General features: G+C 44.5%; 3 protein-coding genes across 3 annotated transcripts in view; 1 reads left to right on the top strand and 2 right to left on the bottom strand.

Annotated features, from left to right (window-relative positions):
• The first annotated feature begins 22289 nt into the window (after positions 1–22289).
• ABHD12B (abhydrolase domain containing 12B) lies at positions 22290–47075 on the top strand. Its single transcript, XM_079769896.1, has 13 exons — positions 22290–22442; positions 26787–26914; positions 28324–28426; positions 30511–30630; positions 32494–32524; positions 35396–35441; positions 35547–35676; positions 36378–36415; positions 38101–38180; positions 44441–44523; positions 45815–45893; positions 46476–46594; positions 46714–47075. Exons 1-13 carry the CDS (start codon positions 22309–22311, stop codon positions 46739–46741), a joined length of 1119 nt encoding a protein of 372 aa, XP_079626022.1. The 5' UTR covers positions 22290–22308; the 3' UTR covers positions 46742–47075.
• A 162-nt stretch (positions 47076–47237) lies between these two features.
• On the bottom strand, positions 47238–85603 carry PYGL (glycogen phosphorylase L). Its single transcript, XM_079769895.1, has 20 exons — positions 85136–85603; positions 78980–79081; positions 76183–76261; positions 73687–73790; positions 66095–66226; positions 62900–63011; positions 62389–62471; positions 57693–57836; positions 57364–57456; positions 56293–56439; positions 55565–55728; positions 54995–55109; positions 54317–54418; positions 54047–54194; positions 53855–53913; positions 53583–53724; positions 51712–51919; positions 50669–50803; positions 50175–50241; positions 47238–47558 (listed from the first exon to the last, which is right to left on the bottom strand). Exons 1-20 carry the CDS (start codon positions 85376–85378, stop codon positions 47382–47384), a joined length of 2556 nt encoding a protein of 851 aa, XP_079626021.1. The 5' UTR covers positions 85379–85603; the 3' UTR covers positions 47238–47381.
• Positions 85604–118701: 33098 nt separating this feature from the next.
• Positions 118702–144179, bottom strand: part of TRIM9 (tripartite motif containing 9) — a 93346-nt gene continuing 67868 nt past the window's right edge. Inside the window, exons 6-10 of the mRNA XM_079768991.1 lie at positions 142616–142773; positions 140964–141102; positions 124608–124911; positions 122128–122290; positions 118702–119867 (exon numbers count right to left, since the gene is read on the bottom strand). Of these exons, the coding sequence (XP_079625117.1) occupies positions 119805–119867; positions 122128–122290; positions 124608–124911; positions 140964–141102; positions 142616–142773 (827 nt within the window). The 3' untranslated portion in view covers positions 118702–119804. The remainder of the gene's footprint in view (positions 119868–122127; positions 122291–124607; positions 124912–140963; positions 141103–142615; positions 142774–144179) is intronic.

The following is a 144179-nucleotide window of genomic DNA, read 5'->3' on the forward strand; positions in this document are numbered from 1 at the left end:
GCTGACACAGTCTGTCTCCTCCCAGATGCTCACGGATGCCCTTTGCCATATCTGTGTGCCCCTCCATCAGCTCTGATATGCTTCTGCTTCCAATGGCCGGCACCTCTGACTCTCCTTGGGCGGCTGCCCTTGGGTACTGTCTACATATGCAGACCGCAGAGATGCTGGGGAGCTTAGTTCCTAGCCAGTGGCTGCTCAGTGTGAGAGGAAGGAGGCCCAGGTCCCTTGCCTGACAGCAGGACATACATAGATGTCCCTATGGAATCAGGCTGAGCTACTCCCTCTTGGATTTTGGCTAAACTCACCCTTGGTCAGCAAATCTCTTTCGCTTCCCTTGCCTACTTCACACATTCAGGTGCTAGCATCTTCTGGAAGCATTTCCTTAATAAAATACTTCTCTACAAATCCTCCTCTCAGAATTGGCTTCTGTGAACCTGACTTTAGACAAGGGGCATAATAAGAATATAAACAAAATTCTATAAAACCACAGAAGGAGTGACTAATTCTGCCTGGAGATTAAGGAAGTTTCCATAAAAGGCATGTTATTTGAACTAGCCCTTGAAGAGTAATTTGGGTTTTGCCAGGCAGAAGGAATTGAGGAATGTCATAATACATCTGGGGAAAATACATACACGTGCAGGAATAATGAAGGTGATGTGGGGAATGATAGGAGATGAAGCTGCAAAGGTAGGCTAAGATTAACCAAAGAAGAGTCTTAAATGTTTTTAAAGAATTTTGGCTTTTAAAAAAAAATTGGCAATACTACGCCATTGTGTGTTTCTGAGTAGGGTAGAAACATGATACATCTCTCTTTTCGAAAATAATTAAATGGGAATATAAAGAATGGGTTGGAGAGATAAGAGATAAACAATGGAAGCCAGTTTGGAGGCCATTACAATATTCTGGGTGAGGATGATGAGGGACTTACCTAGGGTCCTGGGCATGAGAGTGAAAAGGAAAGAATGGATCTGGAGAATGAATGAATGGACTTGTCAATTAACTGGATGTAGGTGAGAAAATGATAGCCATCAAAAGTGGCTGAAGTGCTAGATTGGATCAGAAAGTGAATGATGGAGCCATCTACCAAGAGAGATAACCCGGGAGGCAAAAGCCAGAGAAATAAATGAGTTTAGTTTTGGGATATGTGAAAACTGAAAGAGACACCTAAAAAAATCTCTAATAACACAAAGAAATTTGAACAAAGTCTGAGAATAAAAAGCAAAAAAAAAAATAAAAAAAAATTGGGATATTGAGACACTGAAGATCTAGTTTAAGGTTTAGATCAAAGAGAGACACCTTTTAAAAGTAGCTTTCTGGAATGGAATCAAAATAACAAAACCAACTGCAGAAACTTGGACACCCTTTAGGACTAAGAATACTTGAAATTTACTTATGACAAAGTGCAATGCTTCAGTTTCATTATGGTTTTACTTTACTGATTAAAACTAGAGTGGGGCATCTATATGATCTAAAGATTATATCTGATATATTAAATTTGTCTGGCTATTTGGAGCAATCTGTGAAAGCAGAGTCCTATGACAACAGTGCTGAAAGGAAGAAGAATAATAGTGCTTTTAGTGTTTGCAGCCTATTACCTGTCCCACGTAACACACTGCTGGTGGAGGGACTGCTGGAGAAATAAATCCGTCAACTGACAGCGGCCATTTCCTGGCCCTTAATTATTGCTGCTCACTTGCTTCTGGCCTTGCACTGATTTTTAAGAAATAAATCAATATCTCCATGTGAGAACTGGCACCCCGGCATTGGGTTGACATTTCAAGCAGCACACAATTAGAAAAAAAAGTCCAAATTCTTAAAGAATGTTTCAGTTGAGGAAAAGCCTACTTTACGTAAGACTCATTGTTTCAAAAGCCAAATGAACTAAAGAGCAGCAGAGAGGCCTCACTCCTATCAATGTTACATGTAAACTCTTCTCTTTGAGAGCACTTAATACTTAGAAACTAACACTTCCTCCTATCCGAAGGTAAGATGTAGTTTTCAAATGCCAAGTTACTCATAGAAATAACAGAGAAAGAAAAGATAGAAAACACAGGGGGCAAGAGAAGGAGGATATTAATAGTGCTTATTCATTCCATCTTTCTTCCTCCGTTCTTCACTTCTTTCCTTCATCCTTCACTCAGTCCTTCCCTCCCTCCCTCGCCCACTCCCAGGAATACCTAAGATTAAGAACCTACTGTGTGCTAGGAACTGTACTAGGCGTAAGAGACAATATACTGAGCAAGAGAAACATATATGATCTTTACTCTCAGGGAATTTGTCTATCAAACTTGATTTCAGATCCTATATATAAATAAAAGATAAAATCACTAGTTTTTTTCCCCACTCCTGTTCTTTCTCACCTTCTTGTTGTATAATAAAAGCATATTAGGTCCACCCATTGGTCTGGCAAATGTGGTAGGCATAACCCAGCGAGGCTGCCTGCATTTGAAATCCAACTCTCTCACTTAATAGTTGTCTATAGTTGGTCAAGTGATTAACCTTTTGACCCTCTGTCTCTTCATCTATAAAACATAGAGGATAATAGCATATACATGCTTCACAGGACAGTTTTGAGTATTACAAGAATTAATTCATTTAGGACGTAGAATGGGCTCTGATACACAATGAGTGATCAATCGATGCTACCCACTCTTATTGTTATCATGCACAGGAATAAACAGGTGAAACAGACCATATCTTTTGAGGAGCGTACAGTCTTGCAGGTGGAGACAGACAGGTACACAGATAAAGGCGTAAAGTGTGGTGGGTGGAATGACGAAGGAAGAATGCTTGGGCTATCATGGGGGTTTCACAAGCAAGGGCGTGGTGAATTCTTTGGGTCAACTCTTTTGAGACGGATGTAATATCAATCCAAAGCAGTTTCTTATTTCCCTGACCCTTAGGTAAACGATCCTTCCCTATTAAATGCCTGTTTTGCTTGCTTTATTTGCCCATAGCTATTCCACTGTGAATAATTATGTAAGCACAAATGAAGGCTTTTTTATGAAGGGACATTGTGGTCCCTCTTTATTTACACTCTGAATAAAGGAGCTTACCAAAATAGGTGGAACTAGGTTACATTTTTCTTGATTTCTTATGTTCGGTGGCATATTTCTTATAGAAATCAGAGTTGTTTGTGCAACGGAAAAATAGGCCTTTTCTCATCCCGGAAAATGATCTTGTTCCTTTGCCAGTGACTGCCTGTGTCATGGCCATATGATTTCATTCTGGCCAACGGCAACCAAAGGAAGCTGGCGGTTCTGGAAAGATTTTTCTCAATAATGTGAGATGAACGGGAGGAAAGACCACTGCTCTTCTCTGGCTTATGTTGGTCTGCAAGCGATGGCTGGCACTGCTGCAGCCATCCTGTGACCAGAAAGGAAGATACTCCTGACATCCTAAGGATGGCAAAGGAGAAAGATGGAAACAAAGCGGGTCCCTGAAGACATCCTTGAGGGGCTGGATTTACCTATCTGGGCCTTGCTCCACCTCCAGACAACTTGCTGTGAGAGAAAATAACCCCTTAATCGCTCATGCTGCTTTTAGATGGTCTTCCTTTCAGTTAACTCCTTGTGGTAGCTTGTGCCCAAGGATTTGTACATACTCTTCCTTTTAAGCCCAGGACACATGACTTGCTTTGTCTAAAGAACTGTGAGCAGCATGATGGGGCACTTCTGGGGAGAAGCTTCAAGGGCCAGCATGTGGCTGGCCATGCCCCCTCTCCCTGCCCCTTCGATCGGGGAAGCATGTTGAGACGGAGCCTCTACCCACCTGGTTCTCAATAACTGCAACAAGCAAGGGCCTTCTGGTCCCTTCCATGATGCGCTTGTGGTGTGAGCAAGAAATGAACTCGGTCACTTTAAGCTGCTGGAACTTGTTGTTATTGTTGTTACCAGGGATAAATTTAGTCTGTTTTGACTGGGGAACATCCTAAAAGCTGTAGTGACTAAAAACAGTGAAGTGAAGGCAAGAGCTTGGGGTGCAGAAGCTCAACTCTGAGTAACTGAGCAGCTACTGGAAGAAACAGGCTCACCCTTGCCTACTTCACACACTGCCTGGTTAGTGCGATGAGCGTCCGAATGGTAAGTAATTCAATCCAAAGAATGAATTCAAAATGTCTTCACTTCAATGCATTATTCAGAGTAAATTAATCACAACTTATTAAGTGTCTCTTTAGTATCTCTGACACTGGCCTCATCCCTTTGCCCCACCAAGCTGTTTCTGTAATGACCTCACTTATGCACTCCCCTCAGCACCCATCTACTTAGACACCTACCTAGGGGACTTTCGGTAATGGCTCAATGGCCATATAGCTGAATTTCGGTTGTACAAATGAGAAATGAGGGTGATGCACTGGGGGCTGGGCATGGAGGGCAGGAGAATGATGATGGTGGTAGGTAACTCTTACACAATCTTCGTTCTATACCAAGTGCATTCTAAGCACCTGATATCTGGTAACTCACTTAACCCTCATCTTATGAGGCAGATATTACTATTTTCTCTCCTTTACAGAGGAGAAAACAGGCATCATGGAGAGGTTAAGTTCTTATCCAAGGTCATGCAACTGGAATGTGGCGACGCTTGGATTTGATTCCAGGCAATCTGTTCTAACTATGATGCTTAAGCAAAGAGGAGCAGGGGGTGTTTGTGTGCATCAGTTCTTAAAGAAATGGGTTAAGAGCCCACTTCAGTTTCACTGGACTTAAATCCTAGCTGGGTGTTGTTTACCAATTTGCAAAACATGCTTATGTCCTGGTTCCTCAATGGTAAGATGGCGCTGGTGATGGGCTGTCCTCTGTGAAGTAACAGAGGCACATGAAGACCCTGTTTTCAAGCTGGGTTTTGGTAATGGTATTGGGGCTGCTATAGCATTCTAGGGCGAAACCTCCCTCCCTCTCCCCCGAGGGTGTAGAAGTCTCAGGCATGTGAAGAGTCATGCACAAAAGTGAAATGAGCCTTTGGGGATTTCTCTAGGAATTTGTAGGGGGGTGCCGGCTGTAGGGTGACAATAGGACATGGGAAAGGCTGTCTGGAGAGTCACTTCTGGGATCTGAAGATGCAATAGCAGCCTAGATGCACTTGATATTCTGGAATGGATGGTTGGTGAGCCTTTTGGACCAACTGTGATTTAGAGAGTTGGGGGCAGAATGCTATTGAATGGAAACTATAATTGGAAATTTTAAAAAAGAGAGTTGGGGCATTTTTCTGAGGTCTAAAAGGGGTGCATAGATGTGCATATGAGTAAAGAGATGGGGGCAAGGAACTTGGACCTGAAATTGTTTCAGAAAAGCTTTAGAAATGTAGCTCAAGAGATAGAACTTAATACTTTGGGGGAAATGCAATTAACTTCTAGCAGGTCCTTCAGGTTGTATATCTGAAATGTGTTTTGAAATTAAACACTTCTCACCATCCCCACCGTGGCCTCTTCCAACACTACTTACGGCCATCGTCGTATCTCTCCTAGACTCGGAGTCAGTCTAACTGGTCTCCCTACTTGTCCCTGCCCCATCCATCCATTTGCCTCCTAGGAGACAAAGTGATCTTTTTAAAGTCAATTCCTGTGGCTCCTTCCCGCTCTTAGAATAACCCCCAAATCTTTACCACACAATCTGGCCCTGCCTAACACCTGGATCTCAGCTCTCACTTAGGCCCACCTCCCCCATGTTTCTCCAATCCAGCCCTCAGGCCTTCGCTCTGTGATATGAGCACACCACGCTCCTTCCCGCATCAACTGTCCCCGTGGCCTGCAGTGCTTTCCCCAGGCTCTTTGCAGAGCTGGCTCCTTCTCCTCCTCTGCTCTGGATCCAAATACCACCTTCTCCGACGTCCCAATCCCCTGCCCTCTGCTCCTCACCCTCTCTTGGCCACCCTCTATGCCAGTGGTCGGCAAACTGCGGCTCGCGAGCTACATGCAGCTCTTTGGCCCCTTGAGTGTGGCTCTTCCACAAAATACCATGGCCTGAGCGAGTCTATTTTGAAGAAGTGGCATTAGAAGAAGTTTAAGTTTAAAAAATTTGCTCTCAAAAGAAATTTCAATCGTTGTACTGTTGATATTTGGCTCTGTTGACTAATGAGTTTGCCGACCACTGCTCTATGCCATTAGCAGATTTCCTTTCCTTCACAGCACTCACCGCTATCTGAAATGGTCCTGTTTGTTTATTTGCTCATTTATCTTTTATTTTAAAATTATATTTTTATTGATTTCAGAGAGCAAGGAAGAGGGAGAGAGAGATAGGAACATCAATGATGAGAGAGAAGCATTGATTTTGATCAGCTGCCTCCTGCATGCCCCACACTGGGGATCAGCCCACAACCCAAGCATGTGCCCTGACCGTGACCTCCTGGTTCATAGGTTGACGCTCAACCACTGAGCCATGCCAGCCGGGGCATTTGGCCATTTAAAGGACTGTCACCATCTCCCCTATTAGCCTGACTGGGCCTTGTTCACCTTATTCGTGGCTGTATCCCCAGCACCCAGATCAGTTTCCAGTGCACGGATGCTCCATAAATTAAGAAGTAAGTAATTTACATTTAATTTCCGTCAGTAATACATTTCAAACAGTTTACTTATATGTCTCCCAGTGGAAAAGAGGATAAAAAAATTAATTTTATTCACATTTAATTGAATATTGATGTATTCTTTGAATAATGGCAATGGAATAGTGATTTCTGAACATAGTTTTGTGAGGTTATCTACCTCTAGAAAATCTGAAATTACATTTGGCTCAGAATAAATTATTTTTACATAGAAATATTTAAACCCAGGAGCCTGATTGATAGATTCCTATTTTTAAGTATTATGAAAAGACAAAATTTAAATATTATGAAAATGTAAAATATGAGCTACAATGTTTCTGTAATAAAGAGCTTATAGTTGTAAGGGTAAAGAATACACTATCAAAATCTAGCTAACTATATTTTCTTTACTGATTTCTTTGAATAATTTATTGATACTGAATATTTATTTGAGATCTTTTGAAATAGTAACGTTCTACCTGGGTATCAACTTCATTTCCTTATTTGTCTAATTTCTGGATTTGATTAAACATTTTTATATTTAAAGATGGAGAGGCCTCTGGGATATAATCATCTTCAACCCACATGTGGCTAAATTTGGTCAAATTTGCTGACTGTGTAAAGAGCCCTTTCTGAGAAGTAAATATTAATGCTGACTGGTTTTGAAAAAGGAATCCTTGGGGCACCTCTCCTCCTTCTTTCCATTTTTAGACACCTCTGTTAGCTGCCTTAACACTTGAGTGGAAGTGTTTCTAAAGGAGCCTGTGAAGATTTGGAAAAGATTTCATTTTCAATATCCCAGATTGCAGCCTCTGCATTTGCTTGGTTTTGATACATGTGCTCCATCTGTCTTGGAGATATGGAAGACTCGGTTGGGGAGAAGGGAAAGGGCAAATCTGTTCCCCCAGTTCTCTAACGTGTCCAAAGATTCCTTCACATGTAAGATCTAGCACAGGGCTTCCTTCGCTTCTAACTTCCACAGCGCTCACCGCCCAGGTGCCTGTCAACCTGCCGTCCACAGCAGGGAGAGGAGAGATTGCTTAGTTACTTTCCGGTTAGAAAGTTTGCAAGGTTGAAAGCCTTTTGCACAACCTCTACTTTGGAAGACTCCTGTCAGATTTCTTATCATTTCAGGTGAATTTAATGAAACACACAGATTGGTTCTTTTATTATGAATATACTTTACAAGACTATAATCAATTTACTTGCTGGCTGCAGTGGATCTAGGATTTCTGATACCTTTCTTTCCTGTTTCAGGCTAAGTACTGGCTGAAAAACAAAACATTTCTTTGCCTATCCCCAGCTGCACCTGATGGTGAAAGAAGTTGAAATCTTACTCCTCGCTGGACATTACATCCAATTTCAAGCTTCTATTTATCTTTTTTTTTTTTTAAGCCGCTGAAGAATACCTAGTAAAGTTTTGTGTTTCTCTGAAAATCAGCCAGTTATATTTGTAATTGGAGCACGTCATGAATTGGGTGTCTGGGAGACCTAAGTACTTTTATCTGTCCTATTATTGTTTAACATTATGTTTATGTATCTATTGAGTGTCTTGTAGCCTTAGAAGGTGAACTTCTGGAGACTAAAGATCTTTTATGATGTGGGTAGCACCAAATAAAATAGGGATTCTTCAACATCTTCTCAAAAGGGACTTTAATCTGGAGCTCTAAAGTGACACTTTCATGTGTGTGAACAGAATCAAACCTTCAATAAGCAAAACTCACAGCCCCCAACTTTATGAACCTCTCTCCTGAATTAAGAAGATGTTAGTATCCCGGTTTGCTAATTTGTGGAGAATCATTATTTTAGAATTGTTATAAATAAAGTATTTTAAAGCAGTATGCACTGTTTAAATATCATGTGCTATTTAAAGCCAGTTTACAAATCATGGCTCAAGCTGATAAATGTGTACATTAGTGCCTAACCCACACAATATCAAATTTTCTCACGTCCTATGACTCATCTGAGAGCTCTCTTCACTGGCCATCAATATCACCTATCCTGTTACAAGACCTTGTCATCACCCAGAACTGCTTCACCTCTGAAATCTTGAACTTTGAAATTCCACTCTGACCTCAACCATACACCCTTTTCTCCCCTATACCTTCACCCCACCTATCTTCACCCCTAATAAGGCATTGGCCTTCAATTTCCCCTCCAATAGCCCCAGCCCCCTTGGGTTTAAGGACACTCCCATCGTCTGACACAGCCCCCTTCCTCCTTGACTTTCTGACACAGACAACCAACAAATCCTCAGTCTTGGACCCAGCCACCCATCTGCTTTCTTTGGCTAGTGAGCATTACTAGAAGAAAATCGCATAGCACATAATCATGCAGTCAGGTGCTAATACACATTTTGAATTTCAAACTTCAACTGGACATTCAAGACCGCCTGAACTTCTTTGATTATTCCTCGTTAATTCCCTACCTGATCTGAGGCACGTGGGATTGGATCACAGGAATCATAGACACTCAGAACAAAGCTAAATTATCCTATTCAAATATATAAAGTTCCCTTTTCCCCTTGGATTTCATGTGGGCCAAATTTCCCCCCCCCCCTTTTTTTTTTTTTTTTGGTTAGGTGTTTCCTCTTATTTTCATTTTCTTTTGTAATTTTCCAAGTAGATTACTTCTTGGAGTAATTAAAGAGTTTAGAGGAGTATAACAGAGTTGAAAATAGCCCAGCTGGCGTGGCTCAGTGGTTGACCTATGAACCAGGAGGTCACGGTTCAATTCCTGGTCAGGACACATGCCCAGGTTGTGGGCTCGATCCCCAGTGTGGGCCATGCAGGAGGCAGCTGAGTAATGATTCTCTCCCATCATTGATGTTTCTATCTCTCTCTCCCTTTCCCTTCCTCTCTGAAATCACTTAAAAATATATATATTAAAAAAAAGAGTTGAAGATAATCACAAAATATTGACTATACACCTACTATGTGCCAAACACTGTTTTAGGTGCAGGGATACAGCAGTGAACAAAATAAACAGGTCTACTCTTATGTTTTAGTAGCAATGGACAGAAAATAGGCAAATCAGTAAAATATATGCTAAGTCTCATAGGTGGGACTGCAGAGTCCTGGAGTGGTGGTGGAGGCTGTGAGGTGTGCTGTGGGAAGGCTGCTCCGTGGACTCGGTGCAAGCATGAGACAGACTGCCTGGGTTCAAACCCCAGCTCTGGCACTTGCTACATGTGTGACCCTGAGCAAGTTACTGAACCTTTCTGAGACTTAGTTTCCCTATCTATAGTATAAAATAAAGAATTTCATACTGCCAACAACTGAGGGTCGTTATGAGGATTAAGCAACTTAATACACACATAGCATTTCTCCTTGTAAGCACCATATAATTTTCAACAATTTTGTTTTCAATAGTTGTCTCAAATCACCCTCACATTCATGGCCCATGCCCTAGAGGCAGAGATAGACTGACCACGAAGGGAAAGGACCTAGCAATGTGTTCATGTGGTGCTTTTGTCAAATTTGCCAAAGTGAGATATTTTAATCACAATTGGTTAAGACACCACCTGTTTCCATGTGCTCCCCTTGTGTCCGTTAGCAATGAAGTAGTGTCTGCTGGCATTTAGGGATCAGCGAAGAGGAAGTTAAGTTTGAAACACATTTAGTTTAGTTGGATTCAATGGGGAACATCTGTGTGGTTTGGTCACTTCCATTCGATTTCAATTATTGCTGGTAATCTCAGGACTCCTGATGCCCACTGTACCTAGGTGCAGGCGGAACAAGGTGATGGGAACGTGTCCCACAGATCCTGGCTACAGAGGCATGGGGGTAGAGGGGAAAACAGGGTTTGAAATGCACAGAGCCAGAAGTTAATCTGTGGAAAGTTTTTGTAATCTTCTGGTATATAAAATTGTAAGTAGAGGATTTGGTTCTCAGGACATAGTCAAAACAGAAGTCTTTTAAACAATTATTTACTTATTTAGTAACTAGAGGCCCGGTGCACGAAAATCATGCACGGTGGCGGGTGTGTGTGTGTGTGTGTGTGTGTCCCTCAGCCCAGCCTGCACCCTCTCCAATCTGGGACCCCTCGAGGGATGTCCGACTGCCCATTTAGGCCCGATCCTAGTGGGGCCTAACCAGGACTGCTGGCTCCCAAGCCTGTGCCCTCTAGCAGTCCGGGACCCTTTGGGGGATGTCTGCCTGCCGGCTTAGGCCCTATCCCCCCAGGCAAGGGATCGGGCCTAAGCTGACAGGCAGACATCCCTCACACTGTATATATACATATATTTTAATGTATTTTACTGATATCAGAGAGGAAGGAAGAAGGAGAGCGAGATAGAAACATCAATGATGAGAATCATTGATTGGCTGCCTCCTGCACACCCCCTACTGGGGAGCGAGCCAACAACCTGGGCTTGTGCCCTGACCTGGAATCCCACGGTGTCTCCTGGTTCATAGGTCGGCTTCAACCACTGAGCCACACCAGCCAGGCTAAGTATATTTTTTAAGGACAGAAGAGAAAACCCTGCTTTGTGGAGTCCTGACTGAGGGCATGTCCAACATGGCAAAGGCTCTGACTTTAGTGAGAGCTGTCCTCATTCCTTCCTTTTAAAACATTGCAAAATGATTCATTTTTTGGGGGAAGAGATTAAATAATACAGGAGGGTAGAAAGTCAAAAGCAAAATTGACTCACCCCCCAGTCCTACTCCCATTACCCAATCTTTGCTTCTGGGCAGCTTTTCAAGTCCACACAGGACGGCAGCAGCCGCCTGTCCAGGAGGGCTGCAGCCACGCTCAAAAGACCAGAAACACGAAATGATGCCGAGCTGTGTCCAGACAGACACACAGGATGGAAGAGTACAATAAACACATGATTTGTACAGTGAAAGAAAGAAACTATTTAAACTGTAATACCCACGGGAACCCTTTATTCTCAGTGGAGGCCTGCGGTGTAGGAGCGGAATGGAGAGCAGGCTTGGGTGTTTGACTCTGGCTCCACAGGTGACCTGTCCCACACACACTGGGAGAGAACCGTAAGAAGGGCCTAGCATTCAGGTGCTCATAAAATGAGGCCGCCCCTCCGCAGGAATTGTTTGGTTTAAAACGCCTGGATTGGAGGTCCCTGATGGGATGGGGCGGGCAGCTGCAGGGCTGGGCTGGGGAGAACCGAGGAGGGATCGAAGCACCCCAACCCCAGCCTTCCCACCTCCTCTCTTCAAAGCAATTGTCACGTCTTACAACTTGCTGTCAAACAAAGCAAAGGAACGAGCAGCACCTGAGCTCGGCCTTTGGGAAACAGAAGCAACAGCTGCGCGAGGGGAAGCCCGGAGCAGGAGGGCAGCCCTGGCTGAGTCTGAAAATAAAACCCGGCCTGACAGCCTAACAAAGGCCTCCTGTCAGCGCGGCAAGAGGGGCTGTTCTGGCCGCTCCCTGCCAGGCGGTTGGGGGGCCCACCACGTGGGAGTGACCCCCACCCCCACCCCACCCCCTGCCCCCTCTGGGAGTCACTGCCCTCAGTAAACACCTCTTCAATGGCCAGCCCCTGCCCTTGGCTTCCAGGCCTCTCTCACTGCCACCGTGTTGGGACTTTAAAGATGGATCGACAGTGGTTCCTTTGTTGACAAAATCTCCTGCCCACAGTGAAAGCAAAGCCCGTGCCGCACGCCTCGCCTCTGCCGTTCTTAGGCTTTCAACAGGCAGCCATGAACCGGGCTGGTCTTGGAAGTACCCCCTCCCCCCGCAGAGAAGGAGCCCGGGAGAGCAATCTGCTCTAGCAACGCGGTCAGCTCCGCCCTGGCTGCCTCTGCGCCCCACAAGCTTGTGTTTGTGCCTGCGGTTGGGCATAGCTTGCTCCTCTCCCCGGGGTTCAACTTGGATTGGTCAGGAAGAGGTTTCTCAGCTTGAAAAGGATAAAACTCCTACATGGATTAAAAAAGAAAATTGTCAATAGGAAAAGCAAAAACATCTAGGAAGCAAGGAAGCATATGCTAGAAGAGTGAATACTTCTAATATTGAATTTGACAAGGTTTTAAAGAAATGTTCCTGTTTGGTTTAGGACCAATGTTAGACAGAGCTAGCTGCTGTCTCAGTGACTCTCTAGTCAAACTTTCTGGCTCAAAGGTATCACCATTGTTCAGGCTCCTCGTTGGCTCACTACTGCCCCCAGGTGTCTAATCTAAAAACCACACCATAGACCTTGACTGCTTTTCTGCTTTGCAAATAAATGGTGGAAACTCCCCACCAGTCTACTTTTAGCTCTCCTGAAAATTAACAGTATAGAATGAAAGCAACGTTTTAGCTCGTTAGTGAGAGCTGTGTAACCCAGGCGAGTTTCCACCAAGTCTTCCATTTTAGAACACATTATTATCTCACCTTTTTTTGTTTTTGCAAGTCATTGTGCCTTTGCTGAAGGGATACATCTAATCCTTAGAGGGAGTGGTTATGATTGCATTAGTGATATAAATCCTAATGAGACTCCCTCCCAGAGAAACCATATGACTTATTCATTGATGTTCATTAGATTATATTTTATAGCACTCGATAAAAATCCTATATGCAGAATGAATGAAAGTTTGCACAAAGGGTATCTGATGGGGGATGACTTCTGATACGTGGCTCAAACAAATGCACACCAAAGTGCAATCTCCTTGTGCTCACCTGGCACCTTTGCTTCAGCGAGCAGATTGGATCCCCAAGTTGATGTGAAACTAGGTTGCCTCTGGGTTTGTATTAATTGCCAATTCTTCCTGTTTTTTGCTCATTCATGTAGCTTCTCTGATTCACTTTTTGCTTCATAGAAACTGAGACCACACAGAATACCTTGTCCTAGAGAGAATTTGGAAGGTGGCTTCCATCCTGAATAGACCCAGAGGCTGCTCCCTCATGCAGAAATGTTGCAGCAGGCTCCCCCTCTGCAGATGGCCACCGCTCCTCACACGCATCACAGAACCTTTCTACACGGCAGTGGCAGCCTTGGTGTCGCTTCCCAAAGCATCCTGTGGTTTCTGAGTGCTTACCTTTCGACCTTATCGATCTGTCTCTGTTTAGGCTCTGAGGGAGAGGGCTCAGGCTTTACCTCCCCCAAAACAACCAAACAACTGTGGTCAAATTCAGTGCCTACATAGGACCCACGTAGGCAGATTCCCTTACTCCTACCCCATGTCTGTTCCCAAAGGAAAGATTACTGAAAGCAGAGTGCCTGGTGGAATGGTCTCCATGTTTTGTAATCCCTTCAGTCACCTGTCTGAGGCTCCTGTGAACTAGGTCAACACCAGCTTTACCACCCGGGAGAGTAAGGCAGAGCTTATAAGATACAAAGTGAGATATAAGTCCAGTATTTCTGGACCATTTAAATCGCTCTGAATAAAGTCTTCCCTATATTTCCTGTGACATTCCAGGTTTGACGCATCTGTAGACATTTGCCTCTGAGAGTCCAGGTAGCTGGCAACATCTGCAAAGGCAGCTGGGGACCTAAGCAGCAGGGGCTCCAGAATTTCTGTGCAGAAGGAGCTTTGGGGGAACTACCTGGTTGAGAATCAGTTGGTCAGTCCTTCAGTGTTTCAAATAATGGGCTCCTTCTAAGTATGGAAACCTGGTGTGAAGAGTTTGATCAGTCCAGGTTGATGTCTCTTAGAGCAGGAGATCTGTGATTGTTTAACAATGTGAGAAGTCTCAGAATTGGGGGGGAGGGGAGGGAAGGATGGACAATGCCTCCAAGACTTCAGGCTTGGCAGCCAGCCTGCAGGGGCCCGTTCCAATAGGTGCTCTCCGGAGGGAGGCGGCAGAAGGCCTGGAGCCAAGCCCACCTTTAGCCTGTGCTTCTGCCGCTGCCACTGACCTCTACCATCTTCACCCTCCTTGTCACCGCCCAGTTGGGATCACGCTGCTTCGATTGCTGCGAGTGTGCCCCTAGAGGAATGTGTGTGTGTGTGTGTGTGTGTGTGTGGAGGGGTGGTGGTGCTGGGAATCAGGGCTCAATGGGAGTTATTTGAGGCTACAAGGTAAATATAGCATATCTTCTTGGATTGTTGGTTTTATTGAAAGGTTGGGGAAATGTACAGTTCTATAAGAGAAATAACGACATATCACAGGTGCGAATCCGCTGGGATCAAGTTCAGCTGTAAGTAACAGAAAACCCCAGAATGTCAGTGGCATAATGAAAATGGACATTTCCTTTTTTTCTTACATTCAGGAGATTGAGAGGTAGTCAACTCAGGGCTGGTCAGGGTTTCCACAGAGTCAGGAACACAGGCTCTTCTGTGTATTGCTTGGCCTCGAGTAGCTTCCATTGTCAAGGGCATCTCATGGTACAAGGTAGCTGCTGGGGAAGGAGCCTTTAAACGTGTATTCCAGACGGCAGAAAGGAGGAAAGGATGTCCCTTTAAGGATCCTTCCGGGAAGTCACTTATATCACTTCCTTTATGTCACAGAGCCACAACTCTCTGCAGGGGAGACTTGGAGAAGTGATCTTTATTGGAGGCAGATGTATGCTGCCTGAAATCCGATAGTCTTATGGCTGGAAAAGAAGAGAAATACAGATTGGGGGTTATTTTTAACAAACTCTCAGGTGATGCTGATGCTGCTGGTCCTTGGACACACTTTGAGTATCGAGGGACACGACCTTGCTTGCCCTGGCCCCTGCTTACTTCTCCAACCTGTGTCCTCTCTCTCTCCCCCTCACGCCCTGTGCTTCCTGCTGGGGCTTGACCACTTCAAGCTTGTGTTCCCACCTGGGTGACTTTGAACTTGCTGTCTCTCCAGCTGGACCTCCGCTCTCAAGTCTTGTCATTAAGAGCTCAGATAATAAAATAGTTTCTCTGTGATCTGATTTCGTTTTAAAAGCACTTATTTGGACTTGTAGTATGTCTTTTTTGGACGACTGTTTTTTTTGTCTCCCCCCTCTAGAATGTCAGCACCATGAGAGCAGGGAAATTATGTGTCTTGGCTAACGCTGAATTTCCAGCACTTCGAACAGTTCTGAGCACATATGCTCAATATGTTTGTAGAATAACACAGCTCTCCCTAACTATAGTATTAGTTCTTGAGATCAGGAGCCATATCTTATATTTCCACACTCCTCCACAGTGCCTGGCATGGTGTGACATATACTGCCGTCATTTGATGAATGCTTGCTGCGTGGGATTGCGCAAGAAAAGGAATGCCTATCTAACCTTCAGATGGGCCAAAGGTAGGGTCAGAGCCTACCTTTACACAGGCCACGATGGCTGTGCTAAGCTTGGGGCTTGGCTGTGGGTGGAGAAGGTGAGAACAGGCCAGCGGACCCGGCAACAGGTCTCCACAGTAGCCCGTCCGGCACTTCTGCTCGCCCCGAGTTTTCATTCCCATCGTCGTGCCGCTCATGACGTTAGAGGCGTGCGTCGGAGAATGCCAGAGGGGCCTGTAGAGAATGTATGTGATGGGGAGATTGGAGTTCGGTGTTACCCACCTGGCTGCTGTCCGGATTCAAGTTTTTCCATTATTCATCTCACAAAATACATACTGAGTACCTGCTAGGTGCCAGGTAGGTAGGTGCTGGGCATATACACACAGGCTGCATGTATGACATTTTCTCCCAAACTTGACAAGTAGCACCAAACTTAGCAAGGATTCCTGATTCATATAGCCCTTCAGCTTAAAAATTGTTTAGCAGGCCACCTCGCAATGCTACTCAACATTCACTGGCTTGATGAGCTGGTTGCTAAGTAATTTGGGATCGCTGGGATGGGAGGAGGGCTCCATCGGGAGCTCTAGCCTCTTTGACTCTTAGCAGGCAGAGGGGGGAAGAGCATCCCCACCCCCACCCTCACACATTCCCGTGTCTCTCACACTGTAAAGAAGATATCAGTGTTTAATTCATTTTGGTTGGTGGTGAAGGAGAAGAGAGTGGCTTGCATGGCCTGCCTGGTACATTAGGGTATGTATTAGTATTTACTGGTAATTAAACTTCTATGTTAACCTATAAGCCATAATGCTGATGATTATCTTTTTTTAAGTGAATATGGCTAGGAGCCTGACAAAGACAGTATCAAATATATTCATTAATAAATAATATCAATACTGTGCATTTGTAGGCTGACTTTTTTTTTAACTTCAAAGAGGAGCGTTCATATCTATGATCTCACCTCACACTGCATATTATTATTTTAAAATTCCTCTCTGGGGGCAGGTCCTTCCATGCATGCAAAGCAGGCCGGGTAAGGATAATAAAGACCCGCCTCAGGCGACCCAACCTCATTCAGAAGCAGCCCAGCCCACAGGCCGTGGCCATGGAGGTGGCGGGGGGGGGGGGGGGGGGGGGGGGGGGGGTGTGGGGGGGGGGGTGGGGAGGGGTGGTGGTCTCTCCCTGCTTGTTTCAAAACTAAAGGCAAAGATGAAAAGATACACTAATTGAAGTTGTGCTGGGAGCACACAGACACTCAGATCATGAATAGGGAGCTAAGGAAAGGAGATCTTTAGAGATGCTATAAACAAGGAGAAATCCATTACTCCAGATGCATGTCAGGCCTGGAGGAAGCCCAGGGTTGGGAACCTTGAGTGGCCTGGGACTGAGAGCCAGTCCCTGTTCACTTCGTCCATGGCTGTGACTCTCTTCCTGTCTTCTACCATTTCTCCATATTTCTCCATGTGTATGCCTTCATTGCCAGTAAGCTATTTTTATTTATTCTCACAGAATCTTGAGCTTTTCCTGTTTGACTTCCTCCAGAGTAAGAAAACCCCTTGTCACTGTTTTCCCTAAGGCAGGACCCGTGGGTTATGCAAGTGACTTTCCTCTGACTTTGTTAGAGGGGCATTGGAAAAAAGAACTCAAGTAGAAGCCAAGAAAACAATAATCCTTGTGGTAAAACGTTCCCCACCTCCCTGTCTACGTTGTTCCTAAACCCACTGCCGGGTTTCCACTCCACAAAAATGCAGGCTGGGTCACCTCCCGTGGAGTGGACACTGTGAAGATTGCTTCAGAATCTCCTGCCAGGAGAGCTGATGAGATGACTGGGTGCCGTAGGTGGCGGTAAATTCTTCCACCCCGGTTACTCACAAAGCAGAAATAACTAACTAACCGGTGATTAACTATTTTAATTCTTCTTTTCTGAAGGGGAAGTGGAAGAACTAGTAACCCAGTTTACAACTCCCAGTGGATCTGACCACCTTACCATCAGAGCCCTGCCCCTGGGGAGGTTTGACACGGGTTAGTTTCTTTTTTCTTTTTAAATATATTTTTATTGATTTGAGAGAGGGGGAGAAAGAGATTGACACATCAATGATGAGAGAGAATCATTGATTGGCTGCCTCCTGCACGCCCCACACTGGGGACCGAGCCCGCAACCCAGGCATATGCCCTTGACCAGAATCGAACACGGAATTCTTCAGTCCACAGGCTGATGCTCTATCCATTGAGCCAAACCGGCTAGGGCAACACAGGTTGATTTCTTACTGACTACCTGGTGCCCTTTGAGGATCAGTCTCACCTTGCCTGCTCTTTTGCATAAGTGCAGCCCATGCTGTGCCTTGCATGCAGTGGGCGCTCAATAAATACTGTATGAAAGCAGCTTATCGGCCATCAGCTGGTCTCTCTGGGTCTCAGTGTCCTCTGTGTAGATGGAGAGTTTTGGCAAGTGATTGCTTGCTTCTATATATTCCAGTTTTAACACTCTATGTATTCTTTCAGATCGCCATTTAAAATGATCTCCCATCTCCAACGCTGTTTCTAAGCAACAGAACAGTACTTCCCTGGACTCCTTGCCTGACCTCTTCCGCCCACAGAGATGTTTCTCGCCGAGCTGCAGCATGATATTATCTGCAATGCACATTTACTTATTACCTGATGTCACAGCTCAGGTTGTTGTTTAGCTTTTCATCTGTGTAGGTTGTATCCTTACAATTAGAGTATAAGCTTCCCAAGCCAGATATTATATAAAATGTGCTCAGTAAATATTTGTTAAATAAAGAAATATTGTATCAAGAAATAGCCATAAATAAATCCAAAGGGAGTTCTGAGCTTATGGGAAGTAGAAAAATCAAGGGTGAACCCCAAGTTTGTGATTTGGGACCCTTGATGCCGGATGATGCTGTTCTTCAAACCAGCAGGTGAGAACGTTTTGGAGCAAGGGGGAGAGAAGGTGAATTTAGGGTGAGACATGAAGTCCCAGCCAAAGGGACCTATTTTACTGTGTTTAGCCTAAAGCTCCCCAAATAATTGAACATGGTTTGGGAAACGCTGATATCACAGAGGAAGAGAAGCAGGGCGAGGAAGGAAGCCTGCAGGACAACTAACTTTGAAGAAAGGGCCCAAGGAATTTGAAAAGGAGCGTGCAGAGAGGAAGAGGGGCTTCCGTCCCTGAGCTTGAATCCTGGCTCCGGCGTTCCACCAAAAGGCCCACCTCCTGCCACGGAACAAGGGCGCCTGTGGGCCCTTGTCTTGAATGTGCAGAAGAAAGGTAGTCGCAAGCACTTCCAGATTCTAGTCTCTCATCACCCTCTCTTCTCAAAGAATCCGCCCCTTTTGCCAAAGGAAGCTCATGCTAACTCTTACATTCAAGCACCCGAGAATGCCTGACATCCAATCTTGTAACTGTAATGAGTTGTCTTCAACTAGGTCTGATATAGGCAGAGACAATACAAAACCTTCACAGTGTAGAAAAATAAAAGTTACCTTACTGACTCCCCATCATCTGTAACTCTTCTCAAACTTCCCTTTAATATTTCATTTCAACCTCAACAGCATCTGTTTTAAAAAGTTCCCTATTTGTGTATGGAAAGCTGAGAAAAGGTGAAAACAACGAGCAAGGGAAAATGCAGAGATAATTCCGTAGTGCTCGTGCTGGTGGGAGTGTACAATGGGGCAGCCACTTTGAAAAGAAGTTTAGCGGTCCCTCAAAACATTACACATATAATTCCCCCCAAGACCCAGTAAGGGGTATGGGGCTCCCTTTTGGGGTGATGAAATGTTCTAAAATTAAATAGTGGTGACAGTGCATACTGAATCGTACTATTTATTTATTTATTTATTATTATTTTAATCCTCACCGATAATGTTTTTTATTGATTTTCAGAGAGAGAGGAAGAGAGAAAGAGAGAGGGGGAAGAGAGAGAGAGAGAGAGAGAGAGAGAGAGAGAGAGAGAGAGAGAGAGATGTAAGAGAAACATCGATCGGGACTAAACCCAAAACTTAGTTTTGTGCCCTGGCTGGGAATTGAACCCAAAACCTTTTGGTGTATAGGACGATACTCCAACCAACTGAGCCACCCGGCCAGGGCTGAATCATAAATTCTAAAAGGGTGAATTTTGTGATATGTGAACAATGTCTTAATAAAGCTATTATTTCTTTATTTATTTTTATTATTTTAAATATATATATATATTTTTTTTTTATTTCAGAGAGGAAGGAGAGGGAGAGAGAGATGGAAACATCAATGATGAGAGAGAGTCATGGATCACCTGCCTCCTGCATGCCCCACACTGGGGATTGAGCCTGCAACCCAGGCATGCGCCCTGACTGGGAATCGAACCATGACCTCCTGGTTCATAGGTCGACGCTCAACCACTGAACCACACCGGCCAGAGAGCTATTATTTTTTTAAATGCAAGGAAGGTGAATACTTTCAAGATAAAATTTTCTTCAAGTAGTAAAATGTCGGCAATTTTTTGTTTGTTCCTTCTTCTGTCTTCAATGCTTTATTTACCCATACAGCTGTGTGGCTGCTCTTATCCCCCACTTCTTTTTTCCAGAATAATTTTAGGTGGTAAAATGAATATATCTTTAATCAAGATTTCTTTTTCTACTTGAAGCACAAATAACATTCAACTCTTGGTTTCTGACATATTTGTACACATGGGGAGCTTTATTTTGATGTTTCTACCATGTTTGTGTACATATGTAGTATGTCTGTCCATTTGTTAGATCACTTTTCCAAAAGCCAGGCTTATTGAGGTAGAATTTACACTCAGTCAAATTCACCCTTGGGAGGTTTCCAACTCTATGAATTCTGATGAAAGTTTGCCATCACGTCTCCTCTAGCACACTTGAGATACCGACTCTTCCCATCACCCTAAAATGTTCCCTCTCCCCACATTCAGGTCCTGCACCCTGATCTAATTTCCACCCTTCGGGTACTCTTCAATTTCTATTTTGTGTTTCCATGATTTATCCCGAGAGAAATCTGTCTATCAGGCAGGATCTGGCTTTGTATCCCTATGGTGCCCAATGTGGTGCCGGTCATCCAGAAGTTGCTCCGTAAGTGGATGCTGAATAAATGAATGCATCACCTGGTGTTTAGATCCTGCCAAATCATACCAGGGGCTCTGCTCTCTGATTTCCAGGATGTGCCCCTTGAAAAGGAGCTATTAATGTTGGGAAAGCTTGCTCCCAGAGTTGTAATTTAGACAGTAGTGATTTTCAACTTCAGAGAATTTGCTGAGTATTTCAAACATTTCCTTAGACTCAGGATTTACAAGTTTGTTTGCTCAACCAGCATGGGGGCCTCTACCCTCTCAACCTGAATAAACAGATGGAAATGGAATCTGGGACGAAATACAGCGGCTGCTCTCTCCTCCCCCATCCACTGGCCCAGGTTCTCACCCAGAGCTTCCCTGCGAGATCCCAGACCCGCTTTATAAACAGCTCCAGGGTGGACGCTGCACCTGCTGGAGCTGGAACCTCGCGTCTCTCATCATGGGATGTGGCCCCGTGAAAACCCACCTGCAGCTGGCTCATCAGTCGGGCTTAGATACCCTTGGTCCTTCCTGTTTTGATTCCTCTTCTATCTGGATGTGAATCAGGAAGTGGACATTCCCAGAGCAATTACAAGAGGCGGTGACCAGGAGTCCCCTGGGCCTGGCCCGCTGCATGAAATGGCCCGATCCTTAAAGAGAATGCCCTTTCTTGAAAAGTGTGCTGCTTTCCTCCCCACTGGCCTCCTCGCTCCGCACAGGGTCCCCATGTGCTTTCTGTGGGTTGACAGTCCCCTGCTGTGTCCTCGGCCCAAACAGCACAGGAGCCACAAAACCTCCCATTTCCTTCTGGGGCGGGTGAGCTTGCCTCCAATGTGCGGACTTGATGCTGCATCAAATTGCTTCCCGAGGGAACCCTATTCCCTCTGGTCCACATGCCCCACGGCTTCCCTGGAACATCTCAGGTGGCAGTGCCTTCCGTGAGCCTGAATCCTGCGGGACCGTCCAGGGTGTGAGCTCCTGATGCACGGCGGGCTTCTCTCATGCTGCTCAAGAAACCCAATGGTGCAGCTCGTCCCCTGGGCAGATGAAGCCTGTCTCACCCAGAGGGAGCAGAGAAATCCCTTGTACAGTAATGACGACAGGGGCGTGTGTGAGTGTGTGTGTGTGTGTGTGTGAGAGAGAGAGAGAGAGAGAGAGAGGGGGGGGGTGAGGGGGGGATGCTTCAGAAAAAGAGAAAAAGAAAAGGGACAAAGAAAATAAAAGAGAAGTCAAAGTAGAAGAAAGGTTATTTATACATCTTCTACAGGTGTGACCATCAAACTTCTGCTTTATTAGCGCCATAGTAAGAAAGGCACGCACACACCTACACAGATGTATAAAATAAAATAGAAAACAAAACTGCACAGCTAACTATAAGCATGGGGAACTTGTGTGTGTGTGTGTGTGTGTGTGTGTGTGTGTGTGTGTGTGTGTGTGTGTGTTGCCCCTCCAGCAGCCCCGAAGCCACCCTGGGGCGCCTCCCTAGCCCGCGGCCCGCGGTTGCCGCCCTGCCGGTGGCGGCCCTGCGCGGGGCTGGAGGGCGGGCTGGACTCGGCGGGGGCGGGCGGGTGCGGCCGTGGGTCCCGGCGGCAGCAGCTCCCGCGGCGGCGGTTCGCGACGAGGTGCGCGATGGAGCCGAGCTCCCCGCAGCAGCTCCCGCGGCGGCGGTGCGAGATGGAGCCGCGCCAGGAGGACTGCGTGGACGAGGAGGACTGCGTGGACGCGGTGGCCGCCTGGTGGGACATGGTCGCGAGGAACATGCGGTGAGTGCGCGCCGCCGCCTGTCCGCCCGGAGCGAGCGCAGTGGGGCTCGGCCGCTCAGGGACGGGCGCGGGGACGGGGCGCAGGGAGGGCGAGGGGAGCGCAAGGCCCTGCTTGGGGCCAAGGGCAGGCACTGGGGCTCCGGGGGGGACGGAGGGGGCGCTTCAGAGGCCCAGAGCCCTGTCAACCCGGGGCTCTTGGGATGACCCTTATCCTCAGCCTCAGCCCCTACCGTGGCCGAGACTCCGGGTATGATTTTTTAAGAACAGATCCTTCTGGGCTTCTGAAGTAGAGATTCCAGAAAGATGGCTCAGCTTCCTCTCTCTTATCTGCCTGGGCCATTATAATCCACGTGGTACTCTTGGGTGGCAGCGTTTTAGGTCAGGGGGGTCTCTCTGGTGGAAGCGGAGGGGAAAGGCGGCTGGCTCCCTGGGTGTGAACTCTCTGGCCTGTATTTAAAGAACCAACATCCCTCCCTCCACAATGCTGACGATGAGCAGGACATTGAAACCATAACCAGGCATCACCTGGGCCACATTCATGCTTCCTTTAAATCTGAACTGTCTATGTCGATGCGTTTTTGTTTTCCTCCTCCCATGAATCCTTGGCTTAAACAGTCGTCTTAAACCACCTGAACCCACCAGCATTGCAGCCAGGTATTGTTTGGAGACCCAGGACCCAGGAACTCGGGTATCTTGTTTTGTTTTGTTGGTGTGGGAAGTTATTGGCATTTTTGTTTACCTTAAAAATTTTTTTTAAAAAAATTGATTTCAGAGAGGAAGGGAGAGGGAGAGAGAGATAGAAACATCAAAGATGAGAGAGAATCACCGATCGGCTGCCTCCTGCATGCCCTATAATGGGGATCGAGCCAGCAACCCCGGGCATGTGGCCCTGAACGGGAATCAAACCATGACCTCCTGGTTCATAGGTGGACACTCAGCCACTGAGCCACACCGGCCAGGCTGTTTACTTTTGTTTTTGTTTAATTTTGTTCATTATGAAATATCCAAGACTCGCATCGACAAAGGAGACTTCACTTTGGAACGTCCAAGCGGTGAAGACAAACACGGATTTGTCTTCTCTTCCTTCTGTGGCTCCGGGCAGGGAGCAGAGAGCATCGCTCCCCGGGCCCAGCAGTGCAGGCCCCGCCCCTTGTGTTGGGTCTGAACACCAGTCAGAATATTCCAACTGACAGCACTTTTCAAACTTCGCATTCACGGGCCTTATCTCCCTGATACGGTCCGCTGTTCTGGGAAAACTGGCATTTACTGACTTTCTCCTTAGTGCTTTCTGTAGCGCTGATGGCTGACGGGTTAACATTTATTTGGTAGAGAATCAAAGCTGCAGCTCATGCTTTTAGAGAACAAGTCGCTTTGTTGAGAATGGAATGGAGATGGGGAGCTGGGGACCCTCTATGACGTGTCTTACTAATTACTAAAAAATAAGTCTCAAGAGATGCTTCCTGAAGGAACAAAATACTAGCAGCGCATTCTTTGTCTGAGCTGAAAATTACTGGTCTAACTTGACATGTGCAGAGGCTGAGGCCCAGACCAATATCCAGAACCCTGGCCGCTTTTGTTTCTCAGAGCCGGTTACTAGAGGTCAGCTCACATCATGGGGGCTTGCTGTGAGCCTTTTCTTTCAGTTTCAACCTGTTTTGCTCCACAAAATCTTTATGAGCTCAGCCCTGTGCTGGACAGAGTGGAATGTAAGAGAAGCATTACAAGCGACGTGGTTCTTGTTGTCCAGAGCCTGGCCTAGAGTTGGGAAGTTGGGGGTAATGATGAGAAAAACAATCAGACAACAATTATGGCTCCGATTATAATTGGTGGGAGGGGTGAAAAGAGAAGAAAGGTCGCCGTAGGAAGATCTGTTTAGAGAGGCTTTGACAAAGAAGGGACACTTGAGTGGATGGGAAGGGAGGGGAAGGTTTGGTAGGCAGGAAAGAAGAGGGGAGGACGTGGATGTACCTTGCTGCTTGGTGATCGGTGCGTGTTGGCTGAATGAATGGGCACTGATGGTGGCTATGCAGCATGCCTTAGTATTTGGAATAGTTGTCTTGCCAAATGTGATTAGGTTGGGGCATCCCAAAGCTGGTTGGTAGACACCTCTGAGCACGAAGCATGGATGATTTGCCCTGTAGCAGCTCAGGCCCCACCAGGTTTCTCCAGTAAGACTCATCCAGTTAGGTCCTGTGGCTCCTGCGGGAGGCTGTGCAGTTACAGCTACCGCTGATCAAAGGGCAGGCGAAGGAGCACGGGGCATCGAGGTGGCTGTTTGATGTGGCTGCCCATTAGCAGGGAGTGGGCTGACGCGGCATTCTCCGCTCAAATAAGGTCTATCAGCCACGGGTGCCTTTTGATCCCCACTGATCTAGGGGAAGTCAAACTGACAATCCCCTAGTTAAAAGAAGCGCTGTTCCTACGCCAAGGGATCCGGCCACTCTGTTCTTTCTCACAGAAGTGCCTTCAGCTATTGGAGAGAAGGGTCCTGTATGAATTATTCTCTAAAAACAGGAACATGTTTCCTTCTGCTGCCTCGGCCTCCCAAGCACCCCGCTACTTTCAAAAGATAACTTAGCAGGAGCCTAACAGGCGGGGTAGCCGGGGTTCAGAGAGCTGGGGGAATGAAAGCTGGGGCTGGCCAACTGGGAGGAAGCATAAGAATCCCGATTGTGTTCAATTCTGCCCGTTGGGCTTGATCTGTGGCTCAAAGTGACTCCTCTAGATTTTGATGTCTTATCTTTAAACTCAGAACAATAACGTCCTCTCCTTTCTACCACCTTCATGGAGGCTATTTTAAAATATTATGCAACAATCATTTTCATTTCTTTCTTGCTGGGTTCGTGAGTAGGCAACTGCCTATGTCTGATGTATATGAGGAGCTATTCATTACCCTTAGCCCTCAGATCTTTTCCACTCCCTGCAGAGTTGCTAGAAATCCATCGGAAAATCATTATCTCCTCCCGCCAGGCCTCTTCCAAACGTTCCAAGCGCTCTGACTTTTAAGTGATTAACACTGGAGGGAAGTTTTTTTTAGAGGTCTTTCTTTGATACTTCGGTATCAGACGGCTCCTGAGAATATAGGTGCAGGAAGTGGGAGCCGGAAGGGACCCTGAGAAAAGGCAAACGTGCAGAATGCGAGAAGAGGGTCCTGAAACAGCCTTCTCCAAGAGCTGAGTTTTGCCAGAGACCAGCCTTGTCCCTGGGGCTCATTTTTGCTTGTGTGGGTGGCCAGATGAATTCGTCAGGAGTGTGACAGCTCACGGGAGGTCATCACGGAACTCTGGGGTCAGAGAGACCTGGTCAGGTGGCTGTGCCACTCACTGGTTGTGTAACCTCGGGAAGGTTACTTAACTTGTCAGTCTTCTCATTTGCAAAGTACGGGTAACGATAGTTATCTTCTCTCTGCCTCTGGTCAGGGGAAACAATTCATCAAAAGTGCTTTTCAGCACCCCTGACCGCACAGTTTGATTACATGGAGCAGTCTTTACATTGACTGCTCACAATAGGAAAAGGGATGTGGACAAAAACTGGAAACAGGAGGTGTTGACACTGACCTCCTGTATCCCTTGTTTCTCAAAGGTCAGAGACACGCAACCCTCATGAGAGATGTGGCTAGAGACCGAAGTGACATTAGTCATGCCTCATGGACAAATCATAGTTTGTCTGCTGATGGCTCCCAGTTTAGGTGGCTTGTGACACAGGGAACAGTAGGATAAACAATATGCATGACCCCACTATGTGCTCCCCTGAGCAGGCCCCAGCGCTGTTGTAGCCAACCTCCAGGTCCTCCCCTCCCCACACCCTGCCTGCTCCTCGTGGTCCCTCTCACCAGGGATGACACATCAGAAGTGGGAGTTTTCTCTTATCGGCTCATTTCTTCCTGAGACCCAGTCAGAAGAGTGATGATCTGATGATTATTTGCATAATGCTTTAGACTAAGAATAATAGCTAACACATACAGCACTGAATTATGATATAATTAAAAACTGGGGCAACTGTTAAATTGAATCCTGGTTCCTGATGGCTTTGGGGTCCTTCTATGGGACTGCAGTGAGGGCATAAGCCTGGTGTCCCCTCCTCTCCTGTCCTGCCATGCTTGGGCTTTTCCACAGCTGGTTGGGGCCCTGCCCTATTGCTTTCCTCACCTGTTTCTCCTTAGTGCCTGCCCAGTCTTGATATGCCCTAATTACATATAGTTCTGTAAATACTTAAATGTCAAGTTACCTGTAATTCCTTATGTTGGTCTCTGAAATTTGATTTGGACCTTAAGAGAAAAAACAAAACCTAGACAAAACCTGGACTGATTTTTGAACACCCTGTTTGTTTCACGATATCTTGCAGATCTATTCCACAATGCTGTGAAACACTCGGAAGAAAAATTGCCACTCAGTACAACAGCTTTACTAGTAAACCACTAAAAGAACACATTTTCCCTCCTCTGATGGACATGCTAATTTATTTTAATTTTTGTAAGTATGTACCCTTCATGAATTTGCCTATATATTTTTCCCAAATAAGGAACTCACCGCCCTTAAAGTTGTGGCACAATGAGAAGACACATCAGTTATAAAGTTGTGGTTCAAGTTAAATGGTCTGAAATCAATTTACTATTGGCTTTGGGGTTTAGCATAAGCCTTTGCAATCTGTTGGAGATAGAAAACCATGGCCTTGTGGGTAGGGTTCCAATTAAGGAGCTCAGTCTTCAAATCAACTGTTAATGTGAATGTTTTACTGCTTAGTGTATTATCTTTTTCACTTCCTCTTCTTGCCTATATCGAGAGAGAGAGAGAGAGAGAGAGAGAGAGAGAGAGAGAGAGAGAGAGAGAGAGAGAGAGAGGCTGATGGTGGGACTCTATTTTCCCATGTCTTTTCCACTGAGTGCTGTGTTAGTCAATGCACTACATAGTCCTTCTAGTACATGGGTAATACTCTCACCTACATGTCCCCAGGTGTATGTTTATCCTGGACATTTCACTTTAAAAAGTAACACTTGACAGTAGCAGAACACTCATTGCCTGTTCTAGGTCCTCTAACCTTTTTAGGGGAATGGTCTCCTTTGCTTTTAGCTTCAGATAAGGATAAGGATTGAATAAATTCCCTACTATGAGCTACCACTCACCGGTGCTATTTTAAAATCTAGCTTTAAAGATTTTTTTTTGGCCAATTCTTCTATAAGCTAGTCCTAGTTTATAAAATAAAATACTTTGCTTCCATTAAGAGTAACTACCATAGGAACAAAACTAGGATGTTTTCCTTTTAAACCAAAAGAAGAAAAGTAGCTCTGTCCAAATGGAAATCATGAAAGAGAAAAAAATGAAAAACACACACCAATAAATGGAAAGTATGAAATAAGGTGGTTGAAATATATATAAATATAAAATAAATGCAAGTGATTTAAGCTCATCAATGGAAAACCTAGAATGTCAGATTGGATTAAGAAAACAAGTTCCAAGGATATATAATCTTCATCAGACACTCTTAGAACAAAAGACACAGAAAGACAGAAGAATGAAAAAGGATAGATAGACCAACTAACCATAGGTCAGAATAAAGCTGGGGTAAGTAGCTTAGTAACTGACAAAAAATAGAATTTATGGTAGCAAAATACCATATTCCTAGTACTATACTTTATATAGTACTCGGTAAAAGGGAAATTAGAGCAAGAAAACATAACTATCACGAACACGTATGTACAAAATGCCATGTCATTTAAAAATAAAAGAGGTAAAATACGTTGCTAAGAATTTAGTGTAGTAGCTTGCAACCGAGAAACATGTTAGCCATGAGACTAATTGCTTTTTTTGATTGTGATAAAAACAAACAAACAAACACACCTGGGATTTGATTCTGGGAGCTGATAATGATTTCTGCCTTCCAGTCAAAGCACCATTTCTTGTGGACTTAAAGAAGCCGGAGTTAAAGATGCCTCACACAGTGAACTTCTATATCAAGGTCGAACCTGGGGTGATTCTGGGAATCTGGTGAGTGACTGACTGGACGCTGGGTTGCCTACGGACTTGGTTTTCGTGTTACAAGGGAAAGGGTGAGCAGTGCTGGGCTGCTTCGGGGGAGAGGCTGGTGTTCCTTGGAGGCACCTGGGAGCTGCTCCATGCGCCTTCCCTTTGTATTGATACTTGACCTGCTTCAGGGAGCTTTCCAGGAACTTTACTTTGGAGTGTGACAACGTTTAGGTGTTGTGCTGCTGTGGGTCCTTCGCCAGGCTTGGAGGACCTGGCCCTGGCCCCTTCTTCTGACTTGTTCTACACCAACCACTCTTTCCCTTCTACTGCAGACCCACTTGCGTACCAAGCCACACTCTCTGTCTGCAACAATTCTATCTCCCTGCTCCTTCTGTTCCTGCCTTCTTCCTAACCAACTGCCTACGCACCCTCTGGGTCTTAGATTGGTAATTTTCAGGGAAGCTTTTCCTCATCCCATTCTAGGCATATGTTACTGGCAACCTGTATTTGTCCTTTATGACATTTATTCCCACTGTAATTTAAGGAATGTTTGTGTGATTATCTGTGTTTGTCTTCCCTTATAAGACTATCTTTTTTTTTTTTTAAATCCTCACCTGAGGATATGTATTTTATTGATTTTGAGACAGAGAGAAACATTGATGTATGAGAGAAACATTTATTGGTTGCCTCCCATATGCACCCCAACTGGGGATCGAACCAGCTACCTTTTGGTGTATGTGATGACGCTCCAACCGACTGAGCCACCTGGCCAGGACCAAGACTGTATCTTTCATAGGTGACTCTGTTGGTGGGTTTTCATTGCTTAGCACAGTGCTTGGCACAGAGAAGGCACTCAATAAATGTTTGTCAAACAAAGTCATGAGCATTCTATTGCCTTTTAAATATGCTAATCTCAATATCTTCTTCTGTTTGGTTCTACTACTTGTTCTTGGCTGCCAATTTTCCAGTGCTGATTTATATTTCAACTCCCCGAATTTAAACATGTGATCATGAAATGTTTAGGAACCAATATATTCACATAACTTCTTTCTAAACTGCAGGGTACAGTTCAGCTAAGAATGTTGGAGTTTGACAATCTTTTTATTCTTTTTTAAAAAAATATATATTTTATTGATTTTTTACAGAGAGGAAGGGAGAGAGATAGAGAATTAGAAACATCAATCAGCTGCCTCCTGCACACCCCCTACTGGGGATGTGCCCACAACCAAGGTCCATGCCCTTGACCGGAATTGAACCTGGGACCCTTCAGTCGGCAGGCCGACGTTCTATCCACTGAGCCAAACCGGTTAGGGCTATTTTTTTTTATTCTTTATCATAACCCTATTGATCCTGGGTTTGGTGAGCGGACTGTCTGCTCAGTGCAGAGGCCCTGGGATTTGATGTGAGCCTTTCTGCCTCTAAAGATTTAGAGGACTGAGGACTTGTCAGTTCTCCAAGTCACCTTATGACATGTCATATGTCAGTGTTTATATTTTCAGGGTTTATTCATTGGTTTAACAAGGTGGAGGGACTGAAGCTCAGACAGGTGTTCACTAGTAAAAATCACAAAGTCACTGGGTTTCTTGAGTAAAATAGCTTAGTTTCATGTGACAGTTCTTTTTTCTCACCTAAACGGATTTCCCTGTAAATTCTTTCCAACTTGTCTATTCAGCCAAACCAATAGCATGCACAGATATCTGTTATCTTTTACTTGTTTCCACTCAATGGACTGCATTTTGATGGAGTGAACCCAAGAACTGTAGTGTTGGAAGATTATTAGGTGTGGGAGTCAGAAGAACTAAAACAGTAAATGGTAAAAAGGGGTTGTCTCTGTGCATGGGGGAGATGGGGTAGAGCAATAGTGATTTTCATTATAGGATGCTTTGTAGTATTATAGTTTAATATTTAGCATGTGCATATACTACTTAGATAAACATTTATATATGTAAACTTATCTATCTATCATCTATCTATCTATCTATCTATCTATCTATCTATCTATCTATCTATCTGACTGACTGAGATAAGAAGTGTTTCAGACTTTGGCAAGGATAGAGAACTCTTCTCTCTGTCCACGTTTGTTAAAAACTTTCCTTGCTCTTCAGGCACACAGTACCCAGCTGCCGGGGGGAAGATGCTAAAGGGAAGGACCGTTGCTGGTACGAAGCAGCTCTTCATGATGGCAACCCAATTATTATCTATTTTCATGGCAGTGCAGAACACAGGTCAGTGGCTTTGCTTGGATATTCATTCATTCATTCATTTAGAGACAGAGAGACAAAGAGAGACAGAGAGCATTTCAGCTCTGTAAGGGAGTGAAAGGCAAGGCTCAGTTTTCAACTCTAAGCATGTCACCACATATTTTTTTTCTTTGTTGAAATTTGATGGTGTTCTAGCAGTAGGCTTCTATTTAAAAACAAAATCCATATGTTCTATATGTAGAATAATGTGGATCCTTAACTGAGAGGGACACTAACTTCCAAGATTTAGATATTAGTTTTCCAGGAATGCAGTGGTTCCTTTATTCCCTGAGAGTGTCTGAAATGATGGATTGACCCCATGGATGATTGGCAAGGGAATAGGCATGACATATGGGGGTAGGAAGAGCAATTTCCACATCAGTGGTCTTTTCACAGAAATACATGAAGATTCTTTTATTTAGCACAAATCCTATTAATCAACAGTATGGACTTCCAGTGATCACCTGGAATTCTGACCATAGGTACTGAATTCTAGCCTAGAATATTTATGCCCCAGCTTCCTCTCTGTGGTCCCAACCTTGCTTTGTGACAAAGACCGCCTCCCAGAAGCCTGGCTCTCCTTTGATGTGCTGCCAGAGCCATCAGTGGGCCTGTAATTGGGGGTGGGTGATGCTTATCAGCGGTGACTGGGCCGCCTCAGCTTGGGGGAGGGGCAGTGTGCCTCGCAGACCCACGGACCTGGCTCTGTCTCTGGAGGGACACTTCAAACGAAGTGACAAGGTCTGGAATCTGTCCCTTGGCTCCCTTGCCTAGGTCTCTTTTTCTCACCAGTCAGATGATGGCTTTCTCGAGGTGTCCATTTTAGAGTCACATTTACAGAGATTGCCTTAGAATTTACCATTTTCCAACGTGGTTCAACGTGGTTCTGATAGTGCGGACTTGCGCATGGTGTTCCAATGCACCTGCTTGCAGGATCCGGCGGATCACAATTCCTGTCTGCCCCGCTGGTGATTCTGCTGTTGCTTCAGTCATCACAGACTCACTAGCTCAGGGGTCAGCCCCAGCCTCCTCCTGGCCCCTGCCCACGAGTCTCAACTTGCATCAGTAGTACTGAGCTGAAAGGGGGCCAAGCGGGGGTTATGGGGGACCTTGATGGAAACAGTGGTTCTAGACTTGGGATCCATAAAAGCCCGAGAAGGGCCATGAACCCCCTCCCAAAACTGTACATAACATTGGAGGTGTAAATAAATACCTTTTACCCTCTGGGAAATGGGTCCAGAGCTTTAACCACATGTTCAAAGGGCTCCATGACCCACTAAAATTTATGAAACTTGGCTCTAAAACAAAATTTTAAAGAAGTCTCTGCCTTTTGAGTTATCGTTGTCTCTGTTTCATTCACGTATGATATGGTTATTCTGGAAACGTATGTTTCTTGTACCTCCAGAGACGTGAGTTTCCTTTGCTTCAGCTGGCACTTGGTGGCTGAGTGGACAGGGACCAGACAGATCTTAGAGTAGTGAATCACCCTTTGTTCTGAAAAGCCACTTTCTGGAACTTACTTTCCGTTAGCTTCTGAAAGTATTCTTAGAAAGAAGTTTTGCTGTGTAGGAGTGCGAGGAGATGGGTTTAATGCTTAGTCATCAAACGCTGTGACAAGGAGTGGAGGTCTGGGACCCAGCATTCACGCAGAGGAGCTCGGCAGCAGCGGGGAGCCGTCAGTCATTCCCCTGACACATCCGTTCCCCTTTCTCCTTGTTATTTATTTCTCTAACCCGAAGAAGAAAGGTGTGAGATCAGATGCCAGCAGCACGATAGCGACTTTTATTGAGTTTGTCTTCCCAATTCCTAAATCTTGCTCTCTCTCTTTTTTTTTAACCTTTTCTACAGGGCAGCTCGTCACAGGCTTAATCTAGTAAAGGTATGTCTGAAGGGGCCCCAAGGCACCCATTTTGTGTCTCCATGTATTCGTTTCTGGGCTAGGGCCGTGGATCTTCCTCAGCTTCGGCAAGGTTATCGACTGAGAGCCCCCCAGAGTGGGTTTGGTGTCTGGGGCCCAAAGTCCCATGAGTGAGTGGACTTTTCCTCCAGCCTTGACCATGGGGGATCAAAGTAGATGTGACTGTCTCCGAGTCCCAAAACGCTTTCACGAATGCCTTGCCTTCATTAGCAGCTGGAGTTGATGACATGTTTGTTTGCCTTTTCTGAGGGCTGGGGGATGGGTTGAGAGATTATACAGATGTCCCCCAAAATGGATACCCACTTTACAGCTGATAGCTCAATTGATGTTTCTTTCTTTTCCGATTTAACCCACTGGAATTAATAATCATTCAAAGTGTGTATACATTTTTGGGACACCCTGCACTAGGTGCGAAAGTCACTCTTACAAGAAACAACCGTTTTTGTGATACAGGATAAAGACATAGAGTGTCTGTTTTTAAGTCATTCAGGCCCTGGCTTCAGCTCCATGAAGGGTTTTGCAGCGTGGATGGTGGCCACACTCGACTGTCCTCACCTGCTCCATGACTTCCGTTTGCGGGGGCAGCCCCTCGCATTTCCAGGTGTGAGGGAGATGGCAGGCTTTGCACTCACCATCTCTGCCTCTGACTCAGAGCCGGTCAAGCAGGCTCTTGATCCTCTCCCACACGCCAGTTGGGTAATTTTTGCCGCAGGTGACCAGGCAGCTTGTCCAATTACTGACCACAAGACCTGATCTCACCTGTCACGTGCCAGCTCCCACCTCCACTCTTTCTTGGTTTAACAGTAATAGTGGGGCCCAGAATCCCCAGCCCCTTCTTCATCCTCCTTCCCCCGTTCAGACAGGAAGCTCCTCTCTCCACTGCCCCCTCAGAGCTGCCTCTGGCGGAGGAGTGGTGGGCTGCATACAGTTTTGCCTGGGGTGGTGATGCCTATTAGTTTTTAGGTCTGCTTTCCATCCTGCACCCCACTTCCCACACGGGATGGTGGTGAAGCTGATGTCTCCCTCCCACTCTTGGCAGAGCTGGGCGGTCCCTTGTGTGCACAGAAAGAAGAGTTGGAGGTGTAGTCATCCCCGTGGCAGCAGGGGTGGGTGGGAAGGTATGATAGCACTTCTTCCGCCGGGCAGATTCTGGATACCACAGCCGTAGTCATCATCTCCCAGCCAGACCACACTTCCTGAGATCTTCATTTACTTATTTGGATAGGTGGTGACTTGGAAATAAAATTGCTACAGAAAACTTTAAGCATGAAGTTTATTCTTCTTTGGGATTTTTTTTCCTAGAGATAAATTCTTAGATTCTGTTGCTGTTATTATTCTTGAGTTGGATTGTTAAGTGGTCCTTCAATTTACAGTGTCACAAATAACACACGAATATTTCTATTTCCCTGGATGCTTAACTGCCCTGCTTCTTAGGTAACTTTCTTTTTTTTTGGAATGAATGCAGTTTAAATAGGTATTAAAAAGTTACATTTATTTTCTCATTATCAGTTCTATTTTTTAAAATATATTTTTATTGATTTCAGAGAGGAAAGGAGAGGGAGAGAGAGGTAGAAACATCAATGATGAAAGAGAATCATTGACTGGCTGCTTCCTGCATGCCCCCTACTGGGGATCAGGCCAGCAACCCAGGCATGTGCCCTTGACCAGAATCAAACCCGGTACCCTTCAGTCCGCAGGCTGATGCTCTAGCCACTGAGCCAAACCAGCTAGGGCTATCAGTTCTATTTGTATGTAAAAGTTCATAATAAGTTTCAGCCACCCACATCCACCCACAGCCGTGGGAGAGGAGGCACGGTATTTGGACATATGCAGGCCCAGGTGTGAATCTTGGTTCTGCCTGTAGACATTTGGGTGACCAAATACAAACAGATTATTTAAACTCTCCAAGGCTCAGTTTCTTTATCTGTTACATGGGGAGAATACCGACCTTATGGGACTATTGTGAGGATTTAGTTTTAAAAGTGTCTGTACAGTAAGTTTTGTCCTTTTCTCTGTCTTCCCTTTGTCTATCTTTGTAATTCAAAGTTATGTTTTCATATTCTTTCCTCATTTGTCTACATAGGGCTTGGCAGTGGTTTGATATCATCCAATGATCTCTTTATCTTTGATTGATATTAACTCTTTATCTATAATAATAAAAGGGTAATATGCTAATTAGACTGGATGTCCTTCCAGACAAAGCCAGGGCCAGAGGGAAGCCACCCAGGTCCCAGGTGCCTGCCAGTGGAGGGAAGCCTGGGTCCTGGGTGTTGGAAGGAAGCTGGCGCCGGCAGCCAGGGGAAGGAAGGCCTACTCTTGCAGGAATTTTCGTGCATTGGGCGTCTAGTATTTAATATAACGATCTCCCCCTTATTTGATTGCCTCTACTACAATTCTGTGTAGAGTTCTTATTCTCAAGGGAATTCTTTAAAAGGACATTTACTATGTACCAAGATATTTTAATATGTCATCTCATGTAATCTTCCAACAATCCTAAAGGCAGCTACTATTGTTTTTCACTTTTCAGAATAATATTTGCATATTTAAATGTTAACTGGCTTGCCCAGAGTCACCAAGCTGGCAAGTGGCCCAAGGTCACAGAGCTGGCAAGTGGCAGAGCCACACTGGGACCCAGGCTGTCGGACCCAGTCTGCCACACTGCTTTCCTTACTTCCCGTTGAGTCTGGCCATCTCAAGATTGAAGTAAAACACCAGATTTCAAAAACAAATCTTTTCCCTATTTATTAAACTGTCACAACTAGGGTTATGGAGGTGTCAAACCTTTTCTGTTTGCATCTTCTAATTGAAGGTAACGGCTCCTTTGTCATCTAGGTGCTGAGCGATGGTGGCTTTCACGTCTTGTCTGTAGACTACAGAGGTATGTGTTAAGAACAGTGTACACAGATTTTTCCAGAAGCAGGAGGCTTTCGATGATTCTCACTTTGGAGGCGGTGATATTGTGTTTGCCTTTCCTTGCTGCCAGGGTTCGGGGACTCTACGGGTAAGCCCACAGAGGAGGGACTGACTGCGGATGCTATTTGTGTCTATAAGTGGACCAAGGCAAGAAGTGGCACCACCCCCGTGTGCCTCTGGGGCCACTCTCTGGGTACAGGGTAAGTGGGGTCTGCAGATGGGTCCTTAGGTGGGTCCTGGGGGCTCCAGGCAGGCGTGAGCCCTGAAAGGAGCGATGATCTAGGGCAGCGGTCGCCAGCCTTTCGGACCGCATGGACCACCAGTGGCGACCGCTGATCTAGGGGACAGAGCCTCTCTGGCTTCTCTCACTTCCCACATGTGGCTGGAAACCTTGCCCTCTCAGCGTGCCTGTTTGTAAAACACGGGAGCGCTACAGTCATCTGTGACTCTGGAGCCCATTGCAGAACTCCACTTGAGAGTTTTAAGGAAAAGGATTCTTAATTTATTTTTTAAAAATATATATTTTATTGATTTTTTTTACAGAGAGGAAAGGAGAGGGATAGAGAGTTAGAAACATCGATTCAGCTGCCTCCTGCACACTCCCTACTGGGGATGTGCCCGCAACCAAGGTACATGCCCTTGACCGGAATCGAACCTGGGACCCTTCAGTCCGCAGGCCAACACTCTGTCCACTGAGCCAAACCGGTCAGGGCAAGGATTCTTAATTTAGAGCCAGTGGGACCCCTGGAAACCCTGTGCAAAATGTTGTGTCTGTGTGCATTTTCTAACCAGAGCTTCCAGAGCTTTCATCAGATGCTCTGACGGGGTGTCACATTTTGTATCATTTACTTGACTGTTAAGTCACGGCTTCACATATGCACTAATTTTCATTGCTTTTCAGAGTTGTAACGAATGCTGCAAGAGTACTGGAAGAGAAAGGTACTAGAAAATGATTACGTGGTATAATTTCCTGGCTTGAGATGGGGAACTAAAAAGAGTCAAGAGGCTCTTGGGTACACTGCCAACACAGAGATAGATACCTAAAGCACCCCAACTTTCGGCAGTTTCTGATAATGCAGCAAACGTTCCTTTTCCTCTCGATTTAATATAAAAACAATAGTTGTTTTTCAAGATGACGAAATTAAAAATAAATACCAAGGAAAGACTTAAAATTACCTTCGAAAGAGCCCTCATTGTGAAGTGACAGTCACTGTTACTATGGAGTCATTTGGGTCACAGGAGCGGGAAATCATCCACATGGAACGACAGGCAGGGCTTGCCTTCTGCAGCCCTGCTCACATAACATTTACGTCAGCATTTCTAAAAGTGCACTGAGAACCGCCTGCATCAGAATCTCCTGGGGATGCTTTTTTAAAACACAGATTTCCTGGATCTATTTTCAGGATTGGAGTCTCTGTGAATAGGACAAGGTGACTTTGACAAGCATTAAAAGCGTGTAATCTCTTGCATCACATCTTAAACTTTACTTGGCAATACAGGTCAGGTGGAGTTACGTAAACATTTTAAAGCAAGTCACCTGATATTCACAATCTTAATTACGTATGCAAATAAACTAAGCATTATTTCAATGCTCCCCTACGCTCTCACAGCTCCCTGTCACTTCCTTCACAGTGTTGGCACTGTTATAGTATCTGAACTAAATTCTCACATACATGAATACTTCACTTCCTAGATAATGCAGTGACCTTGGGACACTCTGGTTCCATCCACCTCCTCAGCTTATGAACTCTTGCTATCATGTATTTTAATTTTCTCTGTATACACTCCATAAAACATTATTCTTCTTACATTATAAAAGCCAATATTTAGATTTACTTTTCTTTGCTCTTTATTAGTTTCAGCATTTCTCTGTTTTTATCTGGGATTTTTGTTCTGTCTATTGGTGAATGAATTCTCTCAGTTTTGGTCTGAAGATGTCTTCATTGTATCTTCATTTTTGAAGATTATTTTCACTGGGCATAGAATTCAAGGTTGGCAATAATTTTATTCCAACACTTTGTTCAGGGTTTCACTGTTTTATTAGGAAGTCGGCTGCCAGTCTTACTGTTGCTCCTTTGAAGATAATGCTTTTTTCTCTGACTGTTCTTGAGATTTCCTTTTGGTCTTGGCTTTACAAAATCTCACTGATTTAGCAGCCCTCAGGTGCCTTCAAACACACACATACACATGCACATATCCTCATCTGACCCACATTTTCTAATTGTTCTCTGGGAAAGTGTTGGCCAAAACAACCTAATCAGCCTCTGGCACATTCTTAACAATGGACTGCAGAACAGTTTTCCTTCCCATAGTACTTTGCTTTCTAAAATTACCCAAGGCTTGACAATCTGGTTTTGTTTTAGAAGAAGGTACAGGTTTGCAACTACCATGTGCAGGGAAATCTCTTGGTTGGTGGGTGGGGGAGCTTGTTAGAAATGCACATTCTCACATCCCTCCAGCCCCCCGAGATTCTGGTTTCTGACTCAGTAAGTCTGGAGTGGGGTCCAGGAATTTGCATTATTAATAAACTTCACAAATGATGTACAAGACCTTAAATATCCCTTATTTAGGGAAGGTGATATTTAAATATGATAGGGGAGTTATTTCTTTTTTATATTTTCAAGGATCCCCAGTTGATGCTATTGTTCTGGAAGCTCCATTTACCAACATGTGGACTGCAAGTATCAATTATCCCTTGTTAAAGGTGAGTCTCTTACTCATCTTCACAAGATGTCAAAGTATTTCCACACATTTATGTTTATTAACCACATTCTTTTTCTTAATTAGTTTTATATGCCTCTAAGTTATTCTAACTTGAGACAGGTTATTAGCCAGTTGCAATTAAAGAAGGGCATGATTGATGGCTTTTGGAGTTGGTAGTCCTTTTATTTTCTTCTAATAGATTGAGTAGCTTATTAAAAGCCAAAGTTTTATCTTTTACAATTTTTAACAAATAAGTTAGGTTTATCTATTTATTATTATTATTCTTTTAAAAAGTGAAAACAAACATCTCACACATCATTTTTAGTCCTATGACTGTCAGCCATATATGTTTCATAATTTTATGATAAGACAGCCTCTAGAGAATCCAAGGAAGCTGCCAAATGATTTTATACAGTATCCCATGTAGAGGAGACAATCTCTCCAAGAAGATAAGATATAAGGAATTGGGCAACAAGATGTAGTTGTTTTTATTTTTTAAATCTATTGTGCAGTTTATCCAAATTTTATAATTTTATTTCAAGCCCAATGCTCAATTGTGTATAGTCATACATCCATATAAATGTTAGCAAGTGAGTGAGAGAGAGGAAGAGAAAGGGTGGGGAGGAGAGAGAGAGAATAGGAGAGATTCTTAGAAGGAATACATGGCCCCACCATTTAAATTGTTGTCTAATATTGGAAGGCAATGTAGGTGCACTTTTCTCCAACTGTCTACTTTTGGAATCTTTTGCACAATAAACCATCTTAGAACATCCTGGAATTTACTTACCTGTTTCAAAGGAAGGCAGTGCATTACTTCTGGGAGAACTATTTCACAGAATCACAGAATCTTGAAAATGTCTAAACTTCAACTCAATACAAGAATCTCCTCTACAACAAGCATGTCAAACTCAAAGGCTAACACGGGCCAAATAAGGTTTAAGTTTGTGTGGGCTGCAAAAAGACAAAAGCTTCAATTTTCATAGAAACATAGGTTTATTTTGATAGAGACATGCTGAATACAAAGGGCTGAAATTAATGAATAATCCTTAACATAAAATAATAGAACATTTTAATAAAAATTATTATTTTTTTCTTGAACATTAACTTATCAGACACTGAATAACTGCACAAATTAGTAAGCGTAATGCAAATAAACCTATTTTTCTCGTTTGCTGAAAGCAAAATATTTCCTGTTGCTCACACCAAACATGTCAGTCCAAGACTAATGATGTGGCAATCGGCTGCTAAAATATTCGCTGCTAGTATTAGTGAAGAGAAATGGTGCGCCTGCGCGTAAGGGAAATGAATGCAACACGATTATAGTAATCAGTCATTAACGAACGTTGTAGTTCGTTATTAATAATTATGTATAACAGGATATTGTAAAATTAAGTTATGAAGTTTTTATTAAAATGTTTCTTATATACCATTGTATTGGCTGGGCTGCAAAAATATATATGGGCCGCGAGTTGGACATGCTTGCTCTACAATCTAAAATACTGAATGCTGAGCAACTTAAGATTTAACAAATACAACATTTTCAATTGGTTCTAGATGACTGAATATTCATCTTAAGATAACCATTACTTGATCATCTATTACTCCAAGTAATTACTAATAAACACGAACTTTGGGTATTTTGCAATTCAGATACAGTACAGTCTTCCCACTTACTTTTGTTTCTTTTTTGAAATTTTATAATTTTGAAAGTTAACATAATAGAGAAAATACATGACGTAGCAAATAATTATAAACTGAACACCTAAGCCAAAATGTAACCAGCATTGCCCTAGCTGGGCTGGCTCAGCTGGTTGGAGCGTCGTCGATTCCCCATCAGGACACATGCCCAGGTTTCCAGTTCCTTCCCGGTTGGGGCACATTGAGGAGGCAACAGATTGATGTTTCTCTCTCACATCGATGTTTCTCTCTCTCTCCCTTCTTCTCTCTAAAAATCAATAAAAAAAATTAACCAACATGCAAGTCAAGAAATTAGCATCACCAGAAGACTCATCTGTATGCTACTTTCTAATCTAATAAACCCCATCTTAGCTGTAATCCTTAGCCTGAACTTTATGGTAATCACATCCATCATTTTCAGTCCTGTGAGTGACAGCCACATATTTTTTCTTTATAGTGTTACCACCTGTTTGTGCATCTCTAAGCAGTATAGCATTGTTTGTTTTTAAACTTTACATATTAGAATTATATAGGATGTATTCTATTTTTTCACCCAACATATATTAGTAGGATTTTATCCATGAAGTGTAGCTGTAATTTGATCATTTTCATTATTATGTAGTATTTCATTGTATAAATATAGTACAATTTATTGATCTAATCTATTGTTTGTAGACATCTGAGTTGCTTTTTATTTGGGATAATTAGTAACATCATTGTTATAAGTATTCTTGAACATGTATTCTCTAAACTTGTGTACATATTTCAATGGAGTATACATTGGGAGTGGAATTGCGGGATAATAAGGTATGCATATGTTCAGCTTTAGTAGTTAGAGTGCCAAGCAGTTTTCCAAGGTGACTTTGCCATTTTACTCTCCACTTACCGTACAAGAGAGTTCAGTTGCATCATATCCTTACCCTCATACTGATATCTCATTGTGGTTTTAATTTGCATTTGATGACTAATGGAGCCAGGCATTTTCCCATATGTTTATTAGCCACTTAGATATCGTCTCTTGTGATATACTTGTTCATGTCTTTTGCTCATTTTTAAATTGAGTTGTCTTTTCATTTGTAGAAGTTCTTCATAGGGTAAGTCATTAAAATTATTTGTTTTTCAAATATATTCTATTTTTTGCTTTTAAACAAATATTTGTTTTCCTTTTTTACTCCCTCGATGGCATCTCATAATGAAGAGATATTCCTATATTTCATGTGAACCAGCTTACCAACATTTTCTAATGGTTAATACTTTTTGAATAAAAAGTGTCCTGTTTAATAAAACTCTGCTTACCCAAAGTTATAAAGATACTCTTCTGTGCTATCTTCTTGAAATGGTTTTACCTTTTACTTTTAGAGCCTTATCCCAGGTATGTATTTTTGCATATGTAGGATGTATAAGTCCTTATAGATTTCCAGTTGGCCCAATGCCATTCACTAAATGGACCTTCCCCATCACTGCAGTAACAATGTCTGTATATACCAGTATCTCTCTCTACATATATACATGGGTCTGTTGGAGATTCTCACATCTCTCCCATGTCTATTGTCCATGCTCATATGAATACTACAATCTCTTAATGACTGTAGCTTTATAATATGTCTTGATATCTAGTGAACTTCTTCAGCTTTGTTCTTATTCAAGACCATTTTGATCTTTTGCATTTCCACATATATTTTGGAATATACTTGTCACTTTCTCAAAATTAAGTTAATTATTGTATAATTTTCCATACCATCGATGGTAAGCTTACTTTTGCCTAACCCTGTATACTCTGTATGATTTTAGCTTTTAAAATCTGCTCAGAGTTGTTTTATGTCCCAACAAATGGTCGATTTTGGTAAATGTTCCATATGCTTGAAAAGAATGTGTTCTGTTGTTTTGGGTATGCTGTTCTAATGTGTCAATTAGACTGTTAATCATGCATTTGATTCTTCTATATCCTTACTGATTTTTTTGACTATTTGTTTTATCAGTTGCTCAAGGAAGAATATTAAAATATCTCACCATTATTTTGGAGTTATTTCTGTTTTAGTTCTGTCAATTTTTGCTTTAGTTTTTTTGAGGTTATATTTTTAGAAACATACACCTAATAATGTAATTTTATATCTTTTATGTGAGTTTATCCTTTCATGTATCTGATATTTTAATAATATTTATCTGGTGGTATTCCAGAACAGAGAGGAGGCAGGGAGACCCAATTAGGAACCCATGGCTGTGCTCTGGGCTGGAGGGGATGCTGTGACCTCTGAGTCTCAAAGGGCACCTGGGCTGGGAGGAGTGAGGAATAACAAAGTAGATTATTGGCGTGGGCCAGCTTTCTTCTCTCTCCTTTGGAATTTGAGATGAATTGCTGAAGGGCTTCTCTTATTGAATTTCCCTCGGAGGAGTCCTGATTCCAGGGGTGGTGGAATCAGAAGACAAAGAAAAAAGTAAACAAAACAAGAAATCTTGCCCTCAGTATGGGTGAAAGGACGGGAAAGGAAGAAAGGGAAGGAGAGACAGTGTTGGGATCTGCAGACTGCACCTGAATGCAAATCACTTGCTCTGGGACCAGGCATAAGATGCCGGCCAGACAAACCCCACCAAACCACGGAGGTTCCTGAGGCCAACGCTGGCAGCAGACATTTGTCTTCACTGCAGATTCTGTACCCATTTCCTACCCAATTCCCCACAATTTACCCAAGTTCCTGACAATTTACCCAATGGCATGACTTTTTAAAACCAGAAAAAAGTTGTTTTTTTAAAGTTTATTATATTTAGAAAGTTACTATTCTCTATGTTACTATAGCTCATAGTGGGAGACTACAACAAGTTACATTCGATAGCAGCTAACTCTAATTTCTCTGTACTCCTAAAGGAGCAGTGATATGCATAATCTAAAAATGGCTTCTACGGTGAACATAATTCTCTTTTTAAAATCGTGAAGCTGAAGTTTGTGTTTACTGACCACAACCTAGCAATTCTGTCCCCATTTCCTTCCCTAGGCAACATCCCATGTATTGCATTGCAACCCCCTTCCCTCTCCCCTCTATTCTAAGGAATAAAATCTGAGTGAAATTCACTCACAGTAAGATGAAAAGGACTGATGATAGCTTAAAGTGTATGCCAGGGATATTTACATAATAGACTCATTCCATGTGTTGCAAATATTTATTAGGTACCAGTACATTTTCTAGGTTCTGGAAATACCACAGAGAATACGAAAGCTGTGGTTCGTCCTCCTATGACGTTTACATACTTTCTTGAGAGACAGAAGACAAGTACTAGCACTAGTCCACAACATGAGGATTTTCCATAGAGAGAAGTGCTGTGACAGTTATATAAAGTTAGGGAATGGCTGCGTGGTGGGAGGTCAAGGTTCCATAGCTGTTAGGGAAAACTGCTCTGAGAAATACCATCTGAGCTGAGACTTGCAAGACAAGGAGCCAGCTTTCACGGGGAAATGTGGAGGACTCGGACTGAGGGAAAAGCAAGGACAAGGGCCCTGGGGTGGGATCGAGGCTGTTCCAGGAACAGAAGGCAGCTGGGCCTGACCTGGAGAGGGAGGGCATCGTGACGGATGAGGCTGGAGATGGAGGCTGCAGCCGGATCGTGTCAGGCCTCGAAGGCCAAAGTGACACTGGGTGAAATCCAAGTGCCTTTGGAGGGTGTGAAGCCAAAGAGTGACAGGACGTGACGGGCACGTTGTTAAAGCGATCACTGGTTTCCCCGTGGGAAATGGATTGCAGTGGGGAGAGGGTGGAAGCAGAGGGTCACTCGCAGTTGCTGGTGTAATTCAAGCAAGAGAGGAAAGGTGGGTTAGGCTGGGTGATAGGGGAATGGAGAGAAATGAATGTATTTGGGGTGTAGTTGGAGGTAGAATTGAAGTTGGTGAGGAAGGTGTAACATTGCTCAGGGTTTTTGTCCCTTCCTCATTTTTAGTTGAAATGAATGCTTTTAGGCATATAATTTACCTAGTGACCTCATCAAAATATGATAAAGCCAATTTTACTAGAATTCAATTCACTAGAATTTGCCATTAAAAAGGAAATTCAGTATGTTTAGAATGTAATTGTTATATTTGGAGTCTGGTGGTCATTGTTAAAACCTAAAATGCCCTTTAAAATAACTGCAGTATTAATTTAACAGTTTGTAATGTTCAAGTCCTTTAAAACTAGTTATATGTATTGTGTGCTTTCAACAGGATTTTTTGACTAATCAGAATATTCTGTTCCCCAACTAAACCAGTTAGTCATATCCACCGTAGAAGCAATTTTTAGATTATGAATATCACTGCTCCTTTCAGAATATGAAGAAATAAGTTAATAGTGCTGTTTGTATTTTAAAGAAAGGACAGTCAGTGATGGTCTGTGGATAGTGGGATTATGTGTGATTTGTTTTTTCTGTTTCCTTTCGTATTTTCCAAATTCCCTACAAAGATATGAATTACTTTTACAATCATCAAAATTTTGCTTTTTTTCAAGTTTATTATATTTAGAAAGTTACTCTCTATATTACCATTGTTCATGGTGGAAAACTACAACAAATTATATAGCTGCAGGCAAAGTTTTAATTGTTTTTTTCCTTTTAAAAAAATAGATTTACCAGAAACTTCCAGGATTTTTACAAACACTTATGGATGCTCTAAGAAAAGACAAAATAGTCTTCCCTAATGATGAAAAGTAAGCTAATGATTAAAAATGTCCATTGTTCTATTACTATGCCTGTAGGATTCTGGGGGTGGGGAGGTGGGGCAGGGTGTGACTATCATGTGACTTACTTGATGGGTAGATGAGAAGTCTGAAAGACTAGATGAGAATTTGTAGGTTTTTAGTATTTGGCATTTTCCTTATGACTAATTTGATGACTTTACAGATTCAATATTTTCTCTGAAGTCATAAAGGGAGCTGTAGATTTAGGGATCCCTGACTTTAGGCCTTATTCTGCACATAACTAAAACCTATCTATTGTCCAGCCTACTAATATGACAGCAAATCCAATGAATAGAATTTGGCAAGTTTCCCTTTCATAGTTGGAGAATTTGAGCACCTGCAAATATGTAGTTGTTATCAATATTTTTATATTTCAACACACTTGAGGGATGTAACATTCTCAGGAGTAACAGCAAGTCACCGTGGCATGGATGGACGGATATTGAAATGGGGTGGGGGAGGGAATTATTGTTTGAGAATGTCATTGGAGTCAGGAATGGCTTCCTCCAAAGTAGGAAGTTGACCAGGAAGCTAATCAAACCCATTAATTAGATGTTCATCCTGTACATTTATGGGGAAAAGTAAATAAATTGTCACAAAGAGTTCTATTTTGTCCTGTGGAAGTTCTTGTTATTTTAGGGTTTTTAGTTTTCTTTTAGAGTTGTTTTTTTTTTTTAAAGTTTTTATTGATTTTTTAGAGAGAGAGAGAGAGGAAAAAAGAGGGAGAGAGAGAGAAAAACATCAATTGGTTGTCTCAATGTATGCACCCTGACTGGGGATTGAACTCGCAACTTGGGTATGTGCCTTGATTGGGAATCAAGCAGGTGACCTTTTGGTGCATGGGATGATGCTCAACTGACTGAGCCATATTGGCCTGGGCTCTTTCAATTATAATATTCCAAGTATTATGATATTAGGTGGAGTAAGGAAAAAGATAAAAGTTCTTCTAATTTTGTACAAATTCAATACTTCAGTGTTCTTCATTATTTTAAAAGAAAATCACAGGGAAGTAGATTAAATTAATTAGATACCTAATTAAACTACACAAGTACATAGGAGAAAGAGAATATTACCCAGAAGAAAAATAAGTTTCTGTGTGAAGTTTTTTTATATATGAAGTTGTTATGCCTGGGAGGGAAGGAAAGAGAGTTCTTGTATTTTGGGCAAACCTCATGCTTTGGTAAAGCTTTAACTTGGAGGAGGAGGAGAACTCCCAGCGTGTAATTCTTGAACTGAATGCTTTTCTTCTACCTGTTCCTAGTGTAAAATTCCTGTCTTCCCCCCTCCTCATCCTTCACGGCGAGGATGACAGCACAGTGCCTTTGGAGAATGGAAAACAGGTAAAGCATGAACTGAGTCCTACTGTTCTTATTTCACCATCTTCTCTTCCAGTCAAACTTTGATGAGAGCCCAAAGGAGGGTCTCTGACATTCTAAGGGATTCTCTACACCCATAATAGCCATGCTGCCTGGTGTATACAGTAAGCATCCATGCTAATCGCTCCAAGGAGCATTTGTGGTGGACCCTGGCTCCTCATTCGGGGTCTGTGAACCTGGAAGTGTTGTGGGGACCCAGGATACTATAGGAACCTCTCTATCTTTCCTGTAGTGGCTCTAGAAATGGGGAGGCAGTTTCTTTTCTTTTAACCAAACAAAGGGTGTCCATTACAATTCCTTGTCTCCTTGCAGGGAGGTATGGACAGTGGAAGGATGTCCTATCGGCATTCTCTACTAGCCATGCAGCTTTCAGTCCTTTAGTTGTAGAGGCAGCCAGTTGGGAATGTGGAGAGTCTCCATGTCTCTGACCTAATGGGACTAACTCCTCAAGCTGGCTGTTTCTGTACCGCTGTAAGAAAGTCAGCCTAGAAAAACAACAGCCTTGATGGTCAGCCTTTGAGTCTCTGTCTTTCTGTGCCCTTGCAGCTCTATGAAATTGCACACAATGCATATAGGAACAAAGACAGGGTCAAGATGGTGATCTTTCCTCCTGGCTTCCAACACAACCTGCTTTGTAGGAGCCCCACACTGTTAAAAACCGTGAGGTAAGAGTAACTTTGTTAAATGTGATTTTCTTCCCTTAAAGGCAATTAGGGCTGATCTGGCTTACGTGGACTGCGAGGTGGGGAAAGCATGTGACTTGATCTAGGTCCTTTTTCTGCAGAGAGTTCCTGAGCCAGCAGTGGGCATGAGGTCTGAGAGCAGCAGAAACCTCCAGTGAAGACTTGGTCCAAACACCACCTGTGATGTGTACTTTTTGTGTAAAATTGTACCGGGATGCTTGGATGAGCTAAAGTCATTGGCATGTCTACCAGTCACTTGCCAGCTACAAAGCATGGATGCTGGGTGGTATGGAATGCTCTCATTAAGTTCATGGAACATGCTGAAACATCACTGCGGAGAATCAGAATTTGGTAAAAACTGGATCCCATATAAAAATGTGCAGTTACCAAAGACCCTGGGCTATTTGTGAATCAGGTGTAGTCTTTGGTTTGGACTTAGGTAGCAGTGTAAGAAAGGTGCTCCAATGTAGTTAAATAATTTGTGTTTTAGTTCATTTAAATGGCATTAAAAAGTTCCACGCATTTTTCTAGGGGAAGGTCCTCGAATGCTACTCAATTTGTTATAAAATAATACCTTTTGACACTCAGGTAGCTCTGGAAATTCATACTTTATTTTTAGCTCGAATACAGTTATACACTTTCCCCGCCCAATCCCCAGAGATACTTAACTGGATTGTTAGCTAACAAAACAAAACAAAATCAAAGAATGTTGCAAAAAGGTTCAAGTCCAATAAGAAACTATTTTTTTTTTTTAGGGACATTTTACAACTTACTTTCCATTGGCCTTGTACACCCCATTGCTAGATTCATTGGATAGGGAAATCTTTAGATCTGAAGGCTCCATGTTCCAGATGTCCTTGGCGTATTCCTTAATTGTTCGGTCACTGGAGAATTTCCCCGAGGCAGCTATATTTTTGAGTACCATCGCGTTCCAGGCCTTTGGATTCTGTAAACAACACAGATATATATATGGCCCAGGGCCTGACTGCCCATCCAGCTTTAGGACAAACATCAGGCAAAGCATATCGAAGCGCATTTCATGGAGAAAACGATAGGAGTAAATTGTAGTGAATTATAAATACACGTTTCACAGTTGAGAGCTAAATAGAGCAGACTGAGCTTTTCTCCTATTTAGAGTACATATTTCTCTTAAGAATGAAAAATATGTATTTTTCATTTTCAGGGAAACCAGGATATAAATTACCTAATTGATAATTTTTGTTATAGTTACGATGTTTTGGCATGGAAATCATATTTCCCATGCTTTGTTTCAAATGAAGATACCTTCCTTTAAACTACGGATGAAAGGAAGGGACACTAATATTCACTATCTGCTAGAAACCAAGTCAAGAGATTTAACCTGTGGCTCACAAAGTCTGGAAAACACTATGCTAGAATGCGAATGATCCACTGAGAGACTTTATTGACCTACTTTTCTTGTGTTTTTCCTGAAGGTAGATGTCCCAGTAGGTTTATACTGAATCCCGTTGGATTCAGTATAAAACATGATTAATTCAGGTTTTATCCTTAATAAAATATGCAACATCCAAATCTCATACTTTTTATACAAATGAGAATATAAGAAAGTAATTATTTAATAACCTTATGATTTTGTAAAGAACTCTAAGAGTTCATTGTAAATGACCAGAATGTTATTTAAAACCAATAGCAATGCATTATAAGCATTAAAAAATCGAAAACTACCATCAGTCCTTAAGGTACTGCAGAAAAGAGTCTGAAATTAGTTTGTTCAGACTCTGGAAACTTACTAAAATAAAAGAATAAAAGCCTCATCTCTTCACTTTCTTTGTATTGTTGAGGCTTAGAAAACAAACTCACATGGATGGGAAGTCTCGTCATTAAGCCTCAACAATACAGTTATTGTTAAGAGCAAAAACTGCAATTTGCACTAATGAACAAGAAAGACTGACCCAAATACTTGGCTTCTAGATGAGCATCCTTTGGATGGGGGCCATCATTTTAACAGAAGAGACCCATTGTGCAAGTCTGACATTCACGTTTGTGCTTGCCCTTGGCCAGATTTTCCTTTCTTGTTCTGTTCTATTTTTCTTTCTTTCCCCCCTGCAGCCTTTCTACATACAAGCATGGGTTGCAATCAAGAGGAAAGAGGGAGCGGTGGCCATTTTCCTTTCTCTGTCTTTGAGGCTGCTCTCTCCAGTGTTCAGGAAGCGGGGAGTAGGCCCCTAAGCTTAATTCAAGTACTGCCCCTCCTTGCTTATGGCCATTAACTGGAAATTACTCTGGTCTGTACACGTTTGGGGGACTGGATAGGACTCTACCAGGAGCTAAGGGCTGTGAAGCAGCATGAGCCTTGAATGAGCCTACTTTAAAACCCAGTGGGATACCCGGGGACGACTGTAGGAACCACCCTGTTACCTGCTTTGGGAAAGGAATGGAAAGAAACGTTAGTGAAATAGGTGTCTGTTGGAAGTAGTTACTGATGAATACAAAGGGCAGGAGGTGGTGATTTTATGGCTCTTCACTCGTCTGCTGTACAATGGTTTTCAAGTTGGAGGGCAAAAAGAAAGACTATGGGGCAGGGCAACCGGAAGGTTCAAGGACATCGACCCCAAGAGACCCATCCTGGAGTCTTGGCAGAGAGCCAGCCTCTCTAGGTATCTGTTCCTCTGTGGTGTCTGCAATTCACTGAAAGTCTATTGTATCAGAGATGATGAACCTTTCCTTGTATCTACTAATGCACCCAGAGGGCTGGGCTGCTTGATAAAGATGTGCATGGCTCTGGCCTCTCCTTTCCTTCCTTTCTCCTCCCCCTACCTGCCTTTTTTTTTTTTTTTTAAGTATAGTCTTTCTTGTTCCTCTTCTTTCTTAAAAAAAACACACATCAAACATGAAACCCTCCTTCTATACATTTATATTCTATTCTAATCATATAGCCCCACTCCATGGGTAGTCCAGGAGAGGTACTTATTTTGCAATTTTCAAAGAAAAGGGGGTGTCAGTCTTTATCCCAATAAACTAAGGCTCAGCATTTGAGTCATTTAAGCAGATTTTTCAAATACTGATGGTGATCCCACCTACTACTGGGTCAGGGAGACTGGCATCTGTACTTTAACAAGCTGCGTTGGTGATTCTGATGTGCACTAAACAGGTAAGAAGAAGGTGGCTTTGTCTGTGCTGGGGCCACTGTGCCAGTGCCCAGCACAGTGCCTGCCATGGGAAGGCCCCGATGCCTCGTTGTTGAACAAGTGAGTGGGTAAAAGGAGTATTCAATTTGGCTTTATACCTTTAGTTTCCAGGACACGCCTGCTACATGGTGGGTGCTCAATAAATATCAAATTATTTGTGATTTTTTTTTACTTGGACATTAAAACATTTACAACTGCTATGGAAATGTCGAGTCAACCTCTGCTGCCTAAACTTGGGAAAAGCTGAGTTTTGATCTGAACAACCTAGAAGTTGTCTTACTTCCATTTTTTGATTGGTTAGTGGGGCCCTGTTATTTAGACTTAATAAAAAGAAACAGATTTTAAATTAGCCATAGTAAGCTGGTTTACTTTATACATCTCAGCTGTGTACTCACCATGTACAGCTGGCTGACTTTTTCTTGACACTTGACATACGCTTCATAGTCTGCAAACACTTTAAACCTGTGTTGTTTTGTGTGATTGAGAGGAAAAATCAAAACAACAAAAAGCTTAATTTGTGTTAAGATTCCATTTAAAATTCACTTTAGTTTCATGGCCACTTTACTAAACTCACATTTCTATTCACAAGAACTTTAAACAGCCCTCAACCTTTCTATGGTCCTCCCCAGAGGAAAGAATGTCATCATACGATGCATCTGAAAGCTGTGTCCACCAGTGGAAGAAGAAAAAGAATACCAGATTTGTGGGTCTTATCTTTAAAGCTTCCTAGCAATGCCAGTGGAGAATCTTTAATTTTTCTTTCCAAGCCTAGGTTAGCTTGTCAGATCACAGATCTATGCTAATCTACATAGTTGGGTTGTAGTTGGTTTATGATGTTCTTGCTCCCTTTTCACGGCTGAAATAACATCACCTTCTTGGGGGAACTCACCTGTCATGATAAAATAGCATGTTGATTACATCTTTGAAGAGGTCAGGCTGCTTGGGAGAATAGAAGCCATTGTCAATTTGATCAATGGCTAGCTTCAGCTCTGGAAGTGCCTCATAATATTCTTTTGCCTTGTATCTGTGGGGTGGGGGTGTGGTAAGAAGAAGGTTCTGTTAGTGTTTGTGATTAGCAACACATTAGACACCACATTAGCTGTGAAAAATGCATTCAGAAATACTAAATTTTATAGAAGTCATTATAAAGTTCAATATGGATATCAATAATAATTGACTAGATCCTGACATTTCTCTCCCCTCAACCCCATACACACACTTAAAGTTGATTAATTCCTTGTAAATGAAGACATTGACAGTAGATTAAAAAAAAAAAATCCTAGTCCCAGAGCAATAGTCTAGTCTGGTAAAAGACAGTAAGATTCATTTCAAAGCAGACTTTATGGCTCTGAACAAGCATTATGTTAAGTTAACCAGTTGCTTTTGGACCCACAGATCCCCAAATTTGTTGCTACTGAGTTAAATTTACTTCCCAGGGTCAGGAAGTATACCCGACAATCCCCAAATGTTGTGATCCCTGTAGTTCCTTTGGGCAGCACTCTTTATTTATTTTTACCCAGGTTAATAAATCTAGTTAATAAACCTATCCATATACTAAGAGAAACTATTCCTGGGTGCTTCTGTACACCCATACCTATCCTCTCCCACATTTTAGTCCATCTGTTTGCAATCTTAAAGGAGCAATCTTAAATCATAGGCAAAAACTTCAACTAAAAACTGGTTCATCTTTTGATCAAGGTAAAAATCACGGGATGCAGAGAAGTGACCAGCTCATCAGGCCCGCTCTGCAATGGCTGATACCAAAGAGCAACAACCCCATGCACCTGGGCCCAAGCTCCTTTAAGTTTCACTTGCTGAGTTTCATTAGACTAATCCATGGCCAGGAGGCTCCTCTGACTCTTGGGAGATGTCTGCTGCCACATTTCCTGTGACTCAGCCTGAGTGGGATACCTGGGTGGGCTGTTCTCTCACCCTTTCTTGTCCAAAGCAGCTACATCATCTATTCTCATGCCAAAGATGAACAGGTTCTCTTCCCCGGCTTCCTCTGCCATTTCCACGTTGGCCCCATCCATGGTCCCGATGGTCAGGGCCCCATTCAGCATGAACTTCATATTGCCTGTCCCTGAGGCCTCAGTGCCTGCGGTGGAAATCTGCTCCGACAGATCTGTGGCTGGGATCACTGCAAGCAAGACAGGCATGTTAAAATGAGTGATTCTGACTCTCTAGATCTGCTTCTATTTCATCTAAGAATTTATGTAGCTGGCCTGATTTGATCACTAAAGTAGTACATGTCATCAAGATAAACATTCAAATGGTGAAAGACAGATCTCACTCTTCCCCAGGGATCAGGCAACCACTTGTGTCCTTTTTTTCTTCTTTTTCTTTTATTGATTTCAAGAGGAAGGGGGAGGGAGAGAGAGACCGAAACATCAACGATGAGAGAGAATCATTGATTGGCTGTCTCTTGCACGCCCCACACTGGGGACAGAGCCCGCAACCCGGGCATATGCCTTGAACGGCAATCAAACTGTAACCTCCTGGTTCATAGGGATGCCAAAGTCGCCAGCTGGGCCACTTTTGTCCATTTTTTATGTGCTATCTTGGTGGTTATGGCCACAGTGCTAAATAACTATATGCTTATCCTCCTCTTCCTTGGTCTATAAACTTCAAACAGCATCTATTGACTCTCTGCTATAAAAGTTGACCCATTTCTCTTCTCCCTTCCAAATTTTGTCATGGTTTTATTTTTATGTCATCTTCTTTATAATTTTAACGAATACACTGAAACTTCTCTTTCTAGATCCTTAAAATTCAGCGTCTCTTCTGACCCTTGTTTTGCAATCGGAGGAAACAGGATTGTTTGTATTCCTTCCACTTCTCCTCACCCTTCTTCCACTTCCACTGCAAGGAAATGAGCCACATGCAACTGAGGTGTGTCTAGGGCCAGACACCAAGCCTCTGAGCTTCCAGCCCGATTTACACACAAATTAGTGTAGCCTGCAGTCCTCCCGCCCCCTTCTCTCTACAAAGGTCGGGACCGACTCTCTGCTTTAGTTCCAGAGCTTATTTGTGGATTAGGTATATGTTCATTTGCATCCCTAGGAACCTGGCTCTTTTTCCTTCGTGCAGATAGTTCTTAAACAGTAACAGCAGAGGACCCACAAACACCTCAAAAAGAAAAAGATCCCTTTTCAATGCAGGAAACAGGTCAATACACAGTTGGCATTTGAATGTGGATGGCGCTTTGTGGGCATGTGATGCAAATAGCAAAGGTCCCAGTGGCAGAGAAAGGGATGTTGGCTTCTGGCCAGTCTGACTGTCCCCACATGGGAACTCAACGCTTGATCTCGGAGGGCCCATCTGAGGCACATCTAAGCCTCGTGCTCTGGCAGCCTGACGTCTGTCCTCATTCCCTGTTGCCACGTGAACAAACGAAGTGACCAGAGGATTATCTGGGGGCCGGGGAGTTGGTATCCTATTGCAAAACTGGGGCTGGGAACCGAACACCTTCTCTTTCTTTAGTAGAGCACAGTCTGCACTTTACCAACACCCCAGGGCTACTTCCTCTAGCCCCCAGCTCTGACTAGCAGGGAGGAAAATGCACTTGCAAATGTATACTGTGATACTGTGAAATGTACCCTGTGATATTGACTCTGGGGACAGCAATCTCATTGTCAGTTGGGTCATCTTAAAAGCTCTTAGCTTAGGCTCTTACTCTGCCCGGTGACACCTTCTATCCCCAGCTCCTGGCTCCCTGAGCTCAGCTGCCCCATTTTTCCATATCTTGTCACCTCTTCCTAGAATTTGCCCTGGCCTCACATGGTTTGCAATGAGGGCCCTACCTTTTTCAGCAAGAGACACTCTGTAGTTCTCCAAGAAGATGACTTTCAACTTGTTTCCAACCATGGGGTCATTGTTCACCACATCTGCCACGGAAGTGATGAGCTTTATGATCATTTTGGCCATGTGATATCCCGGGGCAGCCTTGGAGAAGAATGTGGAACACACTGACAGAATGCAGCCACGAGGAAGTGGAGAAATGGCAAGAGATCAGAGCCCCCCACCCCCCCCCCCCCCGTCCCCACCCCATCCCCAGTGAACAAAATCAACTTACTTTGCCACCAATGATAACTGTTCTGGGCACGAACAACTTCTTAGGGTCTTTCTTAATGCCTGGAGAAGATGGAGAAGTGGATGGAGCACGGGATGGTTGACGGCCGGGGTGGCGGGGCCTGCACGGGGTGCTGCTTCTGCCCCCCCCCCCCCCCCCCCCCCGGGGCACCGGGTGGCTGCAGGGCCGACTCACGGTTGTACATGGTGATCACGTGCAGGCAGTTCAGGAGCTGCCGCTTGTACTCGTGGATCCTCTTCACGTGCACGTCAAACATGGAGGCTGGGTTGATCTTCACTCTGTACTCCTTCTCCAGGAACTGAGAAAACTTCAGCTTGTTCTCCTGTTGAGACAGGGCACGGGCAGGAGTCCTTTTGACGGGGAAGCATCAGGTGGCCCCTCTTTAAAAACTGGAGCATAAACCCCCAAAGCAAGTGCCGGGCAAGAACCCACACCGAGTCTCACCTGCTTCACGTTGGAAATTTCGCGGAGGAAGACGTCGTCCCCCAGGAAGCTGTGCAGCTTCGTCAGCTGGCTCAGGTCTTTCACGTAGTCTTCCCCGATTTTCTTTCAGTTTAAAGGAAGAGGTGGCTTTAATCAGGGATGCCAATCAGGCCCAAATGAGCAGCTTCTGTCCCTGAGCTACCACAGGACAGCTCACCTACCACACAAGACGCAGAATGGCTTCACTCAGAGAAGAGGCTGAACTGCTGTGTGGGAAGGACACTTAGCAGGTATCTTAGATGTAGTTTCAGGGGTATTGTGTTAAAAACAGGAAATCTACCTAGAGGCTGACAAAGGACCCAGGTTCCACTAGTTATTTATATGACCTTTGTTACCCTCTTTTTCTAAATAGAGTTACCAACTTCCATCTGTGTGTCATATGAATACTGTTAGCCAGGACCAGGTACAGAATTGGTAGGGGCCCTTGATCAAAATTGAGACTTCCAAGATGACTGCACCAGAGAATTAAGACAAGCACAGAGCCTCATGGGACTGCACAGGCCACGTGCTGATGAAGCCGGCCCTGTTACAGATTGTACTTGCAAATTGTAAGTGCACTCATGCCTCTTGCATTCCAGTTGGATTTTCCTCCCTTCTTCCCTCCCTCCTTTCTTCTCCCTCTCAGCACTTCCCAGTTACCTCTGCAATTAACTCTGCAAGCCCCGGGTTGCAGAGTAAGAGCCAGCGCCTTGGAGTGATCCCATTGGTTTTATTCTGAAACTTGTCTGGTTCTAGCTCACTGAAGTCCTTGAACCTGGAAACAGAAGAGACACACCACTGAATCTGGCTGAAACAGCAGGGTCCTGCATGCAGGATGAAGTTCAGAGTTCTATTCAAAGAGTCAAGTGTTGGCTTAGAAAGATTAAATAAAGGTGGAGGGAGGAGCTAAGGACATCTATGGGTGTCATTCTAAATAAAAATCCATTTGTGATTCAAAATAATTACAAGGAAAATTCCAAATCTAATCACCTCCATATTATTTTCTGGCACCAACATTTAACCAGACTTTTCAACAGAGTAATTTTAGTTTTGGTCTCCTACACCTAGAATTAGGATGGTTCATAGAGGAAGGGCCTTTTCTTAAGAAAAAAATACTTTTAAACATTTTGTTGGGGTCTTTCCTCCTCTCCAAAGCAGCACTGAGTTTGCTCGCACGGTTCCGTTAATGGAACAGCAGCGTCAGACCCACCGCCCTGGGAAGAAGCTCACACTTGGGTCTTCACGATGTCTGAGTGGATTTTAGCCACGCCGTTCACAGCATGGGAGCCCACAATGCAGAGGTGGGCCATGTTGATCCTCTTGCCTCCTTCCTCTTCTATCAGAGACATCCTTCTCAGACGGTCAACATCTTTAGGAAACAAGGCTGCGATTCTCTAGCCAAAGGGAGAGAAAGGCCTCACTGGTCACTCAGGTTTAAAGCGATGTTGAGATAACATTGTTCACTTTCCAACCAAAATTTTTGACGGAGTGAATATAAAACTTCACTCCCACAGAGAGGGGCTGGTTAGCCTTCGGGAGATGCCATCCCTCTATTTTAGTATTTTCAAGAAGATGTCTTTAACAGAGTCCCACCCAGACTTGGATACTTAAAAATATATATACATATATTTTTATTGATTTCAGAGAGGAAGGGAGATGGAAAGAGAGATAGAAACATCAATGATGAGAGAGAATCATTGATCAGCCGACTCCTGCACACCCCTCACTGGGGATCGAGGCCACAGCCTGGGCATAGGCCCTTGACCGGAATTGAACCCAGAACCCTTCAGTCCACAGGCCAACCCTCCATCCACTGAGCCAAACCCGCTAGGGCTTGGATACTTTTGATGTATCAATGATTGAAAGACGTTTAGGTCTGAAGTTTGGAAAGAGGGAACACCGTAGCCACCCCAAACCTCTCAAGATCTCATTGTCATGACACTCTCAAAATGACTTACATCTAAATGCTTCTGATTGATCTCATAAATGATTTGCAAGTGTCGAGGAAGCAGCTTCTCCACCAGCTCTACAGGCCAGCGCTCCAGGGCTTCTGGGAGCACCGTGTGGTTGGTGTACGCGAAGGTCTTCCGGGTGATCTCCCAGGCCTGCGGGAAAGGGAGGGCTTAGCGGCTTTCCTCTGCAAGGAAGGCTGCCCTGCCTGTCACACCCCATCACACAGCAAACACCTCCTCAATCCCCGCCCATTTATAACAGGGCAATTCATTTGTAAGAGGACAATTCCATCTGCTTGTGCAGAGTTACAGTCTTGATTCCACTAGGTTCCTGAATGGTCCAGAGAGTGGGAATATGTTTTTGGGGTACCACAGGGCAGCTAGTTCTAAAATGGACTGATAAAACATAAGACAGCATGTTAATGAATCTTCTCTACTATTCTACTGTCTTTATTTATTTTTAAAAACATTGATTTTTAAAAAAATATATATTTTTATTGATTTCAGAGAGGGAGATAGAGATAGAAACATCAATGATGAGAGAGAATCATCAATCGACTATCTCCTGCACACCCCCTACTGGGGATTGAGCTGCAACCCAGGCATGTGCCCTTGACTGGAATCAAACCCGGGACCCTTCAGTCTGCAGGCCAATGCTCTATCCACTGGGCCAAACTAGCTAGGGCTGTCTTTATTTATTAAATAAACAACATTTGAAGAACAAAAACTTAAGTAATGTTGCGAGATGGTATAAAATATGTTTAAAATATTGACTTCCAAAGCAATGGGACACTTTCAATGAGCTGTATCCTGGGGTTAGAGAGTTTAATTTAAAACCCTTTTAGACACAAAAATGGTAAGTTCCATTAGGAATGTGCTCATTCAATTTCTCAGTCTAACTCCCTGTGAAGTAGTAAAGATGGAGAAATGTCAGCACCAGAGTGAAGTTTACCTCTAATTAGTGACGTCAGCAACAGTAACTTATTTTTAAAAAAATCACAAAAGGAGCTTTTCGCAAAATCCCCTAACCACAGATATTTTGGTTATTGAAGGAAAAAGAAGCCAAACTATCCAGACCTTGGACCAGGGCAATTTTTCAATATCCACAAAAATCCTCATCAGCTCAGGGATGGCGAGTGCAGGGTGAGTGTCATTCAGCTGGATCGCAACCTGTGGGGAGGAAGACATCAACGTGAAGGCAACGGATGGCCCAGGTCTGGCTTCCTTGACTTCATCCCTGCTGGGCAAAGGCCAAATGAAATGCCAGCCTTCCCTGGAATGCTTTAGCACGCATTACCTACTCAACTGTTTTAGCACTGAAACAGAGGCGTAAATCTGATAGGAAGTCCTCGTCCCCTCAGAGGTCCCCCCCCCCCCCACCCCGGGTTCACAGACTGAATACTTGCCTGGTCTGGAAAGGCATCAAACGCAGTTCCGGCACCGTCCTCGGAGCCAAACTTGGAGGCTTTGAAGCGCCGGATGACATCTTGCAAGGTAGCGGCCACCACAAAGTACTCCTGCTTCAATCTGAGCTCCTTCCCTTCAAAAAACTTCAAGCCAGAGAGATGAGTGAGCGGCTCACAGTGTTAGGTGTGGCCAAAACTTGATTGGTGTCTCTGCGCAGAGAACTTTAAGGCTAAAGCCCATTGGACATCGGGTGGAAGATGGCTGGTGGGACACCAAGCACTAGCCTTTGCTCTTTCCTGAAACTCCATTGAAATGCCAGTAAGAGGATGTCTCAAAGGCTGCTGATAAAGAATGAAGGGAATGGGAGAGAAGCCGACAGCAACAAGTTTTTAGAAGCTGAAAACGGGTGAGTGATAACTGAGCCAGTAGACCTAACAAGGCTGAATCCTGACTGGGTATCGGAAAAGAGCCAAAGAGCAACTCAGTTTACACACCGAAGCCCCCAAAGGCGCAGGAAACAATAGCACTGGGTCTCCTTAGGAAGTAAGGGTGAAAATGGGGTAAAAGGTTAGTTGAGAGCCTGTCTAAGAAGCAGGAGCCTCAGACCTCATCCCAGTTCCCTCAGCTGAGCAGTTTCATTCCTCAACTGAAGCAGAAGCTATTGGTGTTTCTGTGGAGATGGTCAAAGAGGGTCTCTGGACAGGAGGGCAGCAGGCATAGGTGAAGGCGGGGTACCACCCCCTACTGAAAATGCGAAGAAGGGGGTCCAAGGAAAGTTTATGTACTGAATGTTGAGACTCTCAGTCTTCTCCTCGCAACCAAATTTCAGACCACAGGCAGTCAATGTTAGTTCTACCAGGAAAGAGTCTTCTCTAGGGAATCTGACCAGCCAAGAGGGAGTACAGACACTGACAGGAGGTGCTCCCCAGGAAATGGCCCCACCAGATGACAACAGAGTGGAGCCCAAATAGACAAACCCCACCCAAGTGTACAGAGCTACCCCAAAGCTTGTGGGTACCCTTCCCTTAAACTTTTTTTTAAAAATATATTTTATTGATTTTATACAGAGAGGAAGAGAGAGGGATAGAGAGTTAGAAACATCAATGAGAGAGAAACATCGATCAGCCGCCTCCTGCACACCCCCTACTAGGTATGTGCCCGCAACTAAGGCACATGCCCTTGACCGGAATCGAACCTGGGACCCTTGAGTCCACAGGCCGATGCTCTAGCCACTGAGCCAAACCGGTTAGGGCCCTTCCCTTAAACTTTAATGGGCAGCTAAGAATCATTAGATATCTAAGAAAACTTTGTAAAAGAATGATAGAGGTTAAAATAAACAAGCAAAAGCCAACTCAGAGGACACAGAGATTAGAAAAAAGAATATTGTAAGAATACTATCAATATCCTCAGATTAGAAAAGATAGTGTATTCAAGAAATAAAATTAAGATGCTTCAAGAAAATATCTAGAGGAAAAAAGATTACTTGGAACTTAAAACATGATAGTCAAAATAAAAAACAATAAAAGGATTGGAAGAGAGTTGTGATCACCCAGAAAATTGAGCAAGAAGACAAAGAAATGATAAATAGAAGAAAAAGGTAAGAAAACTAAAGAACTAGTTGAGGATGTTCAATCGTTCCAGACCATTTCTTGGAGAACTGCAGTGCTCCATGGGTGAAAATAGACTCACACCAAGCAACCCTCCCCAGATCTAGTACAGCTGGAAGTAGGTGGTTGAGGAAAGGAGAGGTTGAGAGAAGGCGGAGTAGGGTGAGTTTATATATAAATATACAGTATATGGAAACTACAAGCTTCAAAGGAAAAAAGCATGATTCAAACAAAAGATCAAGAACCAGAATTGCATCAACTGTCATTTCAGAATTAAAGAAAAAGAAAAAAGAATCAGAATTGTACTGTACTTCCCAGCAATACCTAAAACTAGAAGACAACATCCACAAAAAATCTGAGTGTTCTACATCCAGGCAAACTGTCGATGTGAGGGCAGGAGAAGACACTCTCCGATATGCAAGGTCTCAAAAAAATTGGACCTTACACCCATCCTTTCCCAGGAAGCCTTGGAGCACGTGTACTCCCAAAACAAGGTAGAAACAAACAAAGAAAAAGAAAGACATGAACACAAATGACCCCGGAAACTCAATGAGCACAAGACGCCTCAGAATAACAGGGAAAGAAGACCCTGTCAACCAGACGAGATCCAGAGGAGGCTTTTCAAAAAGACCGAGTTAACAGAATACCTCCTGTGTCTGAATGTATCCAGAGGGCATTTCTACAACTGAGGGACAGTGAAGGGTAAATTAAGGATAAGTACTCAGAAACCCAAGCAAACAAACAATGACTATTAACTCCAAGAAAAACAAAAACATTTTAAGGGAAGAAAAAATAATCATTATGTGATGACACCCATAGGCATAGACAGATCAGCATCCTGAAGCCTTCACATGGTCATAATAATTTCAACACTGATTAAGGAGCCAGTGAAAATTACTATGTAATTATGTGGAGAGAACGGGGTAGGAGACGTGTGTGTGTGTGGTGAGGTGGGAGTGTATGGGAGGGAGTGAGCTATATTCTCATGTTCAGTTTCACAATTGTGAAATGGGCAAACCAAGAAGAAACAACAGCTTGTTATTAGAAATATGGAGGTAAGAATCCAGGAAAGTAATTAGAAGCAAGGGATGTAGTTGCGTCTGGGAAGTGGGAAATGGGAGACTATGTTTTTATATAAGCCTCACAGAATGTTTTTCTCTTTACTATGTGCATGTATAACTTTGACAAAAAAATTAAAAGCCAAATTAAAAAATTAAAAGTTATTAATAGGAAACTGGATTGATATCACCAATAAGAATTTTTAGGTGGAATTTGGAATTAAAAAAAATTTTTAGTACTCTTTTATACTGCTAACATTTTATTTTCTAATGGCATGTATAAATCCATCCAAAATGAATTTAAACCTTTCTTGAGTTAGGGAATTTTTAATATCCTAGAAATAAAATGATTAAACATAATCGCTGACCTCAAGAAGTTCAAACTAGTGGGGAAAAAGAGATGTGTAAACAATGCTTTAAATCAAATGTGATGATTAAAAAATTAATGTTATATTTCATTATATACACAGTACTTTGGGAACCTGGGTACTCAGGTAATTTTTTTATCTGAGCCCAGAAAGATGAGTTGGATTTGTCAGATGAGCACAGAGGGCCAGAGTAATCATTGCAGGCAGAGGCAGCCTGGGAAAGGCATTCAGGTGAGAAGAACAGGCAGGGCAAACTGTCCTGCACATCTGAGACCTCATTGCTGGGGCAGGATCATGGAGAACTCAAGGCTGTATTAATGAAGACCTTTGAGAGCACATCTAAGATTCTGTACTTCTCTTAGGTGATCAGAAGCCTTTAAAGATCTTTAAGCAAGAAAGAAATATCTAACTTGTTGCAGAGGGAGGACAGATTCTTGGGAAGAATCTTGTCTGGACTAGGGTATTGGCCAAGTTGGGGAGAAGAAATGAGTTTGTTCTTGTAATTACAGTACAAAAATGATTTATTACTTGTACTTAAAACAAGCATAACCTGGAGCATACCTTTTACTCAATGAATTTAGTCAACTTTGCACCTCATACTTAGTATATGCTGTCCATTGCTGTAGATGATTATTTCTAAGTAAAGTTAAGTTTGGTCCTTACTAAAGACAGGAGGATGAAGTTTAGGTCCCTTCCAGTGAACCAATCAGGATAACCCCAGGCTTGGAAGGAGTCTTACTTTAATTGACCGTGAACTAGAACAACCTTTTGCTTTTGGGTCGGAGATTTCTCTGGAATGTACAGAAGTCACAGTGTTTTTCCCAAAGGAAAAAAATAACATACACCGTTAAGTTCCTGAAAAATGCTGCAGCAAACTTAATCCTCCTTAGAGACTGTGGTTTAACACCAAGTGGACATCTGGCCTTAAGGATCATTTATGTCCTGGTCCCCAAATAGTTGTTTTGTGCCATCACTGTTGAGCAGAGTACTAATTTGGTTGCTTCTGAGATTATTATTTTTAAAATAAAAATCATTACAGCTTCAAGAAAATGATTTTACCCATGTAGAAGTTAGAGCTAAGTATCTTTAAATCAAATAAGAATCCACAGCAGTCACCTAAGATCCAGTTCCAAGTGTTTGCTTGCTTGCTTATTTTTTTAGCTAAGCTGTTCTTAATGTAAAATTAGGAAAAAGTTTAAAGAGATGAATAAATTGCATAAACAAGTGTTTGCTCCTGGGTCAGCTCCGAGGTCCATGACCCCACTTCACTGGGGTCAGAGGGCCGGGAGAGCCCCAACATTAGGGGAAGAGGCCAGGCAGGAAACCTCCAGGGACTCTGATGTGGTTGAAATTTCTGTTTGGAAAGCAAGCAGTGTTTCAACTAATCTTTTATATCCAGGTCTGTTTTGAAATACATGCACAGAACTTCCAATCAGTCATGGGGTCCCTGATCAAGGGCAAAATACCAATTCTGGCTTCACACATTGCACACATTTGTTTTCCTTACTGGGATGGGAAGGGACGTCTAGACAATTCCGACGGAGATTATTTTGCATTGAAGACGTAAAATCAATATCAAAGCCCTTTACGAGGGCTACTGAACAGGTGCTTCCAAAATAAGCTGCTTCTGTTTCCACCAAGAAAGCAAGGGGGCTCACTCACATTATCGTTGGGGTAGAGGACCCGGGAGATGTTCTCGGCCAGATTTCGGTCCAGCACGGCCTGAATGTAGTCTCCAACGTTAACTGAGTGGAACAATAATAAAATGAATAAATAGACAAGCCAGCCTCTATTATCAAAGGCCCTTGATCTCACCTGATGTTTGCTGTGTATCATGCGGGATTTCTAAAACTCCTAAAAATCCAAAAGGATTTCAATAAACCTTTATGCTGTGATCCATGAGAGTCTAAGAAGGCCAGACTTTAAAAATCTTCCCCATACCTGCTCCTCCACAGGGCTGGCTTAGTCACTGAAAAAAATTCAGATCAGAAACTCAAGGCTTTCTCTCTCAAGCTCAATTTGGTTCCAACTGGCAACCATCAAAAAGAAACCTCGTGTCCTAGACCCCAAGATCCTTGCTTTGTGCCATCTTCCTAGAGCAGAGTACTCACTTGCTTCTAAAATAAAAAAAATAAGCACACACACAAAGGAACGGAGCCCATGCTGTACTCACAGTCTTGGAGGTTAAAGTCATTGGGCGCCCGAGCAGACCAGAGGCGCATGGTGTTGACGGTGTTATTCATATACCCAGGCACTGGGGTGTCATACGGCAGGGCCAGGACCACCTGTGGGATTAAACCAAAGTAGTTGCTCTCTGCTTCCCAACTGTGATGACGTAGATTGAACAATGGGCTGGGAGATGGCAACTGGAATTCTGTTCCTGGCTCTATCACTAACTCAAATTGTGTGAGGCCTAAACCAAGACAAGGGTCCTAGGGCTGGGCCAGGGCTGGGGACAGTATTAGGGGCCCTTGTGGATTCTCCTCCCATTGGAACAATCTGGAAGGCTGGAACCATCCAGACCCATGGCCCTCGGTGTCATTTCCATGTTGACTTCTCTTGGTGTCCCTTGCCTTGATCTGAGTACAGATCTTTTATGTTTCAGATCAAGCCACGGCTCTAAGAATAATAAATTATGAAGTGTAAACGAAGTGACAGATGTGACTCTGTACCCATTAAAAAACAGTAATCAGGGTAAGTTTAGTGTAGGTTATTCCATGACCTGATTTCGAATATGGTAAAAATCAATGAAATAGGAAATTTATGAAGACAGGTTACATATGATGTTTAAAATGCTATGCTAGGTTTTTCCAAGTTGCATGAAGAAGTTCTTTTAGTGATCTGACAAAGCAGCTGCTAATTAGCTGAGATGGGTCTAAGAAGTAAGCTTTGGAAAATCTAGCTCAATCTTTGTGACAGTCATTGAAATAGAGAAGGACAGGGAGATGAACTGTGTTTCATGTGAATTAAAAATTTATTGGGAAAAGATTCATTTCTATTACCTGCCTTATCAGAGTCAAGCTCTAAGGGAGAGGAATGACAGGTTAATTGAATGGGAGGATGCTATAGATCATTTAGTGCAATCCACTTGTTTGGACTTGAGTAGAATGAGGTTGAGAGAGAAGTGACTTGTCCAAGGTCACAGTCAGTGGTAGGGTTGAAATGCAAACACAAATCTCTTTAATTGAGTCTGATGAATTATGAATGAATGAAGCATGACAGCCTGTATCAATCAATCATACATATTCAGTCACACTTTCATGAACGCCATGACCTCGAGGAATAAATCCCTCTCCTCTGAGTATCTTTCACTAGGCAATAAAGATCTCTGGTGACCTTTAAAGCAAGCTGCGATCAATCAGGAAAAGTTGTTTACAGAGTGGGGTGAGTCTGGGTTCAAACACGACTTGTCTTTCTGACCCTTGAGGCATAGCTGAGGCAGCTGAGGCAGCGGATGCCCCTTGAGAGAACTTCAGGCAGAGCCGTCACCCCTGAGCTCCAACGCAGGCCGGGCTTTCTCTGGGATGCTACCATCGTGGCGAACAAGAGCTGGGACTCCTCTCACGAGCAGTCCTGAACCTCAGGCGCCATCAGCCTGGCCACCTGCTCAGAGCTGCACTGCTGTCTGAGGCTCTTCCAGAAAACCCCTCTTCTTTCCCCCTTTATTCTTCTAAGGTGTCACACGTCCTTCTGCTTGCCCCCCCCCTCCTTTTTATCTCTCACAGGCATTTCCCCAATATATCGCGTACACTTCTAATTCTCTCTAGGTCTGCTTCCCGGAGGACCTGAACTGACACAAGAGTGAACTGCTCAGCTCACTGGCAGCTGCGCACAGCATGCGCGCTCTGGGTCTGCCTCATGCTCTCTGACCCTTCCAGCTCCAAATCGGGCTGACCAGTGATGGCGTGCACGAATGCACAAAGTTCTGCACTGCGTGGGTCACTCACCTTATATCACATCTGCCCCATCACCTTGCCTTTGTGGGCACAGAAAACCCACCCTCCCTAGTTACATTTCTGGATGTATTATGAAAATGTCCAGAGTTGCTTTGTAAACACAAGGTAGCTCAACAGCGGGGCCTGCAGTGCAAACAGGCGATTCCAGGTTTGATTGTGTAAAACGGCACATAATTAAATAGATCAGAAGTTTAATTCCAAATACATGTAGGAATTCTTTGGATATATTAACAAGTTATTTGTTTGCAGCTCTCCGGATCATATTCATAACCAATTGCAACTTAGCTTGTTGTCTGTTTAGCCGAAATATAAAAAAGAGACTATCTTAAAAATCACAGTATTAGTTTATTCCCTGTATCATTGGGAAGCTACCTATTTTTAGCTCCTAATCTGTTATTTCATAGGCTGAATAAATTCATGTTTAGGTAGGAAAACCCTTTTTAAAAAGTATTATTTTTCTGTACTATGACTAGCTCTACATGAATTAGCAGAATAGACCATCAGTTTAAAAAGTCAGCTGCAACATGCATCTAGGTGTTTCTGAGACAAAATGAAGCCTTTATTCATGGAGAATAACCCACAACCAACAATATTAATATTACAATACTGAATTTCACTCCCAATTTTGATATATAAGAAAAACATTTACTTGATCTTTACCATTTTTCTTTAAGCTTTTAAAGAATAACCAGTGATACATTTTCTCCAGCCTGAGGCCATATGAGTTAAATATCTCCAATGACTGGACAGTCCAGCGGTTAATAAAGGCTATTTATCAGGAAGTATGAAGAAGCAAGGCACAACCCACCACTGGGGGTGCTAAAAACGGAGCTGTTCAGTGACAGGGTAACACTCAAATCCAGTGGCCATGAAGTCAGTGCACTTGGTTGACACCAGCATTTTTCTCTAGGAGTGATTTGGCACAAAATAACCGAGGACATTTTGCAATATTTTTGACTTTGCAAGGCATAGGAACTTTGGCAATTCTTCGAATTATTACTTCAGTTTGAAAATATTTACCCCTGAGAAGTTGTAAGTAAATAAGGTACAAGTCACGGTGGGGTGAAGAAGGACATGGACATGTACTCCATCTTGGTATCGACCACTTTATATAAAACTGGAGAGCTAAATATACTGGGATTACAGAATTGATTAGCCTCTGGTAACGCTGATTGCAAAACGACCTGGAGAATCACTTGACCTTGAGGAAGTCACTTATCTCTTGGCCTCAGCTCCCTTGTCTCCGAAATGAGTGGGTTGCACTAAGAGGAGCCACACATTTATTTATAAGAATATACTCTATTATTCAATGCACACCATACTATACTCAACGTCATATGCATGTTGTACTCCATGCTACATATTCCCTGTGCTGTACTACACAAAACGCTAAAGGTGAGGACACTGCATACCTGGGTGTCGATCCACTTGATCCCCGAGTTGCTGTGCTCTACTCTCCCGTAGAAGTGCACAGGCAGCATGAACTCAGGGCGGGCCTTCTCCCAGGGGTTTCCATGCCGAAGCCAGTCGTCTGCCTCTTCTACCTGCAAGAAGGATGTGGCTTAGAATGTATTTCTTAGGAGATGGGGACCTAGCCGTTTCCATTCGATCAGATGAAAAACATCTTTAACTGAATCAACTTGAGAGGATTGTTTTGGAAAGAAGAGTGTTGGTTCTCCTTGTCGATCTAGATTCAAGTCTTACAGCCTAAATCAACAACAACAATATTTGCTGATACTGCTCTAAATGTGTCATAGATATTACTGCACTTAATCTTCATAGCAACCCTATATAGGAGGAAACTATGATTCCTTTTTTTAAAGATGAGAAAATTGTAACTTGCTCAAAGTTGTACAGATAGTACATGGTATAGTTAAAATTTGACCTTAGGTCTGTGTGTACTAGAGCCTGTGTCTTAACATTGGTGAAGACAATTGTCTAGGTTGAGTGAAAGAGAGAGGCCCTCCAGGGATGCTCACAGTTGGATACCTCAGCCTGATGGGTCCTACATGATGGTTTCAGTCAAGATTCTTGTGCCTACAGTGCACAGACTCAGTTAAGAAATGCTCCCAATAGAAAGCTCCCTTAATAAAGCTGATTTCAGCATAGCACAGAAGACGTACATTTTGTTGTCTTTGTTTAATTTAATCCTTATATAATTTTGATCTAATAATGATTATTTGTTATGGCTTATTTTGAAAATAACATATACTTAGAGGTAAGGAATTAATTTTATTGGCAATTTCAATTTTTTACCATCTATTTATGTTACCTGTAACAAAATATTTTCTATAATTTGTATTTAGGGTATAATAAACATCAAATGAATTTTGGTTTGCAATAAACAAACAAAAACATCAAGAACAACAATAACCATACTTGGGGGAATGTATTTTTACTGTAAAGATATTATTTGTGAAATGTTTAAAATATTGCATATATTTTTAATATATATATATTTTTGATTGATTTCAGAGAAGAATGGAGAGGGAAAGAGAGATAGAAACATCAATGATGAGAGAGAATCATTGATTGGCTGCCTCCTGCACACCCACACTGGGGATCGAGCCTACAACCCAAGCATGTGCCCTGACCCGAACTGTGACCTCCTAGTTCATAGGTTGACTTTCAACCACTGAGCCACGCCGGCCAGGCTTGCATATATTTTTTAAAAATGGAATTGTGTTCTGACAAGAAGGGGGTGGGAGAAAGGCACTGTTTTTTTTTTTTTTAGTACAAAGCACCCTTGTGGATGAGATTAGAACATGGTGATTTACTCAGCTTTAGTTTAAGATGATATTGTTTATGAATTAGGATACATTATGGTTGGGTGCCTCATGATCACCTAAATATGAGTTCAATGCCTGCCTCCCCCCCCCCCCCCCGCACAACGTGAAGGGAGAAGCAAACACAGCGACTGTTTTTTGAGATATAAAACAAAATATTAATGTCAACAGCCAGATAAGCAAACACACATTCATTTATTCAAACAAGAAAGCCAGTAAGCCACCCATGAATGTTAACTACCAGCATAATGAAGAATGAAAAGGGGACTCAGAGAAGCAACATCCTTAGGTAGAAGGTCTGGGAGTGAGACAGCTGCGGGAGGCAGGAGGAAGCCCAGGGAAGGCTGGAGCTGGATTTGAGCTAATGGGCCAGTGGCCTCTTGTTAAAATGCAGGTTCTCAGTCAATCTGAGGTAGAGGCTGAAATTCTGCATTTTTAACAATTCCCCAGGGGCTGTGTGGTACAGGAGCTAGATGGTGATACAAAGTCAGTAACAATTCCCCAGGGGCTGTGTGGTACAGGAGCTAGATGGTGATACATATCAGAATTTAGGTTTCCACTATCCCAGTAATAAAGGGATTGAACCATTAAATTAAAATTTAACAAGAAAACAACTGAATTTTATCAGCTGATAATGTGTTAATAACTAGGACTCTAAGACAAATACATGAGGATATCCAGAAAGGATCAAAACATCCTAACTTACAAAACACTCTATGCTGCACGTAGGCAGGGGCAGGTTTGGGGTTTTCAAACACGGGGCAACGCGCACACTGCTTCTTGTAACAAACAGGGAAGGACTGAACCGGAAGGCCCGCTTGCCTCATTTCTGCACTCAGGACAGTTGTAAAACACACCTGAAGGTCTGATATGAAACAGGAAGAAGATGAGGCAGGAACAAGTTCTCCTTTTAAAAACCAAATGCCTAGAAGAACTGACCGCACATCTTCTGTTGAGAAATGCAGCAGGAACACAATGTCCTGTCCTTAGCAGCTGGGATGCTACCAGAGGAGAGGATGGGCTCTCAGTGTCCCACCAGCATCCTGAGGAAGTCAGAGGTTGCCCTCACTCTCTGTGACAAGGGGCTAGTCCGCTGGCTACTCTTTTTTTTTTAAATTTCTTTATTGATTAAGGTATTACATATGTGTCCTTATCACCCCATTGCCGCCCCCCCCCCCCCCCCCGCCCCAAACTGATGAACAAAAACAGATCCAGAGACAGAGAAGCATCAATCAGACCGCTGGCTATTCTTAATGCCACCCAATGCTGGTCTTGTTTTTCCCTGCCAAATAATGGCTGGTTTTAATCTCACTGGGTTAATGAGTTCTGCAGGGGAACAGACCTGAAGCTTGCTGTTCTTTATTTTTAGTCTCCTTCTGCTTCAGTAAGGAATCAATGGACAGTGCCCTCAATTTTACAAAGCTTGTTTTCAAGGTAAATTGAAAAAAAACAACCACACAGGTATTTCATAACCACAAACTGGTCTGAACAGATCAGAGGAGAAAGAAAGAACTGCCCCCTCCCCCCGGCCCACACACACACACACATGCTGCTCTCACTAAATCCACAGAAGCTGCTGGATGGTGATAAACCTCTTCTCTACCTTGCTTCCCCCACCCCCAATGAATCAACAAAGTGGCCTGTAAATTTAGACTGCCATGTAGCCATTGCTCCCTGAATGCACTAACATGCTGAGCCATTTGAAGATGGGAGAAGAGCTTTCATTCACATCCAAGTGGGCTGTGGGACCTGGACATCCCAGATGAAAGAGCTGAGGCAAAGCCCGAATGGCTCCGTGGAGTAAGGAGCAGTGGGCCCGTCCGGGTGGGGCGGCAGCCTGGACTTGGCACCTCCCTGGAGGAATTACTCAATGCCATCGGTGTTCCAGCCAGTGTGGAAGCAGAGGTCAGCTCAGGGGGCTCTGTCAGTGACTGAATTCTAAGAAATGCTTTCCCTCACTGTGGGATACACAGGACATGAAGAACCAGTGAGCAAACATCAGGAGTAGTCAACAGACGATGCTTCCTTAAATATGTTTTTAAAAATTGATTTCAGTGAGAGGAAGGAAAAGGGAGGAGAGGGAGAGGGAAACATCAATGATGAGAGAGAATAATTGATCGGCTGCTTCCTGCACACCCTTACTGGGGATGGAGCCCACAACCCGGGCTTGTGCCCTGACCAACGATCGAACCGTGACCTCCTGGTTCATTGGTCCACGCTCAACCACTGAGCCATGCTGGCCTGGCAACAAACTATGCTTTTTGATAGTACAAAGAATTGAAAAACCTTTCTGGGAATGCCAAGAATTCACCAATGGTAACTAAAACACTGCCAGGTAATGGAATTTTTGCATGACTAATTATTGCAGGCTTGGCACAGGTTCCAAGAGAGAAGGGTCCAGCAGACACTGTTTGGTTCAACTCCAGGACACCTACTGTGAGTGCCTTTCTACTCAGAGCTTTGCTGTGTAACTGTTAAACTTACCGTGAGGTTGTTGTAATAATCTTTCCCCTCTTCCTCCCAGAGGCCAATTATTTTCCTAGAGGTCTATTACTGATCACCATTAGAGTTGAAGGTAAGTCAAGAATTTTAGCAATAAAATTATTTCCCTTATGGGGGTTCAAAATGAACACCCCATTACTGCAAATCTTCCTGGAAATAGACTTCAAAAATTAAAAGTCCATCAACCTTTAAAAATGTTCCCAGCCTGCATAATGTTCAGTCTTCTCTGTATATGCCATTGTAAGAGCAAGGATGTATCTGGTGTAAGTGGGGGTGTGACCAAACCCTGAAATGGCATGCTGGCTGCTTTCCTGGAAGAGACTTTTTGTTTTTTATGGAAATGGTTTCTTTGTGGTATGATGTATCTCATGTTTGCTCTCTAAAATCCCATCCCGGTAAATGGATGTGGCAAATGAAATTATGTGTGCTTCTGACTCGATTTCAAGTCATAATAAAAGAAGTGGTGATGACTAGTGAGGCTAGCTTTGGAGACTAGCAGAAGCCATCTGGTCTCTCTTTTTTTCTTTAAGAATCCTGGACAGCATATAATTCCTGGGTCTGATAGGAGAGATCAGTACTTCCTTGGTATGATAGGAGAGAAAGGGATGGTGTCTTGGATAAAGACCATTTAAAAAGGTAGTAGGTGTGATTAATGGTGACCTTTCATAAACTTCTGAGGAAACAGCACTGAAAAAGATTTTTTTTTTTGAGACTGAGTTGCTGAGTTTCTTTTAAACATGTTACAGGAGAATAGTTAAAAGATAAGAAATGGAATCCTTAAGCATTCTGGGCTATAGTGAGTACCATACAGGATACTTTCAAAGAGAATGGATGCAATCAATTGGTTGAGTTGTGTCAAAACGTTAGTCATACTGGAGATGCCGGCTTAGTTAGCTAAGCTTCTCACCATGTAACTCTAGATCAGTGATGGGCAACCTTTTGAGCTTGGTGTGTCAAACTTCGCCAAAAAACTGAGCATAACTCGGGTAGTGTGTCACTTTGAGGAAAAAACATTATTTCGCAAATGTTTCATCCTCAGGAGCAGCAAATGTTTCATCCTCGGCATGCGGCCACCTCAGCGGCCGCGTGTCATCAGAAATGGCTATGCGTGTCAGTGCTGACGCGCGTGTCATAGGTTCGCCATCACTGCTCTAGATTATTGTATTGGGAAAAGGAACCGATTATATTGTTTTTATAGCTTTTTATGACTCTAAAATACACACTTCTTATGGACTATGAGACATGTAGAAGTGTAAACAGAAGGCAGTAAGAGTCACCTGTAATCCTATCTCCCAGAGATAATTACTATTGAAGCTTTAACATATATTTTTCTAGCTCTATCTTTCTGGCTGCCTTTGGATAGTTGAGTTCATACCATCCACATGATTCCGTGTCTCCTTTTATCAACTAACATAATTTCCCATTTCATTAAAATCAATAAAAATATATTAATGGCTCCACTATTTTATCATATAATAGCACAATTTATTAAACAATCATCCTTTTCTTATAAAAAGTTAACATTTTATTGAATGCCTATTTGTGTGCTGGACATTTTACATATTTTCATAATAATTATGTGAAGCTGGTATCTCTGTATTGAAGATGAAAAAAACTGAGGCTCAGAGAAGTTGGGTAACCTAACCAAGCAACAGATCTTGTAACGGTAATGAGTTGCAATTAGGCCTCAAATTAGAAATTAAATCTCAAATTAGGGCCCAAAAGCTTTTTCCTACACAATGCTGCCTCCTAATTTATTTAGAAGTAGATGAAGATACACCAGTTAGCAGCAAAATTTGAAAGCATAATGTTAGAGAGTGGGAATTTTTGAGCACTCCAGAGAGGCCGTGGACCATGCCCCAGATAGAGTTGTCAGTGCTGACACCAGGCCAGGCCTTGAGATATGGTCTCATGGCCCTTTCCCAGCTGCAACTCACAAAATAGCCTTGCAAGATAGAACACTATCAGCTTTCTGAAGAACAGGATGACCCTGTGAATAACATGGTCGTCAATGGCATGACCCTGACGTTGCTTAGGAAAAACTGTTTTGTCTTGGGTTGCTTGCTCTGCAAAAACAGGATGTGGTTAATGTGCTTAAAAATGGTCCTGCACAAAGGGTCGGGGCTGCTCTCTGGACTCCCTGTGTGGAGATAGGCAGAGCAGTCACCGGCCGGCTATTAAAGGCTTCCTAAATTTTAATTTGGTCTGGACTCCAGTGGTCTTTCACTCACGTTCACTCCTCAACAATATCTTTTAATATGTTCCCAATATTCTCCTTCTGAGACTTTTTCCTTGGTGCATTCTCTCCTCATACCAAATCTTTTAGGTCCTTCCTTCCTCCGCCCAGTGTGTGTCCAAATACTGAGAGAAGGGAAAGAGGATGGCGGCAGGGAACACTAAGCTTACTATCCTTCCTCGCTCCTGGGATCAGCTCCATCTTAGGTCCCTACATCCAATCCCTGAGCACGCTGCCCTCAGACTGACTCTTGGATGCAGGGGAGGGGCTTAAAGAACTCAGGCTTTATGGAAAACGAATCCAGTATCTTGTTGTCAGTGGTGTATGTATGTGGGACAAAGGTAGGGTGACAGAAAGCCTAAATCACATTTAGCATCAGGGAAAACTGTCCACACTAGGGCTCATTGTAGACTCAAAGAGTTCCCAAAGACTGAGAAATGAATTCCTAAGAACCTGGTTTGGTTATATAAAAGTAAACTAGAGTCATTTGTATGGCTTGGTTACTGTTTGTGCAAATCTCCAGAGTCCTGTAATGATACATATTGAATATGTGCCAGATTTATTTGATAAAACATCTAACAAGATTACCTGCTTTCATCTTATTAAAACACTATAGGCCCGGTGCATGAAATTTGTGCACTGGCGGGGGGTGGGGGGGAGTCCCCCAGCCTGGCCTGTGCCCTCTCACATTGTGGGAACCCCGTGATCAATCGCCCCAAAGAGGTAGGCCCTGCCCACCCATCCAGGGCTCCTCGATGAATTGCCCCAAAGAGGTAGGCTGGAGCCGCGGGACCCGCCTCCACGCCATGCATGCAGCTTCAAGCCCCCGCTCACCAGCATGCACAGGATGAGCTCACAGCCTCAGCCTCCTGGTGATCGCTTGTTACTGCGTGAGGGCCATATAGGCTTTTATTAATAAGATTAGAATCCTGAGTTTATGTATCTTGTAAATAGGCATGTTAAGGAGGACAAGACTGAGTGTAGAAAAGAATACTGACACTGGACCTGGAAACCTAGGGGCAGACCCATGTTTTCCAGCAGTGTGATCTGAGGGAACTCCATTTATTCAGAGCCTCAGTTTTCTCACCTATAAAATGGCAACATGTATCCTACCATGAAAGGTTATTGGGAGAGATCATAAGTCAAAAGACGTGCCCCTCCATTGTGGATGCTGCAGAGAATGAACGTCACACATTGGAGGTGGCCCACACCCAGAGAGTCAGTGATAAATATTTTCAGAGCCCTCGTGAGCCAGGCACTGCATACGATGCAAAGGGTCTGGCGGTGAATGATACTAGCAGCCTCTCTGCTCTTAGGGAACTTACATCCCCAAGGAGGGAGACTGACAGTATTCACTGATGTCAACCAAACACAAGGGAAATTAGTGAAGTTCCACGGTAAATATCTGGAAATTATAAATCATCTAGAACACTATGAAGATGTATTTTAATGAAAATTTTTAAAAAGATGGCTCGCATACCTGCCATCCATCTCGTATCTTCTGATTGAAGATCCCATATTCGTATCGAATGCCATATCCGTAGGCTGCAAGTCCCAGGGTTGCCATGGAATCCAAGAAGCAGGCTACACCAATCAAAACACAAGCAAAAGGCAGAGACACAGGTTAGTTACATCTGCAGGTCTTTCACTAAAAGACATGACAGCCACGAAATATTTTTCTATGAGAAACCACATTTGTATTTTAAAGCACAGAGACTATGGCATAACGAGGGTTACTATTTTAAGTAACATTTTTTAAAATTATAAAATGAGTATTATAGAAAACTTAGAAAATATAAAAATGTGTAAAGAAAACAAGCGTCATTTATTAGCTCGCCATTTAGAAATAACCAGTGTGTACAGGTTGGCATTTCATTTGAGAACAGGAAGCCGGCCTGCATGAGATATGTCCATTATGTGTCCGTCTCTCACACTGCGCTTTCTAAGGGAAGCCATCTCCATCGCTCCCTGCTTGAAAAGACAGCCCCAGGAGAGGATAGTTTGCCTGTGGCCACCTGACGGAGTGGCAGACCCTCTTTCTGGGTAATGGAGTTCCGATGTTGTTTAGATGTTACAGGGAGGCTGGACTAGAAGTGAATCTTGCTTGTCTAGTCTAAGCCTCTAAGCCAATCACAGTAATTCTATTTCCTTCTATTGGTTTTGATATGACTGTGCAATGACATTCAATCCAATGAGAGGTACCAGGAAGTCTTCTGGGTGCACTGAATGGTTTTCCTTGCTGCTGACATCGCTGTTTTTGTTTGTTTGTTTGTTTTGTTTGTTTTTCCATGGGGGGAAGCCAAAAGCACCACAGAGACCCAGAGTCCTGACAGAACTACACTACTGAATAAACTAACTTGGAATGGCCCAACCTCTGGACTTCTTGTTCTGTGATAACACATGGCCTTGTTGGCTGAACCACTTTTTTTAGTAGTTTTTTTGGGTCACTTGCCATCAAGAGCATTGATGACAGAGCACCTGATCCAGAGCAGCCAATCAGCATGCTGGGGAGGGATCTAGCCGGTGGCCAGGTATAACATGAGGGATTACTCTAATAGGATTTGGAAGTTTGTGTAAAATGAAGAGATTTTGGAATCATTTCTCAAAGAGGAGAATCAATAGATACTTATTTTTCATAGAGAATAATCTGATACATACATGTGTGGTGGTATACTTTTATTATTAAATTTAAGTTTCACAAGTAATATACTAATATATCCTCCTTGTAAAATATTAAAATGTTACAGATAGGACTAGCATCCACTATGATCCTGACCCCCAATTCGGCCCTCCTCTCTAAGGAGGATTATAAGGAGCAGTTTACCATTTTAAATTTCAGACTTTTCTATGGATTTATATACATATACACTCACAGGACATATTAGTTTTTTAAAAACATAAATAATAGCATGCTGTATGCCTTTTAATGCAAATTGATTCCCTCCCCATCCCCAGAGGTCTATCCAGGGCATTACATATGCATCAGTTTTATTTATTTTTGGTTGCTGTATATTATTCTATAATATGGACTGTTCCACTACTTATTTACCTATTTTCCTATTGATGGACTCTGGCTTATTTCTAGTAGTTTGCTCTTACAAACAATGCTGTAACAATTTTTTTTCACATGTTTCCTTGTGCACCTGATTTTATTTTTTACAGCAGATATCAGGAAGTAGAATTGCTTGGTCACAGGGATATATATTTTTAACTTAATGGAGTTGCAAATGTACTTTATTTGTTGAAAAACTATTTCCTGAATAAAGCAAAGAAGCATCCATATAAAAAATTTTAAGTAACTAAATCATACCAATACTACAAGTGTATCTTTACCTACTAGTCCAGTGATGGGCAATCTTTTGAGCTTGGTGTGTCAAACTTCGCCAAAAAACTGAGCATAACTCGGGTAGTGTGTCACTTTGAGGAAAAAACTAACTCTAAGACTCTAGTCGCAAATGTTTCATCCTCAAGAGCAGCAAATGTTTCATCCTCGGCATGCGGCCACGTGTCATCAGAAATGGCTACGCGTGTCAGTGCTGACTCGCGTGTCATAGGTTCGCCATCACTGTACTAGTCAATCAAAAAGCAAACTGACAAGTGTACAAGACAACAATTCAATGGTTCAACAACTTAGGTCATACCACACAAGTATGTGAATTGACAGCTGTGAACATAACCGCAGAGTAAAGAGGCCACTTTGGAAACCCTTACATACACAGGAAGGATCTGGTTAACCTTAAGGTTTTAAACAATGTCTCCAAGGGTTTTAAGCAATATCTCTTTTGTTCAAGTTCCCTTCTCTGCTGCTTATATAGAACTGATCAAACCACAGTGCAAACTGAAAAACAAATACTAGTACATCTGTAACCAGGTCACACCCTGCACTTCTCCTAGGAAGCCTGTTCGGTGGTCATACATGGCATTGGAGAAGGCATCAACTGGCCAGACACAAAGACACACTAACCATGTCACTTACCAGCAAGCCTCCCAAGACCGCCATTGCCAAGCCCAGCATCTTCTTCGATTTCTTCTAACTCCTCCATATCCAATCCAAGCTGGTGATGAAAGGAAAACATCACTGGATATGGGTACAAATGCAGGCCATTGCAGAGAGAACAATCATTTTCTAAAGCTCTGGGTCAGGTGTGCAGGTTTGTCTGGGTATTCAATGGTGTCAGCTCCCGTGCAGTGTACTCTGGCATCCATGCCCACTGCAGATGCTGGTGACTGCAAATGCAAACTGTACGAGATGGCATAGCAGCGGCCTGTAGAGACGTGTGGGCTCTCAGCGTCCATTACTGACTCTGTTACTTCCCTGGACAAGCTACTCAATCTCTCTAGGCCTCACTTCTCTTTTTTAAAAGATAAGTCCTCATTAGATGACAGTATGTACCACATTTAGGGTTGTTGTGAATTAAATGAAATTATACAAACAAATGATTTAGATTATTCCTGGGCAGATATTCCTCAATAAATGTTAACCTATTATAATTTCTTAAGATTCTTTTTTTGTGCAGTCAGAGTAAAACCTAAGAAGTAGTCCAGTACTGAACTGACACTAACTGGGCTGAAGGATTTTAAATATTATCAACAGGTATGAGGTCAGACTTTCCAGGGTGGAGTAAAGTTCATCTTTTCAAGACCACAACATATTTACTCAGTAGGGTCAATGGTTGTTAACCCAAAACCAGTTGGTGAGTCACTGTCCCTGAGACCTGGAGCCAGACTATAGTCAAGGAATCCTCAGCTCTTGCTCAGCAATTTTTAACCGTTTTCATCTTGTGTCACACATAAACTAGCGACTACAATTCTGCGGCACACCAAAAAAATGTATTTTTTGCTGATCTGACAAAAAAAAAAAGGTATAATTTTGATTCATTCATACCCGATGGCTATTGTTGTGTTGGATGTCATCATTTTTTTAATTTGATAATCTAAGGGAAAAAGAGGTCAATGCCCCTGACTAAATAACCATATGTTGCATGTTTTAAAAATTCTTGCAGCACACCAGGTGAAAATCGCTGGTCTGGATGGATGGGGCTAAAATCCTCTACTTCTCTCTAGATTGGATCAAAGGCTGTGGGAGGCTTAGAGGCATTTGTGACCTTGGGGACTGATGCAAATTGATTGCCAGTCAATTCCCTGGGAGCTGCACAGCCAGAGGCCACTGGCACCACTGTGGACTCAAGTCAGAATCCAGGCCTTGGAGACCACTTTGCTCATCTTACAGTGAGGAAATGGGTGGCAGGTAAAATAAAGGGCCTGTCCTCTGTTGACTAGATAATAATTCAGCTCATGCTTAGCTAATGATGGTCTGTTGTGAAATGACTTCATTCTTATCTGAAAGTGAGGCAGTCCATGAAATGAGATGTTATTTAAAATGGAAACATAATTTACACACTTGGAAAGCATATGCAGAAGCAGCAACCATGCTTGAAGTGGATGCCCCAGTTTCCATGGCCATGCACTTGGATCCCCACCTACCCTTATACCAAAAATTGCTTTGTCACACATGTTTTAGTCAGTCAGTCTTCTAAGTGTTCCAAAATGGCTTTGCTTCTGTTCGCTGTTGAAGGGACTTTTAAATTTGCTCCCTGGTGTGACTAGAATTTACTGGGGTCAATGTGCAAGTCAACTGTTAAGGCTAACATTCAGGATTTTTTAAATTCTAAAAATGTAAGTCTAAAGTAGGACATAAACCTTGAGCAAACAGAGATGGGTCACTTCATCCCACCTGGTTATATGCTAGCCAGTGGTCGGCAAACTCATTAGTCAACAGAGCCAAATATCAACAGTACAACGACTGAAATTTCTTTTGAGAGCCAAATTTTTTAAACTTAAATTTCTAATGCCACTTCTTCAAAATAGACTCGCCCAGGCCATGGTATTTTGTGGAAGAGCCACACTCAAGGGGCCAAAGAGCCGCATGTGGCTCGAGAGCCGCAATTCGCCGACCGCGGTGCTAGGCCATGGGAGGTATATTATTTTCAGCTGGTATTAGGGGAAGGCAAGCAAAGAGAAGTGGAGGCAGCTACAATGGTTCTTTCACAGGAAATATTCTACCTAACGCAGGTGAAGGAAACCAGCCTTCAGTGACAAATAGCTGACCACAGGAGGGGACAAGCCATGAATGTGTCTTTGCAAATACCCTTTCCTCCTTCCAACCTCACCCACAAGGGCTATTTGTTTTTGGTATGGAGATCCCTGAAGTTTAGGAGAGAAACAGTTAAATATGCTCATAAAAACAAATTAGATTATTAGGTTTAAGACTTCAGGCTCCTCATTTAAGGGAGAAGTACATTTTACATGTCATTTAGCAATAGGGGAAGTATGCTGATGAAATTTTAAAAGCTTATTATTTTTACATATTGCCTTGATATACAAATAATAGTCACACTTTGATCATTTTTTGAAAGCAGATAGGAGCCTAAAGTAAAGCTTGTGATTCTGACAGCAGAGGTTCACGCACTTTTAAAAGGCTCATTCAGATGTTGAACGCTGTCAGAAGCTATGACTGCAAAAGTAAATTCTCATTAGGCAAAACTAGTTCTCAACTTTGTTTCTCTTAAATCAGAGATCATCAGTAGTTTATATTTCTAATAGTTTGTAACAGCAATGTCTGTAGAAGCAATTTTCACTTTTTTTGGGGGTGAAAATTGGGTTAACAACCATCCTATTTTTTGGGGGGGAGGGGGGCAGGGTACTATATCCCCAACATCCCCAAGGTTTCTTTGAAATTTCTAAATTTCAAAATTTAAAGAGAGAGAATGTACCTGGTAAATGGCCTCATCACAGGCATTTTGCAACCCGAGGTTGATCATGGTGTTCTGTAATGTTCGGCCCATGTAAAATTCCAAAGAAAGGTAATAAACCCTCTGAAAGAAAGGAAAGAGAGGTTACGTTAACTTTATGAGGCCAACCTTACTGGTCAACATAAACACACAAGGTCTAAAGTAAAAAACAAACAGGCAGGATTACTTTGACACAGGTTCAAAAGAAACTCCTATCTACACTAATAAAAGAGAAACATGCAAATTGACCGACCCTCTGCTATGCCCACCATCCAATCAGGAGTATGCAAATTAACCCAACAAAGATGGAAGCAGCTATGGAGCTGGAGCAAGCAGGAGGTTTGGGTTGCCCCTGGCGATGGAAGAAGCCAAGCTTCCTGCCCGCCCTGGCTGCTGCTGAAGGAGTAGCTGAGGGCCTGGGTCGCCAGGGAGCGTGGCCAGCCTGAAAACAGCCCTCAGCCCCTTTCCCAGGCTGGCCACACCCCCATGGGGTGAGGGTCCCTGCTGGGGGGCTTGGCCAGCCTGCAAACACCCATCAGCCCCTCACCCAGGCTGGCCAGGCACCCCAGCAGGACCCCCTACCCTGAAGGGGGTGTGTGGTCAGCCTGAAAACGGCCCTCAGCCCCTTACCCAGGCTGGCCATGTCCCCATGGAGTAAGAGTCTCCGCTGGGGTGTGTGGCCAGCCTGCAAACAGCCATCAGCCCCTCACTCAGGCTGCCCCACACCCCAAGGGAACCTCCACCCTGATCCAGGACACCCTTGAGGGCAAACCAGCCGGCCCCCACCTGTGCACCAGGCCTCTATCTATACTAATAAAAAGGTATGCTAATTAGACTGGGAGACCTTCCAGGAGACCTTCTGGACGTTCTTCTGGACAAAGCCATGGTGGTGGGGCCAAGGTAGAGGTGGTTAGAGGCCAAGAGGGGAGGGCAGCTGTGGGTGTTCAGGCCAGGATGGGATGGCAGTTGTGGGTGATCAGACTGGTGGGGGGCCATTGGGGGTGATCAGGCCGGTGGGGGGGGGGCAGTTGGGGCAAGCAGGCCATCAGTGGGGGTGATCAGGACAGTGGGGGGGGAGTTTGGGGTGAGCAGGCCAGCAGGAGGGCAGTTGGGGGCAAGCAGGCTGGCACGGGGGACAGTTGGGGGTGATCAGGCTGGCGGGGGCATTTGGGGGGAGCAGACTGGCATGCAGAGTGGTTAGGGGCAATCAGGCAGGCAGGCAGGTGAGTGGTTAGGAGCCAGCAGTCCCAGATTGTGAGAGGGATGTCCGACTGCCGGTTTAGGCTTGATCCCTGTAAACTGGCAGTAGGACATCCTTTGAGGGGTCCCAGATTGGAGAGGGTGCAGGTTGGGCTGAGGGACACACACACACCCCCCCACCCCCCCGCATGAATTTTGTGCACCGGGCCATTAGTAGATGTATAAAGCGCTAAATAAAAGCATTACTGAAAACTGGCTTTGGGAAAACCATTTTATATCCTATTTTTGGTAAAGTAGTTCAGTATCTTTTACCCTCAGGGAGAAAAAAATAAACTCATCCAACTAATTGGATTCAATGTTTTGTGTCTCCCCCCTCCCCACCCATTCTGTTCACGAGCCTCATCAATTAAGCATATGTTTTGGGCAAACAGAAGTCAGACTGCCACAGCCCATCAATCATTTGTAAAATATTTAGAGTCAGGTAGGGTTGGCTGTGACTATCTCAAGTCACCCAAGAGATACAAAGATTAACTTCTTCCGTATATACCTGATGGCTAGAAAGTATTCCTCCTTGACTGATTACTGTAAATAATATTACAATCAATTATTTTAGAATTAAATTATTTTAGAAAGCCAGGAACTGGCAATAACAAAAGACTACCCCAGGCCTATTGGTGATTATTATTATTATTATTATTATTATTATTATTTTTTTTTTTTGCAGGGAGCGCACCAACGCAGGCCCTACCACCACGAATTATGCAGTCGAGTTTCCCACCTTTGGGGAAATCGCAGGGGTCCGCACATCCAGAGTGTAACGGATAAGCTTCGCCCTGGGAAAACCACGCCTGTGATCATGGTATCTCCCCTGCCAGGTAAGTATTATTGGTGTTTGTTCCTCATGAAATGGGAAATTTCTCCATAAACTTAGAAACTGCTGTGACATAGTAAAAGCCAGGCAAACACTATCAGAGCGGAGTGAAAGGTACAAAGGTTAGACTTGCCTAACCCTTTAAAGTACAGGTGCAGTTTACTAATTCTCTTTTAAGAAAGAGATCCATGAGCAACTTCATCATCCCCCTTTACAACAGCTTTTTCTCCAACTCAGGTTCCTCTTTTCCCCCCACCAAACACAAAACAATAAAAATCTGTAAATGCATCCATATAAAGTCACCTACAATTTTAGGAACTCCCCCCATTTCTCCATAAAAAAGAACCAAAGAGAAAAGGATTTGGTCAACCCCAAAAAATATAAAAAAAATATATAAATACTTTATATAACGAATGCCTCTTATAACATTTAACTCATTTAAAATATTATATGAAAATGTCAATTTAGAAATTTCACTTTCTCCCACTTTCATTTTATGTAACAATTGAATTCTAAGTCTTCCATATTTAGTGGGTCATCTAACACTGTTGTCCAGAGCACATCATCATTATATTTATCTAGTTGTTTGAATATCTTTAACACTGTCATCAGGGCCCTCATTGGTCTATTGGGTGCCTTTGTGTGAGTTGGGAAAAGGTATCTTTCCTAGGCAGATATATGCCAAAGGGGTGCATGCACCACTCACCCCATGGCTGATGCCCTTGTACACCAGGCCACTGGCTGTGTCACAGGAAAGAGTATTTCAAGCCACAAATACCCATTTTCATAACATCAGAGCAGCTTCCTCTTCTTCATCTTTCTCTACTTTTTCATGATCTCCATAATATAAGCACTATGTACTGCTTTTTACTTTTTAGTGATCTATAAAAAGCTTGCTTACAAATACAGTATATATATATATATATATATCCCACACTTGCAGTTGTGAAGTTATGCCCCCCGAAATGATGACTATATTTGTTAAATTTATTTGTCTCCCTTTTAATGATTCCAAATTAGCATGGACTTAAGACATTTAAAAGTCATAGTAAAGAAAAAAAGTTGCTGCTTAAAATAATTTAGAGAGACTTCATTATAGAACAGACTTAGCAAAGACAGGTACTTAAGGTGATTTTCTAATAAAAATAATTTTTGGAGGGACTTCACTTTATATTTGGGGATATGCAAGACCTTGAAAAATAGATCTCTCCCATCCTCTTAAACATTTATCTCATAATCCTGCTAGTAAAATATACAGCATCTCCAATATAGCTTACAAATTATATGTATACACTACTGTCACTAATAATCATGTATATTTTAGAAAAAAGTGGACATTTTCAAAAAGCAAGCAAAGATAAGAAGAGCTATTTAACAATAACCAGTATTTTAAAAATAATTTAAAGTTTATTCCCAGCATTAAATAGAGGACTTGGGTACTTGTGGGAAGACATGTGGAACAGGTGGCAACAAAACGGAGATTTGCAGGAGAGGCAAGCGTTCAGCATAGAGACACTGGCAAGAAGGGCATTCCAAGCGAAGGGTGCAGGGGGGCAGAGGCCCAGAAGTGGGGAGAACAGGGCATGGATGGGCAGCACATTCAATGGTTTGATGGGAGAACAAGGTAAGTCCAGCAGGGCAGTGGGAGGTAAGATGTGAAGGACAGGTTTACCTGGACCAAGAAGGCTTTAAATGCTTGATTAAGGACTGTGGCAGGCAACGGGAGCCAATGATACCTGAGCAAAGGGCAAGATGTATTGCTTTTGTAAGCTTAATTGAACTACAATGCATAGAATGAGCTGCAACTGCCAACTCAGACACCTCCAGGGGCCAGGCAGAGGAAATACCTGTGTAATGGAGGTCACATAAAACAATGAGGAGCACTGGGCCAAGAACTGGAGTGTACAAGTCCTGCCCAAAGGCACTGACAATTAAATTATGTAAAGGTGTCTCAATGGCCAAATAAAATATATCTGCTAGCCATATTCAGCTGCACGCTGCCAGTGTTACCACTTCTGAGAAGCAAGCCAGCCACTCAGAAGTCTATTTTATAGACCAGTAGCCAGGGCCTCCATTAGGCAGAGAAGTGAGACTTCCAAGAGAGTAATTTCAACAGGACCTACATAAATTGACAGCATTTGGCAACCTGTTGAATGGGGAATACAGGAGGACGTCAAAGGTGACACTAAAGTTTTGTGTCTGGGTAATAGTCAGGATGGCAATGCCATTAAAATTAGAAACACAGAAGATGGGGCAGGGCTGGGAGGGGTAATGAGTTGAGTTTGAGGAAACAGCGATCTAGGTATGTACACCAAGCACTTAGAAGTGTAGGAATGAAGTTTGAAAAAAGGGTTAAGACTACAGACCCAGATTTGGGATTCATCTGCACAGTTGCTAGAGAGTAAGGGGAAGTGGGAGAGGAGCTTGGACACATTGGCTCTAGTCCATGCTCTATGGGGGCAGGGACCTCCTATTTAGGTGAACCGCAGTCATGGTAGACACTTCGCTAACGTGTGGAATGCACCTTGTTCCCTGTTGTATCCCCAGTGTACCACTATCAGAATACCTGGCTTATACCTACACTCAAGTAGGGAAGGAGAGCCCAGTGAAAAAACTACCTAGATAATGAGGACAACTAACTATAAAGTACAAGACAAGCCACTAGAAGAGAAACATACAAGGCCAGATGCTTGGTGCTAAATGCTACAGAAGAGTGTGTGTGGGGAGGGAGATTGGGGTGTGTGTGTGTGTGGGGGGGAGGGGTTTGAGGTCTTAAATATGGCTCATCATCTCACTTTCCAGTTTAAAAACTTTAAAAAAAAATGTCCAATGCTAGGGGGCAGTCCCCTCATGGAAAAAGAAAAGACACAGTAAATATATTTACACACACAGTCTTTTCTAAGGATATATTTTTAGCAATTGCTACTCTGGGATAGATCCCTAGGCCTCTGGAATGAGGAAGAGTTACTTTCCATTTGAAAGTTTTGTTACCATTGCCCTTGCTTATTATGAAAACTTCCTTTCTTTTCCTCCCGGTTGTTTTGGGCACTGTGATTATGGACGAGCCTTTTTCTTTTTCATGCTTTTTACATATTAAAAAATTCCTAATGTATTTCTCACTGCCTTCGGGCTCTATCAGCGGTTCACCTTTTCCAATATGCCTCCTACCAGCTTTTCCAGTTTCTTCTCCCAACACTGACTCACACCCACCTCACCACAGCAGCCAGAGCTGCTCTCCCGCCCTCCCTCTGCACAAGGCAACCCCCTCTCCCCGCTGTCCTCCTCAAGCCTCCCGACCCACTTCCTAGATGGGCCAGGGGGAGCCAGTGTCCCTCTGTGCGCCCCCAAACACCCTAAGTAACCCTCCATCCGGCCCTGCCCAGCGGACAGGGGTGGTCTGTGAACAGCTCTTCTTCAGCAGTTCCCAGGGCAGGTCTTCAAGTTCAGAGCATACCCTGGGCGAAGGCTTCCGTGCTGCAGGAATCAAGAAGTCCGGCAGCGCCACACCCTACTCCTTGGAACCGGGGAGAAGACGGGAGGGGAGGGGAGGGAGGGGGCGGGCACTCTGCCCACCACACTCAGCCAGTTCCTAGGAAAAGCCCCTGACGCCAGGCATCCTCCAAAGGCTCAGCGGGCAGTGAGGCTCCTCCAACGCCTTCGTCCCCCCGTCCCCCACCCCCACCCCCCACCCGCCCCCCAGCGCCTATGACCGTTTGGGGAACTCTAGATACTTGTTTCCCCGGGCAGGGCTTTTGTCCGTTTTCTTCAGGGCCTACAGCCAGGGGCCTACAGCTGTGCTTGGCACTCACAGGAGGCGCCCGGTACCTCTGGATTACATACATGTTGAGGGTAAAAGCTCCAACTTTTGTGTGTGAAATAGTGGTCAGGCGAGGAGGCCTGCGCGTGCGTCCCCCAGGCGGTCCCCGGGGGCGGGCAGCTCCGGGTGGGGCTGGTGGGTGGCGTGAATGGGGGCTGGCCCAGCGCCAGACGGTTCCCAGGGCGGCCCACCCACCGCCCAGACACCTCTGCCCGGACTTCGGGGAGTCCTCCCGGGCCGCCGGCGGTACCTTGGGGCACTTCTCGTAGTAGTACTGCTGCGTGCGGATCCAGCGCCCCACCAGGTGGTCGCGCACCGTGTGCGCCAGCGCGAAGAAGTAGTCGCGGGGGGTGGCCACGTTGCGGTCCTTGACCAGCGTGAAGTGCAGGTGCCGGTTGAAGCCCTTCTTCAGCTCGGCCACGTTCTCCACGCCCACGATGCCGCGGATGCTGATCTGCCGCCGCTTCTCCTGGTCGGTCAGGGGCTTGGCCATGGCGGCGGCGGGCGGCGCGGCGATAGGGACGCGCGGCCGGAGGAGCCCGGCGGCAGGACGCGGGTGGAGGGCGGAGGAGGCTCTCCGGTGTCGCTGCCGCAGCTTTTGAGTCGGAAGAAAGTTCGGGGTCCGCCCCTGGCACGGCACCGCCCCCGCTCCGGGCCGCAGTGGCGGGGGGCAGGGGTGGCGAGGGCCGGCCAGGCCCCTCCCCGGACTCAGGGGCCCCGGTGCGGGCGCGCGCTTGGGGGGCCCCCTGCTGGCGAGAGGCGCGCCCCACGAGCCCGGATGGGGCGGGGCTGGGGGCTGAGGGGCCCCGGAGCGGGCGGAGCCCTCCGGGCTGCTGAAAGTGAGACCTTCGGCGGGTCACGTAGCCACTCGGAGGCTCTTTTCGGGACCTGCGGGATCTGGGAGCGCCTCTGTCCTGCCTCCCCGCCCTGGGCTTTGGGGCACAAGGAGGCTGTCTCTGTGTGAAAGCACGCGGCTGGCACACTTGGGCTGTACAGATGTTTGTTTGCTGAGCCACTGTTATTGCCGTTATTTCTCACCTGGAAGGGGATGCCATGAGCATCGGAAGGGATGTTGGAGGGTCAGTGCGCTTTTACGTCAGTTGTCCCACCGCCCTTGTCAGGCCTTGGCATTGCCCCGTCTTGGATCCCAGACCTCAGAAGGAATTCCCTGGCGCCTCCTTTCCTTTCATTTGTTTTTTGAGACTCAGAGATTCGGGTCTCTTGGCTCCTCAGACCCCTGTTTGCCTTGTCCAAAGTGCCCTCCTGTAGGGACAGCGTCGCGAGAGTCAGAGAAGTTCTGAGCTGGACTTGGGGGTGATTGGGAGGCAGGCGCTTTTACCTTGAACGACTTTTGAGGGGAAAGGGGGTGGAGTGGGGGTGGGGTGGGGAGAATGTGTGTGTGTGGAAAAGGAAGGGGTAACTCACTGAGCCAGTTACCTTGTTTACATGAAACAAAGCAGTCTGTGTTAATCCGCAGTACAGGCTGATCTTTGCACCGTCCACAAATACAGGCTTTATTTGCACATGTGGGTTTTCCTTTCTTTCTTTCTCCATACCCCTCTCCCCCCTCCCGCCCCCAAAACCTTGGAAAAGAAAAACACATGGTATTTTAGAATGTCAGAGGCCTCTTCTTTTTCAAGGTAGCATTCATCTATTATTTTAGAAAGAGTCCATGGTCAGAACTGAATTTAAAAAAAAATCTTAGTGGAACTGACGAATGGACTTTACATGTAATAATAAACCAAAGCTGATGATGATATTGAGTTGATGCATTGGTAGTGGTGTTGCGGGGGTCGGGGGTGGGGGAGGGGGTCAGGATTATTTAATCAGGCTAAATGCAACCCTCACCATAAAAATGAAAATTCAGATCACATAGGTCTGGTAAAGGATCCAACCTCTTGTGCCCCAAGCTTCAGGGGTTTAGATCCTAGGCCTTTGGGGCAGAACTGAGACTGGCTTGGGCCTCATGCAATACCTGCAACACTGATGACCTGCACGGGAAAGCATTTATAGGAGACATGGGGAAGAAGGTGTGGCCATCAGATGAGGCCAGAAATGCGCTGAGTGAGTGGAACTGCATCAAAATGACTGATCTTAAAGATACTAGTCTTGGTGGTCATGTTTGGGGGTAGGGGACCAGCCAACCCCACGTTTAGGAGAACATGATGGTGCCAGGTGCTCTGGGTGCTCCGCAGATCCAGTCTTAAGTGATAATAAATCACGTAGTCAGGGAGTTAGTCCCTTTTCACTGGGTGTTAGGGTCGCAGAAAGAGATATGCATTAGGCCAAAGGTGGTAAAGAATTATAAATTTATAAGGTCATCTGGAACCCAGATGGGCTGAGCCCCTAAATAGCACCAGCACACAGGGAAGGGGAGTCAGAGATTTTAAAGGAGTCTAGGCGGGCTTTTTCGTCAGGGAATTCTCTGGGCAGGTCCAGTTCCTGGGCAAGTCTGGAGGGGAAAGTTATTGGTTTTAGCAAATGGAATGTGGTCTAAGTGAAAGGGAATGTTGGTTGTGAAATGATCTAGAGGTCAGTTCCCCAGGGCAGGGAATATCGATTCGATTATTTGATCAGACCTAACATTCCTTTTTGTTTTATGGAATAGGGGTGGAGGTAATTTCTTCTGTAGTTACTTCTTGCTGAGGGGGGACGTTGAGATCATAGGGGGATGGACTTTGATTAGATTCCTCAAGTTGGAGTGAGGGGTTGCAGCAGCATGATTTTCCCCAGAGACTGGTTGGTGAAGGCTTGAAAGTGATCCTGAAGGAAAGTTGAAACACGTGGCCCCAAAACAAGGATGATGAATAGGAATGTTAATGGTCCTATAAAGGGAAGTAGCCAGATATACCAATTTATATTTTTGGCCAGTAGTCCCATGTATTTGATTAATGTTCTCTAATCTTTGCAGCCCTTTCTGTTAAAATTTGGGCTGCATCCCTGACTAGGCCAGATTGATTGACAAAAAAAAACACAACATTCTTTTTTCTTCCCGGTTGGTCTAGCTCTCTCCAATTTTGAGGGTGACAGCTGCTAGTGAATCTCTCTGATCCTGAATTTGAACTAAACTTTTGGCAATGTCATCTAGACTTTCTTGAAGATCCTGAGACAGGATTTCAAAATATGAGAGAGCTGTGGGTAAGCCCCCTATGCCAGTCCCGACACCTGCTGAGATACCGAGGGTTATAAGGAGAGGGAATATCTGGACTGCCCTTTTGTATCAGAGATGATGGGTTATGGGGACAGGTAAAGAATGATTACTGGGGGGGGGGGGGGGGGGGGAAGCTACATCTATGTTGGGTGAGAGATAGACTAGAATAGGTTCCCATCCAGTTGATCGTCCCAGGATGGAGTGGAACTCTGTGTCCTGTTAAGAAAGGATGTAGAGAAACGTCCCTAGCACATGCCAAATCATTAATTACAGTCAGTGTTTGATTGAGATGCTAGGTGGAGTTTGTATGTGATACCCAAGGCTGAGGAAACCTGTTGAATGACTTGGGAGGTAAAAGCTGGTCCTGAGGCAGCCACAGCATCACTTGTTGCTGCTTTTCTGGGCCTGAAGCTGAAATACAACTGAGGCCTAGATGTTATCTTTAGGGAGGAAAAGGTCAAGGAGTCTAAACTTCCTGACTAGTGATGTGAAAGGGGAGGATAGGTTACCCTGGGGGTGAGGTATTGCGCCTTGCTAGTTTTATTGGGGCAAAAGCTAGAATGACAAGAATTATGACAAATGATTTGGTGGAAGGAAAGAGGTAATTGGTTTGCAGGGTTATAGCCAAATATTATAAAGTTTATATTTTTAGGTTCAATGTGTGTGTGTGTGTGTGTGTGTGTGTGTGTGTGTGTAGCAATATGCAAGATTTTAAAACATTGCATAGAGCTCATTGAAGTGTGAATTGAGCACTGGAAGCAATTCATAATGCCCCAATGTGTGGATTATAAACATCTGGAGTACTACTGCCAGATGCCTCCCATAGGGAACTATTACTCTAGGCATGTGACACTGGACACAAGATACTTTTTACTCCTGAGAAATTCCTGTTTGAATTGGGCTCTGAATCTTTGCAAGTTCCTTCCTAGAACAGACTGAAATTTCTAGAATATTATTTTAAAGTGCCATACGAAGGCAGAAAACACATATAACATACAGACAAGTACATGATGGCCATGCACACGATTTAATTATAATTTTTTTCTTTGCTTTTGGTGACTTTTAAGAAAGCTAGAAAAGGGAAGGGAAGTTCCTAAATGCCAAACAGGAAGACCTGTTGAGGCTTTGAATGATAGTGTCAAGGACTGTGAATGAGCAGTGGAAGTAAGTCTAGGCTCCAATCTAAGGACGTGAGCAACAGGAGAGAGCCTGGGCGGGGTTGCTTTAGTTCACCAGGAGAGAAGGGGTCCCTTTGGACTTCAGGAGCGATCAGGACCCTGTCACCCAAGTGTCGCCTGGGCACAGTCATGTGGGTGGGTCACTCTGTGTTTAGAGGCTGGACAGGTACATTTCTCCCACCCTGACAAAGGTAACTCTAGGCCCACCAGAGAGAAATTAGGTGGAGGAAGGGGACTAGAGCTTGACTGGTGTCTTCCTTTAAACTTAAAATTTTCACAACCTTTTTACAATTTTCACAAACCTTTCTATAATTTGCACAAACCTTTTTTCCCCCATTTATGACCATCATTAACTCTTAGCCAATGATAACCAAAAGCAAACAATGGTGATATAAGTCTGTGGGGGTCTTATCGGGTCTGGGAAGCTTCAGTCTTCAGTGGCCTGTAGGTCTGGGAGCTCCAATCCAGATCCAGAGCGCGGCCTTGCTGGACTGGCTGAGGTCCGACCCAGAGGGGCCAGACTACAGTCTGATTTCCAGTGGCCTTCCCTTCTGTACCTTGGGCAGGGCCCAGGTGGGGGTCTCAGGTTTGGGCAGGACTTGGCCTAGTGTCCTTCCTTGTTGCATTTGAAGCATGGGCCCAGAGGAGGCTTAGCCCCTGACTTACCCTTGGTTGGAGCACTTCATTTGGGGTTCGTGAGAGTGGTGGCTAGGCGCTGAAAGGCCTCCTTCTGGGCCTCACCCTTGGCCTGATCTTGCCTTTGTTTTTGAATTTGCGTTTCCTCGTCTCTATTATTAAAGACCTTAAAGGCCTGGTTAACGAGGTCTTTTTGAGGGGTTTGTGGACCTGTGTCTATTTTTCGAAGTTTGTGGCAAATGTTGGAGGCTGATTGGGATATAAAATGAGTGTTCAGAAGAAGGATTCCCTCTGGGGAGGTGGGGGTCCAAGGTGGTAGATTTTTGTAAGGCCTTCATGAGGCGGGACAGGAAGGGAGCTGGGTTTTCATCAGGGCCCTGAGTGATTTTATTAACTTTGTCATAATTGACTGCCTTGTGGGAAGCCTTTTTGAGTGTGGCAATGAGACAGATGATCATATGGCTAGGGAGCCAGCACCCTGGAGAATTAACCTGATAGTCCCATCTCAGGTCTGTTTGGGGGACTGAGTCAGAGCCAACCGGGTTGGCTGCCGTGCCCTGTTTATAAAGGGCATCAGCATGGTCTTGAGCTTCTAGCCAGGTGCACTGGGGTGAGAGAGGAGAATAAGATGACATAGATGTCATGGCAGGTCAGGGCATAGGTACTCAAATTCCTCAGTCAGGTACTCAAATTCCTTGGCAAAAGTGGTTGGGTCTATGGAAAGGGTGGACATAGAGAATGGGATATGGACTCAGACTATGCCCTCAGTTCCTACTACCTCCATCAGGGGCAGCATGGGCATGGAATAGAAGCCGCTATTGAGGAAAGCTATCTTTGGGTGGCCTGAGAACAAGTGCTAGATGGGAAGTCGTGTTCTCGGGATTTGGGTTCTCAGGGGTTGGGGGAGAAGGTGGTTGCTGGTTAGGAGGGTCTGGGTTTGGGGATCTATTGCAGGTAAGGGAAGTGGTGTATAAGGGAGCGGTGGTTGGTGTTCTGCTGGGTCAAAAGTAGATTCAGAATCAGAAGTGTTGGGGTATGATGTTTGTGTGAAGGAGAAGGATCTGATAGGTAGCGCAGGACTGACAGAGAGAGGGTTGAGACCAAAGGGTGAGAAAGGCCTGGACTTAGGGAATCTCTGACCATTTTCCATTGCAGGGATAGCAATTATCTAAATCGCGCAATGTGTTAAAGTAGAAAGTGTCATTTTCTGGCCATTGAGACTCACTATCATATTGGTGTCCCATCTGGGTCACCATTAATATTGGAGCCCCTAGATTGGCATCCATTAATGCCAGGGTTCTTGTCCCAGCATTTGGAAGGGTTTAGCAATCTGGAGAAAAGCTGATGCATAGATTAAGAAAGAGTCCAAGGACGAAAGATAATTTTGAAAGGCATTGGGAGTCAGAGGAGCTTCAGCTAAAGGAGCTAAAGGCTACCCCTTGACTCAGGATCCCATGCTATTTATTAACACAAATTGTCCTAAGGCAAGGTGGAGATAATATACTTCAAAGGGTAGGGCTTCAAAGGGTAGGGTTTACAGAAGCATTGTGAGATTGAGGAATAGCCTACAGCTGTTCAGGTGTTTGTCCAACAGGGGCAATAACATGCAGATTAAGATGCCCTGAGCTGTCTGGCAGCAAGCAATCCTATTCAGGTTTGGGGGAGATGCTTTTTAGCCATCCCAGATGATTCAGCCCTGCTGACATGCTGGAATTGGCTTCCGGCACTATCAAGTTTATATAATGGCCAAACAGTGTTACAAAAGAAAATGAGGTGTTTGGGCCTGATCTCCCCATGAGTCTAATTGGTCAAGAGTTTTAAGAAGACAGCCAAGAGGGGCCATTTTAGGGGGTGTGGAGGGAGTGTTCCCCATGATAAGGAGAATAAGCATGGCCCACAAGAGAGGAAGGGTGAGTGAAAGACCACAAGTCCAAAAGTGACTGTTTAGAGCAGGTATCCCCATTGCTAAACAGATCACCATGAGAAGTGTCCCCAATCTAGAAGGTCCAGAGGCCAAATAGCCGAGGAATCTTTTGGCCTAGTGCTAGGACTTTTGAGAAGAGAGGTCTTTCCAGAAGTCAGTGAGAGTAGTGGACAGAAGACTCGAGGTGGGGGAAATTATGAAACACCACTCATCTAGAGAAGATTGGCTGTTGTGGGATGGAGGGTTGGCAATGGAGGAGGAGAGGTTCCTGATCCGGCATCCTCCTTGGCTGGTTCGGGAGGGTCCGTAAGGGAGGGAGGCCTAATCAAGGCTGGTGAGATGTGTTACCCGAGTAGGATTTGGAGGTAAGGCCAGTTCAAGCTGCCACTGCCTACCGCTCTCCGAGTAGCAAACTCAGGGTGACTGAAGCTGGGCTATGGCTCCCCTTCCCAGTGGAACCCTCCAGGGTTTCAGCACCAAATGTTAGGGTCACCAAAGGCCGAAGGTGGTAAATAATTATAAATTTATTAGGTCATCTGGAACCCAGATGGGCTGAGCCCCCAAACGGCACCAGGACCCAGGGAAGGGGAGCCAGCGTTTTTAAAGGATTCCAGGCAGGCTTTTTAGGTGGGGAATTCTCTGGGCAGGTCCAGATCCTGGGCAAGGGGGAAATTATTAGTCTTAGCAAATGGAATGTGGTCTAAGCAAAAGGGAATGCTGGTTGCGAAATTATCTAAAGGCCAATTTCCAAGGGGATGGGGTAGCGATTCGATTATTTGATCAGACCTAACATGGGTTGGCCAAAAAGTGGAGTATAAGTGTAACTGAAGTTTGGGAAGCACAGAGCTTATGGTCTCCCAGGTCTGGTGGAAATCTGACATCAGCGTGTTCTGTACATGTCTAGGACACTGAAGCGTAGAGAGGTTAAGCTACTTGACCAAGAAGATTATCTTTAAAAACCTTTCCTTTCACCTTTCCCTGAGCAGAAACACCAAACATTGTGGCTCCTTGGAAAAGTATGAGTTAAATTGCTCACATCTGTTTACACCAACCTTGCCAAAACACTCCTGTTTTTCTATTTCTCATCTGCTTCTTGCCCCGGGCTGCTGTGGTGAACCCGTGCTTGCCAATAGCTGAACAAGCTGTCCAGACCTCACAGGACAAGTACGAGCTGCCCACTGTTGGAAAAGAACCTTTGGCAAGTGTGTTAGTCTGGATCTTCAGAAAAGCAGATGAGAAGATAGGATTAAACATGCCAGGATTTTATTAGAGCAAATGTCTGTGGGAGAGGAAATGGGGAAGTTAGCCTGGGGGGGTGTTGGAAGGTGATGCAAGTCTGACCCCCAGTAAAGGGGAGAGGGAGGGAGGAACGTGAGGGAGCATCACTGCGGTGCAATCCCAGGGAGATCCAGAAAGGCCACTGGGCAGTTACGGAACCAGTCAGTGGCAGAGGCGTCCCAAGGCTCTCTTTAGTCACATGGGAGCAGCCCCTGGGAGGTGTGGCTTCTGCAGAAACACAGCGAGGATATCTGAGGCTCCTAGACATGCTCCCTGCCGTTGGAGTTCTGTGAGCCCGTTCTAGTGACCATCACAGAAAGATATTAGATAGACAAACATAGGTTAGCAGCGCCTATGTTTCAGAGTAGACCTAATTGTGTTGACATACCACTTTCAGGTTCATCAAAACTGCAACGAGCACTTTCCGAGGGCTCTGGCTTGGGTCTTAAGATGCACTCCTCTCACCAGCTCTCTGAGGCAAGCTCTATTTTTCTCCCCATTTTACAGATGAAGAAACCAAGGCTTAGACACATTAAGTGGCTTGCTCAAGATCACTTCAAAAGGAAATGGCTGAAGAGGTTTTCAAATCTTTGCATATTGTTTTCCCTCCTCTGAAACAGGATTTGGGATCCTGTTAAGTAAACCTGAATTCTGCCGGCACCTCTAATGACCTGCTTACCTTCTCCAGTTGGCTTGTTTTGTACCATTCTCTGGCCTTTTGACCTACTTTTAATTAGTTCTGAAATTCAGGGAAATGCCAGAGGTCCAAAGTGGCCCCACAAACAGGTCATTTGCATTCCAGAGATGGACAGTGTAAAAGATGAGCTGAGCTTTCTGCCCAATGAAGGGATTTCAGTACATTCCACACAGTGTATTTAATGTATGAATCTGTCAACCAGGGTTACTGCCTAGGCGCTGCTGTTTTATATATTTAGTGAGATGATTGAGAGCCTGGATTTATTCTACAATTGAATACCCTGAGAATCTGTGGGCAGCACAGCTAACCGCATTGCCATCTCTATAATTGGCTGTGACCGTGACCATTCACTTGTTACCTGAATAAATTTGGCTTGTCTTGAAGCAAGAAGGTGTTCCTGGCAACCTCAGGTCCTGTCATATTTGATTTGCTCAATAATACAGTGGTTTGACTTGGTAGGTGTGGCCCAGTGGGAGTTCCTGAGAAGCCAGAGATATTTAACAACCCCTGCCCCTCAAATCACTTACAATTTTAACATGCCTGTTGTGGAATATGCTGAGACCAGGGAATCACTTAGTGCCTCAATTTCGATGTCTGCAAAGTAAGGCTAATGCTCTCTGTCCTATTCCCTCCATAAGACGGCCCAGCTCAAAAAGTAAGTATGACTAGAGGAGTGCTAGGGAATGTTGGCAGCGTTATTAAGATGTCAACTTTTGGGTTGGGATTATATTTAGAAATATTTTGAAAAGTCAATGTTTGACTTTTCTCTTGGTGGTTTACCTTTTCTCGATCTACCTTGAGGAGCCACTCTAGCACTTGAGCTTTGAATCTCCGAGGAAGGACGTGAGCCTTCCTGGGCTTGCCTGCTGGCCTAGGTTAACATTTGGGAGAACCATAAGGGTGGGGGCCAAGGGTCTGAGAAGATGACACAGTGGATGCAGAGGGAGTAGAGAGGTCAGTGTTCTTGGCAGGAGGAGCCTGGATCTTGCTTCCCCAGGGAGACAGCAGAAACCCCTGGAAGCTGGAGTGTCTGAGAGCAGCCTGGGGCTTTGCTCTGCTTTCTGAGGAGTTCCAAGAAGTAGCAGGACCTCAGGGAAGACGCAGCTGGTTGGAGGCTCTCAGCAGTTGGGGCTTAGACATATTCACAGACTTCCCATCCCCAGGTGAGGGGCAGCCCTCGGCTGAAGAGCGAGTGCTGAAGGCTGATGCAGAGAATACCCCAGGGGAGAGATGTCGAGGCCTGGGCTCCCCACCCCCTCCCTCACCTCTTGTGCCTTGGTCCCCAATGGAATGGACCAATGGACTGAGATCACATTTTTCCCCTTCCTGGAGAATGAACGTTATAATTAGAAATTGATTAGAAATTTATGTATGTATATAATAAAGGTGCACTTCTTGCACACCCAAGTCTGTATACCATTGGTATTTGCTTCACCCTCTGGTATTCTTTTATTTTTATTTTTAAAAAAATGTATTTTATTGATTTTTTACAGAGAGGAAGGGAGAGGGATAGAGAGTTAAGAAACATCAATGAGAGAGAAACATCGATCAGCTGCCTCCTGCACACCTCCCACTGGGGATGTGCCTGCAACCAAGGTACCTGCCCTTGACCGGAATTGAACCTAGGACCCTTCAGTCCGCAGGCTGATGATATTCTATCCACTGAGCCAAACCGGTTAGGGCTACCCTCTGGTATTCTTACTCATGCAACAAAACTTGTGTTTCAGAAAGACTTTCAACTTGTTATGGGAATGAATGAGGACATTAATTCTGGGAAACATTTGCAAAGAGATATGACCAAATGCTGACAGAGGAAGGGAAGTGAGAGATGTGCTAAGCATAGGGTTTCAGCAGATAATCATGATGTGACATGCACTAGAGACAGCCTCCCTGTCACCTGTCTCTTTGTCATACTAACCCCTCATGGGGCTCAATTTTGACCTGCCCTTTATGTGAGATTGATTGATTAATTGCAGGATTTACCATAGGAAAAGCATATAGCTCCCCTACAAATATTTTTGGTTTTTAGAATTTTGTTCCCTTAAGGGGTAAACCTAAGGAACCACAAACACTAACCTCCCAAACGCCAAGCACTTTAACTCCTCTTAGCTGTTTAATCAACCCATCTTTAAAGCTCTAAGTAGTAAGGTGTTTAGATAATGAGAGGTAACATTTATTAGCTTAAGATATAAGATACAGAGCAAAATAGCTTCCTTTTCGCTTAGTATTTTTCAAAAGTGAGCCTGGGAAACTGGGTGATATATTGAAAACTGTGGAGAGTGGCTACAGTGTTTGGACAGGTTCAAGCCTCAGACTAATAAGAGGGCACGATCCTCTTGTGGCAAAGCCACGTGCAAGTCCCAGGTTGGAGGGCAAAGCCCTCCCAGTACAATTATAGCCAAAGGCTATAGTTGTAAGCTTGACCTTATGGTCCGAACCTGTGGTCCCAGGTGGCTAAGTGAGGTAGGCTGCGGGAGGTGCAGCAAATGCTGCCAAAACAAAGCTTGATAGAGTTCAGGTGTATGTAATTGAGTAGATTTGAAACCCACGAGAACATTGTAAACATCTTGACCACACCCTTACTTTGCCTCGTGCAATCTGGCTATAAAATAAAGACTTGGCTTGCAGGCTGTGGCACCGTCTCTCCATCTGAGAACAGTGTCCTACTTAGCCCCAGCTTTATTCTCTTGTCTGTCTTCTTTAATCCTTCACCTCCTCCCCTCTCCCCCCACCTCAGGTTCACCCCTGGCCTTGCTGAATGCAGCACAGAAAACTGATCTCACACAGATGAGGGCTTTTCTCTCTGCATTTCTTGTTGTCTTTGATGTATTGTAGTTCATTAAACATAATTTTGGAGAGCATTAACATCTCTATTTTTCAAATTCAATGCTTTAATTTATTGACTTACTAGAAAGTATTTGTTAAGCACTGACTATGTGTCCAGCATTGTGCTGAGCACTTGGGATATATCAGTGAACCAAATAGACCATAGAGCAGCCAGACAAACTGTTACACTGTTTCCCCAGTACCTTGTTTTCTAGGAACTGATGCCCTCCCATTACTCCCTCCCCCACCCCATACTTAAGTATAAATCTATATACGTATTGTGGGAATGGTCATTTAAAAATATATGTACTTTTTATTTCAGAGAGGAAGGGAGAGGGAGAAAGAAATATCCATGATGAGAGAGAATTATTGATTGGCTGCCTCCTGCACACCCCCCGCAACCTGGGCATGTGTCTTGATGTCCTGACCAGGAATCAAACTGATGACCTCTTGGTTCACAAGTCTATGCTCAACCACTGAGCCATGCCAGCTGGGCTACAAGAACTTTTTTTTTTTTTTTTTTTTTTTTTTTAAATTTCTTTATTGATTAAGGTGTCATATATTTGTCCTCATCCCCCCATTCCCATCCCACCCCCCTCCCCATGGATGCCCCAACCCTCTGTTGAACTTAAGCATTGGTTAGGCTCATATGCATGCACACAAGACCTTTGGTTGATCTCTCCCCCCTCCCCCCACCCTCCCCTATCCTCCCTCTGAGGCCCGATAGTCCGATCGATGCCTCCTTGTTTCTGGTTCTGTTCTTGTTCATCAGTCTATGTTGTTCATCATTTCCCCTAGATGAGCGAAATCATGTGTCACTAGAGATATACTTATAAGAATTGAATGTGCGACGAGCAATAATAGTTATGCTGACAGGCAAACGAATCAGTCTGTAGTGAGTTTCTTTCTGGTCCAACAGTTCTTTTGAGACCCAATATCAATGTCCACCAGTTCCTTATGAGTACATGTCGGCACTGACCCCTCAGCTCTGGATGGTGGACAAATGGTGGTAATGCAGGTCCGACTCCCTCTGGTTTGGTCTCGGCCGGATCCAGGGGCACGGCTTCACCCGGATCCAGGGGCCCACGGCCTCACCCGGACCCGGGATCCAGTCTCACTCGGATCTAGGGGCACACAGCCTCGCCCAGACCCAGGATTCAGCTTCATCCGGACCCAGGGGCGCATGGCCTCACCCGGACCCAGGGGCGCGTGGCCTCTCCCAGACCCAGGGTCGCGTGGCCTCACCCGGATCCAGGGGCCCACGGCCTCACCCGGACCAGGGACACAGTCTCACCCGGATCCAGGGGCCCACGGCCTCACCCGGACCAGGGACACAGTCTCACCCGGATCCAGGGGCCCACGGCCTCACCCGGACCCGGGGCCAGGCTCACCCGGATCCAGGGGCCCAGGGCCTCGCCCGGACCCGGGACCCAGGCTCACCCGGATCCAGGGGCCCAGGGCCTCGCCCGGACCCGGGACCAGGCTCACCCGGATCCAGGGGCCCAGGGCCTCGCCCGGACCCGGGACCCAGGCTCACCCGGATCCAGGGGCCCAGGGCCTCGCCCGGACCCGGGACCCAGGCTCACCCGGATCCAGGGGCCCAGGGCCTCGCCCGGACCCGGGACCCAGGCTCACCCGGATCCAGGGGCCCAGGGCCTCCCCCGGACCCGGGACCCAGGCTCACCCGGATACAAGAACTTTTAAACTAGGTCAAGGCAACCTGCTCACACGAAAATACAAGGCAGAATGTACTAGAGAAAAAAACCAATTAGCCCAGATCTTTTTTTTTTTTTTTTTGTTTAGTAATTTTTTATTAATCGCAGAGAGAGAAAAGGTGAGAGAGAGAAAAACATCAGTGATGAAAGAGAATCATCAATCGGCTGCCTCCTGCACGCGCCACACTGGGGATCGAGGCTACAACCCGGGCATGTGCCTTAACTGGGAATCGGACTGTGACCTCCTGGTTCATAGGTCGATGCTCAACCACTGACCCATACCAGCCAGGCATTATATTTCTTATAAGTTAATATTTCAGATGTCTTCTACTTTCCTACAGTCCGCTCTATCAAGCTGAAGGAAGATATTCTGTCATGCACTTTTGCTGAGTTGAGTGTGGGCTTATGCCAATTTATCCAAGAGGTGCGGAGACCAAATGGTGAAAAATATGATCCAGACAGTATCTTATACTTGTGCCTTGGAATTCAGCAGGCATCAAATTCAATAATTGTTATAAAATGTTACATTTCTAATAATTCTGATAGGACTTGTGAATTAAGTTGAAAAATTTTAGTGTATATTGATTGGTTGGTATTGTCCCTATAATCTCTTCTTATTCTTCTCTCTCTTTTTTTTTTTTTACAAAATTTTTTTTTTTTTTAAATTTCTTTATTGATTAAGGTGTCACATATTTGTCCTCATCCCCCCATTCCCATCCCACACCCCTCCCCCTGGATGCCCCAACCCTCTGTTGAACTTAAGCATTGGTTAGGCTCATATGCATGCACACAAGACCTTTGGCTGATCTCTCCCCCCTCCCCCCACCCTCCCCTATCCTCCCTCTGAGGCCCGATAGTCCGATCGATGCCTCCTTGTTTCTGGTTCTGTTCTTGTTCATCAGTCTATGTTGTTCATCATTTCCCCTAGATGAGCGAAATCATGTGTCACTATAGATATACTTATAAGAATTGAATGTGCGACGGGCAATAATAGTTATGCTGACAGGCAAATGAATCAGTCTGTAGTGAGTTTCTTTCTGGACCAACAGTTCTTTTGAGACCCAATATCAATGTCCACCGGTTCCCTATGAGTACATGTCGGCACTGACCCCTCAGCTCTGGATGGTGGACAAATGGTGGTAATGCAGGTCCGACTCCCTCTGGTTTGGTCTCGGCTGGACCCAGGGGCACTGCTTCACCCGGATCCAGGGGCCCACGGCCTCACCTGGACCCGGGGCCAGGCTCACCCGGATCCAGGGGCCCGTGGCCTCGCCCGGACCCGGGGCCCAGGGCTCACCCGGATCCAGGGGCCCGCGGCCTCGCCCGGACCCGGGGCCCAGGGCTCACCCGGATCCAGGGGCCCGCGGCCTCGCCCGGACCCGGGGCCCAGGGCTCACCCGGATCCAGGGGCCCGCGGCCTCGCCCGGACCCGGGGCCCAGGGCTCACCCGGATCCAGGGGCCCGCGGCCTCGCCCGGACCCGGGGCCCAGGGCTCACCCGGATCCAGGGGCCCGCGGCCTCGCCCGGACCCGGGGCCCAGGGCTCACCCGGATCCAGGGGCCCGCGGCCTCGCCCGGACCCGGGGCCCAGGGCTCACCCGGATCCAGGGGCACGCGGCCTCGCCCAGACCCAGGATTCAGCCTCACCCGGACCCAGGGGCGCATGGCCTCGCCCGGACCCAGGGGCACGTGGCTTTACCCGGACCCGGGGCCCAGCCTCACCCTGACCCAGTTCCCAGCCTCACCCAGTCCCAGGGGCACGCGGCTTCACCCGGATCCGGGTCCCAGCGGGGTTTCGTCTTCTTGATCCCAATTCCTGTTGGTCAATTCCCTCTCAGCAATTCCTTCGGCCATTTTCTCAGAGTTCCAGGGCAGCCACCGCAGAACTCGTTGGGCGGCGGGCTCGGCGAAGCTCCGGTGTGCCCGGTGCGCGGCGGTGGGCTGGTCCGGGGTGGCTGCGTTGGCCCTTGGGTCTGCAGCGGTGGCCGGTCGCCGAGCGTGCGCACCTGGCCGCTTCCGGGGTGTTGAGATTCTTGAAGGACTCGGAGGTCAGCAAGCGCGTAGTCTCCCGCCCCATGTCTCCCAGGGGCTCGTCTGTCCGTGCTCGGCAGCGAGTGAAGCCTTCCCCTCAGCCGGAGACCACTGGGGGAACTGCACCAAGCACGTTCCAGGCCGCCATTGTGTCGCCTGAGCCGTAGTTTTTAAAGTGTGGTCTTTGGGTCACCGGCATCAGCTTCATCCCGCGTACCCCTCTCTTTTATTCTAGTTGTATAGCATCCGCTCAGTTAGCCCTCCGGTGGTTCTGGATGGTGTCTGCTCTGCTCTCCCGTCGTAGTCTCAAAACCGTTGTGGTAGGCAGCAATCAGGCTTCTGCCCTATGCCTCCATTTTGGTCCTTGTTTGTATAGTTAAGTCTTGATTGTTGTTGGTGTCACTGGGAGGAATTGTCCTCCAGGCCTATTGGCCGTGCGGACCCTCTGTGTCTATAAAGGAAGAGTTGCTGTGCGGAAGACACGCCTATGTGCCGGGTCTTGGTGCAGCAAGGCTTCGGCGCTCACTGCGTCTGCCTCTTGAATGTGTCCCTTATGGGAGTGGTCGAAGTCTGGTGTCATCTCACACCGACCACTAGATGCCCTCATTTCTGGGTCTCCAATGTAGTGTAGGTCAGCTACTGCCTGTGGCCCCTCAGCAGGAATTACAGCATCCCTTATATTCGTGACCTGTTTCGGTGTCTTCCCCTTTTGGCTGCCTCCCTATCGCTCAGCTTCCCCAATCTCCCTAGGTGGTCGCTCTTGATATCCCCCTTTGTGGGCTGAGTGCAAAGTCTTGGTGTTGTTAAGCCTTGATTGCTGTTGGTACACTGGGAGGATGTGACCTCCAGCCCAATTGGCTGTGAGGATCAGCTGTGTCTATGCCGGGAGACAGCCCCATTCAACTAGACTTGCAAAATTGTAAAAGCCTCTGTGTTCAGCTTGGATGGGGCGGAGTTACAGGGCGGAGCCTACCGCCTTGGCTTCCTGTCAGCCCCGCCCTATGAGGTTCCTGTGTCCCTCCGTACTCCCAGCAAACACCTCTGAGAGAAAAGTGCCCTGGAGTTTCGCGCGCTGCCAAACAGTCTAGTCTCTCACCCAATGAATCTGGATTCCCAGATTCTCTCCCGGAACTGGGTCTCCGTGTAGTCAGAATTGGGGCTCACCTCAGTCTGGCGCTTTTGTCTCCTTCCCTCCAGGGCGACTCAGCGGCACAGTCAACAGCCCATCCTCCGCGCACAATCCCGTGCGCGCCTCCGGTGCTCTGCTCTTCGCCGCCTCTCTGCATCTCTGCCCCACAGCCCAGCTTTCCCCAGTATGAGCATGGCTTCCCCGGGTCTTTCCCGGAACTGGGGTTCAGTGCAGTTGGAACTGGGGGTTCAGCATAGACCGGAGCTTTTGTCTCCTTCCCGCTAGGGCAATCCAGCGGCACAGGCAACAGAACCTCCTCTGCGCGCATTCCCGTGCGCGGCTCCGGCGCAGCTCCTCTGTGTCTCCGTCCCACAGCTCAGACTCCCCCAGCATGAGCCCGGCTTCCCAGGGTTTCGCCGGGAAATGGGGTTCAGTGCAGTCGGAGCTGGGGTTCAGCACAATCTGGCGCTTTTATCTCCTTCCCGCCAGAGAACGCCAGCCAGGCCGTCAGCCGCCCCTTCCTCTCCGGCTCCGTCTTCCCCGCACGCGCGCGGGCTCGTGTCTCCGCCTGTGTCTCCATACCTCAAGCTTTTACGGCTTCTCTGATTTTCCTTGTGGTTTTCTTTTTCCTTCTAATTGTGGGCATTTCAGTCAGCCAGCTTTCCTGTGGTTCTGGATGATGTCCGTTTTGACTTTTAGTTGTGTTTTTGATATTGTTGTGCCCGGCTGTAGGTTAGGTGTTTAACCTATGCCGCCATCTTGGTTTCTCCCTAGCCCAGATCTTAAGTGCTATCTAAGTTCAAGGAAGGAAGGACAATCTTGTATTTGTCTTGAAGCCAATTGACAACAGATGTTTCTTTTTTCTTCCTGGAAGTCCTATTTACTCCTCTACCCTCTTGTAGGATAGTATCTTAGTTATTGAATCATTACACATTTCCAGTTTAACATGAAAATATGAAGTTTACTTCCTTCATCATGTTTTCATGACAAATTGTCTTGTATTTCTGAGGAAAAGATTCAGTGTGAGAATGGCAGAGACAGGCTTACACCAGCAGGTGGAGGAATTTGCCATTTGAACTTGACATCTCAGGCTATTGAGTGGTTCTGAAAAGGATGTGATTGCAATTTTAATTACTGCTTTATTTCTTTCTTTGCTCCAGAGGTTTATGCACTAAAACAGTGTGAAAAAATTACCCATATTCTGAAGATAAATAAAAATTGATTATTCTCATCACTTTAGCTAGAGCATAAAGTAGATGGTACTCTCTCCCTTTCAAAATATAAATATAAATATATTGAAATCTAAAATAATTTATTCTGATCTAGAACATTGTTACAATCCTAATATATAAAAACCCTGGGTCGTAATGACCAGTAATGACCAGAGGCTGACCAACCGGAAGTCAGTGCTGGCCCCGCCCCCAAGCAAGTGGTAAGGGGCAATCAGGCAGGCAGGCAGAGGGGTTAGGGGAGATCAGGTAGGCAGATGGCCCCTCGCTGGGCTGGCCCTGCCCCCAAGCAAGCGGTTAGGGGCAATCAGGCAGGCAGGCAGAGTGGTTAGGAGTGATCAGGTAGGTAAACCAGCAGTTAGGGGTGATCAGGTAGGCAGGCAAGTGGTTAGGGGAGATCAGGTAGGCAGGCAAGTGGTTAGGGGAGATCAGGTAGGCAGACCAGCGGTAGGGGTGATTAGGTAGGCAGGCAAGCGGTTAGGGGAGATCAGGTAGGCAGACAGCCCCTTGCAGGGCTGGCCCCACCCCCAAGCAAGCAGTTAGGGGCAATCAGGCAGGCAGGCAGAGTGGTTAGGGGTGATCAGGTAGGGCAGACCAGTGGTTAGGGGTGATCAGTTAGGCAGACCAGCGGTTAGGGGTGATCAGGTAGGCAGACCAGCAGTTAGGGGTGATCAGGCAGGCAGGCAAGTGGTTAGGGAGATCAGGTGGGCAGACAGCCCCTCGCAGGGCTGGCCCTGCCCCCAAGCAAGCGGTTAGGGGCAATCAGGCAGGCAGGCAGAGGGGTTAGGGGTGATCAGGTAGGCAGATGGCTCCTCGCAGGGCTGGCCCCTCCCCCAACAAAGAAAGAGGGAGGCCCAGGCCAGCCAAGCCATTGCACCCCAGCCTGTAGCCTGCAGATGGAGTCCACCGGTGGCAGGGGAGGGGGTGCAGCGCTGCACAGATGGCAAGTAGTGGCAGTGGTGGCGGGGGTGGGGCCAGCTGCCTGCAGCCCGGGGAAGGAAAGCCCTGATAGGCCCTGATCTCAGGCCAGGCCTAGTGACCCTACCCGAGTGGTCCCGGATTGTGAGAGGGTGCAGGCTGGGCTGAGGGACCGCCCCCCCCCCGCGCCCCCCCCCCCCTCCGCAAGTGCACGAATTTTCATGCACCGGGCCTCTAGTCTTAAAAATAAAAAGGCATGGACCTTTACATTCTTATGCTAGATTCGTAACACACAGAAATTGGGTCTGCTAGTGGCTTGGACTTCCCAGTGAACCATATGAGTTTACAGTAGCAGAGTACTGGACCTCTACACTGCTCACTGGGGCCTATCACAGGTTTTCAAGCTCGCATGGGCATGTCTGCAAAGTGGTGAGTCAGGCCCGAGTGAAGTCAGTGTGCCCCGGGCAGTTGGAGTCACGGGGAAAGAAGTCAGGCCATGCCCATTGCTGGGGCTAAGGTACACATAGGCTTGTGTAGAAGCTGTGGGTGGCTAGTTAAGGCTGAGGAGCTTCTTGGGTGAGAACTCACCCTAAGAGTAGAAAGAGTCTGTTGATTAGCTTGAGCCAGGAAGAAACCCTCGTCGTCAGGGAAGCAGGAAGTCTGGTTGGGGCATGTACCTAGAAGCATGTGCTCCATTGGACAAAGAGGCCAGTCAGTAAAAAAAGAATTTTCTTGCTTAGCTTTATAAAAAACGCTCAGATCCCAGAAACACTGTTTTATCTTTTTACATGAACAGGAGAGTCATCCTTGCATTTCATTTCCGCACAGGTCAGGGGAGGGTCTGGGGCAGCTCAGTGGGCTGAGGTGCTGCCAGCCAGATTGCGGGCCTGTGGAGACACCTTCTGGAGACTCCCAGAAGTACAGGACTTGGTGTGCAGGGGCTGGAGGGTTGGAAAGGCCAGTAGGAGCAATACCAGTGACATTTGCTGGATTCATGAGATGTCCCCTGACTAAAAAACCAACAAAAATGTCTCCTAAGAACTAGAGAAGTAGGTATTATGTACATACTATTAGTCAGATTCTTAGATATGTTGAAATTTACTAAAACAACCATAACTGTTTCTCCTTTGATGTACAGGGTGGGGCAAAAGTAGGTTTACAGATGTGAGTATGCGAAATACAGAGTTTATTCTTGTATAATTTGTTAATATTGTATTATTTTCCACATGAACAAATGTAAACCCACTTTTGTCCCATCCCGTATCAGCTCTTTGAAAACCCCCCTCTTTGGGTAATATTTTTATAGCAGTAAAACATACTTACAGACAGGTATATCTTAAGTCTGTATTGCAATGAATTTTTACAAATGAGGAACTTGTGTGCAACCCACCCAGACTGAGCTACAGACATTATGAGCGGCTGGAAGCCTGTCTGGTGCCCCCTTCCCAGTCACTATCCGTCCTATAGGCAATCACCATCCTGATTTCCAACACTGCACCTCACCTCTGGCTGCATTAACCCTTGTGTAAATAGAATCGGATCGTACAACTCCATTTTGCCTGACTTCTTTTACTCAACATTATGTCTGTACGTTTCTTGTCAAACATCATATGTTTTCATTGTTGTATTGGATTCCATTATACGAATACAACACAATTTTATTTAGAATAAATCCTGGGCATTTTGCTGTACTCTCCAACCTCCAAATCACTTAGTCTCGAGCACAGAGGCACTTTTCGCTTAACACAGGTCCTAGTTCTATAAGTTAAGGGAGCTTCTCTAAAGACTTGGCGGGGTGTGTGTGTGTGTGGTGGTAATAGGAGAGAGATAGCTCACAACACAGGAAGTATCTTGAAATCAGATACCAGGCATCACTGTGCCCGAAGACCATTTGGCAAACACTGTCAGAGGGAATTCCTTGCTGGCAGTTTCTTTCCCTGGGTCCTACTCTGATTCCATGTTCCTGGAGACCACCCTTTTAGAGTGTTTTAATCCACTTTTTTGTTCTCTTGAGACCCCCAGCTGTAATCTCTGGGCTGCCAGGAGGAAAAGGAAGTCCCTCAAAATGAACAACAACAACAAGAACAACAACAACAACAACAACAACAAAACACACCAAAGAAACAACAAACAAACCCCTGTGCCCACACCCCATCCACACAAAGAGGCAACACTCATGTTACTGCAACAGAATAGTCAGTTCCACATTCTCTCAGTCAGCCTGCTGGGCTGGGCTGGGACCTTCCTTTCACAGAATCAGAGGTCCCTTTAAAGCATTTTAACAAAAGAACAGAAAAAAAGCAGTTTTCCCCCAAACAGTTGTCTATAGTGTCCTTAGTACAGCAATGGCTGCAGTTTAAAAATCCTTACCTTCTAGCCACCCTGCTCCCAACTCCCACTCTTTTGTTCTGCTTCACTGAGAAAAATAATTTTTGTCTTCAGCTATATTAGCAAAACACCCTTAGCATGGCTGGCCTCTGAAGGTCTTCCCTCCTCAGCCCTCATGTGCCAGCGCCCCTCTGCCTACAGCAGTGTGCGTCCTGAGAGGCATGGTCCTGAATGAGTACAACAAGAAGGGGTGGGTGCCCTCTTGGCTGCAGCAGGGCATAGCTCGCTGGGTATTGTTCTGTGCAGACCCTGCATTTCTGAGCTGGGTGCTGATGGGGTGGGGTGACCCAAGCTTCTTTTTCTCTCCCTTCAAGGGGATCATGCTGCTCTGCCCCAGAGGGTGGAGTCTGTTTATTTCAACAAGTTCCCTTTGCCTCTTGGCCACAATTACATTGTGCAGTTCAGCTTTCTTTATGTTGACATTGGTGGTCTAGATTCTTTTTAGGCACTGTCAAATAATGGATAGGTTTTCCCATGCTGTTGAAACTTTTGTATTTTAAGACCCTTGCATGGATGCCTGGCTGGGTTGGCTCAGTGGTTGAGCATCGACCCATGAACCAGGAGGTCAGAGTTCAATTCCTGGTCAGGGCACATGCCCGGGAAGTGGGATCCATCCCCACTGGGGGCGTGCAGGAGGCAGCCAATCGATGATTCTCTCTCATCATTGATGTTTCTATTTCTCTCTCCCTTGCCCTTCCTCTCTGAAATCAATAAAATATATATATATATATTTAAAAGAAGCTTATATGGATATTTTAGTGGGGAGTTTGTAAGAAACTGTACTAGAGATTTTTACTCTGATATAGCAAAAACCCGGAAATTGAAGACTGGAAAATTTGATTAATGAGGGAAATGGAAAAGAGATTGAGCTGAGTATGGCTCCTGAGGCATGGGGCATGTTGTAGCTATTGGAAGCTTTCAGTGCCTTGGATACTGTATTCTGGATGAGAAGTGGTGGATACAGAAAGGAAAGTGAGAGGGCGCCAAAGAGACCCCATATTTACTTTGGGGTTTCACCTGGAGTTGGGACTCTGTTCTCTGTCCTTGAGGATTCTCGATGGGCAATGAAACTTAGAGAAAAGAGCCTCTTTACCCCAGCTTGGTGATCTGCCAAGATCAAGGGCCAGGTCTCTATTAGAATTTCTCCAGGTCCTGGACACAATCCTTAAACATTTTTTTTTTTTTTTATTGTGGCAAGAGCAATTAACATCAGAGCTACTCTTTTGGAAAAAATTTAAGTGCATAATTCAGTATTGTTAACTGTAAGTACAATGTTGATAGCAGATCTCTAGAACTTATTCATCTTGCTTAGCTGACACTTTATGCTTATTGATTAGCAATTCCCCAATACCCCGTCCCCAGCTTCTGGCAACCATCATTCCACTCTTTGATTCTATGTGTTTTATCGCCCCCATGTTCAGTGCAGAATTATTCACAATGGCCAAGCTATGGACAGAGCCTAAATGCCCATCTGTGGATGAATGGATAAAGAAAACATGGCATATTCAGACAATGGAATATTCTTCAGCTTTAAAAAAGAAATAAATTCTATAATATGCAACAACATGGATGAATCTTGGGGACATTATACTAAATGAAGTAAACCAGTCACATAGGGCAAATACTGCATGATCCCACTTACATGAAGTGTCTAAAGTAGTCAAATACATGGACACAAACCATTCTTCATGCCATGCATGCCACTCTAGTGAACAGAGGAGCTGAGAAGCTTGACCAGTACCAGGTGCCAAAGGACGGTTGGTTTGCGTCCATTTACTCGGAACAGCTTATAGGGAACAGTGGGCACATGGGACAATATTGAAGAAGACATGGTCCCTGTCTTCAAAAACCTCATAGTCGCATAAAGTACTTTTCTAACAAAACTTAAAACTTGCTAATTTTTAAAGTTTAGTTTTGGAGAACTAACAAAACACATAATTTTAAAATTGGACTTTTAGTTTTTTGCTCCAAATCCCAAATGGACAACTTTGAATGCAAAGGAGGAAGTTGCACAGCCCTGGGGCTGGGATGTGGGTGTGGATTAGTGCTGCTTTGCCCTTTGGAGAATAAAGCAGAATAGTTAGGAGTGAAGGATCCAGAACCAACATGTGGGAGTTCAAATCCCAACTCTGTCACTTACCAGCTATGTGACCTGAGGCAAATGACATACACCTGATGTTTAAAATGAGGGATGATAGTAATGCCACCTGACAGGGCTGTTGTGTATATTAAATGAGTTAATAAAAGTGAAGTATTTAGAATAGCACAGGACACACTGTGAGCCCTAAAGTAATAGTAGCAATTATTACTTGCCCTAAGAAACACTGGTGTGAACTTTTAAAATTCTTCAAAGCCAAAACCTTTTGTAAATCTTTTCCCCTCCACATGCACTCTGCAAGCATTCTAGCAATGTGTATTTAATTATATGCTGACCACTTTCCATTGCAAAGATCAATAAGAGCTTAATTAACAGGAATCCCAATAAGGTGCTGCATCAGGCACTTCGCATATTTTCTAACTTAATCCTCACAATCATCCTCTCCTGTAAGTATTATTACTTTTGGTTTGTGACAAATTAAGGCTGATTAAGATTAGATTAACTTTTCTAAACTCGTATCCAATAAGTGGTTGACCTGGGCTGGGAACCTGGTTTTTCTGACTCAGAAGTCCAGACATTCAGATCAGCAATACCCCAGGAATGATTTTCTTTCTTTCTTATCAGCTGTGTGGATCTTTCTGCCATGCAAAAAAATTCCCAGTTCAGTTTTGCGTAGCATAGAGGCAGTGATTTCTTGGAAAAGATGTATTAGGTAATATTGGCTGTGGCCCCAATTTCGACTGGGTGGTAGAAGCTCTGTTGTTTTTTGAGCTAAATCCATTGTGAGCATCTGATATTTTGAGACATAAAGTCAATACTGAAGAGAATTTCCTCCTTCACTGTGTATTCTCTGCATAGATTGAAATTGAGCCTCCTTGCTTCCTTCCATTTCTAAAACATTTGCTTTTGTAAAACGAAGAACACATCCCAGCAATTAAAGGCACAGACGTAAGCAGCACTCATTCATTCAAAGCATGACAGAGATAGAAGCTGTCACTTTGCGCATTTTGCTGCCAGCACCCATGCCCGCTTTTCTGACAACAGTCAGAGCGGATGCAGTGGTTGGGGTTCTAAGCCAAGATGTCCTGTCCTCCCTTCACTAAAGGCAGACACAGGACCCAGGCAAAATCAGACCCTGTATTTCTGGAGTCAAATCTTGAGCAGAGACAAAAAGATGAGAAAGAGGGGGAGCTTTTGTGAGGTGGATGGGGGAAGGGTGGTGGTGGATTGGGGTTTGGAGAAGGCTGACTGCCCCTCAGTTCCTGCCCCTCAGTTCCCGGAGCTGCCCAGGTTCCATCATTCTGAGCTAGCCTGTACCATTCTAGTGCCTTCCTTCTGTGCCTTTAGGTCAGCCAGAGTCAGGTTTGGGTTTTTGGTAACCAAAGTCTCCTAACGGGAGTACCTGGCCTGCGGAGCCCCCGTGGTTTGGCCCTGCCCATCTGCCCACATTATCTGGCCCCCCTCCTCTCTCGTCCTATCTGTCTGCTGCACTGATTCTCGGTAGTGCCTTAGACATAACCAGCTTGTTACTGCTTCCAGATTTTTATCCCTGGCCCTTCAGCCTGTCACCTCCTCAGAGAGGCAATTGCTGACCACCCCAAAACTTTCTACCTCATTAGCCTGTTTGATTTCCGCTATTTATTATTATTTGAAATTATCTTGAGCTTCCTTTCTTCCTCCTTCCCCTGTCTTCCCCTCCCTCCCTCCCTCCCTCCCTCCCTCCCTCCCTCCCTCCCTCCCTCCCTCTCTCCCTTCCTTCCTTCCTTCCTTCCTTCCTTCCTTCCTTCCTTCCTTCCTTCCTTCCTTCCTTCCTTCCTTCCTTCCTTCCTTCCTTCCTTTGCATTTGCATTTCCCTATTAGAATATCAGGTCTAAGAAAGTAGAGACCTTGTCTATTTTGCTCACTGCTCCCCCTGGTAGTTATAACTGTTTAGTACTTAATATTTATTGACTGAATGAGTGTGGTGTATATGGTACATCCTATGTGTAGCAATCACAATGTCCTGCAACCATGTGGTTAAGAGCACAAATCCTAGGGTGAGGCTGTTTGAGTTCAAATCCTGGCTCTAACACTTGCCTGCTGTGTGACCTTGGGCAAGTTACTTAACCCTTTCGTGCTTCAGTTTTCTCATTTCTAAAATGCTAATAATAAAAATGCATAAGTCACATGAGGATTAAGTGAAATGATTCACATAAAGCCCTTCGTACATTGCATGGAATACAATAAGATTCACTATATGGCTACTAATATTATTAGAGTATTCCTCAATTGTAAGATGCCTTTGTCAGAGATTATAAAATGCACAACTGACTTAATATTGGCTCTTTTGAAGAAAAGCAGACAAATACAACATTAAATGTACACAACTTTTTAAAAACCTGGTTTATAATAGAGTACATTCATTCCCACAAATACGTGGTATTTGCTTCTTCAGAGTGACCAGCACAGTTGAGGTCTAAAATGCCTATCAAGTGTGGCCATAGGCAGTTACATGTGATGTGATGGTAACACCTGCTCATGATCTGGACCTTGTTAGCAGATTTGTGATGCTGAAGAATACTAGTAATTTAAACACATATCAGAGAATACTGTGGGTTGTGTGTGGGTTTTTGTTTGTTTGTATTTCCCTTTTGGCTACTTGGTTTGTATGATTGCTTTTAATTGAGTTATAGCTATAAGTAAAGGTAGCTGGAAACTTTTAACAGATTTGGACCATCTGAATGGTAGTTCTTGACATGTCAGTTGGTACCAGCAAATAAAAATCTGTGATCTGTTTTCAGAATTTTGGCAATTATTACTTTCTTCAGTTGTATTATCCAGTGTATGAGTATTAATTTTGCACATATCCAAATTAAAAAAAAATCTATCTTGTGGAATATTTTAAAAGACGTTTTAAGTGACAAGCATGTGAAGTTAAATTGATCAGCTACCAATGCAAATAACTCACAGAAGTAGCAGACTGATGAACTGATGCCCCCACCCCTGCATCCTATTAATTTCCCAAATGTACAGCCAGTAACCACCGCCTGACTACATGCCACCCACTCAGTCCTTAGTCTGCATTCTCACCCTTGGCTGCAGGTTGAAATCACTGTGGGAACTTAAAAATTCCCGCATTCTCAGGCTGCATCCCAGACCAATGAAACTAGTAGCCTGGGAGCAGTATTTTTAAAGTTCCCCAGATGATTTCCACATGCTGTGCAGGCCGAGAACCATCACCTTGCTAGTAGCTGAGGCCTTTCTTCCGACACACGTAAGATGTATCTTCATTGCAGAGCTGTTTAAGTGTGAAATACAAAAGTCAAAACGCAAACTAGCCGGGTGGCTCAGTTGGTTGAACGTTGTCCTGTACACCAAAATGGTTGTGGATTTGATTCCTGGTCAGGGCATATATACCCGGGTTTCAGGTTCAATTCCAGCCCAGGTGTGTATGGGAGGCACCAGATGGATATTTCTCTCAAAACAATGTTTCTCTCTCTCTGTCTCTTCTCTCTCTCCCTCCCTCTCTCCCTCAAATCAATAAAAAATGCCCTCTTTTAAAGTGTCTTTGAAAGTTTCTACTAGGAATGTGCCCCAGTGATGATTAGGTTTCTTTAGTTACTGCCACACACCTGCAAAGAGGACTAAGGATGAAGCCTGAGACTTCTAAAGCAAAGAAGCACCTGTGAAATGCATTGGCCATCATTGCACTGAATCTGCCCCTGCGTCCAGTTCTCTCCTGTTTCCTTTGAGGCCCTGCTTTGACATCCCCACTGCCCCTGGCCTCAGTGCTTCATCTGATCCCCTGAGAGTCTCTGTCCATTCCCCAGGCATGGAGAGCAGGTGCTCAATTCTCTTAACACCAAGTGTCCCCTCAACTTGGTGATGGACAACTGGTTTCACACAGTATATGTATTGTAGGTGGTAACTGCACTACATCTTAATCCTTGGTCTTAGTTGGAATCTTGAAGACCTAGAATATAATAATGGCACGAAGTTTTGTCTGATCCTCGAGGTTTCTAAGATTGATTTCTTTCTGATAGAAATTTGTAATTTTCTCTGCAGGTCTGAGTGCGTCCCTGTGCCTAGATAGTTAAGGTTCGCATATTCTGCAAAGCCTGTGGTATTGCCAACCATGAAGCCGGCCTCTTGAGAAGCTGCAATTAACCTTCGCCTGCTCGTCATTTTAAACCTACCCAACCGATACGACAGGAGACATTTCTTCATATCTGATAGCCACACAGCCTACCAGGCAATTAGGAAAATATCTGAAGTGGAGTGGTTTTCTCACAAATCACATGTGGAAATCAGCATTACGAATAGAACCATGAGGATCCTCACTTACCTCAGATGACTGGTTCATTGTAAACTCATTAACTATTAGGTTGAAAATACAGCCCAGAAACAGAGTGCAGAGTAGTTCATATTTAATACCTCAGTCTTTCCTTAAAGGGAGCTTGTTAAATGGCAGCCTAACAATAAATCAATACACTCAATAAATCTTTAGTACTAGATGTGGGTTTAGACAGGAAAAAGATGGACCCAGTTAACTGAAGAAGAAAACAGATGGCTATGATATATAGGCAAAGGTAACAAAGAAGTGTTCGCAATGTAAAATGTAAGTTGGAGAGGAGTCCTAGAAAACTGGTAAGCCATTTGCATAAAGTAATTTACAGTGACTTAAGCCTCCTTGAGAAAGAGCAAATGAATATTAGCATTCTCTTCTGGTTTGTTACAGTTTTAAATATTTTATGTTTAACACCTTACCATCTGGAAAATGTTGTGATAAAGGATATAGTTTTGCTTTTCAAATAGTTAACCAATTTTCAAATAATATTTTTCAACATTTTTGAATAATTTTCATTTCCTCCATTGTGATTCTCTACTCAACATCTACTAAAATTTCTATGTCTGAGTTATCTTGTAGTTGAGTGCAGGAATATTACACCACTTTGATTACTGTGGCTTTGAAATAGATTTTAATGTGTCCTACAAGTCAAGTTACTACCTTTTCTCAGAGTTTGCTTGCCTACATTCTTTAATTTTTGCAGGAGAATTTAGCAAACATTTTGTCAAGTTCCAAAAATAGGCATTGTCTCCCAAGGAGATGATGGTAAGAATTATTATTGATGCTCAAATGGGATCTTAGTAATAAAAAAGGGGGGGACCCTGGCCGGTGTGGTTTAGTGATTGGAGCGGCAGCCCGAGCACGGAGGGGTCACAGGTTCGATTCCCGGTCAAGGGCACATATCTGGTTGCAGGTTCGATCCCTGGCTCCAGTCAGGGTACATGTGGGAGACAACCAATCCATGTGCCTCTGTCACATCAATGTTTCTCTCTCTCTCACTCCCTCCTTCCTTCCCTCCCTCCCTAAAAAAATCAATGGAAAAAATATCCTTGGGTGAGGATTAACAAACAAACAAAAAGGGTGGTGGTGGGAAGGGATAGAACGGTGGCACTATTAATGAATTGCACGCAAATAAAATGCCATGGCACTCACTCATTATGGGCCAGGAACTGTTCAGACTGTTTTACATATATTATTTGATTTAACCCTCAAAAAAGTCTGTGATTCTCTCCACTTTAAAGATGTGGAAACTGCACGAGTTTTCATTGCTTGCTCCAGGGCACGCAGCTGGCACACCTCCAGGGCCAGGGCCAGGGCCAGGGCCAGGAGTCAGTCACTGCCGGAAACTGCTCTCAGCCACTGCACTACTCCTTCCTCTCAGGCTTGTCTGCTATGCAGAGTGCAGAGGTTACAATAATTAATCCTGCATTAGCATGTCTTTCATCTTTATTGTGCAAAGCACTCTTACATGCTTTATCTTACGTTGTGTCCCTTTCTTGGTGCAGGACATATCTAAATGCATAGTTGAACATCTTGCCCTCAGAGAATTTTAGCCACAGTAGAGAAGCCCTGGTTTATACCTTCATGAAGCTTCTCTCTTCAAGATGGTTTCTTTAGCTTTACGGTTTCCTTCATCAAACACATTAAAAATCATGGTCATACATCAAAAGATGGTTTGGTCCTGGCTGGGTGGCTCAGTTGATGGGAGCATTGTCCCATACACCAAAAGTTTGCAGGTGTAATTCCCATTCAGGGCACATGCCTAGGTTGCGGGTTCGATCCCTTGTTGGGGCACCTGCAGGAGGCAACTATTGATGTTTCTCTCTCACATTGATGTTTTTCTCTCTTTCTCCCTCTCCCTTCTTCTCTTTCTAAAATCAATAAACATTTCCTTGAGTGAGGATTAAAAAAAAAAAGATGGTTTGTAAGTTGATAAGCAGGTAATTAACATTTAACATTCAGCCATGCTTATTAATGAAATTAATAAGCATGGCTGAATGTTAACTGTTAATTTCCATGGTCTTCATTAATTATTAGAGAATTTCAGAAAAAAATTGTTGGGAGGAAAAAGGCAAGATTATCAACCACAATATTAACCCTTTTGGATTTCATGGTATCTTTATTTTTACCTGTGGGAGAAGGAAAAGTATGTGAACAAGATTCATAACCACAGGGAGTATGTGAGCCAAGCATGTCAAACTCAAAGGCTATCACGAGCCAAATAAACAAGACATGTGGCCCGCGGGCCCCGAATTTGACATGCTTGATGTAAGTGCTATTTTGAATTGCTTCCTTAATGGTAGCCGGGTTTTCTACTCTCTCCACCAGAATGGCCCTCAGAACAGGGGCAGGTTAAAGTCCCTGTTAGGAAGGTAGAGAGTGTGGGGAAGTGGGAAGGGAAAGAAAAGATAGGGTCAGGGGTCAGCTGCTAGATCCTCGACACCCCTCCCCCTCTGCTTTGGGCTTTACCTTAGAGGACAGTCTTGGCAAAATAGGAATGGGCTGTTAGCTGTGGTGTGAGGGAGGCTGCAAGGAGAGTCCTGGTCATGTCCAACACGGCCTTTCACTCTTTTAAAGTGTACAATTCAGTGATTTTTATTGTATTCACAAGGTTATGCAGCCATCCCCACTTTCTAATTCTGTGATACCTATGTCTATACCTGCACCTTCTCTTAGCTTAGCACAGCTGTGGCAGAGTGGAGCAGATAATAAATGCAAAGGACCAGACTGATGTTTCTGTGTGTTTATTTGTTTATTTTTCTGTTGTTAATCCTCACCCAAGGATATTTTTTCCATTGATTTTTAGAGAGAGTGAAAGGGAAGGAGGAGGAAAAAGAGGGAGAAACATTAATGTGAGAGAGACATCGATTGGTTGCCTCCTGCACGTGCCCCGACCAGGGCCAGGTATGGAACCTGCAACTCAGGTAGGTGCCTTTGACTGGAAATCGAACCCACGTCCTTTCATTCCAAGGGCTGATGCTCTAACCACTGAGCAACCGGCCAGGGCTGTTTCTGTGTATTTAATTAGGTGCTTCCATTGTTCAAAATAGCCCACATTCTGCATGTATCCAAAAAGCTGGCTCTTCAGATAAAGACAAGATGTAGGTAGCCTCAGTTATGTGTGATGTATGTCAGACCTAAGATTCCATAAACACCAATCTCAGGGGAAGTAGCTGGCACATATATTTGAAGAATATATGCAGGTGTCTTTAGCATATTCATAAAAATTACAAAGTAATGTGATCTGGGAACTTCTTTAGCTAAAGTTCCCTTGATTCATAATCAGAAATCCTGATTCAAAAGCAAGCCCTCCTGTCTTAGCAATAGGTTGACTATTGATTAGTGCACATGTTAGAGGCAGAAAAAACAGGATCTCATTTCCAGAAAATGGGATGATTTCTTATAAATCACTTAATCGCTCCTCTGAGAAAATAGCAGGAATCAGAAGTTCCATTAACCTTACTTAGTACCATGAGAAGAGTAAAAAACCAGCCAAAGTGTTCCATTAGCGAGTGAACAAAAGAGAGGGAAAAAAACAGAGGATAGGTGGGGCCAATAGGAGAAGAAGAAAAAAAGCATTGGGGGAGGGGCGGAGGTGATGAGAAAAGAGGGAGGAGCAGAAACCTGGCAGAGCAGCAGCTGCTACCACCTGCCTGATGCTCCGCTCTGCGAGAGTAGCCTGGGTCATATACTTTTAGGTGATGTTTTTCTTTTCATGAAGAACAACGGCAGCTTATTTTAAGAAGCTACTAACAATGCAAAGGAGATCAATAATGTTGTAATGACTTAAAAACACCCGTATTGTTTAGCCATCCGAATGCACACAAAAACAACTGTATTATTTAGCCACATAAACAGTCAAAGGAATGTTGAAGGAACGAGGTTTGAAAAAGTCAGCGACACTGTATTTTGCAGTACGAGTCTGTGGCTTCTTTAGGAGCCGCTTTGTTAAAGTCAGTCCCCAGTGGTTGGAGGCAGACCCCACCCACATCTAAACTATAGGAGTTTCACACTAAGTTAAGACTGAGGGGTTGGGTGCTCCCGGGAGACAGTGCCAGCGCCCAGGAGAAAAACGGGTGAATAACAGGTGCTTTCAAGAGCTCTGTGGGACTTTCCAATTACACTTCACTGAAGCAGCGTTGCTTTGACAAAGGCGAATTGTCTTTCCCAAATAGGCAGAAAAAATAAGAGATTCCAAAGACACATATCATGTTCTCTCATAAAAATCATTTATTGGCACACCAGAAATGTCATTTTTTTTCCTAGTACAGCAGCTTCTATTCTTGCAATTCTGTGTAAACTACATGTTACAAGTCACTAGAAATCTAATTAGCAGGATGGATTTCATAAAGAACAAGGGTAGCTATGAGTCTACAGCGGCCCAGCCATCGAGTCTCATTGGAGAATAAATCAAATATCAAACTAGTGTTGCCCTGCAACAGAGGTTTTCTGTAGCTGAGAGAAACCAGGATGGACAGAAACAGGATAGCACCCATTCAATAAATTAGGTACACGTGACTAGAAAAACTGTAACTGAGAGAACTCATCTAAATCAGGTAAGCACAAAACTAAATCAGTAGCTATTTACATATATTACTTTTTTGCCAAAACTTTAATTTGTTAGCTTTCCCATCCTACCTCTTCCCTTTTATTTGTTACTAGAAGCCCGGTGCACGAAATTCATGCACGGCAGGGGGTTGTCCCTCAGCCCAGCCTGTAACCTCTCCAATCTGGGACTCCTGGTGGGATCGGGCCTAAACGGGCAGTCGGACATCCCTCTCACAATCCAGGACTGCTGACTCCCAACTGCTTGCCTGCCTGCCTTCCTGATTGCCCCTAACCGCTTCTGCCTGCCAGCCTGATCACCCCCTAACCACTCCGCTGCCAGCCTGGTTGATGCTTAACTGCTCCCCTGCCAGCCTGTTTGCCCCCAACTTCCCTCCTCTGCCAGCCTGGTCACCCCTAACTGCCCTCTCCTGCAGGGTTGATCACCTCCAACTGCCCTCCCTTGCAGGCCTGGTCCCTCCCAACTGCCCTCCCTTGCAGGCCGGGTGCCTCCCAACTGCCCTCTCCTGCTGGCCATCTTGTGGTGGCCATCTTGTGTCCACATGGGGGCAGGATCTTTGACCACATGGGGGCAGCTATATTGCGTGTTACAGTGATGATCAATCTGTATATTACTCTTTTATTAGATAGGATAGAGGCCTGGTGCACGGGTGGGGGCCAGTTGGTTTGCCCTGAAGGGTGTCACAGATAAGGGTGGGGGTTCCCTTGGGGTGTGGGGCGGCCTGAGCGAGGGGCCTATGGTGGTTTGCAGGCCGGCCACGCCCCCTGGCAACCCAAGGGGAGGCCCTGGTATCTGGAATTTATTTTCCTTCTACAATTGAAACTTTGTAGCCTGGAGCGGAGCCAAGCCTGGGGCTCCGGCAGCCATTTCTGTGGCAGTTAATTCACCTTCTACAATTGAAACTTTGTTACCTTAAGCGGGTGAGCCCGGCCAAGGTGTGCGGAAAGCTTTGCTTCCCCTGTTGCCGGCGGCAACCCTGGCCTGCTCTCTCAAGCTCCATTCTGCCGCCATTTGTTTGAATTTGTTTACCTTCTATAATTGAAACTTTGTAGCTTGAGTGGAGGCTTAGGCCTGCAATGGCTATGGAAAGCTTGGCTTACTCTGTTACCTAGGAAACCTTGCTCTCTGTGGCTGTAGCCATCTTGGATTGGGGTTAATTTGCATACTCGCCCTGATTGGCTGGTGGGCGTGACTTGGCTGGTGGGTGTGGTTTATGTAGCGGAGTGATGGTTAATTTGCATATTACCATTTTATTAGAGAGGATTCTTGTTATGTGTGTGTGTGTTGTTGTTGTTTTTGTTTTCATGGTGAATTTCTTGGCTCACTGGCAAATATTTAGACCACTAATCAGAACATCTTTCCAGATCCTACATTTTCTAAAATGTCATGTTAAACTAAAGAATCTGAAGGGGAACTTTCATGTCAGTCTCTCTCTCTATAGAAGTAATAAGCATTATTATTTTGCTATCACTCATAGCAATTGCATACAATTTCATTTTCTTCCAAACATTATTTGAACGACTCCAGGAAGTCAGGTTGAACATGGCAGCAGAGAGGATGGATTTTTTCATCTGTCACAGGCACAGAGAGTACATGGGGGCGAGCGTGTTTATCCTGAGAATGCGCTAAGATGGCCTGAAACCTACGTCCCCCACTACTGAGGATGGGCCCACCTCCTTCTGGGCACTATTCCTCCCCCCTGCCCCCCATACATTTTTAAGGCTTAGTATCACTGCAGCATTAACAAATAAGAATGTTGACATCATTTCTACCAAAGAAGGGCTCTGTGATGAATGGCAGCAGGTACCCTAATTAAAATAGCACGGTTGAAAAGGCATTGAGTTGGTATGTTTCTGGTGCTATGGCCAAAATATGTGGCTTTTTAGCATCATGGCAGGGGGTTTAAGAGATCTTGTCAATGAGCCTCTCTCTCCCTTGTTTACTTCCTTTCTAGTTATAACAATTGGTTATCATTTTATTTTTGGGTTGTTCTCCTAGGAGGACAGAGACCACACCTGTGTACTCACCACTGCCTCCCGTGTCTAGAATAGTGCCCGGTCCATAGTAGGCTCTCAATCAAAAACGTGTATTAAAGAAATGAACCAAATTGTTAAGTGCCCTGGTCTGCTTATGTCTGGAGACTTTCCAGTTTCATTCAATGACCAGGGTTCTGGCCTGTCCTAATGACCCAGCTATCCTAACGGTCCTACCCATGGTGTAGCTGTGTAGCTGATACTTTTGTGCTTCAAAGGATAGGAAAACTTTTCAGAGCTACCTTTACTCTGTCCACCTCCCAAAGATCAGCTATGCAGAGCTAACACTGCACAAGAGGTAGCAGGGCAAGGACATTCTAGGAGGTAAACTGCAGGCTCCACATTCAGCTCCTTCTTCCCTACCTCTCCCTACAACCTCTGACAGAAAGCTTAAGAAAACAAGTTATCAGGGGAATTTCCTCTTGGCAGGGCCAGTTCCATATGTCACTGATAACACGATCAGCAGGGAAACACAATGTAACTCACGCACATAAAAGTGAAGTTAACTAAAAGCAAAATCTGAAAGAGGAAACGAAGTGACACGTGGGTTGTCTGGGTCCTTCGCTGGTTGGAATTGCTGAACATGGGAGCGAACGCAGGCATTACAGCAATAGAGAGGTTGGAAGGGAAGGGGCGGAGCTGTGGGGTGTAAAGACCATAGAGGACCAGCTTTGCTCTCCTCCTTCTCCCTCTCCTTCCAGCTCTCTGGCATCCCACCAAGCTCTGGCTGAGCTCCTTGCAGTTGCTTCTCAGGTGGAGGTAAGAGCAGGCAGCTGGCGCCTCCACAGCACGTCCTTAGGCTATTGATGCTCTGCTGGAGTAGAAGTCAGGGACTGGGAGCCCGGTGTGAAGAGTGACCTGGGGAAAGAGACTGTGAGTCTTGGAGGCATAGCAGGACCCCAGCTCCCCCTCCCCGTGCACCCTCCTTCCAGGGCACAGTGGGTGTGTTCCTAATTCAAAAGGGATCTGGTCACTCTTCTTTAACCCAAACTCTAGAGCACGTTGAAGAGAATTGCAGTAGAATTCTGCCTGTGCTAGGAACCTGGTCATCATGTTGGGCTCCCAGATCCTGGAGACACTTGATACTATGGTTCTCATGTTAAGATTCTGGAGAGATTGTGTTCCTTATGACTAAAGACCCAGGCATTGATCTACAAAGCCTGTTGGCCACATTGTAGTGATCATTGCCAAATCCATGGTTAGAGAACAGATAAGCAGACAACCTTTCTGTTATTACTTGTCCACTAGTTATTCCAATGAGGATAAGCCTTTCCTTTGGGGATTGCATAAATGATTGTCAGGTGTGAAGAAATATGGGCACTTAACGCAATTTCACTGATTTCTGTCCAACCTCATACCGCAATGGACAAGGCTAGAATCACTTTGCACAGTACTGCCATTGTTCCCGTTCTTGTCCTCCTCTTCTCCAGCCCAAGAGCCTTGATCTAAAGATACTAAGAGAAGCTAAAACTGTGAAAAACTTTGAATGAGGTTTTCCAAGGCTCACTTCTAGGGTATTTTATGGTTTCCTTTTTTCCAATGTAGAGGCTGAACTTGATAGATTAGATTTCAGCCTCCCAGAAAAACTCAACTAGTTGCAGGAAGAGAGGAGGGCAGAGGCCACTGGGCTGGCATCACTTCTACTGTACATCCTGATAAACAACAATGGATTTTTAAAATAGCTCCCAAGACTGTGGTTCTGAGTAGAGCAAAAATTACCCGCAGTGTTTTAATACTCGAGTCCTATCTTAAGGTAGCCATTTGCTGAGTGAGATTCACGCTGACAATGAGAGTTCCAGCTCAAGAGGGAAATGAAAGCCCAAGTCCTAGCTGTGGCTGGCGGGGCCCACCCCTTCCTGATCATTTCTCCCACTGCCCCAACCCCAGTGGCCTTTTCTTGCCTGGTGAGGCCCCTCAGGCCTTAGAAACTTTGCACTGGCTGTTCCCTCTGCCTGGAAAGCCCCACACAGCTCCCTCCCTCACCCCCTTCAAGGCTCAGCTCACCTGTGAGTGCATCAAGGCCGAACCACACTGACCACCCTGTTTAAGACCGCAAAACCCTCCAACCCCAGCACTCTTGATCCCCTTCCCCTACCTCGGTCTTTGCTCCCTCTCATTGACTGCCTTCACACACACTTTATAATGAACATGGTAATTGTGCTTACTTGTCTGTCTGTCTCCTACAACTGGAATGTGAGCTTTAGGAGGGCAAGATTTTTTATCTGTTTTTGTTTTCGCTGATGAATAATACTTATAATAGTGTCTCACACAGGAAAGGCACTTAACATATATTTGTTGAATGAATGAATGAGAAGGATCTGTTGTTTTCCTATCTACACTAATAAAAGAGTAAGATGCAAACTGACTGTACCTTCGTGACAACCACCAGCCAATCAGGAGTGAGTATGCAAATTAACCCAACAAAGATGGTGGGTTATTTTGCATACACAGGCACTGAGCGGCTGGGGGCAGGGCAGGATGCAGGCATTCCAAACTGCCCCAGCCGCTCCGGGCCTCTGGGCAGCATGGGAAGGTAGAAAGGCGGCTCCGGGCCGGAGCGAAGGCGGTGCCGGCAGCCAGGGGAAGGAAGGCCCATTCTTACATGAATCTTTGTGCATTGGGCCTCTAGTTCACAATAAATCAGAAATAACTACTTTTTTGGGGGCAGGGACTGTTTTTCATCCCCATAAATCAAGTAAGAGTGCAGAGAAGATGCTCAAAATTTCTGGTAACGGTGCTAATACTTCAGTCTTACACCCTCTCTTCTCAGGCACTCATGGGACTGCACAGGGCACTTGTTTTCATGCCAGCTGGCCCAGGAGTTTCATTTCTACTAAAGATGAAACCAGGGCTCAGAGGGATAATCATTAGCAAACCACCAATAGAATTCCAGTTTCCCAGCTACTGTTAACTAGACTGTGTCCAAGTAGAACGAAGGGGCTTAGGCGGTTCGGGAGCATGTCAGTTGTCAATGTCGACCCCTTTCCCTCCTCCTTTCCTGCCTGTCTGGGTCTGAACCTGACAGGATCAGCTTCCCTCAGGGGTGGACTTGCCCGACCATGGGCAGCCAGAAGCAGAGCGAGCAGAAGCCGCTCTGCACTCACGGCGCGCTGCTGACCTGCACGTTCCTGTTCAGGCTGACGGCCGGGAAGAAGAGGCCCTCCATGTTCTCGAAGGCGATGGGCCCTTGCTGTTCGTCGTTGATAAAAAATGTCAAGGTTTTCCTGTTTAGGTCGAGGAGGACTCCGATTGTGGCCCCTTTTGCGATCCCTCCCTCAGTTCTGTGAAAACAACAACAACAAAAAGCAATTGGGTTTCCCTTGCCTGTCATCGTGCTGGGAGCTCCCCATTTGTATGGTTAAGTGTTCCTTGACTTGTTTACAGGTAGCGTCTCCTCCCTCCCAGGAGCCTTTTAAAACAGGGCCCTCCTCCTTAATCACTCCTCTTTACACGAAATGTTAATATCACAGATACATTGTGTATCTATTTATGTGTGGATGCATATCTGTGCTTTATATATTAGAAGGGTAGGGTTTTTTGCTTGGTCCCCCAAACCAATATTCATGCCCTTGGGGGAAGTATGGCCCGTGCTGAGAACAGATGGGTTCAACAGCGCTGCTCTGCTGTTGCTGAGAGTGATCATTCACACAGGGTCACCACCACTGAGACTCAGCTCAGCAAACAAAGCATCGAAGACCAAAGAAGAGAGTAGCCGTTGGGCCGGCTGAGTTCTGCCCACAGCTGTGTCCTACATGCTGCACATAGGGTGTGGATTCAACATCATTTAATCGAGAGGGACTTAATTTAAAAATCAAAATAGAGAAGAATTTAAGCCGAACTTAAACATATGCATGAAAAATTGGATTTGGGGCCTTAGGGTACCCTTTAAATAGAAAAACTCATTCCAGAAAGATGGTAATTTTGGTGTGTTGCATCTGCATTGAGAAGTTGGAGGCTCTCTATAAAGTGACAACATCGAAGAAGGGCTGCTCCCCCCTGTAGGAGATGGAGCGATTTTAAAGAATCTGAACTCAAATGACATTTCACAGTGAATTGTGTCTTATGCTTCAATGGATGGTTTCACAAACCCCATTCAGCATGGATGAGAACTCTGCCACTTCCCCTCGTTGAGGGCTAGCAGTATTTAATTTCATCCTCCTCTCCGCAGGGCACAGACATTTAAGAGCGCTGGTCTTTCCCTCTGGCATGCAGAATACAGACTACACATAGCTGTTAAAAGACAGGTTTATAAATTGTGTCTTGTATTCACACCTTCAACAATGACAGCACAAGTGACACGAATTTGCATGCAAGCAGGCGTGTTCAGCTTTAAGAATGTGTTTCTCTGCATAGTGTGACAGTGGCCATTATTCACCCCTTCACTTCAAAATAAAGAAGCTAAGAGGGAAAGGTAAGCAGGGTACAGGGGTGGTGGATTCAGAGATCCAGTTACAGAGGGTTCCCCCCAAATGTAGGTCATTGAAGAAAACGACTTAGCTGCATCTAATAGGGTTTGACAGCAGGCTGAAACGGTATGCGTGCTCACTTAGAGAGAGAGTGAGTAATACACACCAGCAAGGGGACAGGAACTGGAGGCCCTAGGAGACCCTGGCTAGAGAAGGGGCAGCGATGAGCATGTAGCAAAGGCTGGAACGGTGGAGGCCACTATCCTACCACTGCCTCGCTCACTTTCCTTTTGATCGGACGGATTTTTTTTTTTTTTAAGAGACACCAATGAGAACGTATCCTGGGGAAACCATTGAGAATAAAGAGGACAGGGTCCATGAAAGATACTTATCTAAGAAATTCATAAAAAATACCTTTGCGGAAGAAGACACAAGCCAAATGAAAAGGAAGTCTAGGAAAACTGTCACCGTGTAGGCTAAAGCTGTCACCGTGTGGGCTTACATTTTGGTGGTGGAGGAAAACCTAAGGAGATGGCTACGTTCTCCTTTCCCGCCACACTGGGTGCTCTGAATCTGCACCATTAGAAGAGACTTCTTCAAGTTCAAAGCTATCCAAACTGGCATCCACAAGATTTAGTTTATTAACTGGCCTCTCTCCTGAGCAGTGGTATTGGGCATAACCATAAGAAGAGAAACAAGAGCTTCTATTTTCAGATGCCTCTGATGTAGGCATTTTTGCACATTCCATTTAATCTTGGGAACATTCCTGCATGGAAAAATATTAATATCCTAATTGGGTGGATTTAAAAATTGAGGTTTAGAAAAACTAAATAACTTGTCCAAAACGGCTTTTCTGTTAAGTGGAACTAGAGTTTAGAATCCTGGAGTGTTGCCCTGTAATGGGTGTGCATGGGGATTCTTAGTTTCCAGCCAGGGGTGGAATATTACAACGAAGGGCCTAGGAAAGAGCTCATGTCTCTGCCATTATGTGAGCAAACAAACAAACACAATACCCACCAGGATGTCCTCAGTTAAGACTAGTAGAACTCCTGCGCTACTTAATGAAGACCGCCTGCCCGACCTCGACCTCCACCTCCTTAATGTTGTCTATGTAATAGGTCTTTGAACTTGGGCTCTCGTTCTTGACCAGAAGCCAACGTGAAGAAGGCTTGGTTTGGGGGCTGCAGGGTACCTGTTGGTGTGCGAGTTGTTGTGCATGAACCAGCTCCGGTTATTGTCCACATACATTGCCCAAGCTTTGTCGTCCTTTCCTAACATCACATCCTTCATCACGTCCATGCGGGCCACGCCAAAGGCAGGGTCGGGGTGGTTATCGTAGCGATCCACAGTTATCTCCCAGTAGTGGACACCCTTGGAGAAGCCGGTCTTCCCCAGTACCACCCGGTCATCGTAGCTGCTGCAGGTCACAGTCAGGTTGTCGTTGGAGAAGATGATGTCCGAGTGTGCTGAGCCGGGGTCAAAAGCAAACCAGGCCACTGGGAACAACAGAAAGGAGTGGGGTTAGTAAGACGGACCCAATGAACCCAATACCAGACCAGCCTCCTGGGCGGCTGAGGGGCGCTGTGTCCCATTTTCATGCTGCCATGCAGGAGGGAGGCGCCCAGGGCCAGAAGGGGCGATGAGTGGGCAGACAGGGGCCACCTCCTGGGAGCTGGTACTCTCTGTGGCCAGAAGCAGATGGAGGACACCCGACAGATTTAGCAGGGGTTACCTGGCTCAGACTGCACTCCCAACCAGGTGATCCGGGAGTGGAGTGGCATCGATTTTGGAAGGTGCAAGTCCCTTCACCCGGTGACTGGCAGACAGTACACCAGAGACATAAAGTGAGAGGGATGCGCTAAGATGCCTGTGTGACCCTGAGGCAGGGAGGCTGGGATCTAGAGTCCTAGATGGAGGAGGGATAAAACACACTGAGACCAGGAAATATTCCTTCGGCAGAACTGCTCAAATGTAGTCGTTTTGAAAATGTCCTCAGTGCTAGTGAAAGCTCAGAAAAGCTGCGACGCTGTCAGCGACATGAACGGATTTTCATGAGTGCTTGTGATGTGGACACAGGACAGGTTGCGTCCTTTATAACTTAAACATACAGTTTGTAGCAGGTGTTTGGGACATGAGGAGCAGATAGAATGATGTCTTTGTCCACATTGCTACGCCTCGAGGTCTAAATGCCGTCTGTCGCTCACACACTCTAGAGAGGTCACTGCTGACTTACGGAACCTGTGAGCCACCTCACAGGCACTGTGGTCTTTGCTATTTGTAACAGAGTAAGTTTATTTCATACCTGCCAACAGCTTTTTAATGTCAACTGTTGTCATTCCAAGTGAAAGGCATGGGAGAGAGAAATAGGAAGCAAAATTGACATTGATAAGAAAAGATAGCTCTTTTGATAGGCTAATACCAAAAACGGGCTCAATTTTAAACTCTAGGAACACCACACAAGTTGGTCTGACTACCTTTACCCACACTTAGCGCTCATAAAGAGTGCTTGGCATTGATGTATATGTAAGAAAACTGGCCAGAAAAAGTAATCCTTGAGGTATAAAATTAAAATACAGGTATCTTTTCCATTTTTCTAAGTATTTGAGAAGCTATTATAATGGTATTTGAATGACAATTAGACAATTTTATTGACATAAAAGAAGCTATTGCCATTTATTTTGTGAAGGAAATTGAGCATACCAATCACATAAGTAAAAGATAACAATCACAATAGGTATACTTGCCTAATTGAGAGTAAGGTGCAGATTGTGGCTCAAAATTGCATCCTATAAAGAGATACTACACATCAAAGCTATGAAGCAACAACCACGTTGATAAAAATTATTTGTTTACACTTAAAAAGCACCTGCTGAATAAAGTCACCAGAGGCTTGATTCATGAAAAACCAAAGCCCTTTTATGTTAGTTTATTTGATGAGTCAAAATGGCTTCTCTGCTTTTTTGAAATAAAAAGTACCTCTTTTTTTTCCATTTCATAATTCCTCCTCTAATTGATTCTAAATTGTACTGCTTAAATTTTCTTCTTCAAATTCAATCTTCTCCACTAAAGTTTCCACATTAAGAAGGATTACTGTTTAGAAATGAGAAAAATTCATCCCATTGAAATGGGAGAAAACACTGGATTTTGATAAAACTCCATTCTCCATCACTATTCCTTGCACTTCTAACTCGGGTTAGGCCTTTGTTGTGACTGGGCCCAAGTGAAATGATACGCATGTAACCAAATGGGAAATGTAATCTATATGCTAATAAATACATCTGATAATTATTAATAATGACACGAGTGAACTGTAATAAAAATGGCCTCATCTTCTCCTCAGATTATTTTACTACATCCTTCGCATCTAAGGAAGAGGAGGGGGATTGGTGGATGGTGGGAGTGTGAGTGATTTCAGAGATAGTTTAGAATCACCTGTGGAACTTTTCCAACTACCCCCTTTCCTTAGAATTTGGTACTCTCCCTGCCCCATGAGAAGTTGCATTAGGTGGAGGAAGCAGTGTTGTATTGTTTAAAGATGTGAGAACTATGATTTCAAGTAGTGCCAGAGACCTCTTAGAAAACGTGCTTTTGATGAGCACTAGGGTATCCCCTAGAGAGGATAATTTAATTTTTTTCAATTCATAAGACCCTAAAATATTAATTTGTAAAACAATTGAAGGATGATACACTGAATTAAAATAGTTTCTGAAGAATTAAGAAGGGAACTTAGAAATGACTAGTAATTGAGTTAAAAGCAAAATTTAAAGATTTTGAACTTAACTTGTTTTTGGTTACTCTGGAATGAATTTGCATACAAAAGAATAATTTTCTCCTGAGAACACATGGAGTTTTAAAACCGAATTTCATATCCAGCTTTGGAAATAAATTTGTAGAATCTCAACAGGGCTTTTAACACGTTTAAATGAATCATGCCTTTGTGCAAGTCTTTTTCAAAACAAGTTTTGTGAGAACTTTTTACACTACTTTAAACACACTGTCAAACATTCAAGATTCAACGATACAACTAGAACAGTGCAAACAGCCATCAATTACCCCGAAACCCACATTTCATTTTATTCTTGAGACAATATACATTACAGAGACTATTACAATATTCCCGTACATTAGACACAAGTGAAAAGAATTCCATAACAAAGCATGTCTGAAAGCCAGTAGTGCACAGAAAAACAATAAGAAACGTAAAAGCACAAAGAAAAATGTCATTTTAAAGAGAGCTTGAAGTCTCTGCACCCTTTTTGCACTGTCATGCTGTGGTCTTCATTCCAGGATGTGGGATGAGCAAAAAAGAATAAAATAAGAAACAAAAGAAACCTTTGGAAATGTGAAATGTGCATCATGGGTATCCATGATTACAATATAGTCCTGAAGAGATCAAATAGGTCTGCATCGTAGATATTTAAAGTTTCTACTGGCTAGACAGTTCACTGCATGGTAACACAGGTCTAGCTCTCCTGCAGTCGGCCTAGAGCCCTGTCACAACCTGCTTGGCTGAGGGAAACCTCTGGGGAGGCCAGACTTTTCAATGACTCAGATCTTTGGGCCTTAAGCTAGTTAAGGACTTCTAATTCAGCTAGTGGTGGTTCCGCCCCTTTGCTTGGAAAAAAACAACCCCAAAACCCAGCCTTGAGCCCAACTGTCCTACCAGCGAGCACAGGCTTTTGCAAAAAATGTTTTTACTTTCAGCCCTCTGGTTTGCTTGTTTGTATGATGCATTCTGCTGTTGGTGTGCTTTGTCTTATTTTTTTCAATAAAGATCTCTTGAGTCTATGTTTAATCAGACCACTCCAGGCGGGATGCACTGATCCAGTGCCCCAGACATAGCTGGTTTCCTGGATACAGCAGGGTTGCAAACCTCTAAGGCCTCCCCTCAGCCAGCTCCTGTGCCGTGCTATGCCACTGCACATGATGACAGAGCAGGATGTCCATGGTGGTACCAGCTTGTGCAAAAAGAACAACTTCACTCATCGCTTTCCAATGCCATTGTACATTGACCACAACTTGATGGTGGGGGCGGGGGGAAAGGGAAGAGGGGACCCTCACACCACACAAACAAGACCACCACAAAGCTCCAAGGTCCAAATGCCCCTCATATCAAAGCAGGCCACAAACATAGAGACTAGCTCATGGCCGGCTCCACGCACATGAATGGCAAATACAAAACAGCTATTTCAGAGATGCCTTCAAGGCAAAGAGATCAAGAGGAAAGGTTAGAGGAGCTCAGCTCACCCGGTGCATTGAGAGACTGTAAGGAGGAATGCAAGCTCAGCTGGTGGGGTGAGGATCGGAAATCAAAGTAGGATCTCCCGGGAAAGCTGGGCTGTAGATTTAGGGTGGAGGAGAAAGGACTCATTCTACGGAGCGGCAATCTTTCCGAAGGCACTGGAAAAGGGGATGTCTGTTCTTCTGAATCTGTGTCTAAATGTAAGATCAATGCAAACTAGAGATCAGAAATCTGCCACCTGCCCGTTCCCCAAGACCTGCCCTACCAATGCATCTGTACAAAGCCTCATCCCGCCTGCTGTTGCCACAGGCATTTCATAATCCCAAATGGTTTGGGCTGGGAGGGAATCCTAGGCAGGTCAGAACCCAAGACCAGGCAGAGGACATCAAATACAGTTGTTTTCATTTCCCCCAAGTTTTCATGGTAGAGAAAGTTTTCTTTTAATTAAATATTTTTAGAGTTGAAATTAAAAACTTTAGAGGTAAATTTTACCCAGTAGTGACCAAGGATTAATACTTCACCCTCTTCAGCTAGTTCCAAAGTTACTACCCCTTAAAGGGTTTCTACTTAGGAGGTGATGATTTTTACCAACTCCCTGCAGTTACACATTTTCCCTCTTCTCTCCATATATAGTTTTTTCCATTTCAAAATGGATGACTTTTCTATACCAGCACACTCGAGACTTGCTCTTTGGATAGGCGAGGAAAATGGGGCTGACCATTGCGGAAGGAGTCTTACCTTTGTTTCTGAGTTATGATCAGACCCTAGGAATGCCCCTTGAACATCTCTGGTTCTCTAATAATAAACAAACTGTGGGCAATGGTGAGGTGAATTGGTGGCACAAAAAAGGTCTTTATTTTCAGATAGTCAGGTCTGGTGTGAAGACCACTATTATACCAGAGAAAGGACTTATCTGGCTTGATCTGGCTTTAGAAGGGCTTGGGAGGTAGTTTCTCTAAATTACTAAATTCACTCCTTTCTCTTTTGTCAATCAATAACTGGTTCTTTGCAGTCGGGTGGTCTGGGCAGAGATTGATGTTTTACCAAATGGGGCCTTCTTAGAACATAGTTTGATAGTCATAATTTAGCAACTACACATGACATGATGGTAAGAGTCAATGTCCAAAACCAGCCAGGAACTTTCTTCCCATTGAAAAAGTAATTTTACTTCAATGGCCAGAGGGTGTTCTTGAGGATATTTTTCTGGTTTGAGCCTGCTTTGAACACATCCTTTATCCTGTGAAAATGCTATTATGTTCAAGCAAAAATAACGGGAGTGCATGTTTGTGGAATATGATCTTCCTTGAAGGGCTCAGAACAGGGGCCTTGGGGTGGGTTTTCATTTTAATATTGTCAAGAGTCACCTCATTTTCATTTCTGAACCTAGAATATGGAAGTTAGCTTTTTAGGCTTTAGATTTATTCTTGAGGGGATTTTTTTTAAGAAAAATATAAACCAGATCTCAGAGAAAAGGAATTGCTGTTTATGAACCAGAGGCATCATGGTCCCAATGAGAATATATTTAAGTTTTCCTCCACCTAAACTTTATATGGTTTGGATGATTTGACATATAGGATCATTTCTTTGTTCAGAAATAGTAAATCAGAATTAATTCCTGTTATAATTGTCTCAAGGGGAAATTAGTCTTTTAGTTTAATGGGGAAATTAGAAAAACAATAATACAGCACCACAAACTGATGTGGATTTCTTTTAGGGAGAAAAGGCATTTACAGTGATATTCTTGTCAGTAAAAGATTTTTTATTGAAAAAAATCTGTGGTAACCATCAATTTATTATATTGAAATAGTTGTTGCTTTAAAAATTAAGAGAAAGGGCATATATAGTAAAATTAATTTCAGAGTCTATCGAAACCCCAGGTAATCATCTGAAAATCAGTGAAAAGATATGTACTGAATCTTGACCTTGGGAGCATATATGAGCCCATCATGGATTGTACTTACCTTTTCTATTCTCAGCACCAGGAAGAAAAACTTAGAGTTGGTGAGGATACCACTCCATGGGGTGAGGACTGAGGGTAGCTATCATTATTTATGGGATTAATAACTCAACACTAAAATAATACTGTTTGTCTATCCTTTTATATGGATCCATTGTTTATCGATGACCCATTTTCCTTGACTCCTCTCATTCTTGAAGTATGCCCTCTATTCAGGCAAGATTTTTTAATAACCACATTATCCAACCGTCCATTTCTGTCTTTGAGTTTTTCCCACTTATGGCCACCCACACCCTACCAGCTGGGCTCTTACCCCATGTTCTCTAAGGAGCATCTCAAATGAATTACAAGAGAGAGAACACGTTCCACATGAGTGTCTTTATGCCCATCCCCATGAGCACACAGTGCAAATGTTTAATCTGCTGCCCATGAACCATCTGTGCCACTTGATATTATCTTAGGTTGCAAGAGTCTTAGAGGGAACACACATTGTGGTAACATCTGAGGAGCAATCTTTAAACTTCCCCTTGAAATCCCCTGCATTGAGAAACTCATCACCTCAGGGCAGCCCATTGGTGTGTAGTTATTGCTTATATTGGTTTGGAAATGCCTCTTTGGGAGCTCCAGTCATCATTTGTAGCATTACTACCTGGGACCACACAGAACAGATCACTAGGTCTTCAAGTATTTGAAGGCAGTCACCAATCCCCTTTAATTCTTTCCTTTTTCTTTGATAAATAGAATCTATTTCTGATCTTCCTTCTATGGTAAGGTTTTCAAAGCTTTAATCTTGTCATGCCCTTCTGGACATGTTTAAAGACAGGAACCAAAGACAATAAGACAATATGGGGAACTGTATGCCACTCCCTTGTTTGGTCAAATCACATAACTCACATTGTGCCTACACACAGCTAGACATGTGTGTATTTTGTATTGTAGCATGGGATGCAGGAAGTATGTACATCTCACTTCCCCCCTCCCTTCAAAGCACAAATACTGAGACCTTAAGAAGGCTTCTCAGCCATTAGTATTCTATTAGCCAAGATAAACAGGAATGAGATTATCTCCCCCCCCCCCTCAGAATACATGGTGCAAAGCCATGTTTTAGTTCATAGCTAATATCCAGGATGATTATCATTGGTTTTTAGCATGTAGACCACTAGAGAAAGACAAGTAGATCCTTAAAAGGCTTAATGTTTCTGTCATGTTTCATCCCATGCAGTGATCCTGTCTGCTAAGTAAAAACAGAAAAGAGCAATGGAAAACTGTATGGCAGCTGAATACTGGTGTGACCACTCTAGGCATATCTGTGACATTGGGACTGTGTTCATAATGGGAATAGGTCAGGACACCTTCCATCAGCTCTGACATGGACCATCATTTTCCTCTTGCCTTTGTCTGGACTGCTTTCCCTTCTCACCCGGGGTCGCAGGATCAAGAATTATCAAAGCAAAGTTCGGCTGGTAGACCTCATTTATTGCCTACTGACTTTTGGGTTTGAAGTGAAAAAAGAATGTCTGGGTGGTACTTCTGTTTGGATAACTGTATATTTCTTTGATTCATTAGCTAGCATTTATTGAACACCTGCCATGTGCCAAATATTGTATTAGAACTAAGCAGCCAGGAAACATGAACTGGCAGGAAAGCTGACCATAGAAAAAGAATAATTTAATGAAAGTCTGTGTTTTATAGTATTGATTCATTTTTCACTCTTCTGGGAGTAGAGCTTCTTGACTGATTCTAACATATACAAAATACTAAAGATTTCTATGGACATCATAGAATACTGTGGAAGTGTAAAGTACACTATTGGAGGTGCACTTTTTGAAATTCGAAGAGGAAAGGCAAACTGACAGGGGATCCTTCTGAGAGCGTGTGCTACTCCAGCTGCTTCTGTGCCCTGGTGGATTCCTGGTTGTCTCCCTGTCTGCTAGTGAACAGCTTGGTAACTCCAGCAGCCCTTGGGCACTGGCCCAGCGAGATGGCTGCATTTCAGAGTGCAGTAAAGCAAGGAAGGTCACTAAGGACGGCACGGGCAGCATTAAGGTGAGTTTCAGTTCAATTATAAGCCAGCTGAAAAAGAATTTGCATTTGTTGGGAAGATTTTAAAAGAGAGAAAGAAATGAATGAAGTAGGTCGAGTTTCCTTCAATGGCCTAATACGCATCCAGAGTCACAGTGATGCCCACTGGTATATAATTTACAGTGGAAGGTGGTATTTTAAGCTTTCATAAGTGTGGCATTAATTGCAGTTGAGAAATGAGAAACAAATCTCTTTTTGAAACCTTTTATAAGAACAAATGGAACAGCCTCTTACTGCCACTGGGACGGCTGCATACTATGTCCCCAAGTCCTCCACTCCAATTTACAATACCATGGCATTATCTATAAGGAACTGTCATCAGAAGAACCCAAAATTCCTACATTTAAACAGATAAAAAAGGTTCCAAAGGACTAACCTCCTCCCCAGAGTGTCAACTGCAAAGCACATTCCTCAGAACGAAAAATAGGGCCTGGATCCAATTCAGCCCAATGGAAAACTTCAGGAAGCTCCCTGGGACACCGTGCGTGCTATCAGAATTAAAAGGAACCAAGTGTCTCTCCTTTCTGGGCTCTGAGACCTGTCATCATGCCTTTCACCTTGGACGTTATAAAATCTACCCAAATTTGCTCAGGTATGATTTACCTCCCATGAGGATTTTGTCCTGAAAATGCATGTTCTCCTAACTAAATTATGTTGGGAGAGGCTTTAGGAAAAGCAAAACAGAGGCATAGGAAAAGTATCTACAGTGAACCTGACTTTTCCTGATGGGATCCCTTACCAGCTGCCTCCTAGGAGTGTAAAAATTTCAGTATCACAGGCAGACCTCTAAGACCCAGGAAGACCCTCTAAGGAGGCGGGAGCTGTCTATACCTGTTCATCGCATTTTCTGAAGTAGTTAACAGCTTTCAGGAGTAATTTTGAAGAGAAAAGCCACAGGAAAAAAATCACAGAGGGTACTTATTACACGTCATTTGCTCTCAGTCTATAGACAAAAACAAACAAACAAACAAACAAACAAACAAAACCCGAAAATACCCCAAAACAACAACAAACTGAAATCCCGAGAGATTAAAGGACACATCCAAGCCTTTATCTGTGACAGGACAGGAGAGGCATCCAGGCAGGATCAATTCCTGGTGGATAAACTTTTGGGGGTGACAATGCCATTGCTGCTTTTGGAAATATATAAAAGGTAAATTTATGCTACATGGGCACACACCAGTGGTCTCACTGGTGACTGAGGTTTGTGTAGATGACTTAATATCATTCTCCAAACACTGTACCCACTGAGGATTAATCTTCCTTCTCTAAATAGAGTAATTCCGTGAACGGATTGAAAGACAAACATATCACTCCTTTCTTTGGAATTTTGGCCATAGGAGGTGGGCGGGCTGGGGCATTCTCTGTGCTTGTTTCTGAGATCAGATGAGGTTCTCCATCCCCCACCTAGGTTACAGCTTCTCTGGCGGAGGGATCCCAGGACATCAGGGTTTGAGAGGGCAGTACTTATGCTGGCGCCACATCACCACAAAACACCTATAAAGAGACTTAGGACCGATGCATTGGAGGCCATTCTGGGGCTGCATTCCGTCTGTGCCACAGACTATTCTCTGTGACGTGTGGGAGGAGCTATCATAGTAGAAGGGGTAGTGTGATGCCGAGTCTAACGGGGCAAAAGGCATTCTGATCTTTATGAATAATGCCTTCTCTGACCTCTTTTAGAAAGCAGTTTCTACCATGTAAGTTGAAGACCCCAACCCTTTTATTGTCATTAGATAAAACAATCCTGGAAGGTGTTGGGGAGATGGCCCCTACGGACATTCAACTAAGAAAATGCTTAAGAACACCTTCTCAGGGCTCCGAGCACCTCTTTGCTGAAGTGCTGGAATTTACAGCCTTATCGGTAGTCTCAAAAATGTGGCCCCAACATTCCTTTTCCTTCCCAGGCAGCCACCTGTCTCTGCGGACCAAGAGCAGCAGCCGCTGGTACCAATGGGTTGGAGGACCTGGGGGAACGCTCACCTGGGATGGGGTGGGGGACTAGAGGAAGCGCAGAGACGTGATTAAGGACAGGCCCTGAGGAAGAGCTCAGATATTATCCCGGAAATGACCACCTCACACCTTCTTTTAAAAGCAGGAATGTTGTTCTTTTCAAAAAATCTCTCGCATGACTCTTTGGAAGTGTTCAAGTCCTCTTTCTGCCTGGGGTTTCTGGATAAACACGCGAGGCAGCTACACAATGCTGCTTTGGTTTGACAAGACGTTTCAAACACCTAGCAGACACACTTAGGGTTGCTCTCCTCTCTTGCCTTCCCTTTAGCTGAGAGCAAGTAGCGCTGTGCTAGTGTCAGACTTAGGATTGCTTTCTCCTCTTTCCTTCCCTGTAGCGAGAAGCAGATAGCACTGTTCTGATGTCAGACTACACTGGGCTGCACACCGGAGGCTGAAAGGCCCGGGTCTGACAAGTTACATAACCTTTCAGAGGCTGCACCTTCCCATAGGTAGAGTGGTGCATTAATGATAATAATAGTGTGGTAGGTAGAGTAATGGCGTGCCCCAAAATGTCCACATCCCAATCCTGGGAACCTGTGATTGTGTCACCTTACTTGGCAAAACAGACTTTGCAGGCAGATGTGATTAAGTTAAGGATCTTGATCTGGGGAGGTTATCCGGAACTATCCAGGTGGGCCCAAGGTAAGGGCAAGGGTCCTTACAGAAGGGAAGCACAGTGGTCAGAATCAGAGAGTGGAAGATGCTATGCTGCCGGCTTTGCAGATGGAGGAAGGAACCATGAGCCAAGAAAGCCAAGAAATACAGGTGGCTTCCAGAAGCCGCAAAAGGAAAGAGATTGGATTCTCCCCTGGAACCCCTGAAGGAACCCAGCCCTGCTGATACCTCCCTTGAAGCCCAGGGAAGCCCATTTAAGATTCTGACCTCTAGCACTGTACGATGTTAAATGTGTGCTGTTTTAAACTGCCAAGCTAGTGGCAACCTATTAAAGCAGCAATGGGAAAACAATACATAGGGTAAATCTGGAATGTTGCAGCAACAGAGCAGCTGGGGGAGGGGGGGTTAGACATTAGCAATGGGTACAGAGGTATAGTCTAAAGTCTATGTAGCTGTCATTTTTCATGGGATATTTTAATGGACAATGAAGAGGGTTCTTAGAAGTGTGACACAAAATGAATCAGAGGTTGTTGTTGTTGTTGTTTTTGGGGGGTGGAGGGCTTATTTATATTATGATTCCACACCACAAAGCCTTCTGAGGTATACCTAATACTTCATTACCAAAGATTCCAGATAATATACTAACTTTTAAATGTGTTAGATGGAAATATTTCTAAAATGCATTATGTAACTTCTTACCCAGGACATATGTCATAGAATGTTCTCTTTTTATTTATTTTTTTTTTTTTTGGTCTGTTCAGCTTTTCTAGTTACCTTTCCTGCTCAATGCTACCAATAGCCTCAACTCACTTCTATTCCAAATCCTCTTTTTCTCCTCTAATGTGATGCTTCTAGTGCTCTTCATAACTAGGTCATGGAGGTCAGTGAACTGTGCGTAAACTAAGAGGAAGTGAGAACCGAGTGAGGCCCAGGGCTCTGCTGTGAGGATAACACAGGCGCTTCTATGACTGAACTATTTTTTTCTTCCCAATCAGAGATCATAGTGGCTTACTTCTTGGTTGTAAGATGACTATCCTGATTGTAGGGTAGACATCTTAGTTTTAGATAGGTCAGGTGGTGCCATGGTTTTTAGATGCTCTGAGTCAGGTGCCATGCAGTTCAGGAAGGAGGAGGAGTAAAACCCATACATACTAGAGCAGGGAGCATGCCTTATGCATCTCTGTGGTCCTGGGTCCCAGCCCAGTGTCAGACAACATCGAGGTGCTCAGTTAATGCTTTTGAATGAATGATGTCCTTTTCACAGTCACCTTAATGCAGATTTTGAAGTTTTAGGCTTACATACAGTTATTCCCTTTGGATTTCTCTCTCCCTCTCTCTTCTCTGGGAAGTCTTCTCTTCCCTTTAGATCATGTTCATTTTCCCTGCAATATGTTGTAATGTATTTCATGTAGCTCTTAGATGTAAAACAGCCAGAATATTATTCCCATGAAAATATACATTTAAAAACCTCTCTTTTAATGCTAGCTGAAATAAGTCAGAGAAAGACCAAATATCATATGATTCACTTATCTGTTGAATTTAAAAAACAAAACAAACAAACAAAAAAAGATACAGACTCATAGATACAGAGAACAGACTCATGATTACTAGAGGGGAGGAGGATTGGGGGAACTAGGTGAAAAATGTGAAGGAATTAACTACAAATTGGTAGTTACAAAAGTACAGCATAGGAAATACAGCCAATAATATTGTAATAACTGTATGGTTCAGGTGGGTACTGGAAATATTGGGGTGCTCACTTTGCCAAGGATATAATTGTCTAACCCTATGCTGTACACCTAAATCTAATACAAAATAATATTGAATGTAAACTGTATTTGAAAAATAAAATTGAAAAATTCAAATAAAAGAGCTAATCAGATACAAAAATAATAAAAAAAATATAACCCACTTGTAAAGCCTTCCCAAAAAAACCTTCTTTTAGAAACATTTTTACTTTTATGAGAGGCTGCTTGTAGGTCAAAATGAAACTCTAAGTAGTAGAATTAGTGTAAAATGAAATAGTTCATACATGTCTAGTATAAAATCTATTTGAAAGGCTATTTGGAAACACAGATCAAGGGCCTTAAAAGTCCTTGGTCACAATGCCACTTCTAGGAAGTTGTCCAAAGAAAATAACCTTTTCACACAAAGGTTTGTGTTAAAGAGTATTTATTAATTTATTACATAGCGGTGCAGCCCTTCCTGTCCTAATCCTGCAGGCGTGGTGAGCACAGCGCCACCTCTGCTGAAAGGCTGTGTGTGTGTGTGTGGGGGGGGGGGGGTGAGGGGGGTCAACTCCCTGGCACTGAGATCTGAGGCTGTCAGAGGGAACTTCTCTTTTCAGCCAGTTAACAGTCTGCATAAAGTATGTGGCCCCAGGAATATTGCCTTTGGTCTATTTCATTTTCTCTTCAGATTAAAGACATAGAAAAAAGTATAGGCAGAGGAGAAATAGAAGAAAATAAACAGCAAATTTCCCTTTCTTCTTCTTCATGTTTTTTTTTTTTTTTAGGAGTAGTCTCCCAGACTGAGTCCAGAACTCTACGTATTAAGAAGACCTTGTTACATAATGTCATATGTGTGTGTGTGTGTGTGTGTATATATATATATATATATATATTATATATATCTCACCAGGGTTGTGGGCTATATTTTAAAATTGTGTTCACATTCTTAATTGCTTACAGTTTGATTTCTTCTTAAGTCAGAGTAATTTGGTTTGGAATACAATGGACCTTATTTGTATGGCAGTTTTAGGTACATCCCCAAGAACTTTGCTTGCAGGCAACTAACCAAACATACATTTGCCTTTCCTCTGCTCTTTTAATAACACATTCTTTATCATTTCCATTGAATTAAATTATTTTTCATTGCTTTCCTGACCAATTCCCTATACAAACTATGTCTTCCCTTTCCCCTCTTTCACACTGTTTATCATAACTTCCAAATATGCAGCTATTTGTGTGTCTATTTCTTTAAGGCCTGTCTCTCTTCCTAGGCAGCAGGAAGAGGTCTGCTTGACACTCTATACCCACAGCCTACTATACAGTGGGTAGTATCAAACACTGCCCAACAAATAGAGAAATAAACAAACACATGATTTTGAAAAAAATGATGAGAATTCATAACAGTGTGGGCATCTGATCTTCCTAACGTTACCTTTAGATCAGTAGAAATTTTTGTGATCATTCAAAGGGTGTAAGTGAAGTGATTTAAACCTCAGACAAAATGCATGTAAATACAAGTTTGACTTGCAATCACCTATGAATTCTATTCTGTGATACAGACTTTTTTGCTTTGAACTTTGGAAAGGGGTTAACTCTTGCTAAGAAGAATGCAAAAGATTTTATTATACTAGCAAGCCAAAACCAACCACCCCTTTACCCCCAATAGCAGCAAAGAAAAAAAAAAAATCTCTGAAGCAAACCTTTCCAGGAATTATAGGAAATAATATTAATAAAGCACAAGCTCAGTTAATATGTCAACACTCCATTAATGGCATTTTTCTCACTGATTTCTAAAAAACAAAGAAGATATAATTTTTTTAATTCTATAGGCTTTCTGTATTGTTACAGAATTAATTAAATCTTTTTTTTTAAAAAAATAAGCTATTCATTATATTTTTTCTTGCTTTCTAAATCTTGTCTCACTGTTTGAATGAATTGGAATGAGGGAGAAACAAATAGAACAAACCAAAGTTATGGAGAAGGCATATGTGTGTGAACTTTATTTCATCATGAGAAAATCACTTCTGTGCGGTAACAGAGGATACTGGTTATCTACACGATGATAAGGTTGTCTTGTAGTTAGATACATACCTTATGTTTGTATACAATATATAAAATTCATGGAGGAAATTATTTCTACAGCACAGTTTCTTTGTTGGAAGAGGACTTGTTCCGTTAGTTTCTTTTAGAAAACGACCCCCAGTTCTGTGACTGTGGTACCAAGGATCGCAGTTCCAACTTTGTAATTATTAGACACCACAATCTTATGGACATTAAGTGAAAGCTACAAACTACCTCCTCCTGCAGGATGAAAAGAGAGACGTGAGTGCTCAAGCTGCTAAGCTAATAACTGATTTTGGCAGAAGAGTATGATTTCCACGATGTATTGGGAGTAGAAGTAGTGTCCCAGTAAGTCTGATGACATGGGTTAGTAACATGAGTAGCAAATGGTCTCCCTGCTCTGACGGCATGCACCTCACTCTTCAGTCACACATCCTGTACACATGGAAATGAGGCCACCACCCTGAAGGGCCCTCTGCATTGCATCTAAGAGGAACTCTCGGAGGGCATTCGCAGTTACCATGGGGCTGTGGGAAAAGAGGCAGCTGCTCTCAAGCTGATAGGTCATCCCAGAGAGAGGATGCTAAAATGATCATCCCAGGGAGACTCTAGCTACCACATCCCTGTAATCTAACCAGAAATAGACCACGTGGGCATTTTCCCTTGAAGAAATCCTTCTCTCTGAATAGCATCCCTTGCAGACTTACGACTGCGCCCCACACATGGTTTTCATGGCCAGGGGCCTATCAACCGCGCTGTGGGATTTGAAGTTGTGCTTGTTTTTAACCATGTGAACCATTTTAGGGGCGATTGGCACGGGCTGAGGTTTGTGGAAAGTGTATGTGTGTGTGTGTGAAACACACCACCCTAATTCTTTTAGCTAACATCTTGAATTTGACCCAAATCAACATAATTAGTTCTGCAGAGGGAAGTTATGCAGAATGCCAGTGGTGTGGGGGTCTTCTATGATTAAAACCACACCCAGAAGGTATGATTTGGCACCAACCACAAACACCTCGTCACAGGCTGGAGTTCATGTGTTGCAATTGCTTTTAAAATGAAAATGTTAAAAGCCTCAGAGGTTATGCCTGGCCATCTGAGCTGCCTGGCTTCCCTTTGATGACCCAAATATTTACAGACCAACATATCTAGAGACTGACTTTATACGGTGGCCGCAGGCAGCCCGACCACGCCTAGAGGGGGTAGAGAGACTGGCAAAGACAAAACGGCAAGGTAATGCGGAGTTGCTGGTCTCGTCCTGTCTGGCGCCCATAGGAAGCCTCAGTCCTGGTGCCGCCGGCCTGGGCCTGGGTGTGAAATGAAAGCCGTCCATGCTGGGTGAGCCAGAGTGGCCGGCCGGCCCTCTGTGAGCAGCTCCAGCACCCCACCCATTGGAAACACCGTGGGTCAGACACATCTGCAGCTGGGAAGAGCCTCGGCCCACCCCCGGGAACAAGCAAGCACTCACAGGCAATTCAGAAGCATCTGGGCAACACTGGCACATGATGTGGATGGTGAGCATGGGAGCCCGCCCTAGAGCCTAGACGCACGGGTCTCACATGCAGGGGGGACAGTCAGGCCTTCGAGTTTCCGCTTCTTCAACGGCAGCTTATTTAGAGCGTTATCAAAGGAAAGCCGACGGCCCAAGCCACTGGGACGGCCGCTGTGGACTCTTTGGTTTGGCACATCCACACGCCACGGGCCCTCTGGCGCCGGAGAGGAGCCGCGGCCTGTGCCGGGGTGCAGAGCGGGTCACGGCCACACTGCGGAGCGTGGCGCCGGTGGGGCTACCGCCGGCTTAGACGCCTCGCAGCTCTCGCTCTGAGGGATACTGCTGAAGGGCCTTACCCTCGGACGTTTGGAGGACCAGGGTCTTGCTGTACTGGCTGACTCCTGTTTTGTTGAAGGCCTTGACGCGAGCGTTGTACGTGCTGTTGAAGTGAAGGCCGTCCACGGTGCACATGGTCTCCTTGCCGACGTACACTTCCTGAGGGCCAACAAATAACAGGCCACCATGGAACGGGGACCCTCGTGAGGCGTTAGGGGGTAGTGTTGCCCAGTGGTTAGGGGAAAAGGTGCTTTGGCCTCAGATCTGGATTTGACTCCTGTGAGCTCTGGGGCCATTTAATTGACCTCTTTTAGCCTCAGTTTCCTCATCTGGAAAATGGTTATAGCTCAGCTTATGAGGTTAGTGTAAGGATTGCATGAGGTCATATAGGCAAACTGACTAGCATGGTGCCTTGTATTCAGCACGGCAGCTTAATGAATGGGAGTCATTAGCAGCGAGGGCTTAAAAAATTAAAATGGTGTGTCATAGATAGCATTATGCTTGTTATGATTAGCATAGCATTTACACAGTGTATTATACCTATGAGCTCTTCATCCATCAGTGTGATCTGTAAAACACAGATCTGAAGACATGGGGGTGGTCTCCATGCCGTGTTTATAACTCCAACAATGACTTCGGGACTGTTGCAAGGACTATGCACTGAAAGCCATAGGAGTATAGGTTTTCATCACAGTACAGAACGAAGGGGGAGGAAACAGGGAAGGGAGAAAGAAGGACATTTCAAAGGCTTAAAATAAATCCTAGCTTTATGCATGTTTAGCATAGGGTAGGCATCTGCCTCCCTCTTTAGCTGCACACGTTGCAACATTATGCTGATGTAATGCGTAAAAATAATTCACGCTCAAAGCACAGCCTTAAAACGTCAACTCTCTGGTGGGACACTAAGAAGACTGGAGTCTGGGATGGCAGCATGCTAAGGGTATTATATGGATGATCTAAATGACTCTTAAGAATGCAGGGGGCACATGTTATTATTGTCATCCCCGTTTTACAACTGAGGACATGAAGGCTCCACGAGGTGAGGGATGGGCAGCCACCAGCTCGGTGCTGGAGTTGGGACTTGAAGGCAGGCATTCGGCCTCCAGAGCTCACAGCACTGCATGAACTTTCTCCTAAGAAGAGCAGGACCATGCCCGGCTGACGTGGCTCAGCGGTGGAGCGTCGACCTATGAATCAGGAGGTCATGGTTCGATTCCCGGTCAGGGCACATGCCTGGGTTGCAGGCTCGATCCCCAGTCAGGGGCGTGCAGGAGGCAGCCAATCAATGATTCTCTCTCATCACTGATGTTTCTCTCTCTCTCTTTCTCACCCTCCATCTATCCCTTCCTCTTCCTTCCTCTCTGAAATTAAGAAAAGAAGAAGAAGAAGGAGGAGGAGGAGGAGGAGGAGGAGGAGGAGGAGGAGGAGGAGAAAGAGGGGGAGGAGGTGGAGGGGGAGGAGGAGGAAGAGGAGGGCAGGGCCATTTCTATTCAGAGACTCCTTCGTTCATCTCTGATATGGTACAAGGAGAAAGCAGGCCTCAGTTGAGGGCAGGCAGACCCTGCCAGATAGCATGTCCCCAGGAGAGGAGGGAGAGTGGGCCTGAGCCTGCACGGCGGGGCACTGAGGAAGTCACTGGTCTTGGTTAACCAGGAATAGGCTCTCTGCTTACCCGGAACTGACCACCATTGCCGTCATCCAGCTCCAGAATGTATCCTTCGGCGGGCACTGCGGACAGAGGCGGCTGCTTCCAGGACAGTGTGGCGCTGTTGTTGTGGGTGCAGCACTCCTCCAGCTGTAGGATGGGGGTTGCTGGGACTGGAGAGGAAGCTAAACAGAAATTAGTGTAACCCTGGCTTCTGTGGAACTGCAAACATTTCAGTGTCTTGGAATGACAAACATTCCTCGGATAAACAAGTGACTAGACAAAGTATGTGGCCCCGGAGAGGGGGGCCGGGGGTGGGGGGGCAGAGGGGACCTGCCCAGGATTCCCTCCCTGCCTCCAGGAGTGGGACTGCTTCCTGAGCCACTGTGTTGCCTTCTGCCAAGTCCGGGGGGTACTTCCTCCCTTAACTCAAGGGGAGATGAGTGCTCTGTGCTCACTCCCTTGAGCATCAAAGACACCACCTCTAAGGGAAATGTTTTGCATGGGGGATAAATTTCCAGTCCAGCCCATAAAAGCCTTTTTAACCTATACCATGGCGGATAAATCTATCATAACATTTATTCTGAGCCCTACATCCCAAGTTTATAAACTTGAAATTGCCCATTCCTGAGAAATATCTCTGAAACCACTGTATTTCTAAGGTCCTGTCATTTCTTTTAAGCCAGTGATTCTATTCAAGGCCTTGTGCATATATGGAGCTAAAACAGTGTATTTTTGAAAATTTGGTATCAGTTGACACAAACAGTGATTTCTCAGTTTTGAAACTTCTGAGGAACTTGACATCATTCTTTCAAGGTAGCTTTACCTTGAATACAGCACTAGCTCAAGTCCGTTCTTTCTGCAGGTATAGAACCGTCAACTGGGAGCCTAGAGAGCAGTATGGGAGCGACAGGGCCTGTCAGGGAGGGTCAGGGTGTCCTTGTGACCTTGGGAGAATCTGTCACAGTGTTACTAGTCACAACATAGCCCTGTCTCCATTTGCTGAGTCTTCTGTGTTACTTAAAACTGATTTCAGACATTCAGACATAGAAATGTTAGGTAACGAATCATGAATCATCCAAGTTCCTGTATAAACTCGATATATATATCTGGGGACAATGTTTTTACCAACTGCTTAACAATTATTTTTCAGCACCAAAATATGAATTTATTTTTGTAGCACTTTAAAATAGGAGATGAGCCCTGACTGGTTTGGCTCAGTGGATAGAGCGTCGGCCTGCAGACTGAAGGGTCCCAGATTCGATTCCGGTCAAGGGCATGTACCTTGGTTGCCGGCACATTCCCAGTAGGGGGTGTGCAGGAGGCAGCTAACCGATGTTTCTCTCTCATCGATGTTTCTAACTCTCTAGCCCTCTCCCTTCCTCTTTGTAAAAAAATAAATAAAATATATTTAAAAAAATAAATAAAATAAAATAGGAGATGACAGTTTGGCTCACATCCAGGGACATTTAGATGAACAAAAGCTAATTGTGGAGGAGGTATGCTGGACCCAAACTGGACTCTGAATGTCATGCATTGAATTAAATCTGCTCCCCCTGCCAGTCAACCCAACCCAGAGGATGGTTAATTT

Source organism: Cnephaeus nilssonii, assembly GCF_951640355.1.
Source record: "Cnephaeus nilssonii genome assembly, chromosome: 4".
Lineage (NCBI taxonomy): Eukaryota > Metazoa > Chordata > Mammalia > Chiroptera > Vespertilionidae > Cnephaeus > Cnephaeus nilssonii.

Excerpts from the sequence above, each read along its gene's own strand:
- ABHD12B (XM_079769896.1), top strand. The coding sequence starts at position 22,309 with ATGGAGCCGAGCTCCCCGCAGCAGCTCCCGCGGCGGCGGTGCGAGATG. Across the intron at positions 35,677-36,377 it reads GGCCACTCTCTGGGTACAGG|AGTTGTAACGAATGCTGCAA; the intron begins GTAAGTGGGGTC and ends ATTGCTTTTCAG. Across the intron at positions 36,416-38,100 it reads AAGAGTACTGGAAGAGAAAG|GATCCCCAGTTGATGCTATT; the intron begins GTACTAGAAAAT and ends TATATTTTCAAG.
- PYGL (XM_079769895.1), bottom strand. The coding sequence starts at position 85,378 with ATGGCCAAGCCCCTGACCGACCAGGAGAAGCGGCGGCAGATCAGCATC. Across the intron at positions 57,457-57,692 it reads TTGATGCCTTTCCAGACCAG|GTTGCGATCCAGCTGAATGA; the intron begins GCAAGTATTCAG and ends TCCTCCCCACAG. Across the intron at positions 50,242-50,668 it reads ATGCTATTTTATCATGACAG|GTTTAAAGTGTTTGCAGACT; the intron begins GTGAGTTCCCCC and ends AAAACAACACAG.